A 144179-nucleotide genomic window follows, 5' to 3' on the forward strand; every position below is an offset into this window, starting at 1 on the left:
AATGATCTGAGACTTTCACATGACAGTACCCAAAGTTTGCCTTCCTTATTGCAAATGTTTGGGTGAGACTGGCACCAAACTGTAAACATCAGAAGATTTGTCTTAAGATGGAGAGTTGGAAATTCATCAAATACTATGAGGAAATATTGGGATGAACAGCTGTTTTGACTAAGCTACGTATAATTGGAACACCCACTTCTTTGTGAATCAAAATTTGGGTGAGCCAGAAGCATAATTTCCAGTGAATCATTGTACCACCAGTTTCCTGGAAACAGGTTTCTGTTAGAATTTAACAGAAACAGAGAAGTACAGCACAGAGCATTGATTCTTGTGTTCCTAGTCAGTAGTTTTCAGCATACTTGCAGACAAACCCATTATCCAGTTAAACTGAACTACTTGGATTTATACCCGTTGGCATCCCAATTATCAGGGGTGTAGCAAGGGGAAGAGGGTGAACTGTCCCGGGATCCTGCAAGCCTGAGTTCCCCCAATGTATTTGTTCATATTGCCTAAGGTTAGTGGACCAACCAGATTGCGCCCATCCAACCAGTGCCGGCTCCAGGTCTTTGAGCCTTGGGCAAGGAACCCTCAATTGGCCTCCTCCCTCAGTCAGTCTCCCTTCTCACCTCCCTTGTCACCAGCTGGTATTGGTTCTCATCCTCTTCCCCGTCCCTGCTGCTGCTTGCTTGCTTGCCAGGCAGAGAGCCAGGGAGCAAGTGGGCAGTGGCATCTCTGCTCCTCCTTCTCATCCACCACCATTGTTTGAGCCAGAGCGAGAGTCGGGTGAACGAGCGGGTTGCCAAGGTGAAGTGGAGGAGCAAGTTCAGGGGGCTCTTGTCAGCGGGCCCCTGCTGGGTTGTGGAACTCCAGCAGGAGCCCAGTCATGCCTGCCCTTGAGACCAGCCCTCTAACTATGCAGCCTAGGGTTTTAGATAAACGCTTGTTCTCCAGCCCCCAAATCTAAGTATGCGTTTGCTTGAAGTATTTGCTGTCAGGCGCCAATGCGTAGTTGATTCATGCTAGACCAGGGGTAGGCACTCTGTTTTGGACTACAACTCCCATAATCCCTGGCCATTGGCTATGCTGGCTGGAGTTGATGGGAGTTGTTAATGTAATCCTTGGGTTAGGTTAATCAATTAAAAGCCATTTGGACAATGAAAAAGTTTAATGTGTTGCCCTCAATGGGGCAACACAATAAAAAGGGTGGGGTTTTTTTTGCATACATACTTCTAAAAATTGCAGATGGGAGGCACCGTTCTAGAAGAGACATGAGTTCTTTCTCATGCAGAAGGCAGTGACTCTTGTAAGATGTGTAGTGTGACACATACATGCCAGTCATGGAATGCAGTGCCAGCTCCAGGTTTTGGAAGTCCCTTGGGCAAGACACTCTCAATGGGGCCCCTCCCTCAGTGCGTCTCCCTTCTCACTGCCATTATTACCAGCTCCTCCTCCTCCTCATCATCCCTTTTCTCATCCTTGCTACCACTGGCTTGCAGACAGCCAGCGAGCAAGTAGGCCGTGGCATCTGCTGCTGCTCCTTCTCCCTACCGCCATTGTCTGGGTCAGAGCGAGAAGAAGGTCGACAAGCAGGTTGCAGTGGTGAAGAGGAGGAGCAACTCTACGGGGGTCTTGTCAGTGGGCCCCTGCTGGGGCGTGGGCCCTTGGCAGGTGCCTGACCATGCGTACCCTTGACGTTGGTCCTGCATCTAACGTTTCGCCATTGGCCTTCAGGGCAGTGGCTCGCAGAGTCAAATAGTTACATCGAATGGCGCTGATGCATTAATGCGAATGTTATGTGCCATCTTTTAATTTGTCAGCATATTCCCTGATGTGCTCTCCAGACACTGCTCCCCCAGCCTAGGATCCCAGATGTGTGTTTGCCATGTCAAATGGGGGTGGGGAGCAGCTTGGGTGGGAGGTTGCAGGAAAAAATGCAGGTGGAGAACGGCTGGAAAGCCCAACCCTTGCTTTTCCCCTGCGCAGGAGAAAAGTAGCAGCAGCATATTTGACACGAAGGGTGCAACCCTATGCAGGTTTAGACAGACAAAAGTCCTACAACTCCCAGCATTCCCCAGCCAGCCATGCTGGCTGGGGAATGCTGGGAGTTGTAGGACTTTTGTCTGTCTAAACCTGCATAGGGTTGCACCCTAAATGGTTAGGTTATCTTCCTCTTTATTTGAGATATGCCAGCAACTTAAGCCATTTTTCCTTAAACAAGCATTTGGCTGTTTTGTTGCTTAATTTTGTTTACTGACTGTTTGTTTTGGTTCTTTTTTTCTTCACTTTGCTGCTGCTTTTAGTGACTCCTTTTGTGAAGGAGAAAAGTGGGGAATAAATTCCTTCAATTAAGTAAATTAATACATAAATAAATGTTTAGCTTGGCCTGAAATATTTCCAAACCATCGGATTGGGTGGGGCACTGTTTACTTGAACTTAAGCCTGAGAAACTGAACAATATCCAAACTGGTTTGCTTTCATCATTTATTTCTGTTTACACTGAAAAGATTGTAGTGTGCTGGATTCTACTGAGGCAGTATTTTGAGTTGCATGAGTAATCGTTTGCTCGGTCTCCGGACGGACTTTTGCTGTTGCACTTTTCCAACTAATTTCATTGGTTTAAAAGAAACTTACTCCCACGTAACTGTGCTTATGTTCGTGAACTAACCTAATAAAATGTAAGGAATCCTTCAGAAATGCTACAGTGTGGTGGGTGTTATGGAGGTCATAGGGAGAACTAGGAACATTATCTTTCACCGTTTTGGAAAACTAATTTCCCCCACTCACTTGCCTGACTGATGTTCTATGGTACTACTAATTGCAGCATTACAAAAGCAAGATTCAGATTTCCTTATGCTTGAGCACATCTGGAGTTGCTGTGGCTGCACTAGATGAATGCACAGCAATGGCTCCAGGATGTGGCTGAGATGAAGAGTGAAATCACACATGTATTTTCAAGTGCGTTACTGATCGGTGGGGAATCTTTTCCCAATTCAGTTAATTCTCATTATCACTGTTCACAAATTAAACTTCTTCTTTTGTGTATGCTTTAAATGTTAACCACAGCCTCTGTAGCTAGTGCAGGATATGGAAGGGCAGGATACAAATGAGTGGTGAGATTAGTCTAAAATTAGCTATGTGAACATAATGGCCTTACAGATGCCTCCCTCTTGATTCTGGACTTAACACAGTCTTACGGGATGACAGGCGGGGGTGGAAGGATCTTTAGATGATCTTTTATAATACTAGAACCTGGGGTCATCCCATGAAGCTGAAGGTGGGCAATTCAGGACAGGTAAAAGGAAGTCCTTCTTCAGAAAGTGCATAGTTAAACTATGAAATTTGCTACCACCAGACGTAGTGATGGCCGCCAATTTGGATGGCTTTAAAAGGGGGTTAGACAAATTCCTGGAGGAGAAGGCTATCAGTGGCTACTTGTCCTGATGGCTAAATTCTACCTCCAGTATCAAGAGGCAGTATGCCTATGTACACCAGTTGGGGGGAACATGGGCAGGAGGGTGCTGTTACACTCATGTCCTGCTTGTGGGTCTCCCGTTGACAGGTGGTTGACCTGGCCACTGTGTGAACAGGCTGCTGGACTAGATGGACCCTTGGTCTGATCCAGCAGGGCTCTTCTTATGCTCTTATGTATATTATTTAACTTACTTAAAATGTGATAAGCCAGCCCTGCTGTACTTGGGGGCCCTGCTGCTCACTCTGCTGAGTGGGTTCCTGGACTTCTGCCCCAAGGTCCTACCCTGATGGCACTACTGCAAGTAAAATGACCCTTATACCACACTTTCTGTTTATCCCCCTAGTCTCCAACTCACAGAGAACATTGTCATTCTGCTCCCTACTGCTGGAATTTAAATTCCTTCAATGCTAGTACTATTAGTCCTGTTGTTACTACAATTTTATCTCTCTTCTTCCCCACTTCATGTTGTCCTCACAACAAGCTTGTGAGGCAGGCCATTCTGAGAGATAGTGACTGGCCCACGGTCAATCAGTGAGCTTCGTGGCTGAGTAAGATTTTGAACCTGATTCTCCTTGGTCTTACTGCTTTGGCCCTATTGGGTCCTGAACTACTGCTTCAATCTTCATGTGATAGGGCTTCAGCTGCGATGATTTAAGATGTGGGAAATTTTTAAATGACTGGATTTACAATCCTAATACACTAAAATCAATGGATCATTAATTGCATCATAGAACACATTTAGAATCTAAGTGCACTGTAATATTTTATTGCACATTGCATTCCTGTGCCTCATGGTAGTGGACAGCATTTCTTTACCTTACCCATCCCAACACCAGTCTTGATATTATAATTTCCACTTTACGAAAGTGAAACTGAGGCTGAGACATGGAACTAATTGATATATGCAATGGCCACCATGTGATGAGCACAGGAGCTTGCAGATTCTGGCCAGGATCATGTGGATGCGTTGGGATCCCCTTTTCCCCTACTGAGAACTCCAAAAGCCAAATCAGAACACAGACAAGAGGCTTCAATTCCATGGCTTTAATCCATTTACTCCACTGGGTTATACATATGCAAATTGCTAGTGCCTCAGACTACAAAGGAAAAGCCTTCAAGGTGATCAAAGGGAAGCTACGAAAGTTGGCCACAGTTTGGGAAAAGGCGGCAAACTATCCTAACTTATGGGGTGGGAGGGGAAAATCGCCCTCTCTCCCGTAATACCTCTAGACGCAGCTGTTGATGCTGAGCCAATTGGGCAGACCGCCTAAGCTCTGCCCCTGCCATCTCCTCTTGTCGCTGCATCTGCGCCTGGCGGCTAAGAGTTCAGGTTGTCCCTCCCCCGCCTCCCCCTGTTCACTATCTATCACAGGGATGTGTGAAGGGGGCCCCTCTCCATCCAGATGTGCCTCTGAAGCCTGGGAAAGTTCCTCCCCCACGTTTTGCAGCTCTTCCTCAGAATCTGAACTCTGCCACTCTATATGCTCAGAGACAACCCTGACAGGATGTGACATTTGTATGAACTGGCACCTCAGTGTGGTGAGCTGCCCACCATTTCAATTTTTCCAGAATGCCCTAGAGTACCCCTACAGGTATCTCTATACAAGCGATTGATTGCACGCTGGCGATTGGTCACCCTTAGAATTTTGCAGGTCCTTTACATGATGTCGTCAACCTCCAGGACGCCTCGTGCACATTCTCCCCTTTATTGTGATTTCAAAAAGACTGGAGATAAACTAGTAATAAAATTTAATCGTGCCATATTGGCAGTGTGCAAAGCTGGCTTAGCGCCATGAACTTGCCAAGGAAGGACTTTCCTTGATTCAAACCACATGTCTCTCAATCACCGATCAGAGTTAGAAGAGAGTATAATGCCTTCCTGCAATGAAGGGAGACAGATCTGATCCTCTACCCTACCAAGCTCAGAATCAGTGGCCTCTGTTGATTCAGAGCACCCCATTAAGTTCAGTGTGGCTTGCTCGCAAGTAAGTGTGCTGAGGGTTGCAGACTTACAGCATGATCTTATGCCTACTCAGAAGTAAGTCCTACTGTAAGTAACTCCTACTCAGAAGTAAGTCCTATTGTAAGTAACTCCTACTCAGAAGTAAGTCCTACTTACAGATTCTGGCTGAACATCAGGAGAAACTTCCTGACTGTTAGAGCAATATGACAATGGAACCAATGACCTAGGGAGGTGGTGGGCTTTCCCACCCTGGAGGCATTCAAGATGAAGCTGGACAGCCATCTGTCAGGGATGCTCTGACTTGGATTCCTGCATTGAGCAGGGGGTTGGACTCAATGGCCTTGTAGGCCCCTTCCAACCCTACTATTCTATGATTCTACGATTCTATGACTTCAATGGGGCTTACTTCCAAGTAAGTGTGCCTAGGGCTATGGGGAGATGGTACAGCACAAATTCAGCGATGAAACAACACACACACCCACTCCTTTGCACACATGCCAGGGAGGGAGGGAGGCACTTTATTCAAACCACATGTCTGCTGTGTAAAGAAGCCCATCCTAATCTCACAAAGAAAGCGAAAGCAGAAAGCCCCAGAAAGGATGTGTGTGTGTGTGTCGGGGTTTGTTTTTTTTTATCTTAATGTAGAGACACTCTACATCAGGGAAATTAAAATGGCGGCTCCAAGCTGCACAGTACTCATCAGAGCACTGATGCTGTTGTGTGCTGCCAGGTAAGCCTGCTAGGACCATCTGATGTACAAGGGGGAGCACCAGAGGGCAGTTTGCTGACCCCCCTCCCCCAGCTTGGAGGCAGCCCTGGGCGGAATCACATTTTTGAATGTTTTTTCTGAATTAAAAATGCTCCCTGAAAGTAGAAACGTGGCACAGGTGACAGTGGTATGGGATAAAACCTCCCTCATGTGCTACTTCTGGGTTTGGTTTTGACTTGCAGGATGCTTTGTTCATGAGGAGAACTCAAAAATAGTCCCCTCCGACACCCCCCCCCCTTGAGTTTTAAGCAGTACAGTCAGCTCTACCACTTCAGGATGCTGCTGCCTCATTCTGCTGCATGCACGGACCAGGCCCTTGGCATTCTAAAGCTGAAGGTCATTTATTTTTACACTAGATTGTGGCCTTCATCAATAGAAAATCAGCAAGAAGGGGGAAAACCCTGATAAACAAACCAGACTAATAAACAAAGAACATCTGCAGTTGTTTTCTTGAAGAACAGTTATTACAAAAGGAGATTAGCACACCTTAAACAGGGCTGGTGCAGAAATTCCTGTTTTTGCCCTTGATGTGCTGCTCTGCTGGATTGTCAGTAAAAGCTGGTGGTGCATTATACGCAGGAGAAGGAGCTTGTGGTTTCCCCAACTTCTTTGCTTGCAAGTGAAATGATAAGGAAATGAAGTTGTGCTATATATAATTTGTTTTTCCCAAGTGTGTGTGTGTGTGTGTGAGAGAGAGAGAAATTGTTATGTTACTCTTTGCCTAATCTGCTTGCCCTCTTCTTTCACACACACAAACACACACACACACGGTTTAACTGCATAACTGTATCAGCACACTTTAGAGCTACAATGTTCACAAACCAGCCAATGGTTCACCACCCACTTACATTCCACAGGCAAGATAGTGATCTCAGTGAGACATGATCTGGGGTTTCTGAATTGTCAGGCTAATTCACACTGTGAACCATAAAGCTGGGAGAGGAGCCACCTTGAGGATCCAATCAAAATCTGCTTCTAGACACATTAGTCTGTTTCAGCAAAAACAAAAGACTCTTTTGGCACCGTAAAGACTAACATTTTTATTAAAACACTGCCTGCGTGCCGTTTTCCAGCAGAATCATCGAGATTTCCACAGCAGCAGCCATTTCCAAAGGCAGAGGATGGTTGCAGCTCCCACAGGGTTGCGTAGGGTGGTGGCAAGGAGAATATGGACCAACAAAACCCAGAAGTTGCCCACCCTGTTGTAAAAGTTGCCCTTTCACAAAGCAGCCTGCACCTATTCATGTGAAACTTGGCATGCTTGATTCCCTTGGAAGAGGCAACTATCCCTCCAAATTTCATCCAATTCGGCAAGGAAATAAAAAGGTTATCAGCAGTTACCTTAAAAAAATCAATAAATCAAAATGTAAAGGTATGTAACACAAAAATCCGGCACCTGGTTTTCTGATATTTGGCAGGCATAATCCCCCCACAATGGGCTATTAGGCCTGCAGATTTCATCTGATTCTGATGAAAAGAAAAGAAGCTATAGCCATTTGTTTATTTCTAATAGCAATGGAAGGCACGGAAATTGGATTTTCTTAAGTCAGAGTCCGACCCGAGCTGAAGTACGTGGCCTCTGAATTGGTCTGAGCTGAATTGGGCTGTTTTCTGAATTGGTCTCCAAACTGAATCTTGTGGTCAGTGCACGCCCCTTGTGATATGTTTTCCCCCCATTCAGTTTGGACATGGGATGTACAAAAACTGATTTAGGTATAATTGATATAAATAGCCCGTAAGATGCTGTTTCTTGTATAATTGTGTTCTTTAATCAAGTGCTTGCTAGACATTAAAAAACAATAACAATGAATATCAATTTTCAATTAAAAGACTGAAAATGTAAATGGATTTTCTTAAAGAATGTTTATTGAATCAGAAGGAAATCAAAATATACAACTATCTAGAATTCAGATGCTAGTTTAAATTATAATATTAGTCTTATTCTTCCTCACTTCTACAATAATGTATATATCTGAATTTTCTATAAATGCTATTAAACTTGTGTATCATAGGATTTGCATATCATAAAGTATGGAGAATAATGTCCAGTCTTATAATCTGTTGTTGTTTTTAAAAAGAAATTAGGTTTAATGACAGGCATAAACTTTTTTTAAAAAGTATTTAAAACTGAAGGTCCCCCCTTAAAGACAGAAAAAATATTAATAACACAAAAGTAAAATACATCTTTCGAGTTAGTAATATAAAGGGCTCCAGGTCTGCCCCCTTGTGTTCCATTCTTGTTAATACTTTGATTACTTTATTTTTAAAAGTTAATTTCTTCCATTTTATTGCATCCACGCAGAAATACATGAGAATTAGTGAGACCTGTACATTTCAGCCTTTTCAATAATATTAATAAGTTGAAAATCAATTTGAAGCAGACCCTTAAAAGTTTATGACTCTATGCCCTTGGTACTTATAACTGAGAACAACAGTGGTGGCTTTTTTATTTTTAAAAACTGTTTAAATGTACAGTTTATCAAAAAGATGATTTCAATGGATGTTCTAAAGCTTATTCGTATTCTTTCCCCTCTGTATAATGCTGCCACGCAAAAAAGAACCCCTCTTGTCACATGCATCTAACCATAATTATTTTAACTTCACCCTTCTTATAGTACAGGGCAATCTTAGGCATGTTACTCAGAAGTAAGTCCCACTGTGTTCAATGGATCTTACTCCTGAGTAAGTGTGTTTTGTTTAGTGCTGCAGCCTTAGGATGATTTCTTTCCTTGGAGGTTAGAGTGATCACATCCTTTTCCTACATTAGTCTATGCAGACAAAACACTTAAACCATGGTTTGCTTTTCTTAACCATGGGTAAGTGCTGTATCTATGGCTTTACACCATATTTGATTAAACTATTCTTAAGATTTAGCTTATGACACATGGTTTTAAATGTGTTTGCAAACCATAGTTTGCATTAGCCATGGTTAAGCACTGCATCTGCATTAGGGAAGTGATGGTTAAGGCAGTTTCCCCACTTGCAAGGTGGTGACCAGTTTCCCTTAGATACATTGGCCCAGTTTGGATGATTGTTCCAGGCTTCATAAGTCATGGACCTATGAAGCCAGGAATGAGAGTCAGGGCTGAGTGCTCCCTCCCACCCCCCTGCCTTGTGCACTGCCTCAGCGTGTCCTTTCTGGGTAATTATCCTGTCTTATTAACTGACATTAAGCCAGAGCTTTTAATCTTAATTCAAGGCTGAAACAAAGCAGCACACAGGAGGAGGAGGAGGAGGAGGGAGGGAGGGAGGGGAGGGGATGAGTACTTGGCCCCAACACTAGTTCCTGACTTTATAAACCATAGTTTATGAAGCCTGGAATGACTGTCTGAACTGGGCCATCCACTGTTTGCAGGGCTTATATCAAAGGATCTTAACCAGGGTTAAGGCAACAAATGCTTACCAGGGTTAAGTGTTATGTCTCCTCTGGGCAACAGAAAAATGTAAGATGACTGTCTTTTCAGAAATGGTTTTCCGTCTTCTGACTATTGTATCATATATCTACAAAACCTGGAGGGCTCCTACCTGTCAGAGCAGGCAGTAGTGAGCTAGATGGACCAATGGTCTGACACAGTATAACTTCCACATGTTCATAGGTGGGAGAGTGGGTAGATTTATAATCTTCAGTTTAGTTTTGTTGACCGTTGCAAACCTCATGCTGTGAACCCCATGACCTAGACACTGTCCCTCAACTCAGCCTGTACTATCCCCATACCTATGGCAAGGAAAGCATCCACGCCCCTCAACTGATTCTGCAACACTGCTGCTTACTCATTGTTATTCTAGATTAATCAGTCCAGATTAAAAGGGCATGATGCACTGTAAGGATTGTTAACAAGTAGAAAATCAGTGGACTATATCCGCTAGCTCACTGCATGTTTTTGCATGCACTGAGAATTCAGTGCATGCATATGCATTGCATGCACTTGGGAAACATAGTTTGCATATTGTAAATTACCAAGGAATATACAAATTATGAACATACAAACTGGGTGTATTAAATTCAGCCAGCTTGGATTAAGATCCTTATTCTGGTTTGGGTTATAGCTCAGAACTTTGCTTCTTTTCCAAACTGGATCTGAAATGGACCAGTCTGGTTGGCTCAGCCCTACCTAAAGGCGTGTGCATTGAGATCCGCTAACCAGAGATCTCTGTTATTGTTCAGGGAGGCCACAGAGGTATGGGGCATGGGGCAGGGCCAAATGTGGCAGGACTGGCCCAAGACATTTTGCTGCTTGAGGCAAAGAACAAGATGGTGCCACCACCTCCATTCCACATAAAGTAGCCAGGATTCAACAGCTGAATCTTACTTCAATGCTGGGGATAAGGAATCATCCTCACTGCACCTGAAGAGTGCAGGGCAGGCTGCATAGCACACACAGCTCTCTTCTCCAACACCTTGCTGCCACCTGCCAGCATCTGCCACCTGAGGTGACTACCTCACTGCCTAATGGTAGGGCTGGCCCTGAGATGTCACCACCTTAACATGTTGATGGCCTTTTAACAAAGATGGGGTGGGGATTTCATGTCGAGGTGAGTTTTTTGGTGGCCACACAGGTGATGCGCTTTCGCCACTGGTCCTACTTTCTTGGCTTTTCCTTTCCTATTCACCTAGCCATCCCAGTCATAGGCCTTTCTCCAGTTCTAATGGTTGGCCAACTTGTTTCTTGGTCCTCTTTAGTAATTTACTAACCTTTAGAAGAAAATATTCTGAAAATGATAGCATTTCAAAATGTGCATCAGTCTTTGCCTTATGAGTAGCACTTATTTGGCAATAGCCATGTAAAGTGGAAGGGGGCATAGGAGGGATGAACCAAGTCATTATTTGTTTAATGCAAGGGAGGAAATGATGGGGATCCGATGATTCTTCAGTTGCTTCAGAGTATTCATTACTTGGGTTTCACAGTAGACACAATAGACACTGGATCTGTTTGCACTTCAGCATCAAGCATCCGTTTGGGGCTCTGTTGAAAGGGAAAAAACATAAAGAGAAATGTATAGATATTGCTGAAGCTGCTCGGAGTGTATTATGTGAAAGCCTAGGGCAGGCATTTTTAAAATTAATGTTCCTACTAGGTTTGTAGGCCACTTTATGCAAATGATGGAATAGGCTGTAGCCAGGGCTGTATGTAAATTTTACTCAAAAATAATATTTCTGAGCCAATGTCAACCACATTCTGTGTCAAGAAAAGCTGCAGCTTATATAAAATTTGTAAACCGGCCTGATTTTGCACACTTTGTTCTTACTAGCTATTATGGGGGGGAGCAAGGATTTTGAAGCCTCACATTCAGACCACTGGAAATGGTCTGTATTCAGCACCTCTCTGATTCAGGCATTGTTTTCAAGCTTAGCTTTGCAGGCATGAGGACTAGAAACTTGGGTGTTGTTTTTTTTTAATTAAAGCTGGGATTCTGCATCCCATAGCACCTTCTGCACTTTTGCAAAATCACAAAATACATACAGCCCTGGCCATAGCATTTGAAAGCTTATGTCGCAATACATTCCTTGACCTCAGAAGTGGCACAGGGCATTTCCTTGTTCATTTCACATCATTCATACAATATAACCTTTTTGCTGTCTGAATTTTTCCTCCAGAAAGCCTGTACATTATAGGGATTTATGTCTGCTGCTGGGCTGGAAGAGGTTAATCAACTATCATTTCTCCCATTCTAAGACACCAACCCCCCCGCATTTAAGAATACTGTTAAAATCCCACCGGTACTGTTTGTTTAAGCCTCCAAGGAATATTAAAGGAAAAGATAAGTTACTATTGGTTCCTAAGAGGTTCCAGGAAGCTGTTTCTTTTCCTTTAGTTTCCCTTATGGCAGGGAGTTGGATGAAATGTGCTAAAAGCGTTTCAAGTATAGACCTCATTATCATTGTTCATTTATTTTCTCAGGGGTGTCGAACCTCTTTCAGCCCCAGGGTCAACATTTCAGGGAAGCTCTCAGGGGCCACATTAAGCATGGGCCCAAAATACCAAAGACAGCAGCATACTTTAGCTGAAATCTCTTAGTGCCAGTAAGTAAGGAAGCTTTAGGAGAGGCATCCCAACCTTGTAGAATGGGAATAAAATTGTGCAAGACCCGGGAAACCACCAAACAATTGGTGGTTGTGGGGAAGGGGGTGGGGACAGGGAAGGGGGTGTGGCCATTTGGGAAACCCCAGAGAGCCAGAGTCTAGGAGGGCTAGATTTGGGCTTTGGTTCAACACTCTTGATTTATATACTGCCCGTTACCCAAGTGATTTACAATTAAAAAGTAAACAGAAAGGGCCCTGCCCAAAGGCTCACAATCTAAAAAGACACATATAGGAAAAGAAGATTGGAAGGGAAAAAGAAGTGAGATCAAAAGTGCTGAACAGAAATTCTAAACCATGCAGTCAGATTCACAACCCAGGGTATGTTTCCTTCCTAAACAGTACCAAGGTTCCTCCGGCTGTAATTTCAGCAGTAAAAATATTTCATGATTTTGGATGGAAACACGCTGAAGTGAGCAGGATACTTTATGCCATACTGCAGCAGTTCAAACAGAACAGAAGAGACGTACCTCAGCTGCTGCTGGGAAGCATGGGTCCCAGTTAAGCCCAGGCCTCCCTGGTTTCCTGGTTTGACCAGGGGCTATGGTTTTCTTATGGGTGGCCTATATTATTATTTTTTATTCCATTTTATAGTAATCTGTCTTTCTGCTACAAAAAGATGTTAATTTTCCCACCCTTCCAGTACTTGTTCTTTAGTGCTGTTGGTGACATTAAAATATGGCAACTGGCAACAAGGAGTTGCTAAAGGCCCAAAGAGCGGTTACTGCCAGTGTTGTAGCAAAGGTGCTGAGAGAAAAGCCTTGGAAGGGGTTCAAGGTGGGCTTTGGGAGCTCAAAGATTAGGTCCAAAAGCTCCCGCACTTTGAGCTAGATTCCCTGCCCCCCCACTATGGATAAACCGAAGTGTATTGATTTACACTGACTTTTTTGTTTTCGCTTGGCTGTTCACATGTAGCCTGCTTGGCCTTTTTTGCGACCCCGCCCCCGCTGCTGAATTTACCGTGGTGGCAGCAGCAGTGGTAGCACAAACCCCGGTGGCGCAGTGGCAAGAAAGAGTGTTTTTTATTTAAAGCTAGGTGAGGACATGACTTGTGTGGCGGTGGCAGCAGGCAGGGGTGCAGCTTAAGGTGTGAACACAGACAATGTCAGTGTCACACATGCTGTCTGTCTCAGTTCCCAACATTTTGGGCCGGTTTGCATGGCACGCTGGGCTCACCATGGGTTGTTTAACCCATGATCAGCTGCGATGTGGGTGGCCACCATTATGAATATGCAACCCCCAATCTGGTTGCGGCGTGTTGTTTGAACCCAGCCACCATGGGTTATTCAAGGATTAAAAAACCCTGACATAACTCTATCTCAAACTGTGGGTTATGCTAGGGTTGTTTAACCCTCGAGCAACCCATGGTGGACAGGTTCGGATGACACACTGCATTGCGGTTTGCATATTCATAATGGCAGCCACATGTTCCCAGCACGTGCTGTGGCTCATCGTGTGAACCAGGTCTTTGTCATTCTAGTGCAGGGATAGTAACCATCTGGCCTACAGGCTGGATGCAACCCCCAGGGGGGTTCCCCATCTGGCCTGCAAGCTTCTTTTGCTCTTATCTCTGAACACTGATCAGAGATAAGAGGTCATTTAAAGGCAATGAACCTTTCAGTACCCTGTAAAAGCTCAAGCCAGAGTTGAGGTGTGCATTTTGATTAAACATCATGTCCTTTGATGCAATAGCACTCAAGGGCATTACAGGAAATTAAAATGACCCTACATTCCTGCAGGCTTCTTTCTCAATGGCTTGGGGGGAAAGGAGCAGATTCAGCCTACACCCCAGTGGTATCTCATAGAAGTCAATGGCAGCCTCCTATAGGGACATTGCTGCCTTCTGTCCTGGATGGTCCAGCACGCAGAGATCCTAACGGGGAAACAAATGTATTATGAAGAGATATTCTGCTCCCCATGCCCTCTCTAGTATATGGGCCCTGCCTCCACATGGACTTCACCTGCCATTTTACTAGTGTTAAATAAATCACAACAAGCTTAGCCACAGCAATGCATCAACTGCCATTCTCTAGAAGAGGTGGAGGAATCAGGGGCAACTGAGGCACTCTTCTCAGCCTTTTGCTCAGGCTCACCTCCTCCCACCAGAGCAGACTGAGGGCCAAACTACACACTACGTTAAAGATGTAACGTGCAGCTGCCCCTCTACTTTTTGATTACTCACATATAAGCACAGGGAGGGCCTGATCTGTATTGGGACTACTGCAGACTGGGAGGGAGAAGATTAACCCTTCCCCGCCTGCTCTGTTCCTGATATTTGCCCCTACCAATATGAGAGTTTATAAATGGAAAAGAAACAACCCTCCATTGGTGTCAGTGGAGGTTTTTAAAAAATTAAAATTAAACCTCGTGTGTTGTAGTCCTGATCGAGATTGGCACCCCTCAGGCTTACCTATGGGCAATTAAGAAGTAGATGGGGAGCATATTGTTGTAATGTCTAGTTTGGCCCTGAGGAGGGAAGGCCCAATTGGTGTTAGCGCTGGGTTTTAATTTTTGTGAACCGCCCAGAGAGCTTTGGCTATTGGGCGGTATAGAAATGAAATAAATAAAAATAATAATAATTAAAAAAATTAGCAGGGTCCATGTGAATTCCGTGAATTCCGTGAATCCATTAGGCGTCTCAAACCAGGAGGCCTTTTTTTTTTTTGAAAGTGGCAGTTGTTTTCTGCAGTTACATAGTCGTTCTCCCTCACCTTTTCTTTCTTTTCTTTTCTTTTCTTTTCTAGGCCACCAATTTTGCAAACCTTGGTTCAAAGAAGATCACTCCAGCATACAACTGCACTTTTGAGTCAATAGAAAATGGTGCCTAGAACACAGGCTCACCTGCAATAACCACAGTCCCACACCTAAGACACACACTCATGCTTTCTGGCCTCCCACATCTTTTCAGGAAATGAGAACTAACGAAGGTGTGAGAAGATGAAGAGTCAACTGTGGATGTGAAATTCCCACAAAATAAAATACAATCCACCTATGTGAGTGGAGGATTTCCTCCCTGCCCTGTTGCTCATCTATAGCACTGAGATGAATTTCTAGCATTTGGGGAAGAAAACAACCTTCAAGGACCAGCCTGCTGAGAAAGCCCCCTGCCCCGGTCTTGTGAATTAGAAGAGTACCGCTTGTAAAATGGGAAGTCCTTAAAGCTCAAGGCCTCAAATACCACCTGGAGTGGTTTAGGACCAAATATCACCGTGCATTTTGAACACTGCTTTCGATACTGGTCTTTCCCTCCACAGGGGTAATTTTGAGTAGACAAATAAGAGAGAAGGAAAGAGCCAGCGTGGTATAGTGGCGAGAGTGTTGGACTGGGAGTCGGGAGATCCGGGTTCTAGTCCCCACTCGGCCATGGAAGCTCACTGGGTGACTTCGGGCCTATCACAGACTCTCAGCCCAGCCTACCTCACAGGGTTGTTGTTGTGAGGATAAAATGGGGGAGGAGGACACCACCTTGGGTACCTTGCAAGAGGGAAAAAAGGTGGGATAAAAATGCAATAAATAAATAAAATTAAGCACCCTCTCTCCCCTGCTTGATCTCAGCTTCTGAGACTGCTTTACTTGTAGGGAGGGAGGAAAGAACTGAGTATGTATTTAATTTCAGCTGTAAATGCATATGCCTCTTGTCCAATGTGTAGACAATGCATACATGTAAAATTTGCACTGTCTCTTTAAAATAGTTGGTGATTCAGAAAGGATGTGTACCTGCTGACTTTCCCATTTGTCTAGAGGTTCATTTATTTTGTAAACAGGTATCCAAACTAGAGTTCCGCAAAAGTGAAAATCAGAAAAATGGAAGCCTCTTTCTGCAAAAGTGAAAATCAGACCTCAGTTGTGAAAGAAGGGTGCATTCCTTCTCTCTCTTTTTCCCCGCCCCCCCCCCCACAAATAATGACTTGCACTGTCCCCTTCTAGTGGAGACAAAAAGGGTTGTCACTTATGCAGTTCTGTCAGTTTCAGCGTATGACAACTGCTTCCGAAATAGATCTTTGGGTTTCAGTGAAATTAGGCAGTTAAACTGGCTCATCTATTATTCTAGCTTTGTTCATGCTGGGCCAAAGTCACCTAGCTAAAGGTTATGTTATGTTCCACACGTGCAGAATCACTTGTAGAATAGATACATCCAGCCCTATATTTCTAGATACTTTGTAGAAGCATGTGAAATGCCAGAAGGGCCCTGTGAGAGTCAAACTAGATGTGGCATTCAGCATGTGATTGGCCCTTGCATGTCTTGTCTCTGTTTACAGCAGCTGCAGAGAAGGGGATGATCCGGATCAGGGCCATGGCAGGGGCAAAGGGTTAAATTTGAGACCCACATATTGTGGTCTCAGTCTGGATCCCCCCCCCCCGCCTAGCTGGTGCTATTTAGTAAACAAAACCTAAGCATGTAAAGGCCAATCACATGCTTCATGTCACACCTAGTTTGGCTGTTAGCCTGTTACAAAAAGAATAGGTTTGTGACACTTTAAAGACTAATAGCTGTTCTACACAAGGCATTTATTGCGCACTCATCACTCCCTACTCATGGTTCTTTATATGACTTTGTGACCCTCCCTTTTTGCTTCTGTTTTTAAACAGCACTTCTGGTGAGTTTTTTTAAGAGCAGAAAAGATGCAGTATTATTTGTGAAAGCAAAAGAAAATGCCTTTTCTACTTATGTAATTGTGCTATTCTGCTATACCACAGTGCCACCTACAGGGTATGCAGTGGAAAAGCAGAAAAGGAAAGGCTCATTATGTAGTGCCTGGATCTCAATTCTGCAACAAAACTGAAAGTAGATATAGCGAGTTAACAGCCACATATAGAAAAGCTTTAAGAGATTTGCTATGGCTTTTTGTGCACTGCCACCCACTTGCCCCTGCAGTGGGTTCTAATCTGCCAAAGTCTATGCCACAAGACTCATTTTTTTAAAATGTTTCCTGTCCAGACTTCCTGGGAGATTGCTCTTTCTTACTAGACCTGGTGCTGGCACCTAGCACAGAGCAGTCACTATGGCTGACACTGGTTGCTAACTTTCCTTCTTTAAAAAAAAAATCTTTAAGGCAACAACTCAGCTGTGCCCCATGCTGCAAAGAGAAGAACTGGGTAAGGACACAGCCTCTACTATCTTAATTGCTACATCAAGGCCCAGAGGCATTCTGGGAAATGAAAATGGTGTCAGCAGCTGAAGCTCCGTTGCCCAGCATGTTTCTTCTTCACACTGGGTTGAGTGCCATCACCTGTCAACACTGTTACCCACCTCCTGGTAAGCTTACTGGAGGGGCGCCAGAGGGCAGAAGCCAGCGTGCCCAGGGCTGCCTAAAACCATGCCAGCTCTTGAATGCAATCAAATGCATGAAGATCCCAATTTACCATTTCTGGCATAGAACTAAGCCCTGGGAACAGATTCTGAGCCCTGGAAACCCCACTCTGATCACACAAGAATGCTTCCAAGGATGGCGGCTACATGAGGTAGATGAAAGAAAGATGAAAGGTAACGTACAAGGCCCTTAAAAAACCCGCCAAATGACTGCCTCTTCTCTGTCCTCTTGGGAGTGTTTTCCTTCACGGCATCCCCTCCATTCTGAAGGGAGTCTGTCTCGGCTGTTTCTTGCTCCCTGGAATCTTGCTGGTCTTTGGCTTCCTGTTGGTTTCCTTTCTGCACGTTCAGCTTCTCTGTTGAGCTCTCTTGAGTCTTCTCACCCACAGGTTCTTTGTTTTCAGTCTGGGTCAAGGGCCTGTCTGTGAAGTCCAGTGTCTAAAGCAGTTTCAAACATCAGTTATTTCTTTTTTGTTTAAAATAAGAAATGCATTTGATTTGGCAGGAGGTTCCTTAGTTTAGTCAAATTAAAGTTTCCTTCCCTGCAAGCCAAATAGCAGGAAAAAAACCATTTACCCAGTAGATTAGAGGCTGCAATCCTATGCACACTTATTAGGGAATAAGTGCCACTGAAGGGCTTACTTTTCAGTAAACTTGCATAGGATCGGGCTGCACAGCATATTAACAGGTAGTTCAGTCTGCCAGCCTTACACACAAGAGTTGCCTTTTCTACAATTGTAGGGTTACTCGTGTGAATGAAAACGGTAGAATTGGTTTTCTGCAAAGCATTTCTTTTTTTAATTTTCTTTTACGCATCTCTCTAGTTTTATATTTCTTCTTGCATGATAAAAAGGAGGAAAGATATTTGACATAGGACCATGTCCAGATGGCTTTTATTTTGGCATTGGGGTGTGCTATTCAGCATTCCCTAATAGCATTTTGTAGCACACTTTAGAGTGTCCAATCTCAGTAATAATTACAATAACCCTGTAAAGCAACCCAGTATTACTATAACCCCATATTGTAGATGCGGTTGTGAGGCTAAGAGATAAAGCCACGTAGGGTGCAATCCTATGCATGGCTGGCTGGGGAATGCTGGGAGTTGTAGGACTTTTTTCTGTCTAAACGTGCATAGGATTGCACCCTTAGTGAGTTCATGGCTGGGGAAAGATTTGAACCATGTAGGTTCGCCATGTGTCTTCTTTTACAGAGAACAGTCCTCTATTCGAAGGGCTGCCAGAGGACTGTCCATTTGGGTTAAAGATAAAGTACCCTAAGAAGGGAGAGCTGGGACCTGAAAGTTGTCCATCAACAGTTATGACCTGAACAGCAGACTGAACAGGCAGGAACACAGGTCACCTGGCCACAGTCTTCTACACTATGGTGAGATGTACTGTGGGATGCTTAAGCCAATGCTAACTGAGCATCGATCCACACTGCTGACAGGAACCAGCACGGGATAAGCACAGAATGTGCTTTGCCTTCCATACTGCTGATTCCCTGCAGTATTCCCAGGGTTTCGACAGATACCCCAGGTGGCAGAGCACACGCTCTGTATGCAGAAGGTCCCAGGTTCAATCCCTGGCATCTCCAGGTAGAACTAGGAAGTTCAATCCCTGGCATCTCCAGGTAGAACTAGGAAGGAATCCTGCCTGAAACCCTGGAGAGCTGCTGCCAGTCAGTGGAGGCAATACTGAGTTAGATAGGACAATGGGCTCACTTGGTATAAGGCAGCTTCCTATGCTGGGATACATCCCATACATCCCATACTTCTCATTCGGTGCTGCAACATCCAGTTTGGAGCCCAGGAAGTTGCCATCTGGACACAGCCCTAGGGAAAGAAGCTTTTTACATACATGCATGCAACGACAGCTCTATGACAAAGCAGTAACCACGTCTGCATCCTAAGCCATGAAGCATGAAACCAGAAGAGAGAGAAAAGAAAGAGAACTGAAAGATTAAGATAACAGATAAATAACACCAAAATACAGAAAGGAAAGGTTATAAGAACAAAATTTTCCCCATGTAAAATTACAATACTCCACCAGAAGATTGACAAGCCATGATTTGGTCAAGGAAGTCTAACGGCATAGAAAATTCTGCATGAAATTGCAAATGGAGAAAACATGACCTTTGCATTTTTTATTTTTTGGAAAGCATCAGCAATTACAAAGCAGTTCACTATAGTAGAGGGAGGAAAAAAATCGAACAAGATCTGGGCAAGGCATGAGGATCAAAAGGATTCACACACAAACTATGCAGTTTTTAAAAGAATAAGAAATCAAATGGCACTGTTCGTGTTGTGCACTTCCACATTATGAAGTGCAATTAATTAATATTCACCCACACACCCCTCAAGCCATCATGGTATAACTGGGACATTACGCCAGAGCTAGACATCTGGAAGCAACCACATCCTTTAAAAGGTGGCTCATAGGTTGTAATATTTTCAGTGCTTATGAGACAGCTAGTGGTTAACATCAAATATAAACATTATTGTTATTTTAAATTTAATTTGCTTGGCCCATTGGACATGATGGCTGGGAGTGATGGGAATTGTAGTCTGAATCATATTTGGGAAAGGGTGCTATAGGGGCTGCAGAAGGCAAGATTTTCATTGATGTGAGAGCTGAATCAACCCAATGCCTGAATCGTTGGTTTGCTGCATTTTGGTAAAGTTCTAAGAAAAGCGAGAGTAGACCAGAGCATCCAAAGAGGGGCTGGCCCCACCAAAGGAGAAACAGGCTGTCCCACAACCAGTCCTGCAAAAGGGCACGCTGAACAGTCAGCTTCTTGATGCCTCTGTTGATGCTCAGTGACCTCTGCCCTTTTTTTCAGCATTCTGTACTGCCACCACCATGAGGTTAAATAAAGTTGAGTGGGGACTGTTTCCCTTAGCAACTGTGAAGTGTTGCATGTGGGCACATTGCATATGAACAGTCCTAATGCTGAGTCCTCCTGTAAGGGCTTCCAGCAGTTTAAGGGTTTCCGGAAAAGCTAATGCAAGTGGACAATTGGCTGGATGAAATGATAATAGCCTGTGCAATACTTAATACTAAACATCATAAATTAAATAAGTGTGCCCTATTTACTCAGTACATACTTAGAGCTGATATTTTGTTAAAACTTATTGCTGGCTCTTCTTCGAAGGAGCTCACAATGCCTCATATATGGTTCCCACGCAGTCAGACTTCAGCAATAGGACTGTGTCTTGCACCTTATGCTAGACAAAGAGGAGTCACCACTTTCCACAAATGATAATTACAAGGCTGCTACCTATTATGGCCCACATCTTGTACTGTACAGATGGTAAAGCTCAAGCCAATTGGTCCAGACCACAAGGGCTGCAGTTCTGCTTGATTCATTTTAGTTTTGATTATGAATACAGGGATTTGCTTCCAAAGGAGATTTTTTTTTCTTTTTTTAAACGTAACAGTGCCACTTCAAAATGCAAACATTATTAGGAAACAAAGACAGGATGAAATACAAGAGGTCAAAGATTGCACATAAGGTGACAGTGTCGTGTACAAATCAGTGACATTGTCATTATGGTAACACGGCAGGGGGGGAGCTCCAGACGTCGATTTTCAGATGAACCCATCACCAAGAGAAGACTGAATGATCCATACACTTACTTGGTGATTAGGCACTTGACCATTTACGTCTTCTGAAGGAGTTACCCTTGCATCACTTCTGACTGACTAAAATAACAAAGGATGGTATACTTTGCTTCTGTGCTCCTATGGCGATTACAGATGAGTATTGGATGACACAAAGTAGGCCCCTTTGTCTCTGCCCCTGTTTTTGAACTTGTGAACAAGGTATAGAACATTCCCCAGGGAAGTCTTCCCTTAGCATGTCCTTTTAGGATGAATTTGGCAACACCTCACTTCATCAAGCATACCGCTTTAGGCTTCCTACAGTTCTCAGGGCAGGCTTTAGGCATATCCATTAAGAGCCCATCTGGGGACAAGCTGACTCAGTGTGTGGGTGAAAAATCACCAAATTTAAGCCTTATGGCCGTAAGGTCCAAGGCAGTTGTCTGAGACCTGGGAAGACTTCTACCCATCAGAGTAGACAGTGCTGGGCTAAACAGACTGTCTACTGAATTAGTATAAGGCAGCTTCACATGCTTGCATTCCATGAGGAACTAAAGTGGATAGTTTTGCATGAGAAGGGCGTTGAATTTCCACATAAAACATAGGTGCTCTCAATGGTGATGAAAATGAAACTAAAACCAGCTAAGTGACATTCTGTGTTGCATCAGAAGGATGTTGCTCACATCCTCAGGCTCTGACTATCAACAATGGAAGCCCTCTAAATGATGGACAGTGCACAACAAAACCCCTTGAAATTAGGAACATCAGTGCTTGTTCCATGGGTTTTAAGAGATCTGTCTTTTTCATAAATCAGCAATGCACTGAGTCTTGTCATACTTCCAGCTACTCAGAGGTCTGTGGTATCTGAAGGTGTGTTCCATTGTTAATTGGGTGAGGCCTACAATGGTTATTCAGTGAAGTCATGCAGCTTTAAGCTGCCAAGTGGTCCAATAAAATCTCTTTTACAGATTGTGTGTCCATCTCTGCGGCAGTAACATGAACACCAATGGAGGACTGCACCAAAATATAGAGAAATGCAACAGGTGAAGCCAAGTAGTCTTAAGAAAAGCCTTGCTGGATCAGACCAAAGGCTGGTCTACTCCAGCATCCAGCTTCCCACCCTGGCCAGCCAGATCCTTATGGGAAGTCCACAAATAGGACATGAAAGTGTCCACTGTCTCTCCACAGCAGTTGGTATTTAGGTTTACACATAACACTAAGCCATGGTGTGGTTTGTTGAAATGTGGCTTGTTGTTGTGTCTGAACCCATCTCTGCAAACAAACCATGATTTTCTAACTATCTCTAAGCTGCAAATAGCACCCAGGCTTTGTTGTGGGCTTACGAGGTCTGGCTTGTTTAAACCATGCTTTGTCATGATGTCTGAATCCAGAACTGGCTTGTTTGCACTGCTGTCTGCCTTGAAACAGAGGTGTCCAGCAAGAGCAGCTTGAATACGCAACTGCTCTGAAGGCTAGCAAAATGGGTAGGAGAGAAACAAACCAGAAATAAGGAAAACACTTTTGTTTGCTTGACTGCAATAGACTATTTGTGGCTAATGCAACAAACCATGGTTAACATAAACCATGGCTTAGTGTTATGTGTAAAAACAGCCCATGTGTGCATTTGCGTAGCCATATGCCACCACCAAAGAATGACTCCTTGAGCAGAGGAGTATGACTATCTAATTCCTCTTGGGTCATACTTTATATCTCTTCCATACAAATTAAAAAATATATACTTCTTACCAATTTAAAGAATTTCCTCAGGTTTGTTTTGGTAGGTTTCTCATCTCCTTTGGTCTTTGTTTCTGCAATTTCCTGGCTTCTGGATTCATCTTTAGCTGGGACTTCCGGAGATGCTTCAATTCTCTCGGTATTTATCACTTCTATGTCATCTGTTGGAGTCTGCAGGTTATTTGTAACAAATGTTAACAAACAATGCAAGTATTCATCTGTGACAACACAAGATGGCCTATTTTAGAAATTCAAAATCTCCTACAGGAAAAAATAAATATGAATAAAGCAAATGATAATGATAATAATGATAATAATAGTATCTTTTAAAGGAGTACAAACATTTGTTTCAAAATTTAAAGAGCCAGACAGATTTTTTCCATGTGTAGGCTTAGAAGGAGGAAGAAACAGTGATTCTTTTCCTCCACCTTTTCCCATATGCAATGCTTTATTGAAAGGGCCCATAGCTCAGTGGTAGAGCAGATGCCTTGCATGCAGAAGGTGTCAGGCTCAGTCCCTGGCATCCCAGCCAAAAGAATCCCAGGTAGCAGAGGTGAAAAGACCCTGAAGAGCTACTGCCAGTAAAACTAGACAGCACCAAGCAAGATGGTTTGACTTTGTATAAGGCCAAAGTCTGTGTTCAAGATTTCATGGCAGGGCTTATGCCTACCTGAAAACCATAGCCCCTGATTCCTCAGCCCCTTTGCCAAAGATCGGCTGCTGGCTGCAGTTAGGGATCAAGGAAATAAGAGGAAAGGGTGTCTGGATCTCTCATGCAGCAGCACGCAGAGGAGAAGGAGGAACGAGTTTCTTGCTGTCTTCTTGCCAGTTGCCAGGGCTACATTTTAGGCACCAGTGGCTGCTGGAGTTTTTCACCCCGATGCCATATATCTCCCCCCCGCCATGACGCACAACTAGATATTTAGACTTCCTTATAAGAAAATTTGGGGGCATAATCAGAGATACTTGTATGTAGCAACTTTCTGCATATACCTGGCTGTTTGAAACAGATATCCAAACAAAGACCTCCTGTCCCTGCATATAGAAAAGTAGCAGGTCAGATAGAAAATTAGGCTAGAACCTCTCTCTCTTACATACCATGTTGCTATTATTGTTATTATTTTCCAATGGAGGAAATTTAAACATGCCATCCCCCACCTGCAGCCTGAAGTGGTACAGTCCAGCAAGACTGCACCATGTGATTTCATTGTATGTGTAGACAAGCTTCACATTCATGTGCCTGGTGTTATCTGTGCACACCACTGCTCAATCCACTTTTGGCTGCTCTGCAGTGGCATGATAAAGGTGGATTTGTGCAACATGCTGCTTATAAAATGCCAAGGAGATAATCTGGTGGACTAATCCATAACTTTAGATCTAGGGGAGGAACTACGTAACACGATAAACTCAAGGATGCTGTCCAAAATTGCAGCTTTGTGTCATGTTCTCCCCAGTCTCCATTGTAGTGTGTAGTAAAGGTTATCATGGTGCTGACACCTGAATGGCCAGTGACTGCCAAGTATGTGGAGCAGGGTTGGGAAAACCCATAGTGTCGCGATGTCAAACTATGGATAAGATTTGCAAAATAGTTATATAAGAATAGGAGAAAACTTGTCATGGGGTTGACCTTTTTGGCAGAGCCCCATGTTTTAATCACAACTTTTCATTCCACCTTTAAATTCAAGAGTCAAGTAGTGATTAGCAATTTAGCCTTTGACCTAGTTATTAGTACTAATAGAAATTCTATCAGTTAAGTTGATTAACAAGACTGTTTGTCAGAAGGAATAATACAGAGGTAGCCATCATGGTTCAATAGAGCAACTTTTAAAAGAACCAGCGCCATTATCCATCATTATAACAACCTATTTGATCATCACCGTGTCTTTTTAAAAAATGTTTATTTTTATTCTTAAAATACAATGCAATAATCCTGTAGTATAACGTCAGATGGCAGCAACAAAAACACGGAAAGACATAATGCAATCAAAGATAATATCCAGTACTTAACCACAGCTACTAGATAAACATATTATAAGCATTAAATGCATTGCTCGAAGAAAGCCCTTTAATAATTTTAAAACAACAGATGTTGTGTGCATGTCAGAATGCATCCCCTCCAAATGTAAATTTTATCGGCATATCTTTGATGGCGTTTCACCACAGCAATTGTACAAGCAGCTGCTTTAGCAGTGAGATGTCTGCTATCGCCCATAGTAATAATACCATTAGGTCCTCCAACCCAGACATGCAGTCAACACTTATTTAGCTGCTGGAGTTGGTTCTCTTCCCAAAGCAGTATCCTCAAACGGGCAGAAGATGTCTTCCAGGACATCATTTAAAAAAAACAAACAAAAAGAAAACAGTGTATTATATTGCGGCTACTGCTGCTACAACTGCAGCCCAAACACATTTTGTTTCTCACATTATGTTGGTGCAGTGGGTTTAGTTTCACTAGTGATAACAACTGTATCCTGTGGGGAAATTCCAGATACCTCTTGTCTTCAAAGAAAATGTGCAATATAGAATCATCCAGCAACCTAATTGAATGGCTATTTTATGATTTGCCAAAACCATAATAACAATAGTACCACTAAGAAAGTGTATCTGGTGCTGATGATGGTTGTTTTTACTGGTCGAGTTAATTTTGAAGTGACTGGATGTAAATAAGTCTTGCAAAATTAAAAATGATGTTCACTGATATCTATATCTGTGTATCTGTAGGGTCACGAAGAGTCGGACACAACTTAATGACTGAACAACAACAACAGGATATACATATGAGACAAACAAGGAACCATTATGTTTAGCTCTGCATCGCTGCTACTCAGTGAGCAACTTTGAATTGGCATACACCAAAATGAATTGAATCTTTTTTGAAAAATCTTCTTGAGGTGTCATGGCAACTGTACATTTAAAAATCTGGCCTTGATGTGGCACAATCAACATTAAGACCTCATTCAGTTTTCAAACAATCTGGAGCCAATTGTTTGATACATGAAAAAAAACACCTCCTAATGATAAATCTCATTTCAATGCAACCATTACAGAAAAGGATGATCTAGAATCCACACATACCTTTTTCCAAAAGAATTTACTTAGCGGTGTGGGAGTAGAAGAAGATCTTTCCTTTGTCATATCTTTTGGAGTTTCATTGGTGATAACCACTGCTGCTGTTGCTGGCTGTTGTACTGGAGGTTCAGGGGCTTTTGTGTTCTGCTTTGTTACTGGACTCTCCTGTGATGGTGGGATGTTTGTTTCTGATTTCACAGCAGTAGTGATTTCAGGCTGTTCAGTACTCTAGAAAAATACGCACACAAGAATTTGTAAAACCAAAGAAAGGTTTTAAAGATTTTCAGTGTTACCAATGGGAAAACGTATTACGTGAAGTAACTATGGGAAGAAAAAAGACATAACTTCGCGCATCTGAATCTTACAAAGGACCACCCATTATTACATTCACCTTCACATGCCACAGGGTTAAATGACAGGTTATGGCAAGGGTGAAGGTAACAGCATGGCAATCCAATTCATAGTTACATTGATGCAACTGGAAAGCATGGCCCACATATGTGCTTTTTGACAGTGTTACTCACTTTGGTATTTGCTGTCTGTTGGACATCTTTCTTTGCCTAAAAGTGGGGAAAACACACACATAAAAGTCATTTGGGGCATTATCATTCCACACTCTCAGGAGCTATCTGGGATTACTTTCAAGGATCCAATATGGATAGGTTCACACAATCATTGGATATATATTACTGCTAGTATCAGAGGCACTATCCCTCTGAATATCAGTTGCTGTTGAATATGAGCAGGGCAATACTGTGGCACTCATGTCCTGCCTCAGGCCTCCCATAGGCATCTGGTTGACCACTCTGGGAACAGAATGCTGAACCAGATGGGCCTTTGGTCTGATCCAGCATGGCTCTTCTCATGTTCTTATGATGACTTCACTGCATCAGCAGTCAGAAAATGGCTATATGGCATCCCAGTGGCATCCCAGATTCCTTTACTTATGGAAACCGAAATCAATTATTTTATTGCTCCCTATCCACTTTTGGCTGCATCCAATGTGAGTTTCAGCAGCTTCAATCTGTGGGAAAGTGTTGCCTGCCACATGATGATGATGATGATCATCAATCATTGGTTCAAGGTGATGATCTTCACAACTTTTCCACTTCTGCCATACTGATCTCATGGCAGTGATCATTTTTGAAATGTGGCAGGGTTTCATAATTTCCACTGTAATTTTCTCATTTAAACATATGAACTACTCATATAAAGCTATGCAGCAAAGCAGTAGAATCCAGCTATTAGTATTAATGTTATTTTGGTGATATTAAACTTTTAAAGAAAAAATGGTTTTGGATTGAAATTAGTATTTAACATGGAGACCTGAATAACAATGTTACCTTGGGAAGGGAAAAGAAAACGGGGCTGGTTTCAGACGATTTGAGATGCGAGGAGGACAGGAAGCATAAGTCACTGGTGCTTCGTCTTCTCCATGTTTTCTTTAATACTTGAAGTAGGACATCGTGATCTCCCCCACCACTGATGTTATGAGATACTAGGACAACAGGAAGCATGGCTGACTGGCAGCTGCTATTCTCCATGCCACTTTGTAACACTCAAAGTGGAACACACACGTTTCTCTCTGTCATGAGATGCATGTGTTTCCGGTGTGTGTGTGTGATACAGTGGCCATGTGTCCTACTTTGCAGAGGACAGTCCTCTATTTGAAGGCCCATGTCTGGTTTAAAGTTGGGTGCTTCCAGACAGAGGGAAGCAATTAGAAGGCATTGTGCTGCTGTCCTATCTGTCTTTTTATCCTTAACAGATTTTGTTCATTAAGGAAAAAGACAGAAGAAGCGGTTGGAAAACATGGGATGGTTATGAATATAAGATTATGATATCTTTATCCCCATAAACTTCTGTGAATAAGGCATGGCTGAGTCAACCTCTGTGAAAGGTTGTCACAGAGAGGAAGGCCAGGATCTCTTCCCGATCATCCCAGAGTGCAGGACATGGAATAATGGGCTCAAGTTACAGGAATTTTGACACAAAATTTGAAATAATGGGCTCAAGTTACAGGAATTTTGACACAAAATTGGGCGGGATAGCGAATACTTTGGAAGACAGAAACAAAATTCAAAGTGATCTGGATAGATTGGAGCGCTGGGCAGAAAACAACAGAATGACATTTAATAGGGATAAAGGCCAAGTTCTGTACCTAGGAAAAAGAAACCAAATGCACAGTTACAAGATGGGGGATACGTGGCTCAACAACACTACAAGCGAGAAAGATCTTGGAATTGTTGTTGATCACAAGCTGAAAATGAGCCAACAATGTGATGTGGCTGCAAAAAAGGCAAATGCTATTTTGGGCTGCATTAATAGAAGCATAGCTTCCAAATCCCGGGAAGTACTAGTTCCCCTCTACTCAGCACTGGTTAGGCCTCATCTGGAGTACTGTGTCCAGTTCTGGGCACCACACTTTAAGAAGGATGCAGACAAACTGGAGAGGATTCAGAGAAGGGCAACAAAGATGATCAGAGGACTGGAAACAAAGCCCTATGAAGAGAGACTGAAAGAACTGGGCATGTTTAGCCTTGAGAAGAGAAGACTGAGGGGAGATATGATAGCACTCTTCAAGTACTTGAAAGGTTGTCACAGAGAAGAAGGCCAGGATCTCTTCTTGATCATCCTCGAGTGCAGGACACGGAATAATGGGCTCAAGTTACAGGAAGCCAGATTCCGGCTGAACATTAGGAAAAACTTCCTGACTGTTAGAGCAATATGACAATAGAAACAATTACCTGGGGAGGTGGTGGGCTCTCCCACACTGGAGGCATTCAAGACGAGGCTGGACAGCCATCTGTCAGGGATGCTGTGACTTGGATTCCTGCATTGAGCAGGGGGTTGGACTCGATGGCCTTGTAGGCCCCTTCCAACCCTACTAGTCTATGATTCTATGATTCTATGAAGCCAGATTCCAGCTGAACATCAGGAAAGACTTCCTGACTGTTAGAGCCCTATGACAATGGAACCAATGACCTAGGGAGGCGTTGGGCTTTCTCACACTGGAGGCATTCAAGACGAGGCTGGACAGCCATCTGACAGGGATGCTCTGACTTGGATTCCTGCATTGAGCAGGGGGTTGGACTCGATGGTCTTATAGGCCCTTTCCAATCCTACTATTCTATGATTCTAGGGTGATAACACCATAACAGCCTCATCTGGAAGCACTCATAAAGGGCCATAAGAAGGGAGAACAGGGGCCTTGAAGTTGCCCATCAGCAGTTAGCACCTGGACAGCAGACTGAGCAGGCACACAGGTTGCCTGGTCATAGTCTTTTCCACTGTGGTGAGATGTGTTTCATTTCTGTTTAAATCCTCCTAACGGTAGAAAATCCTCCTAACGGTAAGAGCTGTTTTCCACAAGATGTAGTGATGGCCACCAATTTGGATGACTTTAAAAAGGGATTGGACAAAATAATGGAGAAGAAGGATATCAATGGCTATTAGTCCTGATGGCTATATGCTACCTCCAGTATCAGAGGCAGTACTCCTATATACAACTGTTGCTGGGAACACATGTCCTGCTTGTGGGTTTCCCATGGGCAGCTGGTTGGCCGCTCTGTGAACAGAATGTTGGACTAGATGGACTCTTGGTCTGATCCAGCAGGGCTCTTCTTATTTTCTTATGTTCTTATGACAGTGGAACAGAGGTGGAGGGCTTTTCTTTGCTGGTGGTATTTAAGCAGAGGCTGGATGGCCAACTGCCAGGGATGTTGTAGTTGCAAGACTGAGCAGGGGTTTGGATTAGATGAACTTTATGGACTCTTCCAACTCTAAAATTCTATGATTCTATGATACAGTTCAGTTTTAAATTGCTGCTGTATGATACAGCTGTAGTTTGCTGGAGATTCATCAAGACTGCTAGAAAGAGACAACAGGACAAACTGAAGAGTAGAGTGTAATGTCTCTCTTCCTGACAGAAATAGTTGAGTAAAGTGTATTTTTCAAAACCAGCATCATCCAGAGCATCTCTACACCAGCCTAAAATCCCACATTTAAAATGTGGCTTTCTATTTCCGTTTTAAATACAGGATCACAACAGACTCCCTTTACATGTGCTTCCTTCCCACCCCTTTCTTTCTCCTTCCCCCCCCTAATCTGAGTCTTCCATATGTTTCATTATACAGCCGCTAGATGGCACTGTGGTCTAGCTCTTCTCTTACAGCTTTTCCTTTGGAAGTGGAACTCAAGCACTGTAATTTGATAGCTCATTATCTTTTAAAAAATGGAATAAAGGTCATTTAGTACGGGAGCCTGCTAATGACGTCATCTAAAGGGTCCACAAACTTCGGAGAGTAACCAATCTCAATAGCAGGATAAAAGCTCCATGTGATGAAGCCCCCATACTCCTTTAGCCAATACAGTATGGTATAGCTACTACTGTTCTCAGTCTGGAGACAAAGCAGAGGGAAGCAATAGTTTACTTCCCACTGTGCAGAGGAGAAACACTAGTGAAGTATTTTATTGCTGTATTTAATGTGGAATGAAATTTCTGCTCCCATATGCAAGGTCACTCCACAAGGAGAATCCGCCTATTGCATTGCCAAAGAGATGATCCGTACCAGTTCTGTTGGCTGCTTTCCCCTTTATACTCTACAGGAGATAAGCGCTATCAGAAGGATCTGACTATCAGTTGTGTGGGTTGGGAGAGAAGAGAGAAGATTTCCACAGTTTGGGCCAAATGCTATTTTGGGCTGCATTAATGAAGCATAGCTTCCAAATCCGGGAAGTACTAGTTCCCCTCTACTCAGCACTGGTTAGGCCTCATCTGGAGTACTGTGTCCAGTTCTGGGCACCACACTTTAAGGAGGATGCAGACAAGCTGGAGAGGGTTCAGAGGAGGGCAACAAGGATGATCAGGGGACTGGAAACAAAGCCCTATGAGGAGAGACTGAAAGAACAGGGCATGTTTAGCCTGGAGAAGAGAAGACTGAGGGGAGATATGATAGCACTCTTCAAGTACTTGAAAGGTTGTCACAGAGAGGAAGGCCAGGATCTCTTCTCGATCATCCCAGAGTGCAGGACACGGAATAATGGGCTCAAGTTACAGGAAGCCAGATTCCGCCTGAACATCAGGAAAAACTTCCTGACTGTTACAGCAAGACGACAATGGAACCAATTGCCTATGGAGGTGGTGGGCTCTCCCACATTGGAGGCATTCAGGATGAAGCTGGACAGCCATCTGTTAGAGATGCACTGATTTGGATTCCTGCATTGAGCAGGGGGTTGGACTCGATGGTCTTATAGGTCCCTTCCAACCCTACTATTCTATGATTCTATGATAACTTTGTCCTGCAGTCACACATCTCCCTGTATGAAAGCCAAGAAATATAACCCACTGAGAAGATCTCCTGTGCAAGCACTGTTAACATGAACAGGAGTCAGTTGCTACTATTAATGGAGTTTGCCCAATGTTCAAGCAGAAATAGTACAATATATGAAGTCAGTCAGGCTCCATCTTTTGATGGGCTGCGAGGGATTTAGGAGGAATACTCCTTCCAAGATTTCAGCTAGTGCAATGGAAATAAGCCTTAAGGGCATTTCTTTTCACTTGGTATTAAGCTGAAACTAGTGCAACCAAAAATTATGTTCCATGCCTATTGGACTCTTATGCATCTTAGGACCAAACTAGACTAGACATTAAGATCCATAGCTGGATTTCCCATGCCTTCACTTAAAACAACAACAACAACACAGCTGCATGCTTTTTTTGGGCAGCGGGGGTGGGGGAGTGATTTGGATCAGACCACAGCACTGCAGGAGGAGAGTTTAACACTTTCTCCCCACACAATTTTCAAATGCAAATTACCCCAGCCCCACATCCAAAGCTGTTATTTGTTAAAGGAAAACATAGAGGTACATGTAAATTGTCAATTAACAATCATATAGGGAGAGTCTGGATGATTATATTGCAGTTTAATAATATATAAACAAGACTTTTCCTCTTTACTCCTCTCTTTGTGTGAGCTGGCAAACAAACCAAGATGTTTCCCGATTCTTCTGAACCAGGAAACTATGGCTGACAGCTCTGGAACAAGCCAGAACATGAAAACAGTATCAAACTATGGTTTAATACCCTGGCTTGTTCTGAAGTTGTCAACCATAGCTTCCTGGTTCAGAAAAAAATCAGGAAACTATAGTTAGTGGAAGAGGACATCCCGGTTTGTTTGCCAGCATGCATACGGGAGCTTCATGCACAAGAAAATGGCTTGTACATATAGGTTTGTGAAGCCAAGAAATGTCACCCGAATGTGGTCATATACTTCTAGCAAAAGCGTTCTGAAGGAACATAACATGGAAGCTGGTACACCGGAGTGATAAGACTGTAAACTGGGAAATCTGAGGTTCCAGTATCAATGAATTCTCAGAGTAGCCTGTTCTCAGCCTCATCCCCCCTCCCCTTCTGCAATATGAATGCTAATTGTAAATGACACTTAAAAAATCTGAATTGTTTGTCAGATCTGGTTAAAGGCAACATGGGTGCTGTTAGTGAGGGGGACTTATTAAAATGACACAGGTAAGGGTCATTATGATGTGGTCAGTGGGATCTTCCCCCCCCCGAACCCCGAATTCACAGATGTTACTCAAGGGGCGAATTTCCGGACTCCAAAAGGCTTGAGGCACTTCCTCTTGCTTGTTTTTTTTGGGAGGGGAGTTGCTAAAACACCTGGCCTGATTTTGCTCTTTTTAATGTTCAATTATTGCAATTTGTCATTCTGGTTTAACAATCTTAAGACTCATCTGTTGCCATTCAGGGTTCTGGGTGGTTGATGTTTTACTCTCCAGTACCAACCTTATGCCTAAACAGTTTGCTAAATGTACTGTGTCCTAATCTGGGGCTGTCTGGCTTCTTTTTCTTGGTGCTTTTCACCAGGGAATCGGATGCCATCTTCTCAGCAAGCTGCCCACCATGTCCTGTTTGAGATCCCTTTGTGCGACATCATTCAGAGCTGAATCTCCATTGCATACTCCATTTTCCTTTTGCTCAAAATATGCATCAGCAAGATATGCACTCTTTCGTCAGAAACTACTACACATATACACACACCCTGCCTAATTGACGAGAATTCTGTATTTCACTGTTTTGATAATCACCTTTCAGTTTCTCCAAAACAGAAACTTCCAACAACAAATCCTTAAGGGAATCACTTGGAACAATTTCCACTATGATTGCACAATTGCATAAGCAGCACTATATGCACTGTTCAAATATTCTGCCTTCAGAGAAACCTATTGATTCTCTGAGGAAACCCCACTTCTTGCCATAGAAGTCCAGCACATTGAAGAATGTTTTGAGACATGTTCTAAGGCACATGCTGAGCTCATGTGGATCACTGGCCAATCAATATGTTTGGTGTCACAACAGCCCTGCATGATCAGAACCTAGAATACATCCAGCACTTTCCTGTGATTCCACACTATAGGGGAAAATCAAAAGTGGTAGGCAAGTGATGTTTCAAGGAAGCTCGTATGCCATGACATCTCCCCATTAAGGAACCCCTGATCAGCTTTCAGTGAACCCCAGGGCTGCCTAAAGCACAGTTAAACAATTGCACTATTGCAATTCCATTTAATTCAAGGGGGCTTGCAAACAACTCAAAGCCCTGGCCTTAACTTTTAAAGCCCTAAATGCCTTGGGACCAGATTATTTGAAGAAATGCCTTCACCCATAAAATCCTACCCATACATTAAGATGTGCGTGAGGAGTCCTTCTCCAGTGCTTGCCACTGAGATCGTTTCAGCTGGCAGGCACAAGAGAGAGGGTCTTCTCAGTGGTGGCCCCAAAAATGGTGGAACTCTTTCCTTATTAACGTGTGTGTTGTCCCTTCTGTATAGTCATTCAGGTGAGGACTATTAGTCTGGAGGGCACATTTTCTTAAGCACAGCATGATATAAAAATATGTAAATTAACACACTGCATACAAAATCCCAAAGAAAGATATAGCATCAGACTTTGAAATCTTAATAAACTGCACCTCCTGTTAAGAGGATTTCAGGTATCAGGTGATGGGAAAGATCTCTATATGAGACTCTGGAGAGCTTCAGGGACCCTAAGTAGACAATGTTGGGATGGATGGACCAATAATCTGACTTGGTACAAGGCCGATCCATACATTTATGTTCCATGCAGGAGATGGAATTCCAGTGAACCAAAGGATATGGCTCACATTCTCCTTTTACCAGAAATTAATTTGCAATCCTATGCACGTTTAGACAGAAAAAAAATCCTACAACTCCCAGCATTCCTCAGCCAGCCATTACTAGCTGGGGAATGCTGGGAGTTGTAGGACTTTTTTTCTGGCTGGGGAATACTGGGAGTTGTAGGACTTCTTTCTGCCTAAACATGCAGCTGGTGCAGAATGCGGCGGCTCGCCTGATTAAAGGCAGCCGCCGGTGTGATCACATCACTCCGGTGCTGAAAGAGTTGCACTGGTTACTAGTTGTTTTCCGTGCCAAATTCAAGGTGTTGGTTTTGACCTTTAAAACCCTATGCGGTTCCAGCCCAGCCTATCTCAAGGACTGCCTCCAGCAACACCAGACAGGCTGCTTAACAAGATCAGCCTCGGATGGCCTTCCCTCTGTTCCATCAACCAGGACAGCTAGGCTGGTGAGAACGAGGGAGAGGGCCTTTTCTGTGGTGGCCCCTACTCTGTGGAACTCCCTCCCTAGGGAACTCCGCCATGCCCCCTCTTTAATGAGCTTCTGCCACGCACTGAAAACTTGGTTATTCAGGCAGGCATTTGGGGTGGGTTAGGGTATTTTTTTTAAGGGGCCGCGGTGGCTTAGTGGTTAAGACGCTGAACTGCAGACTGGAAGGTCGGCAGGTCAGCAGTTCAAGACCCAAGTGCTGCGTGACGGAGTGAGCTCCCGTCTTCAGTCCCAGCTTCTGCCAACCTAGCAGTTCGAAAGCAAGACATTGCAAGTAGATAAATAGGTACTGCCTCGGCGGGAAAGGTAACAGCGTTCCGTGCACCTCGGTGTTCAGTCATGCCGGCCACAAGACCACGGAAGCGTCTTCGGACAGCGCTGGCTCTTTGGCTTAGAAACGGGGATGAGCACCACACCCTAGAGTCGGACACGACTGGTTGGGGACACCTTTACCTTTACCTTTTAGGGTATTTTTAAATAATGTTTTAATGTATAATTTTACTGTTTTAAATTGTACCATTGTACATCACCCAGAGTGGCTGGCTGACTGGCCAGATGGGTGATTAAGAAATCAAATCAGTCAATCAATCAATCAATCAATCAATGCATAGGATTGCACCCTTAATCTATATGTTTGCCACTGGTTATTAAGGGCTACTAGTCATGATGGCTATATATTACCTCCAGCATTAGAGGGAGCATGCCTTTGTATATCAGTTGCACTTGCTGGAAACATAAGTGGGAGGGTGCCATTGTCCTCATGTCCTACTTGTGGGCTTCCCATGGGCATCTGGTTGGCCACTCCACTAGGAACCGTATGCTGGGCTAGAGAAGCCCTTGGTCTGATCCAGCACAGCTCTTTTTATGTTTATTGCATTTAAAACATGGAGCTTAGGCATTGTGACAAGTGCTGAAACAAACAGCAAAAGGGTCATTTCTAAGTTCTAATGGTCATTTTTCATACAATATATAGGAAAATGATGATAATTTAAAAACCACACAAACAAAAACAAAACCCTCAGGTGTGCCAATATTCATTCAACAAAGAACAGAGGGCAGTCTTATTTATTTAATTCATTTCTATACCGCCCAATAGCTGAAGCCCTCTGACTCTCTTACACATGTACCTGTATGATAGATGTGTCTACAAATGCCTTTCCATCACTTTCAATCTTTTAAATTTTGGTGTACACCGAAAGATGTCTGTAAAGAGGCCCTAATATTATTCCCCAAACAAAGCTTATAATTAAACTGTATAAAACCAAGATAGGGAGGAGTTTCTTGACTTCATCCAAGGATTTCATGGTGGCGTACATCATTCTTCCCTTGTCCCATTTTATCCTCACAACAACCCTGTAATGAAGACTAGGATGAGACATAGTACTCGGCCCAAGGTTTCCTCGTGAGCTTCATGGCTGAGTGGGAACTGAGCCCAGGTCTCCTTAGTCCTAATCTGACATTCTTATGGGTGGCTTCATAGGTACAACATCAAGCAGTCACTGAGCCAATCTATAGAAAAATCAGACTCGGCTTAAAATTCTCACTCAGCTGTGAATCTGGATGCCCATGGGCCAGTCTGTCTAACCCACATGACAAAGTCATTGAAAATACAAAATAGGGCAAGGACCACGTGCATTACCCAAAGCTCCTTGAAGGAAAGATGAGATAAAAATGCAATAAGGGCACAACCCTATGTAGGTTTAGATAGAAAAGAACTCCTACAACTCCCAGCATCCTCCAGCCAGCATAGCATAGCTGGCTGGGGAATTCTGGGAGCTGTAGGACTTTTTTTTTTCTGTCTAAACATGCATAGGGTTTGCCTTAAATTAAATAATAAATCGCACTAACACCACAGGTAGAGCCTTAGTATTGCCTGATGTCAACTCAAATGCAATGATTTTCACTGTACCTTCAGATGTACATGTGTGTGTGAACCAGCCCCAAGACGCACATTGATCCATCTTAATCAGGTATTCTAAGGAAAAAGAGAGGTCCATTTTGTCAGGAACAAACACTCACCTTATCCTCAGAACCAGCCTTGGAGTCCGTCTTGCTTGGAGAAACCTTTCAATTCAAGAAGACAAACCCAATCCATGAAATGTGCAGTATTAAAGACCAAACCAAACCTTGACAGTATCTCTGGCCTTGAGCCAGAAGGGAAACATTTAAATCTCCAGATTTAAAACTGAGAATATGCAAAGGAAGACTGGACAAGGGCCAGTAGTTTTAAAATACGGAGACAAATTCAAGTTAAGTGCTAGGAAGAGCTTCCTAACTGTAAAAACGATTCAAACCTGGAACAAACTACAGAAGGAGGCTATAAAGTCTTCAAGAACAAATTAGACAAGCACCTGTCAGGGTGAAGAAGATTGATGACTGGGGGGGGGGGTCCCATAGAGAGCTGAAAGTACCACCACTGCATGTAGTGTATACAATTCAAAAAGAGGACAGGACCCCTGCACCTTTAATAGTTGTGTAGAAGAGGGAATTCCAGCAGGTGTAACTTGAGCACGATAAGCTGCTGACCTTCTCTCTTCTGCACAACTAATAACGTAATTAAAGGCACGGAACCGTGTCCTCTTTTGCATAGAGCCCCCATCATGTACACTCATTTTTTTGCGGTGTGTGTGCGTACACGCGTTTCGTTGTTATTTCTGGTTTTGCACATTTTGTAAGTCTTTGTGGTGCTTCCAAAAAACCACAAAGGCTATTTCGCTAGAGCAGAGGTGTTGGACCTCTTTCAGCCCGAGGGCTGAATTCCATTTCAGGGAAGCTCTCAGGGGCTGCATTTGAGTGGTGGGCAGGGCCAAAGGGGAGGGGCCCAAAACACCAGCCTATTTTAGCTAACAGCTCTAACTGCCAGTAACTAAGCATTATGAGAGGCATTTCAACATTTTAGAATGGGGAAAAACTGCACAAAGGCAGGGAAACCACGAACGGGGGGGGATGGGGTAGCCCCAGTGGAAGGGGGCGTGGCCATTTGGGGACCCCAGAAGGGCAGGATTTGGCCCCTGAGCCTGAGTTTCTGCACCGGAGATTATGAGCAGGTGCATAACATACCTACAATGTATAATGTATAACACCACCTTCAGTACTCTTTAAAACAGCCTTTTCCAACTTGGTGCCCTCCAGATGTGTTGGGCTGCAGTAGCCCCAGCCAGCCAGGCTGGGATTCATAGAATCATAGGATTGGAAGGGGCCTACAAGACCATCGAGCCCAACCCCCTGCTCAGTGCAGGAAGCCTGATTCCCAGGTGGTCCCCCATCCCAGTACTAACCAGGGCTGACCCTGCTTAGCTTACGAGATCAGGCACATCTAGCCCTTTGCTGGGAGTTGCAGTCCAACACATCTGGAAGGCATCAGATTGGGGCAGGCTGCTTTAAAAGGGCCATCTGTCTCCAGCCTCCAGGATGCTCTAGGAAATTCTACTTCCATGCTTTTATAAGAAACGAAATCTTTTGACCTCAAAATTTTATATATTAGACAAATGCAGAATAGGTATCTTAGAGCACGCTCTTACACGTGTCAACCCAGAAGTAAGCCCACTGGCTTCAATGGGACTTGCTGTGTTTGTTGTTATTGTTGTTATTATTATTATAACATTTATATCCCGCCTTTTTTCCTCTTGCAAGGAGTTCATATTGGGATTGCAGCCCTTGCCATGGCTATTAACTGGAATCACAGCTAACTGGGACTTTGATGTTCAGAGGTAGTATATTTCTGACTTCCAGTTGATGGGGATGGAGGAACAGGGAAAAGCCATAACTGTCATGACCTGCTTGTGTACCCTGAAGAAGTTTCTTTTAGTTTCCATTATTGTAAGCTGCCTTGAATGCCATTTTCACTGCAGAAGGGCAGAGTACAAATCACATAAACAAATAAACAAAGCATCTAACTTTCCACTGTTGAAAACATAATGCTGGTCTTAAAGGAACTTTGGCCTATACAGCAATTCATTTTGTACATTCTTATGCCCTTAAACTAGCTGAATTCAATTCTGGTGTGTGAATACAGTATTAGAGAACACTGTTTAGAGCCCTTATTAAATAAAAAGTTTTGAAAAATGAAAGAAAAATTAAGCTTCAAAGGAATGAACCAGTATGAGGCCTGCCTCCTATGCTGTAAAGCCTTCTAGCCTTAGGTAGAGTTAATTGGAATCCATCTCAGTTAACTGTAGTGAAGACCCTGAGTTTTGTGGGTATACATTCATTCTGACCTGTATTTCCTCCATTGCAGTTATTTATATCTGAACTTGTATTTTTGTTATAGTAACGACCAGATATAAAATTCTGTTTCGTGTATACTTTTACGTGGAGTTTTAAATGTATTTTATTTTGTTCTCTTTTGATATGGTCTGTGGACTAATTCAGTAAATTCTATTCTAGTCTATGAAAACCTTGCTGAAGAAGTCACCAAAAGACAGAGTCAAACACATGTTGGAGAAGCATGTAGATCTTCACTGAAATGATTGAGCTCCTTGGTAACATCTCCTGTCATCTCACGTTGATATTTTATTAGACTGACAATGCAATCCTATGCATGTTTACTCAGAAGTAAGCCACACTATATTCACTGGTATTTACTCCCTAGTAAGTGTGTTTAGGATTGCAGCCTTCAGATGCGATCCCATCCACATTTACAAGGGAGTAAGTGCCATTGAACTCAATGGGCATTATATCTGAATAAAGAGGCCTGTGATTGCACCGCTAATGTAGCTTTTTTTCCTTCTTCTAGAACTGTGACACAGTTCTCTTAGTTGTGCCTAATTAGAAGTGCTACTGCTGAAAAAACTAGAGTAACTGATGCTTTTGTTCTAACCTTCACAGTCAATGAATAAAAGTCACGCCCCTTTAATGAACAATTAAGATCCATTTTTCTACCATTTATTTATATTTATTTATTTATTTATTTATTTCTATACCGCCCAATAGCCGAAGCTCTCTGGGCGGTTCACAAAAATTAAAACCAAACAACACACAATAAAACAATTTAAAATATATAGAACATTAAAACCACAATATAACAATACAACCACAATAAAACCTAGCAGCAGTACAGGAGTTTAAAATACAGATTTAAAACAGCAAAGATAAAAATTTAGAAAGCTAAAATGCCTGGGAAAATAAAAAGGTCTTCACCTGGCGCCGAAAGGAGTACAATGTAGGCGCCAGGCGAACCTCACTAGGGAGCTCATTTCAGAGCCGGGGTGCCACAACAGAAAAAGCCCTCCTCCTAGTAGCCACCCGCCTCACTTCCTTTGGCAGGGGCTCACGGAGAAGGGCCGCTGATGATGATCTTAAGGTCCGGGCAGGCACATATGGGAGGAGGCGATCCTTCAGGTAACCTGGCCCCAAGCCGTTAAGGGCTTTGAATGTTAACACCAGCACTTTGAATTGGGCCCGGAAATGGACTGGCAGCCAGTGCAGCTGGAAAAGTACTGGCGTAATATCAGCTCGCAGGCCAGTCCCTGTTAACAATCTTGCTGCCCTATTTTGGACCAGCTGAAGATTCCGGACCGTTTTCAAAGGCAGCCCCACGTATAACGCATTGCAGTAATCCAGACGAGAGTTATCAGAGCATGGATAACTGTAGCTAGGCTATCTCTGTCCAGATAAGGGTGTAGTTGGTATACCAGCCTAAGCTGATAAAAAGTGCTCTGTGCCACTGAGTTCACCTGTGCCTCAAGTGACAGTTCTGGATCCAAGAGCACCCCCAAACTACGAACCTGATCCTTTAGGGGGAGTGCAACCCCCTCCAGAACAGGTTGAATATCACCTAGCCGGGCAGACGAACCACCCACTAACAGTACCTCCGTCTTGTCTGGATTGAGTTTCAGTTTATTAGCCCTCATCCAGTCCATTACCGTGCCCAGGCACTGGTTCAGAACAGCCACTACCTCACCTGGTTTTGATGAGAAAGAGAGGTAGAGCTGGGTGTCATCCGCATATTGATGGCACCTCAGCCCACACCTCCGGATAACCTCCCCCAGCGGTTTCATGTAGATGTTAAACAGCATGGGGGATAAAATAGAGCCCTGTGGAACCCCATGGCACAATTGCCATGGCACAGAGCAATAATCCCCCAGCACCACCTTCTGGAATTGGCCATCCAAGTAGGAGCGGAACCACTGTAGTGCAGTGCCTCCAACTCCCAACCCAGACAACCTATCCAGAAGGATACCATGGTCGATGGTATCGAAAGCCGCTGAGAGGTCCAGGAGAATCAACAGGGTCGCACTCCCCCTGTCCCTCTCCCGGCAGAGGTCATCCCACAGGGCGACCAAGGCAGTTTCCATTCCAAAACCAGGCATGAAGCCCGATTGAAATGGATCTAGATAATCCGTTTCATTCAAGAGTGCCTGGAGCTGTCCTACAACCACGCACTCAAGCACCTTGCCCAGGAAGGGGATGTTGGCCACTGGCCTATAATTGTTAACATCCTCTGGGTCCAGGTTAGGCTTTTTCAGGAGTGGTCTAATTACTGCCTCTTTTAAAGCGGCAGGCACCACTCCCTCTCTCAAGGAGGAATTTACAACCTCCTGGACCCAGCCGGACAACCCCTCCTTGTTTGATTTAATAAGCCATGAAGGGCAAGGGTCAAGCACACAAGTGGTCGATCGGACTTGGCCAAGCACCTTGTCCGCATCCTCAGGCCTCAGTAACTGAAACAGTTTTGTTATATTTCAAAACTTCTCTTAAACAAGACCAGTAAGTGGTTTTCTGCCTTGCTGAACTATCCGGACACTCTATTTTCCCTTTTTATCATTTCACATTGACCTCAACCCTTTGTAGCATTTGCTGTTAATTTGTTTTGCCAAAGGTGCAAATCATTCCCCTCCTAAATTTCCCCCCACAACCCACCAAAAATGACTTTGACAGCAATTTCCAAAGAGGTAGCCGTCTGTTGCAACAAAAAAAACCCAATGAAGTGTCTTGCGGCACCTTAAAGACTAACCAAGCTTATGCCAGAAGAGATGTGTTAGTCTTTTAAGGTGCCACAAGACTCTTTGTTGTTTTGACAGCAATCTTATTTTACAGTTGACACTAGTTCTATAGAGGAAAAAATGATGGCAAAATCTTACCAGTGTTTTAAAGAAGCTCATGACGGAATTGTTATATTCTGTCCCAGCTGCTGTCTTAACGTTCTCTGGTTTTATCTCCTCTTGGGCAAGATCCTCAGAGGCCAGGCAATTGACACCCGCTGAGTCCTGTGGCAGAGTGGTTTGCTTGTACTCATCTATTACGTCCTGTATAAAAAGGGAGCACAGTTCTTCTAGTTCCTTGCCTGTTGAATGGCCAGCAGAAGATGGTAAAAGTACTCTCTTTGCCACTTGCATCATGCTACTCTCTCCAGGGCACAGTCCTAATTCCATCCATATTTCTTCAGCCTACATGTCCAGAACAATTGGGCATTGATGCCAGCCGTGTCTAATAGATGCAGCATTTGTCATTGGCTTGGGGAACATTGTTCCAAACCACACAGAACAACAAATACAAGAGGCCAGGTTGCATATGGCATGCAAAACAAATATCCTCTTCTGTTCAAGGCAGCTGAGCACTGAATGGTAAGCAACACATGGCTGCAGTTTGAACTCTGAATTCTTAGTGTCAGATCACACCATAGAGAGGGAGCCCCTACAGCTCAGTTTTCTAGAAAGATTTAAAAATACTAAATTCTGCAAGTTCAGGAGAATGCAATTGATTTATTTGTTGAGATCTAGTTAAAAAACAACGTTGATAGATCATCACACCATACACAGGGAGTCCCTAGTGCACAGTTTACTACAATTTTCAGAGTAAAAAAATTATTTGTGTCAAGTTTAGGAGAATTTCGTTTGCTCATTTCTTGGTTCAGATCTAGCTAAAAGCCTGATGTATTCGAAATGTCTCCTTGTACCACAGGGGTGGGTAACTTTTTTCGATTGATTGATTGCATTTATATCCTGCCTTTTTCCCACTTGTGAGGAACCCAACACAGCTTACATTAGCCTCTCCATTTTATCCTCACAACAACAACCCTGTGAGGTAGGTTGGGCTGAGAGTCTGTGACTGGCCCAAAGTCACCTGGTGAGCTTCCATGGCTGAGTGGGGACTAGAGCCCGGATCTCCTGGCTCCCAGTCCAACGCCCTAGCCACTACATCATGCTGGCTAGGGCTGCATTCCCTCATGGGTAATCTGTCAGACACTGCAGGATGATGGTGAGTGGGGCTGAAACCAGCAGTAGGCGGGGCCAGAGCCAAACGTGGGCGGGCCAGAGCCAAAAGTGGGCAGGTCATCCTTTTTTTCTTTCTGCCCCCCCTTCTTCCTTTTTATGCAGTAATCCTTGAGCAAGCCAGTCCTCCCCCACCACTAGCATAAAGCGGGGGTCCCCAGATATTGGTGGACTATAAATCCCATCATCCCTGATCATTGGCCAGGTTGGCTGGAGATGATGGGAACTGTGTAGTCCAACAACAGCTGGGGACCCTAAGTTGGGGAAGGCTGGCTTATTTGAGCTATCATTAAGTATGTCCTGTACTCATAAATGCCCAAACAAAGTAGACCCAACAATCTGTGACAAATCATTTTTTTTTCACACAACTTTGCTGTGCATAAAGTTTTTCAGATCTTAGCTTTCTCTTTAGGAACGCAAACCTCCCTCTGTCCATAAGCTGTATGCAGATCTGTGTCTGTGTTGATGTGGGTGGCTTTGATTCTGCTTTTCTTCCAGCTTGCTTTCAAATAGTGCCAAACCCACTGATGGGCGATGCACAGAAATGTGTTTTCTTCCACTATGTCTTTGCACAGTTGATTGGCATAAGGCACAGAAGTCAGGTCACAGTCCAAAGTTCAGTTTTGACACCTGTTATGTGTCCACCCTCTCTTCCTTTGTCTTAAGTGTGCAGCAATTCCTAATGGATTTCATACCTTCCACCATTTCACAGATGATGAAAGGGATGCTCTGCTTGGCATATAACACACCCTATTACACACACATTGCTCTCCTGCTGTGATAATTTACTCAGCAGTGGGTTGTCTAAGCAAGTGCATTAGTCAACTGATCAAAACAGTTTCCTTAATTAAATGTTTAATTCAGGGTTTAATGCATGGATTTAGTTGTGCTTGCTACAGAAGAGCTGTAGCACGCACAAATAGGGTGGCCATTTGTCGTACTTTACAGGAGACGGTCCTCTATTTCAAGGGCTGTCAGAAGACAGTCCTTTATCAGAAGGTGTCCTCTGTTTGCAGGACTGTCTAATCCAAGATACAGAACCCTAAGAGGGGAGAGTGGGGCCTTGAAGTTGCCCATCAACAGTTAGCACGTCAACAGCAGACTGAGCAGGTAAACTGGTCACCTGGTCACAGTCTTCCCCAGTATAGTGAGATGTATTTCTATTTCAATTATAGTAATTTCTAAATGTGCATTGCACAGCATCACCAGTGATCACAGGGCATGTCTGTTAAGGCATCAGCCTTAGCTTCCCATTTCCTGGCTTTTTGGAGTTTGAGCCAATGTGAGACAGCCTTAACAGTGGTCTTAAACAAGCAAATTCTTTGAATTTCTTGATAGCACTTGTATTATTTCAAATGATTGCATGCTACCACTGTATCATCATAGCTACAGTTTAATTTCTTGTTAATGAAAGTCCCCCCCCCCTTATAAGACACCTTAACAAAAGCCAGCTTTTGGGTTGGCACGGGATACACAAAGTCAAATCTACTATGAATGTATTTGGTATTTCTTAAAAAAATAGAGAGTATTGCGTCAATACATTGTTGAGCCTCTTTCATCCCTTGGATGCCCTCCTCTCTCCCTTCCTCCCCTTCTTACGAGGAATTTATAGAGAATGGGGGTGGGAACACACATTTGAAGGGAACATACATTTGAGTGGGATAGCAGTGGGCCGGGGACAGAGATTCTTGATATGTGTGAAATTTTCCATGCATGGAATTGCAGTATAATAAAAGTCTTTCTTAGCTTCAGGAAAAGTTAATAGAGAAAGGATTCATTTTCAGGCTGGCATCCCAAGGGTTAAATGCATCTGTTAAATGCATTCTACAAAACCATAGAATAATGTCCTACTTCATCTCCTCTGCCAAGACCTACCATTTTGCACGTTGGCTCCCCAAAGTTACACTGCTCATTTGGTTTGGATTGTCTCAACAAGTTGTTTAGAAATCTCTTGTAATAAGAAATGTAACATAATATCAAGACCAATAAACAAGGGGCAGACTTGCAAAGAAAAAATAATAATAGGCCCTATAGAAAATACACATTCATGTCAATGTCAACTTATTTATCATCGTAACAACAATCCTGTGAGAAAGATTAAGCTGAGAGCAAAGGATTAGGGTGGCCACGTATCCTATTTTACAGAGGACACTTCTTTATTTAAATGGGCTATGCAGTCCAAGTCCGGTTTAAAGATAAAGAACCACAAGAAGGAAGACCACAAGAAGTTTCCCATCAACAGCAGACTGAGGGCTTCTCCACAGGAGCGATTTATTGCATGCTCATGACTGGCCACTCACAGAAGGTTGTGGGTCCTTTACACAATTTCGTCAACCTCCAGGATGTCTCTTGCGTCTTCTCCTGGTAATCTCCCTTTTTAAAAGTTCAGAGATAATGCACTATTTAAAATTATTGCAGGATATCACGGGATATCCCCAGTGTGTAAAGTCAACTTTGCACTATAATACAGCCACTAGATGGCACTGTTTCATTGAACCTTATGGAGCATTGCTGAGAGGGCAAGTTTTCAATTACAAATCATGTCGTCTCTCTTGGTTGCTGTCTAAAGGAGCCCGTAGTGAACACAGAAAGACTCCAGAAGAAGAAAGCCTGGATGCATTTTTCCTTAATGTAGAGATGCCCTGAGTAGGCACACAGGTCACTGGTCACAGTCCTCCCCACAATGGTGAAATTCATTGTATTTCTATTTAAATGATAGTAATTATTTCTAAATCTCTATGTAGACATATAAATGCAAATCTGTAACCAATTTTGTCCTCCTCGAAGATCATGCCTGAATTAGAAAAAAAAAAAAATCGCGGAGAAGCCATGATTCTTTGACGATAACTCCTTAATTAAAAAAAAAATCCGAAGCGGGCGACAGAAGGGGGTAAAACTTAGTCTCATTTGAAGGGATAGAACAACCCCTGGCTAAGTGCAGGAAGCCTGATTCCCAGGTGGTCGCCCATCCCACTACTGACCAGGGCCGACCTGGCTTAGCTTCCGAGATCAGACAAGCGCACGCACACCCAGCCCTTTGCTTGTTGCTGAGGAAACACTGAGTGCTGAGGAAGCTATGCCAATCAGTAGCCAGAAGACGACATGGGGCCGTCGAGAGCATGGAATCCATGGTGGGCATGGAATCAGCAGAAACAGGAAGAGTTTCTGATACTCCAATGAGAGCCTCCATCTTTAAGAGCAGGAAAACAGCACAGCGCTCGAGTGTGAACCGAGCTCACGGATTCGATGAAGCACCGCAACGGGGAAAATGGGTGAGTGTGGATAATCACATTTTAATGTGAGAGCGTCTAACCCAACAGGACACCGAATTCATTGCAATGGCAGGCGCAATGTAGATCGGCCCTCAGTAGAATAAGCAGGAGGGCCCCAAAATGCAGTACAGTTTGTTGTTGTTGTTGTTTATTCGGTTACCCCATTTAGAAGTGAGTGGAGCAATACAAAATACCATCAAAAGAGCCACCCTCTAAGACGGTTAAATCCACAGTCTAAGGGCCAAAACAGACATTACTCTAGCAGCTTTGTCTTCCTCTTCTTCTTCTAACTCTAGAGTAGGTGCAGGGCCCCCCAATCTGGATTGGGAACCTGGTCCGTGTTGGGGGGTAGGGCAGTTTTTAAAATCTGGATTGCTCCCTGTGCCTACTGTAAAGTAAAATGGGAAAAAAGATGCGGCTGGTAGATACAGCTTTAAAGTAATGCCTATTTTGGCCCTAAAATTACCGAGTTGCACCACTGCCTCCAGTCCTTGAGAAGGAGCTAGTGAATACTTCCTCCTGCATTCCAAAAAGTTCATTGCTCCTGCATCTTCCACCCTGCCTCAACCTGGCTCCTGAGGTTTATTGGGTGGAGAATCCGGATACATTTCGCCCCCTCCCTTACAATGCTTGGGCTGTCTTCTGAAGGGAGAAGAGGGGAATCCCTCACCCACCCCACCCCCGGTGTCTCTGCTGGTGGTGGCTTGTTAGGTTAGGTGAGAGGTGATTACTAAGTTAAGCCATACTACACAGTGGTCTTCAAGTGCGACACTTTTGCCCAACAGAACTGAATGGCAGGCATTCACTTGCAGGGAAGAAAGTAAAGGGTCTCACTCAGGGACTCTACTGGTGCTGCAGCTCCCATTGCAATGAGCCTAGTGGCTGTAGTCGGAATCAGGTTTCGCCCTCTCACAATGGAAGCCACTGGAAATGGAGGCAATTCCTCTGTGCCTACTCCCATTCCTTCATCCACATGGCCGCACTGCATTGATTTCTCGAAGCCAACATGGATTTGTCAAGAACAAGTCCTGCCAGACTAATCTGATCTCATTTTTTGATCAGGAAACCTCCCTTGTGGACTGTGGGAATGCTGTGGACATAACGCAGGACACGGAATAATGGGCTCAAGTTACAGGAAGCCAGATTCCGGCTGCACATCAGGAAAAACTTCCTGACTGTTAGAGCAATACGACAATGGAACCAATTACCTAGAGAGGTGGTGGGCTCTCCCACACTGGAGGCCTTCAAGAGGAGGCTGGACAGCCATCTGTCGGGGATGCTTTGACTTGGATTCTTGCATTGAGCAGCGGGTTGGACTCGATTGCCTTGTAGGCCCCTCCCAACCCTACTATTCTATGATTCTAATGCAAACTTACCTAATGTGCAAACCTAAGCTTAGTTATCCTTTGAAATGTGTGCTTCTCCCAATTTTGCAATGGAGTACTTCAATCAAAAAATGCATACAAAATGGGGAAAGTGTGCACAAAAATGAGTATATTAGTGAAAATAACATGCAAAAATGCAATATATTAGAAAAATGCTTGCAAACGTGTATATTAGAGAAAAGTGCAAACAACACTGCATGTATCCGGAGAAATGCACATAAAAATGTGTATGAATTTTCATGCAATTTTTTAAAAAAACAGCCCGAAGTTTGTGACAACCCAAACTTCAGAATGCAAAAATTCTCAAAGTTCAGATGAATTTAAGATGGAAAAGTGAGAAACTGAGAGAAACCAAAATTGACGAATTCATCCATCCCTAGATGGAAATTGAATCAGGGCCTGTATATAAACAAATTATATGTTTCTGGCTAAGAAACTGAGCTGTGAATGTCTGTGGTTCTCCAAGATTTAAATTAAAGGGAGATGGCAGACCAGGAAACCCATTTCACACACAGGCAAACTGATGCAGCAGGCAATTAAGAGCCAATAACTGTAAGCCATAGAGTTTGGGTTACATAATCACATGTTTGTTGTTTTTTCAAGCGTGGCCCAGCAAACGTTAAACAGGAGGTATTTAGCCACGAATATGTGTTAACCTGCACCACCAAAAAGGACATGTGAACCACATATTCACAATGTGACTCAGATGCATCATTCCGCGCCCAAATTTACAAACAGTTCCACCCCCCAACCCCCCAAATGTATCCAGAGTAACAACACAGATAGAGCAATTTCTAGCAGAGCTGGCTTCTCCAACACTGAAAGCAAAGGTGGGGAGGGAAGGAGGAAAACCCATTTCACATACACATACTTACATGGGAGTAGGTCTCACTGAATTCAGTGAAACGTACTTCTAAGTAGACCTACATAGGGTTGCTGTATGTACTGTATCCCATCATTTGAAAGCACTTGGCACACAAGCAAATAATGTCAATGTTATTTTACCACCACCACCACCACCACAATCATCATCATCATCATATGCTCTGCCCGTGAAAAAAACAAGCGCTGGGGCTCAGCTGTCTCTTAAAATGATCTCTAGAGGGTTGCCTTCCTGGGCCTCCTCCTGGCCATTTTCTCCCTCTCGTCATGTCTTCCCCCCCTTTTCTTCCTCCTGTCTTCCTCCCACTCTTGTCTTTTTCTCCCTCTTCCCTACTTTCACCCTTTAGCCACTCGTTTCTTTCCTCTTTCACTCCCTCTTTCCTTCCCACTCTGCCCTGCCACAATACCTGCCAGGCCAACCTAAGAATACCAGCTTGCCCTTCTCACCACCAAGATTGGTCTGGTGAGAGAAGGGTGCACACTGTGGATGCAGTCTGAGGGGACCATACAGGAGAAGGAGGAGGTTGCCTTGTGTAGCCCATCCTCCATTCCCTTCCACTGTGTCTGCCTCCTCCTCCTTCAGCTTGGGGGAAAAATAAAACCACAGCTGGTGGAGAGCTCTCGCCTGGAGATTTTAGCCGCTCCCCTTCTGCCCGGAGACTCAGGGTGAGGACCGGAAAGTTCGGGCAAGGGCTGGAGACCTGGCAAGCCTAGTCATGACCTTTAGTCATGGAGCTATAGAATTTTGAAACAGCGTGTTTGGAAAATGACATGCAAAGAGAATGTTGATAACTGCTTCTTTTATAGGTAGATACCCATACAGACAGATACTTTGAGGTGGTAAGTTCGCAATTTGCCCTATAATTCAAATATATTGCCTGGATGGCTTTTTAGCAGATAAGGTGGTATATAAATGTTAATTTTATACACACACACACACACACACACAAGCTTCACAAAAAGCTTAGAGATGACCTGAAAACAAAAAAAGCACACATATAGGAAGTGGAAGGAGGGCCAAGCTACAAAGGAAGAGTACAGGCAGATAGCACAGAATTGCAGGGATGGTGTCAGGAAGGCTAAAGCTGAGAACGAGCTGAGGTTAGCGAGGGATGCTAAAAACAACAAAAAGGCTTTCTTCAGCTACATGCATAGTAAAAGGCAGAGGAAATAAATGGTTGTTCAGCTATTAAATAAGGATGGCAATATGATAACAGATGACAAAGAAAAGGCAGAAATGCTAAATTCCTATTTTGGCTCAGTCTTCTCCCAAAAGAGGGTCTATGAGCCCCCTGGCAAAGGTGAAGTACAGGCTGAAGGGGCAGGATTGCAGCTTGAGATTGATAGGCATATGGTCAAGGAACACCTAATTACTTTGAATGAGTTCAAATCTCCAGGGCCAGATGAACTGCATCCTAGAGTAATAAGGGAGCTGGCAGAAGAACTCTCAGAACCACTGTCTATTATTGTTGAGAAATCATGGAGGACGGGTGAAGTGCCAGATGACTGGAGGAGGGCTAATGTTGTCCCTATCTTCAAAAAGGGTAAAAAGGAGGAACCTGGGAACTACAGACCAGTCAGTCTGACATCAATCCCTGGGAAAATTCTGGAGCAGATGATAAAGCAATCAGTCTATAAGCACCTTGAAAACAATGCAGTGATTACTCGAAGCCAACATGGATTTGTCAAGAACAAATCCTGCCAGACAAATGTGATCACATTTTTTGATCAGGTAACCTCCCTGGCGGACTGTGGGAATGCTGTGGACATAACATACCTCAACTTCAGCAGAGCTTTCGACAAAGTGTCCCGTGATATCTTGATGAGCGAACTAGCTCAAAGTGAGCTAGATGAAACAACGATCCGGTAGATCCACAGTTGGCTACAAAATCGGACTCAAAGAGTGCTTATCAATGGGATCTTCTCAAACTGGGGAGAGGTAACGAGTGGGGTACTGCAGGGCTCAGTCCTGGGCCCAGTGCTCTTCAACATTTTTATTAATGACTTGGAGGAGGAGGTGCAGGGGATGCTGATCAAATTTGCAGATGACACAAAATTGGGCAGGATAGCTAATACCCTGGAAAACAGAAACAGAATTCAAATGATCTTAAGAGACTGCAGCGTGGGCAGAAAACGACAGAATGAAATGTAATAGGGATAAATGCCAAGTTCTGCACCTAGGAAAAAGAAAACAAATGCACAGTTACAGGATGGGTGATACTTGGCTCAACAATACTACAAGCAAGAAGGATCTCGGAATTGTTGTAGATCTCAAGCTGAATGTGAGCCAACAATGTGATGTGGCTGCAAAAAAGGCAAATGCTATTTTGGGCTGCATTAATAGAAGTATAGCTTCCAAATCACGTGATGTACTAGTTCCTCTCTACTCAGCACTGGTTAGGCCTCATCTGGAGTACTGTGTCCAGTTCTGGGTGCCACACTTTAAGAAGGATCCAGACAAATGGGAGAGGGTTCAGAGGAGGGCAATGAAGATGATCAGGGGACAGGAAACAAAGCCCTATCAGGAGAGACTGAAAGAACTGGGCATGTTTAGCGTTGAGGAGGGGAGATATGACAGCGCTGTTCAAGTACTTGAAAGGTTGTCACAGAGAGAAAGGCCAGGATCTCTTCTCAATCATCCCAGAGTGCAGGACACGGAATAATGGGCTCAAGTTACAGGAAGCCAGATTCCAGCTGAACATCAGGAGAAACGTCCTGACTGTTAAAGAAATACAACAATGGAACCAATCACCTAGGTTGGTGGTGGGCTCTCCCACACTGGAGGCATCCAGGATGAAGCTGGACAGCCATTTGTCAGGGATGCTTTGACTTAGATTCCTGCATTGAGCAAGGGGTTGGACTCGATGGTCTTATAGGCCCCTTCCAACCCTACTATTCTATGATTCTAAATACCTGCAATTATCTAGATTTTGCCTCAGGCCCACACAGTATATAACTCTATACCACAGTAGGAAAAGGACAGCAGAAGAAAAAAGTCAGCATTCTGAATATGCTTTTTAAAAAAATCTGTGCATTCTGAATATGCCTTTTTAAAAAATAAAATGCATATATGTTAGTATCAGCTCTGCCATTTGTGGGTACAGACTCAACCTAAATAAAAAGAATTCCTTTCTGCCAGGCCTTCTTTGTTCACATGAAGCATGGCTCAGTCAGTGAAACATTTCAGGCACATCATTTACCTTGGCTTGAATAGTAAATGCTTCATCATTTCATGAATTCGGCCCTTGTTTTAATTATGGAGCTTCCTGAATGTAGTTTTGTGGCGCTCGAAAATAAGGCAGTGGTTCAACCAAACACAGAACGCCTGTGTAGTCCCTGGACTCAACTCTAAAATGGAGGCATCTCCCTCTTTCCCTTCCTCTCAGCAATGCTACTTGTTGTGTGTCGGCATAGTGACATGTGGGAAAAGCTCTGATGTGATTAAGCTCCCACAGAAGCTATCAGTCATGGCTTACTCAAAGAGTGATGTGGGCCTGAGGCAAAATCTGGATAATTACAATTATATCAAATATTTAGACTTCCAGTATAAATATAGCATCCATATAATCAGAAATTAGGCTTTTTGCCATCAGCTGGGTCAAAGAAACCGGTTTTATAGAAAGTGTGCTGCTTTCAAACTGGGTGCCTTTTAATCTGAATTGACACATTGTTTTTCAGCATAAAACCAAAGCAAAACAAGTTTGGGAAAGGTTTCCTGATAAGTTAAAAGAAAGAAAGAAAGAAAGAAAGAAAGAAAGAAAGAAAGAGACAAGGCCAAATCCAGTCTGCCTGAACATGTGTGCAAGTCACTTTGTACAAAGGGGAGCTGCACCAGAGCTAAAGATCACATTCATTTCACTGTGGCTTGAATAGAAAATGTTCCTGGAAATTATAGGGTTTGCGACGGTCTTCAAGTCTTATAAAGCGAGGGGGATTAGAGCCAGATGGCAGAAAAACAAAGCTTAGCATGTCCTAATACTTAGCACTTAAGGGTGTGATCTTATTGCCAGCTGAAGTGTCCTAGGATGTGGCATACGTGCTGCTCTCCTGGTCGAGAAGGAGACCTGCCAATAGTTACACCCACAGAAATCTCTGTCAGCATAGATTTTCTGCCAAAAGGATTCCACCAGTGGTGTGGGGGAAATCCAAGTGTGTCACGGGGTATGTTTGGGGTGTGTGGATCTGCCAGATCCAAAGGCCCCTCTTCCTCTTACACCCTCCCTACCAAAGAGCTTTTGCTGACATAGTAAAGCCCCTTCCATTACAGTCAATGTGTGGGAGTTAAAAGCCCCCACCTCAGAATTCCCAGTTCCCTCCAAGTTTAGCTGCAATCCTCACAGTAGGTGGGGGTGAAATGAATTTTCTCAGCAACAATATATAGCTGTGAATAGCTATCCCTGTTGTAATGCATTTTGGGGCAGCTTGGTCTTGAATGGGAAAATGTAAAAGATCTGCTCCTGGTAGAGATGAAACCTGCTCAAATTGGTTTGTTGACATGGATCAACATAACTGCCTGTATTTTTGGCTACTCCTTGGCGGTGTGGCTATGGGGAGTGTTATAATCAGCACCTGTACTTCCAAACATACCGCTGCCAAGGACCATCCATATTTTATGGTACTTGTCCCTGGTAAACCACTGTCCCTATTCTTGCTTTTCGGGATGCATGGATAAAATTTTGTGAGGGTCATAAAGGCCTAAATAGATGTGACATGAATTGTGAGAATGCAATTAATGTGCATGGTTTTTATTATGGAAATAGCAGCCCTGGGAGGAAACCTGAGCAGCCTTGGGTCCATGAAGGGTGGGAAGGAGAGAGGACATTTTTCTTTCCCTGTATTGGTCCTGACAGAAATCCTCTCTCTGAAGCTGTTGTTTGCATTTCAAGGGTGGCTTGCTTTTACACCTTCTCCTCAAAGTGCATGTAGCAGCTTTGGAAGGCAATATTTGTCAGGACAACGGTAGAGAGAGAGAAAGGGATAAACTTCCCTTTACCAACCACTATGGTTCTGAGACTATAGTGACGTGGCTGCTATTTACGTAACAAAAACATGCACCCATTCACCCAATTAACATCATGTCTAACTTGGCCGGTGACAGAAGAGGGTTGAATGTGTGGAATGGAGGGGGCTGTGGAGACATACGGTCTATCCCCACCCACCACTGTTGCTGCACACAACCACCACACTCTCCTGATGGAAGTCTGTTTGATGTTTGTCCAAGGGCATTTTCTACTCATAGAGATATACATACGGAGGGCTCCTGCATGTGAGGAGGGACCCTGACCGGTCAGTGTCCTGTGTCACATGTAGGAACTCTCCATGTACTCATCTGCATCCACAGACAACTCTTTCTCATGAACATCAAATGGACATCTGTTGAGGGAGTGTGGGGAAGCGCAGTCTGTGGGGACACGCAGGGGTAGCCCACAGAGCCCCACAACTATGTCTTCATGTTCATTCAATGCATGAAGGGAATTGTGTATATGTCCCCTAGTGTTCCCATTGTTCATGTTTAAATGGTTGAATGCGGGATGCATCTCTGGTGGGCTGCACATGCATACAAATTAATGTCCATAAACAGCTTGCCATTGTATACACTGCAGATGCTGAGGGGAATTTTGAGTGGCTGACAAAATATTTCAGGATAATAGTGATTTGGCATGAATATAGGTGTGGTGGAGGTCCATTCCTATATTCACCTGTGAAATGTTGGGAGGATATGAATGCTGTAGGGCAGGAGTGTTGAATTTCAGGATCATATCCTAAATCCAGCCCACCTGGGGTCTCAGTCTGTCTTCTGGGGGACCACAGATGGCCACACCCCTTTTCTTGGCCTCACCCCTTTTCTTGGCGACCACCAATCATTTGCTGGCTTCCCGGCTTTTATTGATTGATTGATTGATTGCATTTATATCCAGCCTTTTTTCCTCTTGCAAGGAACTCAAGGTGGTTTACATTATCCTCCTTCTCTCCATTCTATATGCACAATGACAACCCTGTGAGGTAGGCTGGGCTGAGAGTCTGTGATTGGCCCAAAGTCACCCAGTGAGCTTCCATGGCCGAGTGGGGACTACAACCCAGATCTCCCAGCTCCCAGTCAAACACTCTCACCACTACACCACGCTGGCTTTTACATGTTTTTTTCTAAAAGGTTGAAATGCCTCTCCTAAGGCTCAGTTACTGGGAGGAAGAACTTTAAGCTAACATATGCTGTTATGTGGTGTTTTTTTTTAATTTTTGGCCACATCCCTTTTGCCTTTGGCTCCATCTGCCACTGGAATGTGGCCCATGACTGCTTCTTTGAAACTGAATTTGGTCTTCAGGCTGAAAGAGGTTCAACACCCCTGGTACTGGGTAGTTCAATGTTAGTATCACCAGAAGTACGTACAGCTGAGCAGAGTGACTGTGCTTTGCCTAAGGCCACTAAGGAAAGATTTGAACCATGTACATCCTAGTTCACAGCTCAGTTTCTTAGCCAGAAACGTGTGTTTTGTTTATATACGGGCCCTGATTCAATTTCCATCTAGGGGTGGATGAACTCGTCAGTTTTGGTTTATCTCAGTTTCTCATTTTTCCAATCTTAAATTCAATGCATTCTGAACTTTGAGAATTTTTGCATTCTTAAGTTTGGTTTGTCACAAACTTTGAGCTGTTTTTTAAAAATTGCATGAAAATTCCTATGCATTTTTATGTGCATTTCTCCGGATACATGCAGTTTTGTTTGCACTTTTCTCTAATATATACATGTTTGCAAGCATTTTTCTAATATATTGCATTTTTGCATGTTATTTTCACTAACATATTCATTTTTGTGTGCACTTTCCCCTAAAATATACATTTTGTATGCGTTTTTTGATTGAAGTACTCCATTGCAAAATTGGAAGAAGCACACATTTCAAAGGATAACTAAGCTTAGGTTTGCACATTGGTTCAAAAGTGTAAAATTAGGTAAGTTTTCATTAAAAAGTGAAACAACCATTCCTCTCACCCCTGCCCGCCTATTCCCAGCATCTCTATAAAACCAGAGGGGTAGGGGAGAGAACAATGAGCTCTTGGAAGAAGGGCAGGGTAAAACAAAAGTGTGACGAAGAACTCAATAAAAATAATAAAAGCATCAGGTATGAGAGTTGTAAAGTACTTCTGCCTGCAACCCAGGACAGTAGCCAGGGATAAAGGAGGACATTACTGTGCTATATTGACAGACTCTATAGGTCTATGTAAGGCTGGTCCTTGAATATTCTAAGAATGCATCATGGTAGGGCTGCCAACTTTTGATTGCAAAAATAATGGTTCTGACTGGGCTAGAAAGTGGAGCTGGATGGGATGTAGCCAGTGCTGAATCTGAGATCAGGGTTTTACTGGCTTTTCATATTGCAATCCTTGTTGCCTGTCAGAACATAGTTTATTGGTTGGACCAATAAAATACTGACAACCCAAGGTATTGATTGACGCACTGCCAATGCTGTTTCATTCTCTAGACAGCCAGTGAATTTGCTTTAGTTTAATTAGCATTCTGCAACTGTCTTCTGTAATGGTCACCATGACCTGTGGCAGTTTCAGATGGTTGTATCTGAGCAAACAGTCAGAGAATTGAGATGGTACAGCAGACAAGTCAAATGACCACAAAAAGAGGCTTACCAGTGGCAGTGGTGTATTTAAAAGTCAGAAAGAGGGATATGTAGTTATTTGCAAAGGTCAAGCTAGATGACAGGTGGAGTATGGGATTCCATTTTTTCCCCTCTTACTAGTGGCTGTTTTGGGTTGGGTGAGATTCTACCAGGTCTACAGTTAGAGTGGCCACTTAACCTTTGCCAAAAAAGAGGGAATGCATCACCAAAAAAGGGAATGTATTGCTGAAAGAGAGGACACCAATTTGCTTAAAATTTGCAGGTGCTAATTTGCATAGATGCAAATTTAGAAATAATAACTATAATTTAAATAAAAATACAATACATCTAACCATGGGGGGGGGGGGAACTGACCAGGTGACCTGTGTGTCTTGCTCAGTCCGCTGCTCAGATACTGTTGATGGGCAACTTCAAGGCCTCTGCACTCCCTTTGTATGGTTCTTTATTTTTATACAGATTTGAACTTCATAAATCCATTTTAAAACAGCTTTCTTTCTTTCTTTCTTTCTTTCTTTCGTTCTTTCTTTCTTTCTTTCTTTCTCCCTCCCCTCCCCTCCCCTCCCCTTCATAAGGTTGTTCAAAGGTTAAGCTTAAAATTTACAAAGTCTGAAACATAAATGCATTGTGACCTTGCACCTGCCACAGCAGACTCTGCTCAGCATCCCAAATTCTACTGCAGATTAGCTCAAAACCCAACATAATCTTTTAAAGGGTGGAATACAATAGGACAGATGAAAAAAGGAGCCTTTTTGTAACCCACAGGATCCTATTAAAACAGCAGCGACTTCACCTTTTATTTTAAGAAATGGCTTGAACATAAAATAGGATCACCTCTGATACTACTATCAAGGAATGCAATGTTATGAAGAATACAGGACTGCATTGAAACTGTAGACAAAAGTTGGTCCACTTCTACATTCTCAAAAGTATTTTGTTCTCCATGCACTGGTCTAGAAAAATCTGTTTTTCTACGAAGCCCCACCACCCTCTCTCCCTCTCCCTCTCACACACACACAGATGGTGAAACTTTATGGTTAAATTTGTGGCATCTGGCAGTAAGATCACCACAGTCATGGAGCACCTGAGCTTTGCTGATGGCTGAACCTTGAACACCAAAACCAAAAAACAAAACAAAACAAATATTTTCAGAAAGGGTGGCCACTCATACATCGCCAACAAAAGAGGAAATGCATCTCCAAAAAAGAAGACACCAATTTCCATAACATTTGCATATGCTAATTTATATATATATAGATGCAAATTTAGAAATAATAACTATAATTTAAATAGAAATACAATACATAGTGGGGAACACTGACCAGACTGGGCACCTGTCCAGATGCTAACTGTTTATGGGCAACTTCAAGGCTTCTGCTCTCCCTTCTTGTAGTTCTTTATCTTTAAACTGGCCTTGGACTGGGCAGGCTTTCAAACAGAGGACACCTTCAAACAGAGAAGTGACCTCTGACAGCTCCTCAAACAGAAGTCTGTCCTCTGTAAAACAGGACACCTGATCACTCAATTTGCAGAATATCTCCACCTTTCACAGCATTTGAAAATCATTTCCTTATCCTCATGAGTGAAACTGGGGGCAAAATCTTTACTATATGCTTAAAATTCAGCAAAGTTGCTGGGGACCAGGCAATGTTGTTCTGTGGGCCGGATTTGGCTCCAACTAAGACCAGAAGCGCAACTACTTTTATTTCTGAACCTCTGTTCCACCTCAATCATCGGTGAATTTACCTTCTCATATGTACAACTGTGATGCTATCTTGCCCCATGAAAACACTTTCCAGATTTATTTAGGAACAAAAGAGATACTCCTGCTTATACACTTGCCTTTCGCTGCAGGACATGATCTGGTGTGCTTTGTAATCCTGCAGTGTCTTCTACCGTGATGAGTACCACTGGATGCTGTGCCTTAACCTCCGCTTGGCTTTGTTCTTGTGCTTTGTTCTTATCTTTCCCCTTTTCCACTTTGAAGAGTCGGTCGAAAAAGGTTAGCCCTTTGGGCTTGGGCAAAGTGACATCCTCTGCCTCGGCCGGCGCTGTGAGTTCAATTTCACTGAGAGATGCTTGGCTTAGGGTTTTATCTGAAGCTTCCTCTGGCACAGCTGTGGCAGGAAAGGCCACCCCCTCAGTTGATGCTTTATTTGCTTGGGGTGCTTCTGAGCTGACATCAAGCGGAGCCGATCTAAGTGATGAATTTGTCGCCTGCTCTTCAGTACGTCCTGGTACAGGCCGTGAAAATGCAAAGGCAAAACGGGATTTGGCAGCTGGCGGGGCAGTCTTGGCCTGCTTCCCAAGATTATTTTCACTGGCCTCAGAGATGGAGCTTATCTCCATTGTCTTCTGGGAAGAAACGGCCACATTATCCTGAGCAAGACTCCCTCTTGCATCCACTACAAGTGCAAACAAGAAAACAGCCATTAACCATCATGACAGGAAAGATGCACTATTAATCATCGCTGCCTGCATCTTTAATGGACTGATTGTAAACTGTGATGCCTAAACAAACTCAGTGTGTATGTGTCGTTCTCTTTACAAAATGTCAGCTTTGGTCTATCAGCGTACGCAAGTACTTCGGGTTGTCAAAACCCGTTGTAGTGTCATTGGTCGACTCTGTATGGCCCCCATTTTTATGACACAAGGGGTGCTCCCTCAAATTCTAGGATGACAAGGCTAGAAGGAAGAAACTACTAATCATTTACACTGAAGTGTACAGTATTTTAAATCTGTAAAGAAACTGTGCACCCTATGAGACGCACAGTTCTTCTTTTCAGACAACGTTACAAAAGATGTGACTTCCTGATTACAGTTCTTCATTGCTTTGAGTTCAGCATAGGTTGTTCCTTAAAATTTGAGAACAGAGACGTTTTGGAAACTGACAAGTACTCATTGCACTGCTGTGGGAAAGGTAATATTTCTGAAAGTAAAGGGAAGATCCTTCTTACCAGAAACAATATAAAACTGTCCCCAAAGGAAAGGAAACCAGACATTTGGGAGATCCCAAGTACAGTTTCTGAGAATTAAGTTTGTGGAAATGAAAGACAACCCCCCATTCTTTTATTTCAGAATGAATCATCTGATGGTTAACTGGAAGAACTACCCTTTACCCACTCCATCCTGCCTATTCCAATGTAAAACATCCTTTAACCACCCCTCCTGCTATCCATTGGCTATTCCCATTCTGCATCAAAATGGAGGTTCATATGAGTACAGCATCCAAGAAAAGAATATTAATGCCTTTCTACCTTGGTCTGATAAAATTGTCTTGATTGACATTGGAATGGCTGTCTTACATTGAACACCCCCTGCCATATCAAGTGCTCAAGAAGCAACCAAGCTTGGCCCTTCTCTTGGACGCTATAAGCCAGTGGTGGGCAACATGTGGCCCTCCAGATGTTTTGGCCTACAACTCCCATCAGCCCTAGCCAGCATAGGCAACAGTGAGGGGTGATGGGAGTTGTAGGCCAAAACATCTGGAGGGCCATAAGTTATGCACCCTGTTGTAAACAATCTGACTCCCATTCTGTTGGTAATTGGTAGGTGGCCTTTCCCTCCCCTGAGGACCCACCTAGACCCCCCAGGCTGAGGGATGGTCCATGCCATTTATTCTCCACCTTGGGGTGTGTGAGAATGCAGCAGGGCTCCTGAACTCCTTTTGAGTGTTATATGAGAAAGGAAATGAAACAGTGCTCTCCAGGTTGGAGCTCCAGAGCTGCAGGGATCTAGATCCCCCAGTTCCTGGGATTTCCACAGGCTCAGAGCTGAGATGAAGTTCAAGGGGGGTTGAGGCTCATACAGGGATGGGCCAAGGTATTTTGATGCCTGAGGAAGAAAATCCAAATGGCAGTCATTCACATGAGGCACAATCCACCTGGACATTCCCTTGTGCAAGTTTCTTTGAAATAAACTAGGGCTCAGGAAAACGTCTTGGATTGTACCCATGCATCATTTCTACTTGTTTGCCACGCTGTTGAATCATAGAATAGTCATAGAATCATAGAACAGCAGGGTTGGAAGGGGCCTACAAGGCCATGTTGACCTTAATGGCACCCAAAATCTATACTAGGCGTGCAGAACCTCAGGCCTGGGGGCCTAGTCCAGCCATCCTGGGCTCCTAATCCAGCACCTTAGGGTTCCCCAGAAGTCCAAGCTCCCTTCCCTTGGCCCCACCCCTTTACCCCGGCTACCAATTCTGTGGAAGTTTCCAAGCTTTTGTGCATTTTTCCTCTATGCTAAAAGGCAGAGATGCCTCTCCTAAGACTTAACTACTGGCTGTAAGTTAAAATATGCTGTTATTTTTGCAATTTGGCTGCTGCCCCTTTTGCTTTCAGCACCACCCTATTTGCCTTTGGCTCCATCTGCCACTGGAATGTGGCCCATGACTGCTTCTTTGAAACTGAATTTGGTCTTCAGGCTGAAAGAGGTTCAACACCCCGGTACAGTGTAGTTCAATGTTATCATCGCCAGAATAACGTACAGCTCAGCTGAGAGATTGTACCTTCCCTAAGGCCGCTAAGGCAAGATTTGAACCAGAGACATCCTAGTTCACAGTTCAGTTCAGACATCCTAGTTCAGTTTCTTAGCCAGAAACATGTGTTTTGAATTGGTATACAGGCCAATTCAATTTCCATCTGGGGATGGATGAACTCATCACCTTTGGTTTCTCTCAGTTCCTCATGTTTTCCAATCTTAAATTCAGTTCATTCCAAACTTTGAGAATTTTTGCATTCTTAAGTTTGGTTTGTCACAAACTTCGGGCTGTTTTTTAAAAAATTCCATGAAAATTCGTATGTATTTTAATGTGCGTTTCTCCTAATACATGCAGTTTTGTTTGCACTTTTCTCTAATATATGCATGTTTGCAAGCATTTTTTCTTATACTGCATTTTTTGCATGTTATTTTCATGAATATACTCATTTTTGTGGAATTTGGCCCTTGGGCTGAAAAAGGTTCAACACCCCTGATCCCCAAGTGACCTGCCTGGGTCACTCTGAACCTCCTTAGGGAGGCTTATGTCTTGCTTTGAGAACTCTGGTCCTGGAGCAACGGTTCAAAAGTCTTGTCATAAGCACTCCTTCATTAATATGCATAACATCACAGACTCTGGCCTGAAAATGACATCCTTTTGCTCACCTAAGTGAAGCCAAACACAAAAATGAAAGCATGATATGGTGATATGGTAGACTGACACACCTTGGATTTCAGAAACCGCACTGGGGCAGGAAGAATGAGAAAATGATTCCAAAGGGGTGTTTCTTCAACAGCTGTACAAAGACATGAGCCAAGTGGACAAGACAAAACAGAGAAATGGAAAGATCCAAGAATGTGTGATGATTTTGCACAGCAATACTCATGAACCTGAAAGGTGTTAAATGAATAATACTTATTTCTGAGCATCCAAAATCATCAGCAAAATGGAAAGGAAATATGGAAATTAGTGTCTTGCACACAGCACTTCAACATTCACCAGTCTTCCTATTACTAGAACATGTCTGCACAACTTATTGTTAATATTATTAATTATTATTATTAATCAATATTTATATACCACTTCTCATTGAACAAATCCCAAAGCGATTTGGAATACAAAAGGACTCAGGCCTACAAAAATATACAACAGTATTATATTAGAGCAGGCTTTCCCTACCTAGCACTTTCCAGAGAGACATCTGGAAGGCCCAGGTTGGCAAAGGCTATATTAGAGGTTGGTTCAAAGATAGCTCAAGGTTGGGAACAAGCCAAAGTAAACAGATACGTTTTCAGTAAACACCTAAAACATCAGCACTGAAGCCTGACCCACTACACTTGAACTCTGCCCTCCAGCACACATGTGAATATGACACATATTCTACAATGATTCAAATCATCCAAGATTGTCATGGCTATCAGCTGATGAACCCAGGTAAGTAACTGTCTCAGGAGAATCACACCTCTATGGTAGAATCCAGCTAGCATTCACACCTGTATCCCAGGTCTTCACAACTGTACAGTGGACTCCAGCTAGCCGGCTAAATCCATGTGTAATCAGCACATGCAGCCCCACCTCTAAGAGGCATTCAGGGGCTTTAGTGCCTAATTGTAGCGGCAGTAACTCCACGCAGGGTAGACACTGAGGGGAAGGAGTTGCAGCAGAAAAGTGGAGAGCAGGGAAAGGCTTAACATACCCTCTCCTGCTTCAAATGGTTTTTCCCAAAGTCGCTTTTCCTTAGGAGAAGGAGCCATCAGGGCTTTGTGGGACACATTTATGTGTAACATGTTGTTTGGCCCTAAGTTACAGTTGTTTGGGAACATGCGCAGCAGATAATCGGAGTTGGCAGTGTGGCAGGAAACATCCCCAATGTCAGCACCCAGCATGCGTGCTTGTATTTGAATTAGTATTTCTACATTTGCATCTACACATATAAATCAGCATATGCAAATGTTAGGTACATTGGTTCTCTCTCTCTCTCTCTCTCTCTCTCTGAAAATACTTTTTATTCTATTTTTTATCTTTATAAATGAAATAAACAGTACCAACAACCTAATCAGTAACTACAATTTCCCAAGAATACAGTTTAGGAGGACATAGCAATAACAAAAGAGAAAAAAAGAAAGAAAGGGAAAAAAAAGAAAACAGAAGGAAGAGAAGGAAGAAGAAAGCATGAAATATATATATGTATGTGTATATATGTGTGTGTGTGTGTGTGTGTGTATATATATATATATATATATAGTTATTTAAAAGGATTAAATTTAAACTCCATTACACAGAAACTTCAAATCCCATTCTACTTAAAAATTATACCTATAACATTGGCAATATTACAATTCAATACAGCATAAATAATCAATCTTACATTTCAAGATCATATCATCAATCTTATAGCAAAGAAGCAGGCCTACAATTCATTTCCAGTAACCATATAAGAACAATATTGTTTAGGAACCTGGAATGTCAGATCAATGAATCAAGATAAGCTAGAGGTGATCAAACATGAGATGGCAAGATTGAACATCGACATCTTGGGAATCAGCGAACTTAAATGGACAGGCATGGGCAAATTTAATTCAGGTGACCATTATATCTACTACTGTGGGCAAGAATCCCTTGGAAGAAATGGAGTAGCACTCATAGTCAACAAAAGGGTGGGAAAAGCAGTACTGGGGTACAATCTTAAAAATGATAGAATGATCTCAGTACGAATCCAAGGCAAACCATTCAACATCACAGTAATTCAAGTCTATGCCCCAACCACTGATGCCGCAGAAGCTGAGGTTGATCGGTTCTATGAAGACCTACAACACCTTCTAGAACTAACACCAAAAAAAGATGTCCTTTTCATCATAGGGGATTGGAATGCCAAAGTAGGAAGTCAAGAAATCACCAGGATAACAGGCAAGCATGGCCTTGGTGTACAAAATGAAGCAGGACAAAGGCTAATAGAGTTTTGCCAAGAGAACATGCTGATCATAGCAAACACTCTTTTCCAACAGCCCAAGAGGCGACTCTACACATGGACATCACCAGATGGTCAATATCGAAATAAGATTGATGATGTCCTTTGCAGCCAAAGATGGAGAAGCTCTATACAGTCAGTAAAAACAAGACCTGGAGCTGACTGTGGCTCAGATCATGAGCTGCTTCTTGCAAAATTTCGGCTGAAATTGAAGAACGTAGGGAAAACCACTAAACCATTCAGGTATGACCTAAATCATATCCCTTATGAATATACAGTGGAGGTGAGGAATAGATTTAAAGGATTAGACCTGATAGACAGAGTGCCTGAGGAACTATGGACAGAGGTCTGTAACATTGTTCAGGAGGCAGCAACGAAATCCATTCCAAAGAAAAAGAAATGCAAGAAAGCAAAGTGGTTGTCTGATGAGGCTTTACAAGTAGCTGAGGAAAGACGGGAAGCGAAAAGCAAGGGAGAAAGGGGAAGATATATCTAAAGGATAGCAAGGAGAGACAAGAAGGCCTTCTTAAATGAACAATGGAAAGAAATTGAGGAAAACAATAGAATGGGAAAGACTAGAGATCTTTTCAAGAAAATCGGAGATATCAAGGGAATGTTTTGTGCAAAGACGGGCATGATAAAGGACAAAGAAGGCAGGGACCTAACAGAAGCAGATGAGATTAAGAAGAGGTGGCTAGAATACACAGAAGAACTATACAGGGAAGATCTGAATGTCCCTGATAGCCATGATAGTGCGGTCACTGAACTTGAGCCGGACATCCTCGAGAGTGAAGTCAAGTGGGCCTTAGGAAGCATTACTAACAACAAAGCTAGCGGAGATGACAGTATTCCAGCTGAGCTATTTAAAATCCTAAAAGACAATGCTGTTGAAATGCTGCACTCAATATGCCAACAAATTTGGAACACTCAACAGTGGCCACAAGACTGGAAAAGGTCAGTTTACATTCCAATTCCAAAGAAGGGCAATGCCAAAGAGTGTTCAAACTACCATACAATTGTGGTCATTTCACATGCCAGCAAGGTGATGCTCAAAATCCTACAAGCTAGTCTTCAGCAGCATGTGAACCGAGAACTACCGGAAGTACAAGTTGGGTTTCGAAGAGGCAGAGGAACTAGAGATCAAATCGCCAACATTCGCTGGATCATGGAGAAAGCAAGGGAATTCCAGAAAAACATCTATTTCTGCTTCATTGACTACGCTAAAGCCTTTGGTTGTGTGGATCACAACAAATTGTGGCAAATACTTAAAGAGATGGGAGTACCAGGCCACCTTACCTGTCTCCTGAGAAACCTGTACGAGGGTCAAGAAGCAACAGTAAGAACTGGACATGGAAGAACCGATTGGTTCAAAATTGGGAAAGGAGTACAACAAGGCTGCATATTGTCCCTGCTTATTTAACTTATATGCAGAGTACATCATGAGAAACACTAGGTTGGATGAATCACAGGTTGGAATTAAGATTGCCGGGAGAATTATCAACAACCTTAGATACGCAGATGATACCACCCTAATGGCAGAAAGCGAAGAGGCTTTCTGCCATTAAAAAAAAAAAAAAAAGAGCCTCTTGTTGAGGGTGAAAGTGGAGAGTGCAAAAGCTGGTTTGAAACTCAACATTAAAAAAACTAAGATCATGGCATCTGGCTCCATCACTCCCTGGCGTATAGAAGGGGAAGGCAGTGACAGATTTTATTTTCTTGGGCTCCAAGATCACTGCAGATGGTGACTGTAGCCATGAAATTAAAAGACGCTTGCTCCTTGGGAGGAAAGCTACGGCAAACCTAGACAGCATAGTAAGAAGCAGAGACATCACCTTGCCGACAAAGGTTCGTATAATCAAAGCTATGGTTTTCCCAGTAGCAATGTCTGGCTGTGAGAGCTGGACTATAAGGAAGGCTGAGTGCCGAAGAATTGATGCTTTCGAACTGTGGTGCTGGAGAAGACTCGTACAAGTCCCCTGGACTGCAAGGAGGTAAAATCAGTCAATCCTAAAGGAAATCGACCCTGACTGCTCATTGGAAGGACAGATACTGAAGCTGAAGCTCAAATATTGTGGCCACCTAACACAAGGACAAAACTCCCTGGAAAAGACCCTGATGCTGGGAAAGATTGCAGGCAAAAGGAGAAGGGGACGGCAGAGGATGAGATGGCTAGATAGCATCACCGATGCAATGAATATGGACTTGAGCACATTCCGGGAGAGAGCGGAGGACAGGAAGGCCTGGCGTGCTATGGTCCATGGGGTCACGAAGAGTCGGACACGACTGAACAACTGAACAAGAACAATAAATTTTATAATGTTATATAATAATAAAACTTAAAAGCAACCTTACAACAATCACTAATGTATTTTGTACTAGATATATAAATGAATGTGCACATTTCTATACACCCTCAAACAGTAAATTTAAGTACAGTATATCATACCCATTTTAAAAAGAAAGGATTTTAAAAAAAGAGAGAAGGAAAAAAAATGAGAGAAGAAAAAAGCACGGATATATATATAAGCTTTTATCTCTAGCCTAGCCTGAATCTTACAGACTAAACATAGCCAGTTAACAAAACATGTTTGTAGATTCCAGTTCATGAGGCTGGAACAGAAATCTCATGCTATTTTGCATTTAGCCATGCCTCCACCATTTCATGATTTAGAAACTTCTTTATCTGGCCTTCAGAAAAAATGCAAAATGTAGCAGGATATTTTAAGTGATATTGTAAGTTCATTTGTTTTGCCAGAGTTTTGGCCTTGCTAAATTGCCTTCTTTTATCAGCAACATCTTTGGTGTAATCCGGAAATAGCATAACTTTTGTTTCCAAAAAGGATTTCCGCCCTCTCTTGCCAAATGCAGGATATAATTTTTTGAGGAGATTCTTGCAAATTGGACTATAATCGTATCACCAGTCCCTTTGGCATTTGACACACAGAGTGCCTCCTCAATGCCAAATGAATACTCAGGTAGTACAGGGAGTATCTCATGCAGGAGCTTATCTACAAAAGTGGACAAATTTACATCAGTAGGTAAATATTTAATACCAATAATATGTACATTTGCCCTGCGCACAAAAGCCTCCAATTGAGAGATTCTGACAGAAAAATTGTTGAAAAAAGCTTATGACATAGTCTCATTCCCTGCCACCCGATCTTGCAGCTCGTTAACCTTTGCCTCCATTTTTTGCCAAGAAGTGTTGATTACATCCACAGCCCCTTGCAGGGCGGTGATGGAATTTTGAATTGTATCCAACCTCTTAGCCTGTTCAGCAAATTGCGAAGACAAAATTTTTATCAGAGCAAGTAACTCCCCATCTTTGGTTCTCGGAGCCTTTGCCAAGGGAGGTATGGGTGGGTGGGTGGTGGGCAGAGATCCTTTTTTTCGCCTTGATGTAGCCATCCTTCTCTTCAAACAGATCTTGCAGGTCCTCAAATATTGTTGATATTTCTTAATCCATTCCTCAAATATTGTTGGTATTTCTTAATCCATAGACTACAATGAAGCACGTCAGCCCTATTTTCTCCTAATTAAATAGGAGGTTCAAAACAACTTTGAGCGATGATTAACCTCTGGCAGACTAGCCCTGGAGTTCAGCCCCCCTGCTACTATGCAGAGAGAGCTATTCTTCCAAAGCTTCATCCAGTTGCTGCTCCTGCCTCCCCTTTTTATTCCAGGGGAGAGATAAAAAGGTTTTTTAACCTTTTAAAAAGATGTTTGAGATAGTGTCCCATGGAGGCTCCGTGGAATGCTGCAAGGGCAACATTGGCTCCGACTGGAAGTCCCGATTGGTTCTAGGGATGGCGGAGAATTTGTCCCCGAATCTTCGGAGTGCCGAGTGCCAACGCATTCGGCCCCCCGAAATCGGCGGTGAAATTCTCTGCCCCCGCCGGGACGAGACTTACCTTTGGTGAATGTCCCTCCTGGCGGCGGGTCCCGGTGGTGGTTCGGCGGCGGTTCGTCATGGGCGGGGGCGGCGGCCGGTCTCCCGACTGGCTGCTGCCACTGCCATTGCAAAAAAAAAAAAACTAAAGTAAAAAAAACCCCACACACCCGTGCATAGGCTACGTAACGATTTACATAGCCTATCATGGCTAGATTTCCAAAGTCAGCCATGATAGGCTACGTAAATCTTCACGTAGCCTATCACGGGTGGCTTTGAAAAAAAAAAAGCGCATACACAAATGGCGGCGGCCCATGGGTGCCGCCATTTGCGTTCCTTATTTTGGCACGTCTAGTCTACGTAAAGATTTACGTAGACTACGGCGAAAATAAGGGCACGCTATTTACGTTGCCTTTATTTTTGCCGTAGTCTACGTAAATCTTTACGTAGACTAGACATGCCAAAATAAGGAATGCAAATGGCGGCGCCCATGGGCCGCCGCCATTTGCGTACACGCTTTTTTTTTTTCAAAGTCACCCGTGATAGGCTACGTGACGATTTACGTAGCCTATCACAGCTGACTTTGGAAATCTAGCCGTGATAGGCTACGTAAATCATCACGTAGCCTATCACGGGGTCTTTTTTTTTTTTACTTTTTGTTTCGTGGCCGGGGAGACGGGGCGCTTCTCCCCGGCCTGAATTTCGGCCGGGCGAGGCGGGAAGCCTCCCCCCCGGCCTGAATTTCGGCTGGGCGAGGTGGGAAGCCTCCCCCCCTTCGCCTGAACTTCGGAGGGAAAAGCGAAGCGCCTCCCCCCCACCGCGAAGCCAAGCTGCGAAAAGGTAAGTGACTTTCGTACATCCCTAATTGGTTCTCTCTTTTTTGATGGTGCATTTCCTCCTTTATGGCATTGCCTAAGTGGACATCCTGGGGTGGGGGGACAACAGCTACGATAGGGGGAGAGCACCTTGCTTGCCCTCCCCCAACCTGGCAGTGCTCCCAATACAGATGATTTTCTGTAGTGTGCAGCTAGTTAGCTGATCAGCTGTCCTGTCCTTCCAGCTAGAGAGGAAATTTTACCACTCCTCTCCATCCCCTGATGTCTGATCAGCTACCGAAGTGCGACTAAGGTCTCCTCCCTACTGGGCAGCACAGAACAGATAACCAAGCTTACCAAATAGTTACACGCACACCGTGGCAAGTTGCCACCTGGTAAATAGTTGTCTGCATTCGCCCACAGACTGGCTTTTATCACCTGATCGCAATTGCGTGGCAGACTGCGTGAGCAATTGGGTGTGTCACGTGTGGGTCAATGGTGTGTTCAAGGCATTGTTTCAGGTTTCAAGTGAATGGCTCCATACGCGTTCAAGCTGCCATGGCTGTTTTTTTCTCATGGCCGCCATGCACCGAGGGCTCATTTGAAGTTAGGGCCGGCCCAAGGCTTTTTGCTGCCTGAGGTCTCCTCCCTACTGGGCAGCACAGAACAGATAACCAAGCTTACCAAATAGTTACACACACACCGTGGCAAGTTGCCACCTGGTAAACGGTTGTCTGCATTCGCCCTCTCCTGCTCCATGTACAAAAGCTGGCTGGACTGTTTCTTCAACACTCACAGTGGAACAGTACCCTCCACTGTACCTGAAGGAGCAGGTTAGCTTAGGGGACAAAGGGCAGGCCGCTTGGCACTCAGCTCTCTCTTCCAACACCTTGCTGCCACCTCCCAGCATCTGTCGCCTGAGGCGACCACCTCATTCCACCTAATGGTAGAGCTGGCCATGTTTGAACTGGCCCTGAGTCAGAGTGGGTGGAACAGTGCTGTACTACAAATGCCTTAAGTTACAGTTTGGTCAGATGCTGAAGGACATCTTCAGCTTTACCACATGCTGAATAGGGAATAGATTTGGTTTACTCCCTAGGCCCAAATCAGATTTTGCTCTTTATTTGTCTTTCAGTGGAGAAGAACTTTGAGCTATTTGAGAAGACAGAACAACGATTGCTGCATAGTAGCTAGCATCCACAGAAAAAGAGCTTTTCTACACGAGGCTGTTAATCTGCCGTATCTACTTTCCGTTTTGTCACAGAATTGAGATTCGAGTGGTACATGAGGAGCACCTCTTTTCCTGCTTTCCCACTACATAACCTATAGGTGGCATTGTGGTTTAGTGGAATAGCACAAATACAAAAGAGTAAATCATACTTTCTTTCACTTTCACAATTAAATGCTGCATTTGCTGTGCTCTAAAAAAACTCACCAAAGTGCCGGTTAGACACAGAAGCAAAACTGGAGGGTCACAATGTTGCCTAAGGAACACATAAACAACCATGAATAGGGAATGATGAGTGCATGGTAAATGCTTCATATAGAAAAGCCCAAAGACTTGAAATCCAAGAGAAGGATGTAGACAAGAGCTTTGAGTCCATTCATCTGACGCAGCCTCTATTGCAGTAAGTCAGAGCTTTTAGCTGCAGAATCAAGGCATGCAACAAAGCAGGTAGCCAGTGCCACTAGTATATTAATGTGAAGCACGTGGTGATGGTGACTTTGCAGGCGATAACATGCCACCAGGCCACAGGAATGGCTTGAGTAGGTTGACTATTTTGGGTTACTTCTGTTAGTTTAGCAGATTGGCAAGTTTACTACACCCATTTACTAAATATGCTGCTGACTACACAAACAATATCAGCCAGGGTGTTGAGAAGCCCAGAAAAAGTATCGACAAGATAAAAGATGTGGAAAAAACAAAGAATCAGAAACTGTAAACTTGATATGCTACATGGACATATCCCTTGTTCATCAACATGCCTATTGAATAATTTGACTGCTTTCTTAAGGGACACATAATTTGTGAGTATCTTATACTCTTGCCTGTAAAGACCATAGGAATTCAACCATTTCTTAGCCACGATCCCAAACCCTAAAAGTGCAGTGGGTTTCCCCTTTCTGGCTAATTACTTTTTAATAAAATACCATTTAATTTCCAAATGGAGTAAATGTGTATGGAGTAACTGTGAGCTAGAACAATGATATTTTCTCTGATCATTTCCCTAATTGTGTGGGGGGTGGCGGGGGGGGGGTGGGATGAGCGTAAGATGTCACCTAACTTACCTGCCCGCCCACCCACCTGGTGTACTTGTACTGCGTCCAATGCCATCGGCCATTCACATGGGGCTGTAATGTTTGAATGGGGCTTTTTAGGGTAGCTTCAGGAATTTAATCATTGTGAATTCCAATATGAGCTGACCTGATCTTCATCTCCTGGTCTGATGTGCGGATCAGAACATAGCTATCCACTGGATTTCATCCTACTCCAAATGTTGTGATAAGAACATAAGAAGAGCAATGCTGGATCAGGTCAAAGGCCTATCTAGTCCAGATGCCTACAGAAAGTCCACAAGCAGGATATGAGTGCAACAGCACCCTCCTGCTCATGTTCCCCAGCAACTGAAACTGGAGGTACTATATAGCCATCATGACCAGTAGACTTAGCCTCCATGAATTTGTCTAATCTTTTAAAATCATTGATAGCCTTCTCCTCCATGAATTTGGCTAATCCCTTTCTTAAACCATTCATGATGGTGGACATTTCTCCATCTTGTGGCAGCAAATTCCATAGTTTAACTAAGAAGTACTCCCTTTTATCTGTGGTGAACCTCCTACCATTCAGATTCATGGGGTGACCCTGGGTTCGAGTATTATAAAAGAAGGAGAAACATTTTTCCCTGTCCACTTTCTCCACAGCATGCATAATTTTATACACCTCTATCATGTCTCTCCTTACTTGCCCTTTTTCTAAGCTAAACAGTCTCTGACATTATAACTTTTCCTCTAGGGGAGTTGCTTTAGACCCTTGATCATTTTGATTGCCTTTTGCTGCACCAGCTGTACAATATCCTTTCTGAGGTGCAGTGACTAGAACCATACACAGTATTCCAAATGCAGTCGCATCAAAAATATGCATACAGACATGCAGTTCTCTGCTCAGAAAATATATCAAAATGCATATGTTGAGATAAATTTTACAGTAAATGTAAAATACTTTATTTAATACTATTTAAATAAATATCTATTTAAATACTATCTAATTGTAATTTTTGTCCAGATTTTTATTTAAATTGTAGATTAGGTTGGAAATGGGACAGAACAGAACAGACCAATGAGCGAAACATATGTTAAAGTGATACAGACTGGAAGCAGATTGATGCATCCATTCCTAGAGTCTATCCATGTACAATCCAACAGGTATCAGCATATGGTTGATATTCAGATTAAATGTGGCATTCAGCTGCACGATCTGAGCCTATGTAGCTTGGATTGTACATGCACAGGCCCCATAGGAATGTTACATTAATGCTACATCTCTGCATGAATGGCAGGTGTGCCGGTGGTGGTGGTGGTGGGGGCTATTCCTGGAGTAGAAAGACTCTATACTGTTATCCTCCAGAGAGATGAGATTTTTCCTCCTGATAGAGCCAGCCACTTGACAATGACTTTGTGGGGTACCTATTCCATGTGGCAAGCTGTTTTGAGTGTGCCAGCTGGCTGTGCAAATGGACTCCTACACCACTGCCAGGAATGCTTGGTGGCAGGGTTGGTAAGCCAAAGGGATACACGGGATTACGGAGCTCTCTTGAGCAGACTTCTCTGTTATGACACCCCATTTTGGAATGCTCTTCCCAAGGTGTCTTGTTTTAGTGACCTCTGGACTCCTGATGAGCCCCCTGCTTTTGGACTGCCCTTTTTCTGGACTGGAGGAAGAGAAGCTGAGGAGAAAGAGTTGAAAGGACACCAAAGGGAGAAGAGAGAGACAAATCTTACATGATGTGTTTTTGACCTCAAATGTCAAGAAGTGGGCTGTTTAGGTGACTGCTCCCAGGTTATGGATCTCCTTCCACCAGCAGGCAAAGACTTCTCTGATTAAGCTGTAACCTTTGAACGTGTCAGCCCTGTTCATAAGCCTGCCAGGGGGAGGGATCAGGTGTTTCAAGAAATACGAAAGAGGAGTTGAAAAATTCGCTGGAGTACAAAGATAAACTTTATTGATTGTTTTGTTGGCTGGGACTCAGAGAGCCAAGCAGCAGCTGGCTACCCTGATAGGCCCTGTAAGCATTCGATGCAGCTGTGCCAGCATCAGCCCCCACTTCACCTGAGAGCAACTTTACCTCATTATATCTGAAAGTGAGAAGGCGATTCTTGAGCCTAAAATTGTGAGACAAATTTCCTTTTTTCCCCCTTCGATGATTACATCATATCCCCAAGCCTGCTATCCTGCTTTCTGCTTGGAGCCCTCTTTAATTTGCCTCACTGAACAAAATTGACTAACAGCAGAATTTGGGACAGATGAAAGAAAGTACTGCTACACAAAAGGCTGGAAAATTTACTGCAGTAAGATATGTTGATATTCTACTGAGGACTGTGGAGCCACAATACAGGGACTATACGTTAAACCGATTTTAATATATGTTGATAACATATTTTATTCATATTTTACTTATTTGATTCAAATTATATGTTAGTGTTTTACCTCCAATGTTACAGAAACAATCTCAAATTAGAAAGCTCATTTTAATTATTTTAATTAGTTCAATTTATTTTAGCCTGTTGCACCTATCTTAAATTATCCTCTAATGTTTTATTCTATTGATTTTAGTTGTTTTAGATGTTTTAATTTTTAAGTTCGGAAGTTATTGTTGCTGCTGCCGAGTTTGCCCAAGTGGGTTATGGTGCCAAATGTTATAAGATACTAATAGGGTAGTGTATAGTTTTAAATAGCTTAGAAATGGTATATACAAGGAAGAATTATAAAGAGCTGGGCCTTTCGCCTGCATTCTTGCAGGCCCCAGTTAAACGCCGAGTAAAAGCACAGGCTAAAATTACACATTTTTTCTCTAGCTGGAGCCTTCAACAGCTCAACAGGCAAGTATGCCACAGAGCTCAGAATCCTGTCACCAAACTCTGATTGGTTCAATACCTCCCTCTGAACTTAGGACTACAGAACAGGAGAATTGTTTAGAAAAATCTGACCCGGACTCAGACGTGCTGCAAGAGGAAGGGGCTACTTTTGCTCCTGCCTATGAGGAATATTTAAGCCCTCAGGCACTTTTAAAACCTTCCCTGGACTCAGTTTGCCCTGATGTCATTGGGACACAAAATATGCTATTTGCAAATACATCGCAGTTCCTCCTACGAAATATTTCAGATACTAAACAATCAAATATAGAATCTAAGCAAATTCTGAGAGACCTAATGGGTCTGGGTTTAGATCCTTCTCTTAAGTTACTCTGGGCTGTGGGTTCTGCCCCACAAAAGTGTGATACTGGTAGGAAAAGTTGTGTTCAAGCCAGCACACAAACTGATCCTCTAGAAGCTCCAACAGGGACCCAAGCAAGGGCTGATATAACAAAGGAGCCCACAGTACTGGGAGCTAAAGAAACAATTCCTAGCCCTTCTAGCAATGCCAAGAGAAAAATTGGGAGAAGACCCAAGAGAGAAGCCCTGACTCAGAAAAATTCCCGCAGGGGCGGTAAACCTAACAAGGGAAAAAAGAAGCTAGCATCCTGCCTGATGTTGTTGTTCAGTCTTTACAAGTAGCTGAGGAAAGAAGGGAAGCGAAAAGCAAGGGAGAAAGGGGAAGATATATCCAACTGAAAGCATCCTGCTACAGTACTTCTAATAGTCATTTTAATTTTAAGAGATTGTTTAGACTCATGGACAACAAAGTTCAGGGAAAAAATGATAGCTCTAACAAGGTAAAGATGGCTCAGAGCTCTTGGAGGAAGAAAAACTCTTTGCTGCATCTTCCTGCTCTACCCACAGTAGTTGAGGACCCTGACCCACAGGCAGCAATTACCGACCTTTTGTCACTCAACCCAGCTGATGTAAAATTACTACCTAATGATTCTCCCCCGCCTGGAGGCCTAGGTATAGATGGAATTATCTGCACAACTAAATTGCCTTTGGCAGCAAATCCATCTATAACACTTCTAAAATACCAGCTGGTCTTCTGTAATTTTCCAAGGCTGAGCAGCGAATTGTCTCAAACTGAAAAGAAGTATTATTTTTTACAAATCCTTAGTGACATAGGGCTATGTTTTCTGTCAATTTTTGACATAGAGGATGTTGAAGATCTGTCCTTTGACTACCCTAATTTTGGGATAAAAACAACCTTCACTAAAACCTCCACTGTGCACTCTATCCTCACATATGGGGGGGCTTTTGCCAATGTTGGGATACAGGTGAAAATACATTTTTTAAACACCTGGACCCAGCCTTTGATTGAAGGATTGTCTGTGAAATGTCAGGATACTGTCACCTATAGACAAGAGACCCTCCTGACTCTGACCCCCTTTGTCAAAAAACAGTCAACTCTGATAAACTTTGACTCTAACAATTTAATAAATCTACATCATGATGATAATGAGATTAGAGTCAAAGAGTTAGATTTTACCAGGCATACGAATAAGAACCCTCTCTGTATGGCCCACTGGACTGAGAGCCAATATGATATAGACTCTGGTGAAGAATTCTCTCCAATTGAACAACCATTTACTTCTGTGATACCTGAAGAAGAAGCTTTAATTGATACATTCTATGACCTGTCAGTAATGGAACAACAGTCAATCACTACCAGGCTCCATGCGCTGTTGAAAAGATTAGCCGAAGGCCACCCTGCTTTGGACCCTTCGCAAAAGCCTCTTCAGGTTCCAGCTCTACAATCAGATGATATCAGCTACACAGGATTACTGAAACCATCTAATTTAAACTCCTTGGAGAAAAAGGCTGCAGATGAGCAAATCGCAATACAGCCGCAGCACTGCCTGACACCATCCTCCTTGCCACTTTCTGCTATTGAGCCTCTCAAGTTCACCTCTTTAGGAAAATCAAATTTAACTGAGCTGGGATTCTTTCAAACTAAACTTCAAAAAGTTACAGCAGAAATAAATTTACCACCTCGCCTTCCTGCACAGCCTCTGAAAAAAAGGGCCACTGTCCCGCCCCATCTTCAAACACCTCCAAACCATGTAGCACAGAACTGTATAGCTGATGGACACTTCACAGGGCTAGAATTCGCATGCAAAGAGCGGTCAACTCCACCCTCTCAGACCCCAGCAATAGACAGGCCATGTGGAGATAGGGATAGCGGAATTATATCTGAAGCAACAGGACTCCACAAACAAGCTGCTGTCAGCATTAAGAGGGCTGGTCCATGCTGACTATGATCCTCTCCACAGGTTGGCACTGCTATTTCTATTAGATTACTCTCTTGGAATGTTGCAGGATGGGCCTCCAAGCTGGTAGATGAGAATTTTAAAAAAATTTGCACTCAGTTTGAAGTTCTTTTTATTCAAGAAACCTGGGCTACCACTACGACTGTTCCCACTTTTCCAGGATACCTTGTGTATACCCAACGAGCTAGCAAATCAGATAGTAGAGGCCATGCCCGGGGCAGTCTAGCAACTACGGTTTCAGTGGATAATAACCCAAATATTTTACAGCTTGATGTAAGCAATAGTTGTTGTTGTTCAGTTGTTCAGTCATGTCCAACTCTTCGTGACCTCATGGACCATAGCACGCCAGGCCTTCCTGTCCTGCACTCTCTCCCGGAGCGTGCTCAAGTCCATATTCATTGCATCAGTGATGCTATCTAGCCATCTCATCCTTTGCTGTCTCCTTCTCCTTTTGCCTTCAGTCTTTCCCAGCATCAGAGTCTTTTCCAGAGAGTTTTCTCTTCACATTAGGTGGCCAAAATATTTGAGCTTCAGCTTCAGTATCTGTCCTTCCAATGAGCACTGAGGGTTGATTTCCTTTAGGATGGACTGATTTGACCTCCTTGCAGTCCAGGGGACTTGTAAGAGTCTTCTCCAGCACCACAGTTCGAAAGCATCAATTCTTCGGCGCTCAGCCTTCCTTATAGTCCAGCTCTCACAGCCATACGTTACCACTGGGAAAACCATAGCTTTGATTAGATGGACCTTTGTCGGCAAGGTGATGTCTCTGCTTAGCTTTCCTCCCAAGGAGCAAGCATCTTTTAATTTCATGGCTATAGTCACCGTCTGCGGTGATCTTCGAGCCCAAGAAAATAAAATCTGTCACTGCTTCCATTTCTTCCCCTTCTATATGCCAGAAAGTGATAGGGCCAGATGCCATGATCTTAGTTTTTTTTAATGTTGAGTTTCAAACCAGCTTTTGCACTCTCCTCTTTCACCCTCAACAAGAGGCTCTTGAGATCCTCTTCACTTTCTGCCATTAGGGTGGTATCGTCTGCATATCTGAGGTTGTTGATAATTCTCCCGGCAATCTTAATTCCGACCTGTGATTCATCCAACCCAGTGTTTCTCATGATGTACTCTGCATATAAGTTAAATAAGCAGGGCGACAATAGGCAGCCTTGTCGTACTCCTTTCCCAGTTTTGAACCACTTGGTTGTTCCATGTCTGGTTCTTACTGTTGCTTCTTGACCCTCGTACAGGTTTCTCATCTTAATTCTTCAGGTGGATTGGCCTTCAGGCCTGACCTTTTTTTTAGTAAATGTATATTCTCCCCCACAGAATTCAAAGTATGAAGATACCTCCATATGGAATGAACTTGATCGGGCCCTCTCCACCCTATTTGAAATACAGGCTGACCCCAAAATCTTGATAGCAGGTGATATGAATGCTAGAATAGGACAAAACAACTGTAAAATCAGTGAGAAAATAGGACTTACTCCAGACGATCTAGCTTCTCTCCCTACTAGAAATTCTAAGGATTTGGGGGTTAATAAAGCTGGTCAATTCCTCTTTGCTCTTGTTGTTAAGTTTCACTTATATATATGTAATGGGACAGATATAGACCCAGATTTGAACTTATATTCATATATTGGCCCAAGGGGCAGGAGTGTGATAGATTTTATGATCCTCTTACAATCGGCTCTATTCTTTTTCAACAATTTTAAAGTCCTTACCAGAGAGTGATCACATGCCAATTCAGATGTGTCTTTTGTTACCAACTGGAAAAGTTCCCCTCATTTTTGCTTCTGCAAATAATTTAATAACTCAGGGAGAAAAAAGACTGTGTTGGAATGGGAAGCTGCAAGAAGAAATAAATTTATTTCTAGCAACCCCCAAGATGTTATCTTTGAGAGACGAATTTTTTACCTCCCTGGACCCCCTGGGAACTTATGGGAAAATAGTGAAAAAACTTAGACCATTTGTGGTCACTACTAAAGCTCCTTTTCCAGGCCTGCACACTAGTCAAGGCTGGTTTGATAAACAGTGCACTGCCCAGAAATGTAGGCTAGCAGGAGCAATCAGGAGATTGAGGCAAGAAGACTCCTTAGAAAATTTTACTGTGTACATCAGCTTGCGCAAAAGAGTATAAAAATCTCCTGTGCCAGAAAAAGAACGAGTAAGTATGACAATCCTGGATGGAGCTAGGGCTGGCAATTCTAGAAAGAGATTCAACTAGATTATGGATGTTAGTGACAAAAGGGACAAGGAGACATCAAGGAGACATTATTGATAATCAAATTACTTCCTCACAGTGGCAAGCTCACTTTTCAGCCTTGTTTAGACAATCTTTTGTTGGGACCCCATCTGATCCCCTTGACGGCAGGGATTTTTTGTCTTTCTCTCCCTGCCCTGATTGGGAACCAGTAACCTGGGATGAAGTGCATGATTTGATTGCCTCCCTGCCTCCTAAAAAGGCCCCTGGAGAGGATATGCTTCCTGGTGAATTGTTTAGATCTAATTCTACTTGGTGGTGCCCAATTCTTGCTAAAATGTTTACTTATATAAACCAGCATGGAAAAATCCCCCAGGGCTGGGAAGTGAGCATTGTTGTTCCTATTCACAAGAGAGGCTCTAAAACAGATCCAAATAATTTTAGACCAATCAGTCTGCTTAATGTTGTTTCAAAATTATATACTAAATATCTTTTACACAAATTAGAGTCATGGGCAGCTGAAAACTTGATTTTAGCTGAAGAACAGGCCGGGTTCGCAAAGGGGAAATCTACAACAGACCAGTGTTTTGTTCTCTATCATCTAATACAGAAATATTCTCAGCATGATAGAAAAGAGTTATTTGTTACTTTTGTGGATTTTAGTTTAACCTTTGACCTTGTAGATAGAGATCATTTGTGGCAAAAGCTATCTGCCACAAACAATGATAGAAGGCTGTTTCTTTTAATCCAAATGCTTCACTCTGACACTACTCTTAGAGTTAGGCTGGGGGGCAAATGGATTGCTATCAGAAAGCATCCCAACTGATAAAGGAGTGCGTCAGGGATGTTTATTGGCCCCTTTTCTTTTTAATTTTTATATTAATAGCATTGTATAAGAACTGAGTGATTTGGAATGCTTCCCAGCTTCTATTCAGGATGTTAAACTCTCAGTCCTCCTATATGCGGATGATATCGCAATGATTTCCACTACATTAATTGGTATGCGAAGGCTCTTGAGAAAGTTGAGTACATTTTGCACAAGAGAGCATTTGTCTATTAACTATGCTAAGACTAAAATTGTAGTATTTGGGAAGAAAAGGAAAACACATATGTGGAAGTTGGACAATGAATCCATTGAACAAATGAACAACTTTAGATCTACATCTATTCCAGGGGCTATTCCTGGAGTAGAAAGACTCTATACTGTTATCCTCCAGAGAGATGAGGCTTCTCCTCCTGATAGAGCCAGCCACTTGGCAATGGCTTTGTGGGGCACCTATTCCACGTGGCAAGCTGTTTTGAGCGTGCCAGCTCGCTATGCAAATGAACTCCTACACCACTGCCAAGAATGCTTGGTGGCAGCGTTGGTAAGCCACTACCATGAAATATCAGTGGAGCAATTGCCACATGGAAGAAATGTACAGGGAATACGTGTGTTGAATGTCTTTCTGCCCAATGAATCCCATTTTGGAGAAGCACTTGGGGCTGCGTTCCAGTAGTGGGCAGGACTAAAAGTCAAAAGGGTGCGGCCAAAATACTAGGGCATTTTAGCTTAAAGCACTTACTAAACCTTAGGAGAGGCATTTCAACCTTTTAGAATGGAGACTGCACAAAAGCCAGGAAACCACCAAAAGACTGGTGGTTGGAGGAAAGGGTCTGTTCATCTAGGGAACCCTAGAGGGCCAGATTGGAACAGTGGGCAGGGCCAGCTCAAGATATTTTGCTGCCTGAGGCAAAGAACAAACTGGCACTCCCATTCCATGTAGAAAAAGCTAACTGGACTGGCAGTTTAATCTTTCTTCAGCACTGGCAATAGGACAATGTCCTCTGCCACACCTGAAGGCAGAAAGCAACCTTGCTGTCAGGAGCACTCTAGCGGCCTCTTTCAGTACACTCCAATAGCCAACTCAAGGCACAGACGAAAGGATTCTTTTCAAGGCTTTAATCCTGTTACAACTTAATGATTCCTTCAGATGCTAATCACCAGTGACTAAGCAATGAACAGCAGAGTAGCCTATGCTCCAGGTAGGCAGTTGATTGGGATGTCAGAGAATTCCGCGACGGATCTCGGTGAGGCCGAATGCCAGTGCATTCGGCCCCCTGAAATCCATCGCGGAATGAAGCCCCCACCCCCCCACCCCACAAAAGGCGCGCGGGACAAAGTCCCCGCCGCCCCCACCCCACGAAAGGCACGCGAAATGGAGCACTTACCTGCTCCCGTCCACACTGCTTTGCGAATGGTGGCCGACCTGCGGCCGCTATTCGCTTCGTCTTCATAGCCGTGATAGGCTACGTAAATACTTACGTAGCCTATCACGTCTAATGCAGGGACGCCATTTGCATCCCTGCGGAGGCCATGATAGGCTACGTAAGTATTTATGTAGCCTATCACGGCAGGGGGAAAAAACCCCAGCGTACGCGAATGACGGCGGCTACCGCCGTTTGCGTACACGGGGGTTTTTCTCCCTGCCGTGATAGGCTACGTAAATATTTATGTAGCCTATCATGGCTCAATACAGGGACACAAATGGCGGCAGCTACGACAGCCGCCATTTGTGTCCCTGCAGGGCTGCCCAGCTGCTGGATGTCTGACTGCGGGCGGCCGGAGGTGGCGGCTCCGCGGCTTGGCCGTGGAGTGGAGCCGGCCAGGCAGGATTCCGGGGGGGGGGGAGGACTGGATCGCCTCCCCCCCCGTCGAGGATTCCGAAGGGAGGGACAGAGCGCCTCCCCTCCACCGCGGATTGCCCGGCGTGGAGCCAGGTAGGTGTTTCGTACATCCCTAGCAGTTGATCCCCATTTGAAGGAGAATCACTTGAAGACCCTGAACGTATGGGCTAGAGAGAGATCCTCCCTCTTTCCCTTGGGTCCACGGGACACAGCCGTTGCTTACGCGCCAAATGGGTGCTACGCCTCCTTTCCGTGCCCTCTATTGCTTGTCGCTCCCTGCGTCTGCGTCGAGCATCTAGCAAGCCCCCCTCCCGCACTTGCTCATTGCCAGGGTCACTATCTATCTCAGGAATGCCGGCAGGAGGAATCTCTGCCAGCTGCTGTGCCTGTGAGGGATGAGTTGGCTCCTCTCCTGTGGATTGCTGATCCTCCTCAGAATCAGAACTGCTCTGGGGTTCTATCAGCTCAGTTTCCACCCTGACACTTATGGAGCGCAAGGCAGGCTTTGTGGCCCACAGCTCTTTCCTACAAAACCTTGCTGCTGCCTCCCAGCATCTTCCACCTGAGGCAATGGCCTCACTCTGCCTAATGCTAAGGCTGGCCCTGACAGCAGGCAGGCCAACTTCTGGTCTTCAGGCCTGAGATTCCCCACCCCTGGACTAGGGGTATGCATTCATTTCTCAAATGAATGAAAAGAAAATCCAGGTGTTAAAAGCCCTCGCGCGATTAGGATCAGGAGAGGGAAGAGCAGGGATGTTCTAGGAGGCTCTGCCCCCTATTTTGCCTCCCTCTTATCCAGCACCCCTCATGCCCTGGAGGAGGAGGTTCTGCTATACTCATGTAGACACCCTGTGTGTTTTAGAACCCTGATTGCAGGGCTGTCGAGCGCCAAGCCTTTGGTTGTCTTTGTAGTCTCATACTGAAGACAATCTCTTAGTAAATAGCTTTTACTATATAAGCGAGAGCCAGATCATCTGCGCTTCAGGTTACAGACATAATCCACATAGAGCAACGCAGAGCTAAGTTCTCTAGTCAGTTTTGCATAATAGTAATTAGACTACAATAAGCTACCTGTGATGAATACACTATGATAAGAAGTTGCAATGAAAACTGGTGCCAGCTGATAGTACGAAACCTGAATAGCTTTTCCAGTCCTACCCTTAGGGTTTTGAAAAGCTTGCCCTGGGGACCTCTTTTGAGTGGCCAACCTTTTAGAATGCCTTGCGTTCAAAGTTGCTCCTCCCTGCACCCGACATCTGATTCTTGGGTCCGTCACTCCCAACATCTCCCCCACCAGAAGTTCTTGCATTCCCATGGATAGAGAAGTCTTCAGCTGGCTTTGCTCGGACTGATTAGCTGGCATCTGTCACTATTGCTCTGCCCCATCTCCTGCCACCTTGGTAGCTCCACCACCCCTTTTCCTCATCTGACTCTGAATCTGTTCCCATGCCTTTTTGAAGTGCTTCTGCAGAGAAATTGGGCCCAATCTTTACAGGTTCTAAATTGCACAGGGGGCGTACAAAAGGACAGCAGGATCTCTGCCACTGATCTTCAGCTTCCAATGCATGGAAGTTGGTGGAGATGCAGCAGAGTGGGCAAAGCCTGTCCCCCCCCCCCCCGAGTCATTGTAATTAGTGCTATGCTGAAATATCGTTTCTTCCATTTTTAGCATTTTGGGAGGGGGGGCAAAAGAAAACTCTGGTGAAAGAGGCTGTGGAGGTGAGAGTTTTGAATAGCTTTCTCCTTGGGAAGGAGGACAAGATTTCTGCTTACCTATTTAAGTGTAGGTGATGTCTGAGGAGTCTTCTTTCAATTTTTCAAAAAATGTTTATTTTAAAAACACCCTCTGCACTTTGACCAGCCCAGGACTCTATAGAGAAGCTTCTCCAGCCCAGCAGCTCTTTCTGAACTCCCATGAGACCACGTGACGTTGTCCTTTCCTATGGGCTTTCAGGAAGCACTCCTAGGCTTGAGAAGCTTCTCTGCAAAGCAAGAGTAAACAGGACTTTTAGAGCTTTAGAAAAGCTCTGTTCTTCCTTGCAACAACACAGAGCAAGCAAGATAAGAGTTTTTCTAAAGCTCCAAAAGTCCCATTTGTTCTTGTTTGCCTGAGAAGCTTGGGACTCTTTGCAAAGAAGCTTCTGCAAGCAAGGAGTTCTTCCTGAATGCCTATCAGAGGGGGCGTGGTCATGTGGTTCCATAAGAGTTCAAGAAGTGCTGCTGGGCTGGAGAAGCCTGTCTGTAAAGAGTCTTGTGCTGGCGCAAAAAAAGAAAAAAGTTCCTTCAGCTATGTCCCAAACTTTAAAAGGTATGTAGAAAACCAGAGTCCCTCCCCACGGTGAACATTATTTGAAATTCTCCCCCTCCCTGCGAAAGAGGCAGAAAAAACAATGCCTCTTTCGCAGAGAGAGAAAAAAATCCTGAAAATAGGGGGCAGGATTCGGCACTGCACTAACTGTAATGAAACATGAGGGAGGAGCACCCAAATAGGGCTTTGACAACTGTTTAATCTGAAATAGGGATGGATGAACCAGTCTACTTCTGGTCCATGTCAGTTTTACATGTATTCAATCATCAGTTCATCCTGCCCAATTTCCACATGTCTGTGGTTTTTAAATAATAAAAAAAACCTGCACCAAAAATAACATTTATTTTCAAATGCAACTTTCCCTAACATACGTAGCTTTGTATGCAACCTTCTAGAATATGTGCAATACTCCCTGGTACATGCATTTTTGTATGTGCGTTTTGAGCAGAGAACTGCATTGCAAAATTAAGAGAAGTGTGCAATCTGAATGATAACACTGTTCCAATCCATATATTAGTCTGGGAAGTCCAAATTAGTTTAGTTCCGTTCACTTAAAAATGCAGACAAAATGAAATTCTCCCCCATCTCAAAATTCTGAAGCATAAAGCAATGGGAAGTTTAGAGGCTTCCACCCATTATAAAAAGCCTTATAAAATGGAGACCAATCTGCCTGAAATATGGCAGGTTTGTTTGCTAAGGGGAGATGGGGAAGTTATATACAGTAGGAGGCAGTCTGCAAATCTATTGTAATCAATGTAGAAATGAAATGAATTATTTTTTTTTTTAAAGCAAAACATGAATGAAACAGTAGCTCAAAAAAAACATTTGAGGCAATAACGAATGGGAAATGAAATGAATTGGGCTGGCAGAATATTTTTAAGTGCACATCCCTGAAATGACCCATCGATGGTAGCCATATTGTGAGGAGTGACTTTCAGACAGGTGTAACACTGATCTGCTTCCAGATTCTCAGCATCGGATGAATACGTAGAGACAAGTGGGACCTGCAACAAAATGTTGCAGCACAGTGGAGGCTGGTGACTCCTATTTTGGTGGGGCTGTGAATCCATTCTGGATTTTAGTCAGAACCAGCCAGAACTCTAAAGGAGTTATCCAAGTCCCTGAACCTATGTTGAGGATAGGGTTCAGCACCTTGGATAGCTCATTTAGAGTTCTGGTTGGTTCTGACTAAAACCCAGAATGGATTCACAGCCCCACTGAAATTGGAACCACCAGCCTCCATTGTCACTGTTTGGACTGCTCCTATTCAGGGTTCCTGCCAGCTAGGCATGTGCTCCTTAAGGATACTCTATTCCATTCACCTTCGGTTTTCTGTCACCCCCACACCTCCAGCAGTCAGTCAGCATTCTTGCCATTTGAGCATGCTAAGTCCTCATTGCTGGGCTGTATTGGGGCGGGGGGGGGGGGAATCTTCTCTTTTCTAACGATTTGTTTGCACTTCTGCAAAGCTTGGGATTCCCCCAAGCCTGCCAACACCTCCTTCTTGTGGATGGTGCCAGTTTGGCTGCGTAAGGAACCACACTAGGAGAATGAGTTCCTTACTGGTATGTAGGACAGGTCTTTAAATACTTCCCACGCTACAATATTAAATAGTAGGAGGGCTCTGGGAATGCAATTGAGTAAGAATTGTTCTGTGGGATGCGTGGGGTAGAGGTAAATTTAGAAGTGCAGGTGAATGCACTTATCATGACAGTCCACATAGCCATGTGCCAAGGTGATTAAAAAATGCAGGCAGCTGCACTGATCCAAGGAACCCCTTCTAGCAGTTTTCATCTCCACCAGAAGCAGGTCTTTTGTAAAGCTAATAGCTCTTAATTGCCCATTCAAGACCAAGCCATCCCAGAATATTTTGCATCACAACTGGGAACAATTGCTGGGAAGATTTGTTCCCACCCCTCCACCCCAGCTGCTGTAAAGACTGGAGTTAAGCTCAGAGGGAACAGGACATTTCTAAGGGGTGGGGAGTGGCAGATAATGTCAGTATCCCTGCTAATCCCAAAGTGCACTGAGTCCTTGTGAACTCTGCCCCCACTACACTGCTGTGTGAGACACAACACTTGGAACCAACAATCCACATAACCAACTGTCAAGTTGAGAATGGGGTTAAACTGTTGTCTGGTGCATCAAACTGATGTATGCTGCACTGTGGCTCCATCAGATAGGCTGTAAACAGCTGCAAAAACATGCGACAACATTCATGTGATAAAAAAAATGCTTTTGACTGAATACAGACAGGGCAGAGAGGAACACGTGCCTATATTTTTAATCAGCGTCCATTAAAATGAGCTGTTTGCAAATGGCTGCACATATATTGTGGCATCAGGTTGCACCCCCAAACAGGTTAATCCGCAGCAGTCTGCAAATTGTTTGACAGCCCTTTCCGGGTTTTTTTGCTATCATAGCAGATAACAAGAAATGGGAGGTTTATTGAACCCCTGTTGGTGGGGCTGGTTCAGCTTGTTGCATTACAAGTCAGGCAGGTTTGAAGAAAGCTCAGTGTGCATGAGTGTGTCAGTATTCACACAAGACGTGGGCAGACGTCTTCCCTCTTTTACAGAGAGCCCCGCACAGAAGACAGGAGTGACAGGTCAAATTCTGTATGAGTCAGAACCAAGTCAAATACCATGAATCATTCTGCGCTAACACCCACAACGTATACGTGATATTGACATATCGCCTTTGTGTACTAAAAATTCTGCACCTCCACCTATATAGTGTACACAGAAAACAGTCAAGTGAGTTCAGGCAACAAAATAAGGAGCAAGGCTTGGCAGACTAGGGGTAGTTTCCAACATGGTGCTGTAAGGTCCTGGACAGGAATTTTAAAACAATCCCACAGGCACCTATTTGTTGAAATGTAGTCATTCATGCAAATTTGTCTGAGCTGTTTCTGTGAATGGGATGCAACAGCCATCTAGGGTTCTATTCACAGGCACATCCAAGAAACATTGCAGTCTGCTTCCCAAACGTTACACCAGAAAAAAAGCCCTAGATCCCATCACCCTGCTATCCAAAAATCACTCCCTTCACCTCTGTTTTCTGCTGAACAGCCTTTTGTGTTCAGCTTTTTTGCAGCTAGTCTTACTGATTTGTAGCTAGTTTTGTAGCCCCATAATATTTGATGCAGATATCAAGAAGACAGTGCCCAGAGCATATGCAGAGGATACTTCCTTCACAAGCTTGTTTTGTACTGCTTCTTTCACAAGCAATAAACCACAGGTCCCACAAACATCCATTCACCTATCATATAGATTAGCGGAAAAGGGCTTTTTGGATAAAGACACTGGCTCTCAGGTCAGTTTGCTGACTCTTGAGATTAAAAAAGGCATCTGAACAGGGCTGGTTCCAGGTTGCCACCCTAACATGGGCCTCCTCCTATGCCAAGAGTTTCCCCTCATGAGCCTTGGTGGGCTTACTAGGTGTTGGCAGGAGCAACAGTGATGCCCTGATGACAGTGATGGCAGCTTGCAGCTGCCATATGAATTTCCCACAATGCCGCAGAGTAACATTATGTCAGGGGCACTTCCAGGCACTGCAGGAAGTTTACGTGGCAGCTCCAAGCTACCTTGGCATTTATTGGGACACTGGGAAATGGGAGCTCGGGGCAGGCATCAGCAGTGAGGAGGGTGAGGGGGGCCATGATGGGCGTCTACAGAATTATGCAAGGTGTGGAGAATGTGGATAGGGGGACATTTTTCTCCCTCACTCAAAATACTAGAGCCCAGGGTCATCCCATGAAGCTGATGGGTGGGAGATTCAGGACAGATGAAAGGACGTCCTTCTTCACACAGCGCATCGTTCACTACCCAGGATGTAGTGATGGTGACCAATTTGGGTGGCCTTAAAAAGGTGTTGGACAAATTCATGGAGGAGAAGGCCATCAATGCCTACTAGTCCCGAAGGCTATGTGCTACCTCCAGTACCAGAGACAATGAGCCTATGTACACCAGTTGCTGGGGAGGGTGGGAGGGTGCTGTTGTGCTCGTGCCCTGCTTGTGGGTTCCCAGTCGACAGCTGGTTGGCCACTGTGTGGGCAGAGTGCTGGACTGGATGGACCCTTGGTCTGATCCAGCAGGGCTCTTCTTATGTTCTTATGTTGGGGCCCCAGCAGCTGCCCAGGGAATGTTGGGGCTGATGTCAGCCTTACATCTGAGCAGAGCCTGGGGGCAGATCCAGGCAGTTTGGGTCTGGGCTGATGGCAGAGCTCAGAGGTTTGGGGTGGTGGAGCTCAGCAGTCTGGGATGGGTTCAAGAGCACAGTCCAGTATTTTTAGGAAGAGCTGCCTATTCCTCTAATGCCGCTTTCCCCAACCTGGTGCCCTCCAGATGTTTCAGACTTCAGCTTCCACCAGCCCCAACCAGCATGACCAATGGTCAGGAATGCTGGGGGTTGTAGTCCAAAGCATCTGGAGGGCACCAGGCTGTGGAAGACTGTTCTAAGGTATAAAAACAAAACAAAAATCCCTCCCTTACAAAGATGATGGTTGTGGTGATGAGGAATCAAGCCCTTTGCCTTGCTTTTTCTGGCAACTGGACTGAAAGCAAAGAGGCAAACAAATGAACAAAAATTATCAGGCCTGGCATGTGTGTTTGTATGGTAGTTTGTTGGCAATCTTGATCAGGAAATCTTGATCCCTGGATTTCTCCTTTTAGCTATCAAACTCCAGGAAATTCTTCCTGAGTTTGAGATCCATGCCCCATTTCATCCCCCTAACCACTGACTGCCTTCTCCAACTCCTCCTGTATCTGTTGATTTTAGATTTCAGGTGAAAACTTCAGTTCCCATCCATCCATCCATCCATCCATCCATCCATCCATCCATCCACTGTGGGACGTGAGCTGCTATGGACCCAACAGGAGTCCTTCTGATCCAATTACAGGCCAGCTCTATTAATATTCATCACTTCAGATGCAGGCCCTGTGTTTTCACATGGATTTCCATACCCTGCTTGTAAATACACACCTTTATGGACTGATCAAGAGTCACACAGAAGCAAGACAACTCAAAAAATAAACAGGTGTTTCCCCAGGGGTGTGACAAATCATGTGGTTTTTGCCTTACATAGTTTTATCTCATGCATACAATTCCTGGCTCAGAGTCATTTCTGGCTTGCAGCCTTTGTCTGTGCCAATGTGATTAATGTCTCCTCCATTTATATGATTGCTTTAGAAATGCCAAACAGATGATAGCTTTCACTGGTGATAGATTTTCATCAGTGTAGGAAAATGCAAGTTTAATGAGTTAAATGGAATGGGAAAGTATATTGTTTTGTTTCTAGACCAGGACTTAAGACTGGGGAACCCCGGATTGGGACCCCAGATGAACTGGATTTGGCCCCCAGTCCTGAGGTTTTGTTCCCAGTAGCAACATATGGCTGGACTATAAGGAAGGCTGAGCACTGAAGAATTGATGCCTTCGAACTGTGGTGCTGGAGAAGACTCTTACGAGTCCCCTGGACTGCAAGGAGGTCAAATCAGTCAATCCTAAAGGAAATCAACCTTGACTGCTCATTGGAAGGACAGATACTGAAGCTGAAGCTCAAATATTGTGGCCACCTAACGCGAAGACAAAACTCCCTGGAAAAGACCCTGATGCTGGGAAAGATTGAAGGCAAAAGGAGAAGGGGACGGCAGAGGATGAGATGGCTAGATAGCAGCACCGATGCAATGAATATGAATTTGAGCACACTCCGGGAGAGAGCGCAGGACAGGAAGGCCTGGCGTGCTATGGTCCATGGGGTCACAAAGAGTTGGACACGACTTAACGACTGAACAACAACAACCTGAGGTTCTGCACTTAGAACCAGAGCAGTGGCTATTGTGTCAGAATAATAGTGGGGAGACTCGGGGCTTCTTCACATGGAGCTTTTATCCTGCAATTGAGATTGGTTACTCACAGAAGGTTGTGGGCCCTTTAGATGACGTTGTGAACCTCCAGGACGTCTCCTGCGCTAAATGAACCTTATTGGAGAAGATACTGATGCTAGGGAAAGTGGAAGGCAAAAGGAAGAGGGGCCGACCAAGGGCAAGATGGATGGATGATATTCTGGAGGTGATGGACTCGACCTTGGGGGAGCTGGGGCTGGCGATGGCTGACAGGAAGCTCTGGCATGGGCTGGTCCATGAAGTCACAAAGAGTCGGAAGTGACTGACCGAATAAACAACAACAAAAAGAAGATTGGAAATAATGAGCTATTAAATTACCACTCTTGTGTTCCACTTGTGTTCCCTCCGTGAAAAAGGCAAAGCCGCAAGAAGAGGAGCTGGACCAATGAAACATGTGGAAGACTCAGATAAGGGGGAGAAGGAGGGGGAAAGGGGAAAGGAAGCACATGTAAAGGGAGTCCGTTGAGATCCTGCATTTAAAACAGAAGCAGAAAGCCCCATTTTAAATGCAGGATTTTAGGCTGGTGTAGAGATGCTCTCGGGTTCAAATTCCTACTCAGCCATGAAGCTCACTGGGTAACCTTAGGTCAGTCACTATCTCTCAGCCTAACCTATTTCACAGGGTGGCTGTGAGGATTTAAAAAAAAATGTGTGTAGGGAGAGAGAGAGCGAGAGAGCGAGAGAGAGCGATATATGTTGCTCTGAGCTCCTTGGGTCCCATCTTCACAGGGAATTTACTCAGGTTCTACTGCACCTCACAGATGATCGTGGCAGATGACATTACCACCACTCTGCATCAACAGTGGGTTCTTCTGCCTGAAAATCCATGATTCCCCAAAGTCGTTTTGCACTGGATTTTCCCGCTGCGGCAGCTTCAGTGCAGTTTGGGAGACTGTATGACCTCAATTGGCTTTGGGGTTGGCTGTGGAGGAGCAGAGCTCATAGGCAGAAGGTCAAGTTGTGTCACACACGAAAGGGTGGACATGAGGAGAGGTGTTGGCTTAACATGTCTATTCGGCAGTAACTCATTCTCTTCCACTGCACTTCATTGAGCACGGGAATGAGGAGAAGGGCTGGGAGCAAGCCTATTGTTTTAAATCTCTGCTGTTATGGAAGAACGAAGGTCCGCATAACTTTAATGATGTTAAAAGCTGATTGCCCCCAAATGATGCTTACTCCTGCTGGGAAGGGGTGGACACAAGGAGAGGTGTTGGCTAAACATGTCTTCTTGGAAATAACTCATTGCATTTCACTGACACAGGACAGGGAGAGGGGCAGGGGGCAAGCCTCCGCTCATTCACTGCATCGCTCCTCCTACACAGTTGATGACGTTCAATTCTACTCATGGAGGCTGCCCACCCAACCCCGAACTAACGCAATTTTAGGTGCTGTTTGTCTCATGAACGCAAGCTTTTAAAATGCATACACTGCTTTACTGGCTATGTGTGCCACCAGAGGAGCAAACCCAAATTCATGAAAATCCAGATTTAAATTGAATTGCCCCAGAAAGCGTCTCCATGTAGATGAGGCCCTAGAGGAAAGATGGGGAGGACAGGTGAGATATAAATGGAATGAATGAATGAATGAATGTTGTAAGCATTTGCAGTGGAGGGTGCTATCCAAGGTGCTCCTTTAGACTTCTGACTGGTTCTGACTGAAACCCGGAATGCGTTCACCGCCCCACTGACATCAGAGCGACCAGCCTCCACTGAGCATTTGTATATTCTCACAAACCGAGACTAATCCTATATCATAGCCTACTCACACAATCGTTACAGTGTGTGGTGGCTTCACAAAGGCCTTCCCCATGCCGACTCCTTGCAGGTTCAGTGGATAGTGAGGTTGTCTAATGATACCATGTGCAGAATACAGCTGTAAGCACACACTCAAATGCTCAAAAAGGTGAGATTGGAGCGATACGCTGAAAGCCAGAAGAGATCTACATTATTTGCTCATCATAGGATACCTGTGCCTGCCAGGTAGTGCAGAAATGAATTGTGTGTAGTCATAGAATCACAGAATCATAGGATTGGAAGGGGCCTGCAAGGCCATCGAGTCCAACCCCCTGCTCAATGCAGGAAGCCTGATTCCCAGGCGGTCTCCCATCCAAGTACTAACCAGGGCTGACCCTGCTTAGCTTCTGAGATCAGACGAGATCAAAAGAAACCGTTGGTGGAATGGATTTCCTTTGCTCCTGCAGCCCCCTGCACGCCCCCAAATATGCTCCGGGAGGTTGTGGGAGGAGCAAGGGAAGTCCGGTCACACGATGTGGGATTTAACTGTTTTTAAAAGTGCTTGAATTGCCAGCTTGCCACCGAAATTCTTGAGCAAACTGCTCCATAGTGTCCCAGAGTGCTACAATGTTTAAATTTAGCTTATTCCCAAGCTACCCTTTAACCCTTTTGGCACTCTGTAGTGTCTACGGAGTGCTCAAACAGCCAAATTTAGCTTGCAAAGAACTGCATTTTTTGGAAACTGGTGAGTTGCAGCAGGGGTTGCAGTGGAGGGGCAGTGGAAACCACACGCGGCCTGATGGATCCACAGTGCCCACCGCTGATTTAACCCAAAGTGTCTCCCACAGCCGCCATTTTCTGAAATGAATATTTGAGAAGGCCCTTAGGTATTTAGCACATTTTCACTTCATCTTTGGAGCTCAGGGTCATCCCATTTTATCCTTGCAACAACCCTGCGAGGTAGGTTAGACTGAGAGAACTAGTGACTTGCCAAATACAACTAGTGAACTTCATATGTCTGAGCAATGTCAACTGGTGCCAGTTCAATGCTCTGTCCGTTATTTGATGATGATACTCCATGTTACTACTCACACTGGAATAATATTTCTTTACTTTCTTTGTGACCAAGACAGCATGGCCACAATTATACCAGATGATAGAAATGGCTATGAGAGGATTTTCTTTCTAGAACATACCTGCATCACCATTTGCAGAAGGATCGGTTTGTACAGGCTGGGTTACAACATGCCCATTTTTGAGGATGCCAGGAGGTTCAGATGAAACCTGGAGCATAAAGCTAAAGGTTAGTCATTGGAACATCTTTGTCACAGATTTCTTTTGTGCACTGCAGTAATAAACAACCAGTTCAGACTAGGACTGGGGAGAAACAGGGATTCAACCAAAAACAGTGAAATTGACCCAGTAATTTGAGCAGAAATGGACCCTCCCTTGGCTTTGTTTCTCTGAATCATTTTGCTGATTCACACTGTATACTTGTAGAGCTCTCTGCATGCTATCAGGACTCCTGACAAAGCAGGGATCCAGATGCTATCACCATGCCTCATTCACGGAAGTTTATAAGGGTCCTGACATCATCGTCTTCTACTTGTAAACCTCCGTATTTTCTTACCACTTTCTGCCTCTTTTCCCTTAACACAGAAAATCCGATAAGGCGGAAAAGACAGAACAGCTGCATGATGCCTTCTGACTGCTAGCTCTAGGAGCCCTATGACAGGAAGCACCCAAATACTCCATTGTTGCATTTTCAATATGATTTGACTTCCACATCAGGCAGTGGCCAAGACAAAGCAGAACAAAGGTTTCCACAGAAGCTTACCTGCAAATACGCTGTTCCATGAACAGGATCTCGGTCTTCAGGCTCCTTTTGTAGAGACACTGAGTTCCCCATTGCGGCTGCTGTATTTGGGAAAACACAAAATGGACGTTTAGGAAACACAGGTTTGGTTGGGAAGGGTTTAGTACTTTGGAGCAGGGATGTATAACAGAACTCTGTGTGGATGTGTGAGAAAATGAAACCCTGATTCATATTGTTAGGCTCACTCCACATCTCCTTTTTGGGTGGTGCATGCCCTCTTTTTTGGCAATATATAAGTGTCCACCCACCCCTTAGGTAGGGTGGCCACTTACGAATAGCCAAAAAAGAGGAAATGCATCACCAAAAAAGAGGACAAAAGATGACACTGATTTGCATAAAATTTGCATTTTCTAATTTATGAGTATAGAAGTACACTTAGAAAAATTTCTATACTTTAAATAGAAATACTGTACATCATACCATAGTGAAGACTCTGACTAGGTGATCTGTGTGCCTTGCTCAGTTCTGTGCAGGGCAACCTCAAGGCCTAACATTCCCTTTTGAAGGTTCGTTATTTTTAAACTGGACTTGGACTTTCAGACACAGGATGCCTTCAAAATAGAGGACTGTCCTCTCAGAAAGAGGATATATGGCTGACCCTCTTCACCACAAAATAGGTAGGCCTGGCCTGCATATTTGTGTGTGTACTGGTCCATCAAACCCCGGAGTTTTAATAGGGTTTTAAAGATAATATTAAATGCAAACATTGTTGAACCTGTTTAAAAGAGAAAGCAAGTTCTTGGTGTGTGTGCCAAACACAGACCATTCGTGCTTCAGCTAATTTCACTATGATACAGAGCAAGCTATTTGGGAAGGGCACAGATAGCTCCATGGTCGAGCACATACTTTGCAACCCAAAGATCCTGGGTTCAGTCCCAGCTATGTCCACTTAAAGGGTCTTGAGTAGCAGGGCTGGGAAAGGGCTGAGGCCTGGGAGTAGGGATGTACGAAAATCACTTACCTTTCGAGGATTATGCTGATGGTGCGGGGGGAGGCGTTCCGTCCCTCCCACCGGAATCCTTGCCAGGGGGGAGGCACTCCGTGCCTCCCCCCCCCCCCGGAATCCTGGCCGGCCGGCTGTGCTCTGCAGCGATTCTGCGAGCCGCCGGCCGGCTCCACCAGCAGCTGGACATCCGGCCACTGGCTAGTAGGGACGCAAATGGCAGCGGCCGTAGCCACCGCCGTTTGTGTCCCTGCAGTCAGCCATGATAGGCTACGTAAATGTTTACATAGCCTATCACGGCTGATTAAAAAAAAAAAACGCGCACATGCAAATGGCGGCGCCCATGGGCGCCGCCATTTGCGTTCCTTATTTTGGCACGTCTTAGTCTACGTAAACATTTACGTAGACTAAGATGGCGAAAATAAGGGGAACGCAAATAGCGTAGATGCTACGCTATTTGCGTTCCCCTTATTTTCGCCATCTTAGTCTACATAAATGTTTACGTAGACTAAGACGTGCCAAAATAAGGAACGCAAATGGCGGTGCCCATGGGCTCCGCCACTTGCATACACGAGTTGTCGTTTTTTTTAATCAGCCGTAATAGGCTACGTAAACATTTACGTAGCCTATCATGGTGTTTTTTAAAAATTTAGGCATGATAGGCTACGTAAATCTTTACGTAGTCTATCACGTTTGTTTGTTTTGTTTTGTTTTTAAACTTGGAAATGGCGGCGGTGGCGGCCGGTCGGAAGACCGGCCGCCACCTCCGGAGCCGCCGCCGCCAGGAAGATCTGCCCCAGGTAAGTCTCGTCCCGGGGGGTGGGGTGGGGGGCGGGCCATTCCGCCACCGATTTTGGGGGGCCGAATGCGCTGGCATTCAGCCTCCCCGAGATCCGTGGCAGAACTTTCGTACATCCATACCTGGGAGAGCTGTTGCCAGTCACCAGACAGCACTGAGCACTGAGCTGGATGGACCAATGGTCTCATTGGATCACATACTAACAGCATCATTCCATTTCAAGGGCTAGGGGGTGGGGGGCTAATAAAATACAATGGTATACTCATTATAATGGTATAATCATTATACAATGGCTACTTGTGAGTGGGCCTTTTCTGTGGTGGCCCCCAAATTGTGGAATGCCCTCCCCAGAGAGGGCTACCTGGCACCTGCTTTGTTTTTAACTGCTGCTTGTTTTATTTTGGGGGATATGTTTAATGCTGCATTTTAAAATGGTCTTTTCCCATATTTTTACCACTTGGATATTTATCTCTTCTTTTAAAATATTTTCAATTGTTGTTGCTTCTTTTAAAATTTTAATGTGCTTTATCACTGGTTTTATTATATTGGTTTTTATTGTATGAGCTTTGACTAGGGTGACTCATAAGTAAAATAAAATATATTATGTGAAATTAAAGCTGACCTAAAATGCACTCCCCTACACACACACACACACACCAATTTCATAGTCTGATTTGCAGCTAGTGATGTTGGAACTCTTTTTACCAGTTGCTAGCTGGTAATTCCCAATCCTAAGAAATGCCCCCTCTCTACTCCTTTCTTTACACGTGATTAGGGCAGACTCACATGTATAAGTATAGGGCTGCCACCAGCACGTACAGCAGGGTGGGAATCTTTCCCTTTCCCCCACAGAATTCCATATCCTTCTGGGGAAAAAAAATGATAAGGGTCTGAATTAGAGCTGTGTGCAAAGGGCCTCTCAAAATTCTCCAGCCTATTGTGGGCAGAGAAATTGATGGGACAATTTCACTGAATTTCTCCTAGGGGAAGATAAATTCTCCAACAGTTTCTCACAGATAGGGCTCACTATCTGCCGGGACTGTAGCACAGGTTCTTTCTTTTTTCCTCAGGGTTTTTGGTTTACTGCACTGCTTCTGTAGGTGGCAACAGCATCACCTGTGTTGAGGCTTCCACTTTTTTGAGGCAGAATTTTGAATTTCTTTTGGTGGTATTTTTGAGCTTACCTAATCACTGTGAGGTGGCCAAGGGTGTTGTGTGTGTTCTTTCTCTCTATTATACATCCTTCCATTGCTCTGCAGCCTCTCAGGCCACCTGAAAAAGCCCCATGGGAGGAATTGCCTCATGATGTCTTCCTCATGATGGCTTTAATTGAAGTGCGGGAAGCTGAGGAGGCTGCAGGCCGCCACAGAGATTACTGTACGATGACAGACAGGTGGGTGGATGGCTGCCATGATGGGCATGGCCTGTCACAAAACAGTCATTTCCCAGAAGCCAAGCTCGTGAGACTAAAAGAAAGGTCCCTTGTCCAAGAACCTAAGTACAAGGCAGAGCTGAGCTCTGAAGCACAGAACCACCTTTCAGAACCCAGATAAAGATGGTACAATGGTACTGGAGGGCAGCACTTTATTTTGCAGTTTTCCAGAATTCTAGTTAAAAACAAAATGAATTTTTTAAAAAGCTTAAGAAATAAGATAAAAATCAGAAGGGGGAGGGGGCCTGGTGGGTACCAAAAAACATGTCTGTGGGCACACTGGCCACAGTGTGGCCTGTGGACACCACATTGGAGACCCCAGCTTTAGATACTGTACTTGCTGTGCTCTGTTCAGACACACACACACACACACACTCACATTTTCCCAGGTTTGCCTGCCTGCCTGCCGGTGTCCCAAAGCATTTCTACACCAGGCTTTTATTACACACTCATGATTGGTCGTTCACGGAAATTTGCGGGTCCTTTACATGACGTTGCCAACCTCCAGGGTGTCTGTAACCTTTCTTTTAAGGTTCTACAGGTTGTTTGGGTACTAACGACAAAAATGGTCCTCCTTCAGTTAGCTTTAAAGTATGTTTCTTTTTCAGTTTCTACTTTGATGTCATTTGAACTAGGTAAGAATCAGTGGAACACAGCTCTACTTCGAGGCAACTGAGCACTTAGCATTTCATATACTGCAAACTCTATAAGCGCTATATAAATAATAATAAAATAAAGCTGTAAGTTGCAAGAGGTCAGCTGGATACCTTTTTTATTTATAACTTTTCTTTATTATTTTTAAAGATAAAAGTAATGGCTATTCTAAAATGAAGAATGCTTACCCAAAGCCACAAAACAAAAATATTATAAGTAAAACCTGTGATTGTTCTGCTGTGTTGCACAGCGTGCTGCCACAGCTCAGAACGTGGCTTTTCAAACATTGGCTTGTGCAAACTATAGCAAAATGGCTGAGAGATCCAAGTTTTGAGCAATGTCATTCTCAATGGACATTACATCTGCATCAGGCCCCATACATCCTCTGGGTGGCCCTGCAAAACTGACTGGGGGGGGCACTAAAGGCACTCCTCACCCAGGGTGCTATTTATCTAGGGCTGGCCCTGCCTGGTTCAGAGAACGTCCCAGTCAGCATCTCTGCATCCTCAGGAGAACAAGAGAGACAGAGACACTGACTGGGAGGTAGGCAGGCAAGAAGGCTAATATAGAGCATCATCAGGTGTGTGTGTGGCCTGGGAGAGCCCTCCATGGTCCTGGTTCTGAGGCCTGGGGGTCTGGAGGTCCATGTTTCTTAAGATACAGCTGTCAGTAGCCCAGACTGTTTGTGCGATCCTCTATGATGCACCTAACTGTTATGTCGAATCCATTTAAGGAAGAAGCTTTGTCCTTAAGTTCAACAGCATCAGGGTCGGATCATGAGCCTGGGACCCAGAAGTCACAGGTTTTAGCCTGTATTTGACTATGAAAAAAAGCAAGAGGGAAAAAAGATATGTCGAATATGTGAAATATGTTGAGCCAGTGGTGGCTGGTGGCTCCGATTTTGGTGGGGCTGTGAATCCATTCTGGGTTTCAGTCAGAACCAGCCAGAACTCTGAAGGACCTGTCCAAAGTGCTGAACCCTATCCCTGAAATAGGTTCAGCACCTTAAATGGCTCCTTTAGAGTTCTGGCTGGTTCTGACTGAAACCCAGAATGGATGCACAGCCCCACCACAATCAGAGCCATTGGCCTCCACTGTGTTGAACATGTGACTAAGTACCTGTTAGTATGCAAATATCCGGTTACACAGCAGCAGCAGCAGCCGGTAACAGATGCCTCCTGTGTACCCACCCACATTGAGAGAGAGAGAGAGAGAGAGAGGGAGGGAGGGAGGAAACTCTGAAGAAATGCTCCTTTGGCACTTTGGCACTTTGGCAGCTGTCCTACTGATCTCAGGAAATGTGTGGTGGTGAAAGTAGACCCCCACATATCTGGAAGGCAAATTCGTCTGCTCGATGCAGTTCAGAGCAGCTTGTCTGCTTCGAAGCCAATAGCAAAGGGAAGGGATAGGAATTAGTCACTCCGAGTAAACAAGGAACACCCTTGAACAATTCAAGCAGGCATACAGTTGAGCTTGTGCCCGTAATTCAAGCCCTTATGACTTCCCTTCAGCCTCGAAGGCAAGCTTGCAGATTCCTCATGCTTTGCGTTTAAATCTCCCCAAAGGAACGGGTAACACCTGACATTCAGTAGGCACTGGGAACTTTGCGAAGGGAAAAGCAGGTTTGGGGAAGGGGATTTGGAGCAGAAAAAATGGCTGCTGGCGAAAAGGGTTAAGCACCACCATTATTCTAAATGCATTTAAATGAATTTTAAATAATGTATTGTGAATCCATTTAATTTTATCCATTTTAGATTTTGATTTCATGCTGTATTTGCCCTAATTTGTTCTAGTTGCTTTGTATATGTGAATGGCCCTACTTTTACATTAACGATTGAAGTTTTTCATTTGTTTTCATTTCTTATTATTATTACATTTTTTTATTACTACATTTATATCCCACATTTTTTCCTCTGCCAAGGAACCTAAGGCAGCTTACATGATCCTTCTCCTCTCCATTTTATCCTTACAACAACTCTGTGAGGTAGGTTAGGCTGAGAGTCAGTGACTGGCCAAAAGTCACCCAGTGAGCTTTATGGCCAAGTGGGGACTAGAACCGGGATCTCCTGAGTCCCAGGCCAACACTCTCACTGCTACACCACACAATGGCTCTGAAAAATTAGTCCTCAAATTAGTCCTCAGATATTAAACTGATGAGAACAGATACACATATTTATGTAATGTTTTAATTGAGATTTTGTTTTTAACCTGTATTTTATTGCTAGCTGCCTTGCACACCTTTTTTGGCAGAAAGGTGCAACACAAAATAAATACATAAATAAATAAAATCAGTTACTCCTGCAGTACTCTGGACTTCCTAGCTTGCACATCACATTGTGCACTCAAACAGTGTGCAGTGCAGGGGCATTTGCAGAACCATGGCAAAATGTCCTCTGGTGAGCTGTGGGGCCCCCTAGTTGGCTTATCTGGCAGTGGCAGCACTTTGATCAGCATTAGGTAGAGAGATTTGCCATCTTAACTTCTCCACAATGCACCAGACGCAGCATTGCCCCACGGCAGGGCAGGGTGAAGACGTTTTGCTGCCTGAGGCAGAGCAACACATAGCACCCTGCACCACAAGTCAAGATGCATAGTACCCAAGGCCAGGCAAGCTATTTTTGCACCCGAGGCAAAAAATCCCACAACCACCTCACCCTCCTAGCTGGCAGTAACAACAACAACAACAACAACAAATAACTGGCAACTTGCTGCCCTTTCATGACACCCAATATCAGCTGCCTGAAACAGCAGCTTGAGTTGTTGAGTGAACACTCAACGTGTTGAGTGTTCATTCAACACTTCACTCTGCCCAATGGTAGAGCCAGCTGTGATCCACAGCATTGTGGGAAATTATAATGGCACCTCACTGCCTGGAGTTGATCATCGAGCTAGGGCAGGCATCAGCAGTGGGCATTGCTGGGGTGCTGGGACACTGAAAATGCCTAAGCACAATTGTTAAGATGTTGATATGTGGAGGCCATACCACAGAGGTGCACAACTTGTGGCCTGTCAGAGGTTTTGGCCTACATCTCCCATTAGCCCTAGCCAAGACAGCCAATGGTGAGGGATCATGGGAGTCGTAGGCCAAAACATCTGGAAGACATTTTTCAAGCCCCCCCCCCCCGTACCAAAAATTAGAAAGGATCTAATCTTATTATTATGAACAGCTGCAAAGTTGCAAGTCGCAGCTTGATGGAAACCTGCCATTTATCATGGGTTGGTTAGATAAGAATGGGAACTTTTAGGTATGGACAAGATTTCAACACAAATGAAAGGGCTACGTAGCTTCTCTTTGTGGACAGCTTTCTAGTTGTTACCATTTAAATTATTACATATGTAGACAGCAAACAAACAAAAAATGTGCAGAAGACCATTGCATCTGAGTTCAATATTTATTTTGTAATATTACAGGGTGGGGCAGGGTGGAGCAGGGCAGGGAGAACAAAACACAAGAAATTGCTCTAGGATTGTAATATTTGTTGTTCTTGGATTTCTGGACACTGTAACTTGAAATGTACAAGAAACACTGGTTATTGCCTGTTCTGAATTTTTTCTGTGTGTTTTCAATTTTTTATTTATTTATTTACATTTTCCAACAATAACAAGTACATCAATCCCTCCCAATCCCCCAAACGAAGTAATAATTATAACAATATGTCAGATACAGTCACACAACTACCTTGTCAATATACCTGTAAATAATACAATTAAAATGTATCTATTGTTAATTGATCTGTTTCTATGCCGTTTCTGTGCCGTTTCTATGCCACATGGTGTTAAAGTATCATATACAGGCCACTTCCAGACTGTGTACAGGTCTCCTATTACATTTCTATCCCACCATTTTTCCAAGGGGCTCAGAGCAATATACTCAGTCCACTGTCTAGTTTTATTCTTAAAATAATCCTGTGAAGTAGGTTAGGCTGGAAATCATAGCTGGACCAAGTGAGCTTCACAGCGGAGCAGGGGTTTCAACTAGGGCCCTGTGGCTTACACTGTATCTATTAACTATTGAGAGGCAGTGTGGTATTATGGCTAGAGCACTGGAGTTGGCTTGGGGAGTCCTGGGTTTGAATCTCAGTTCACGGAGAAATCTTGGGCCAGTCACTCTCTCAGCCTAAGCAACCTCACAGGGTTGTTGTGAAAATGAAATAGTCCTGAATGAGCATTGCCCCTTTGGATCTTTGCAACATTGGCTGGGACAGGGCGGTGGTGGCGGGGGGAGGAATTCTGCAGTACACCTCTTGGTTTTCATGCAACTTCATTGACACCCAGAAACATCCTTAAGTTGCGTGTGCAGCAGGCCTGGCCCTGTCTCCTGTCAGAGGTCTGATTTCTATAGAAAGAGAAAATGATTCTGCTCTAAGGCTTAAGCCTTCAGCAAAAAGAAATAGCAGATATGCTGGCCACGTTGGCAAGCAAACAAAACCACACTTTGTTTTGCAACTCAAGAAGCTGGCAAAATCTCATCCGAAGGCTCATCCTACGCAGCTTTCTAAATGGGTTGTGCCAGGGAAGGGGGAAGGAAGGAAACACACACACACACACACACACACACACACACCTGCAGCCTGGTCTTCATGATCTGGTAGGGATTCTAATATAAGAATCTTTTTTAAAGAGAGAGAGAGAGAAAGAGAGAGAGAGAGAGGATAGCTTACCTTATGGTGCCTTAAAGCCAAGACCCTGGCACCACTGAGCGTTCCTGGAGCTGTTCAGCCACAGGTGCTGTAGTCTGTAGACGTCCTTCCCTCCTGGCAGCTTTGCCTTGAGCAATGTTCAGTGTGAAACTGCACAAACACTAGGTAGATAGACATATGGAGAGGGTGGAGTTCTTGAGACTGAACAGCCCTGCTGAACTATTTTTTTTTCCTGACCTCCAGGGCTACCCAAACCAGTTGAGTGACAAACATGCCGTTGACGGTGCCTGCTGACTGGAAAAATTATATATATATATATATATATATATATATATATATATATATATATGAGATTAGCCTGTGCAATCAGGTATGCATTTCTTCTGCTTTGACTAGAAATTAACAGCACAATCCTAAGCACATTTACACAGCGGTAAGTCCCGCACAACTCATTGAGGCTTACTCCCAGGAAAGTGAATACAGGATTGCAATCTTAAGTATGCAAAGCCAAAAGAGAGCACGAACTCCACATGCCCATACAAGCAGGGGTGCAAAAGTTGTTTGTTTTCTTTTTTGCATGACTTAAGACCTAGCAAGAATTTCGTGGGCCCAGATTAATGGGACAGGTGGACATGATGTCAGTAGTAAGGCTTGGGAAGAGAAGACATCTGCTTTCTGCCCTTTGAAACAACAGAGGTCCAAGCTGTTCCTAGGCACCATGGGTTACTGGATATTTGCACGGAGGTGAGCACAAGAGACAGGGCCTTTTCTGTGATGGCTCCATCCTTGTGGAATGCCCTACTATGGGGTAAAAACAGCTCCCTGGCTGTTTTTAAACAAGCCTTAAAAGACCTGAATGTTCCAGTCTGTTTGTAAATGCATGGATGCCTGTCCAGATTTTATAAATTAGAGTTTTTATGTACAGCACTTTCATTTATTTATCAAATAATCCTTCATGCAAAACTCTTGTTTTTGTTTTTAAGATGCTGTTCTGTGATTTGAAAGAGAGTTGGCAAGCCCAGGCAAGATCAGGGGTTCTTGACTCTATTCTGGTTTTGTACTGGGATAAATGATTATCCTTCCCCAACATGGGGACCTCCAGATGTGTTGAACTACAACTCCCATTACCCACAGACAACATGGTCAGAGTTGATGGGAGTTGTGGTCCAAGGGCACCAAGATGGAGAAGGCTGGTGTAAACAACCACACTTTTGCTATCTGAAATTTACAGTTCTATAGAGGAACAAAGTGACCCTTGGAATGACCCACAGTGAACATGTGTGGTTGAAGTAACCTGGAATTACTTGTTTGGACAGACCAAGGTTATTCTCTCAAAATAACAACCTTGAGATGATGTCCTCTGCATATTGATTGTGTTTTTACAGTGACTGAAGTAATGGGTTTTCACAAGTGCCAGGTGCTTTAACGTGATGGAGGATTTCAGCACTGATTTACCACCGACGCTACCATCGGCACTCTATATTGTTCATCATTCCCCCGTGGTAATTCAATATTAAATCCATTTTAGTTACTATAATAACCTCATGCTGTATGTTTGAGCATTTTAAAGGACCTCTGTATCAGTCTGAATCAAGAGCTGCTCTAACCATTACACCATATTGCTTTGAGAGTTTAACAGCTTGGTAATGCTTAGCATTGATATTGCAACTTTTTCGGTGTTCAAAGTCCTGCACATATATTATTTTAGCCATCTGTGCAACAACTCTGTAACATAGATCGATATTATTGTTCCCATATTACAGATGGCAGCACTGAGACTGCAATAGCAGCTTCCCTAATGCTAGCTCAGTTCCACAACCCCTCCACAGGGGTGGAGGACCCATTAAAATGGTCTTCCCCAAGCGTCTTATGGATCCAAATGGATTCCTGAACACGCTTGGGGATTCCTTGGAGCACGCAAATGGCCACTCTGTCGAGACCCTGGTGGGTGGGTGGAATCCCACAATCACTGGGGCATTAGATCGGGTGGCTCCGAAACACCCTCTCTGCCTGAAAAGGGTTTGAACTGCACCATGGTTCAATCCGCAGTTGCGAGCTCTGAAACAGGAGGTGAGACAGCTAGAATGCCAGGGGCGGAAGTCTCGCCCTGAAGGTGATCGGGTACGGGCTAGAGGTGTACCTTCAGCCTATCTTGTGGCGATGAAGGCAGCAAAAAAGGAATATTATGCTGCCTCTATCGCATCCGCAGAGCGCTGTCCCAGGAGGCTGTTCCAAGAGGTCCGGAGCCTGGTTTGTCGAGTTGCGCTGGAACCGCTGGAGCATTCTAAGGCCTCCTGTGAGGCCTTGGCAAGGCACTTTGCAGATAAAATTGATTGGATCAGGAGTGTTATTCCGTGTGCGATGGATACAGTTAGTGAGTGAGAGGCGGCCTGTGGCAAACCAGTTTTGTGGTTCCAGCTTCTTCCTTCTGATGAAGTCGGGAAGGTGCTTTCATCTGTCATCAATAGGCAGATGACATGCAGCTCTACCTCTCATTCAAATCCTCACCAAGGTTGGCTGTAGAATCCCTGTCCAAATGTCTGGAGATGGTGAGTGGCTGGATGGGGAGGAATAAGCTGAAGCTGAACCCTGACAAGACCGAGGTACTTTTGGTGGGAGACAAGAGGAGGTTGGGGGATATTGACCTGGTGTTGAATGGGGTATGGCTACCCTTGAAAGACCAGGTCCGCAGCCTGGGGGTCATTTTAGCTGTCCATGGAGGCTCAGGTGTCAGCTGTGAACCGGGCAACGCTGTATCAACTCCATCTGATACGGTGGCTGTGCCCCTACCTTCCCGACCATCTGCTCCCATCCGTAGTACATGCCCTGGTCTCCTCTCGTCTAGACTACTGTAATGCACTCTATGTGGGGTTACCCTTGAAGACAGTTCAGAAGCTGCAGCTGGTGCAGAACACCGCGGCTCGCCTGATTAAAGGTAGCTGCTGGCAAGATCACATCACTCCAGTGCTGAGGGAGTTGCATTGGCTACTACTTGTTTTCCTGGCCAAATTCAAGGTGTTGGTTTTGACCTTTAAAACCCTATATGGTTACAGCCCAGCCTATCTCAAGGAACACCTCCAGCAACACCAGACAGGCCGCTCAACAACAGGCACTCTTGAATGAAATGGATTATCTAGATCCATTTCAATCAGGCTTCAGGCCTGGTTTTGGAATGGAAACTGCCTTGGTCGCCCTGTGGGATGACTTCTGCCAGGAGAGGGACAGGGGGAGTGCAACCCTATTGCTTCTCCTGGACCTCTCAGAGGTTTTCAATACCATCAGCCATGGTATCCTTCTGGATAGGTTGTCTGGGTTGGAAGCTGGAGGCACGGCACAGCAGCGGTTCTGCCCCTACATGGATGGCAGATTCCAGAAGGTGGTGCTGGGGGATTGCTCTGTGCCATGGCAACTGTGCCATGGGGTTCCACAGGGCTCTATTTTATCCCCCATGCTGTTTAACATCTACATGAAACTGCTGGGGGAGGTTATCCGGAGGTGTGGGCTGAGGTGCCATCAATATGCAGATAACACCCAGCTCTACCTCTTTTCTCATCAAACCCAGGTGAGGCAGTGGCTGTTCTGAATCAGGGCCTGGGAACGGCAATGGACTGGATGAGGGCCAATAAACTGAAACTCAGTCCAGACAAGACAGATGTACTGTTAGTGGGTGGTTCATCTGCCTGGCTAGGTGATATTCAACCTGTTCTGGAGGGCGTTGCACTCCCCCTAAAGGATCAGGTTCGTAGTTTGGGGGTGCTCTTGGATCCAGAACTGTCACTTGAGGCACAGGTGAACTCAGTGGCACGGAGCACTTTTTATCAGCTTAGGCTGGTATACCAACTATGCCCTTATCTGGACAGAGATAGCCTAGCTACAGTTATCCATGCTCTGATAACTTCTCGTCTGGATTACTGCAATGTGTTATACGTGGGGCTGCCTTTGAAAACGGTCCGGAATCTTCAGCTGGTCCAAAATAGGGCAGCAAGATTGTTAACAGGGACTGGCCAGCGAGCTCATATTACGCCAGTACTTTTTCAGCTGCACTGGCTGCCAGTCCATTTTCGGGCCCGATTCAAAATGCTGGTATTAACATTTAAAGCCCTTAACTGCTTGGGGCCAGGTTATCTGAAGGATCGCCTCCTCCCATATGTGCCTGCCCGGACCTTAACATCTTCCTCAGCGGCCCTCCTCCATGAGCCCCTGCCAAAGGAAGTGAAGCGGGTGGCTACTAGGAGGAGGGCTTTTTCTGCTGTGGCACCCTGGCTGTGGAATGAGCTCCCTAGTGAAGTTCGCCTGGCACCTACATTGTATTCCTTTCGGCGCCAGGTGAAGACCTTTTTATTTTCCCAGGCATTTTAGCATTTTAGTTTTCTAGACTTTTAGCTTTGCTGTTTTAAATCTGTATTTTAAATTCCTGCACTGCTGCTAGGTTTTATTGTGGTTGTATTGTTATATTGTGGTTTTAATCCTCTATATATTTAAATTTTTTTATTGTGTGCCGTTTGGTTTTAGTTTTTGTGAACTGCCCAGACAGCTTTGGCTATTGGGTGGCATAGAAATGAAATGAATAAATAAACAGCATCCTGGGACAGCACTCTGCTGACGCAATAGAGGCAGCATAATATTCCTTTTTTGCTGCCTTCACCGCCACATGATAGGCTGAAGATACAGCTCTAGCCCGTGTCTGATCATCTTTGGAGCGAGGCTTCTGCCACCGGCGCTCTAGCCATCTCACCTCCTGTTTTAGAGCTCATAACTGTGGATTGAACCATGGTGCAGTCTGAGCCCTGTTCAGGGGGAGAGGGCGTTTCGGAGCCACCTGATCTAATGCCCCAGTGATTGCAGCATTCCAGACACCCACCAGGGTCTCAACAGAGTGGCCGTTGGTGTGCTCCAGAGAATCCCCAAGCGCGTTCAGGAATCCATTCGGATCCATAAGATGCCTGGGGTGGACCATTTTAATGGGTCCTCCACCCCCGCGGAGGGGTTGTGGAACCAAGAAGTCCAGCATCACCAGATAGTGATCTGACCATGACAAGGGGGTGGTGGATATACCCCCGACTTCCAGATCACTCCCCACTTCTCCAGAAACAAACACAAGGTCTAGCGCATGACCGGCTACATGGGTGGGCCCAGTTGGAATAGGGTACAGCTCCCAGGAAGCCATGGTCTCCATGAAGTCCCGAGGTGCCCCTGTGAGGACAGCCTCTGAATGTACATTGAAGTCCCCCAACACCAATAAGTTAGGGGACTGCACACGCACATCAGAGACCACCTCAAGCACCTCAGCCAGGGAGTCAGTCGTGCAGCGGGGTGGACGGTACACGAGCAGAATCCCCAGACTGCCCTTCGGGCCCAACCTCCAGTACATGCACTCAGCAACCTTGGTCTCCTGGAGAGGGGGTCTGGTACTCTTGGTAGATAACAGCCACTCCCCCTCCCCGATCCCCAGCCCTCGGCTGCTGTGCATACGAAAATCCAGCTGGACACATGGCTGCAAGGGTTGGAGCAGCAGCCTCGGCCAGCCAGGTCTCTGTAATACATGCCAGGTCTGCACCCTCATCCAGGATCATGTCATGGATGAGGGAGGTTTTCTGGGTAACAGACCTGGCATTGCAGAGCAGCAAACGAAGGCCAGAAGATGGAGTCACACCTCCCCAGGCATCCTTTGGCTCTGGATAGGCCTGGAACAGGGGACAGATATTACACATCTGGAGTAGCACTCATAGTCAACAAAAGGGTGGGAAAAGCAGTACTGGGGTACAATCTTAAAAATGATAGAATGATCTCAGTACGAATCCAAGGCAAACCATTCAACATCACACTAATTCAAGTCTATGCCCCAACCACTGAGGCCGAAGAAGCTGAGGTTGATCGGTTCTATGAAGACCTACAACACCTTCTAGAACTAACACCAAAAAAAGATGTCCTCTTCATCATAGGGGATTGGAATGCTAAAGTAGGAAGTCAAGAAATCACCGGGATAACAGGCAGGCATGGCCTTGGTGTACAAAATGAAGCAGGACAAAAGCTAATAGAGTTTTGCCAAGAGAACATGCTGATCATAGCAAACACTCTTTTCCAACAGCACAAGAGGTGACTCTACACATGGACATCACCAGATGGTCAGTCTCGAAATCAGATTGATGATGTCCTTTGCAGCCCAAGATGGAGAAGCTCCATACAGTCAGTAAAAACAAGACCTGGAGCTGACTGTGGCTCAGATCATGAGCTGCTTCTTGCAAAATTTCGGCTTAAATTGAAGAACGTCGGGAAAACCACTAAACCGTTCAGGTATGACCTAAATCATATCCCTGATGAATATACAGTGGAGGTGAGGAATAGATTTCAGGGATTAGACCTGATAGACAGAGTGCCTGAGGAAATATGGACGGAGGTCCGTAACATTGTTCAGGAGGCAGCAACGAAATCCATCCCAAAGAAAAAGAAATGCAAGAAAGCCAAGTGGTTGTCTGATGAGGCTTTACAAGTAGCTCACGAAAGAAGGGAAGCGAAAAGCAAGGGAGAAAGGGGAAGATATACCCAACTGAATGCAGAGTTCCAGAGAATCGCAAGGAGAGACAAGAAGGCCTTCTTAAATGAACAATGCAAAGAAATCGAGGAAAACAACAGAATGGGAAAGACTAGAGATCTCTTCAAGAAAATTGGAGATCTCAAGGGAACGTTTTGTGCAAAGACGGGCATGATAAAGGACAAAGAAGGCAGGGACCTAACAGAAGCAGATGAGATTAAGAAGAGGTGGCAAGAATACACAGAAGAACTATACAGGAAAGATCTGAATGTCCCTGATAGCCATGATAGTGTGGTCACTGAACTTGAGCCGGACATCCTTGAGAGTGAAGTCAAGTGGGCCTTAGGAAGCATTAGTAACAACAAAGCTAGCGGAGATGACAGTATTCCAGCCGAGCTATTTAAAATCCTAAAAGATGATGCTGTTAAAGTGCTGCATTCAATATGCCAACAAATCTGGAACACCCAACAGTGGCCACAAGACTGGAAAAGGTCAGTTTACATTCCAATTCCAAAGAAGGGCAACGCCAAAGAGTGTTCAAACTACCGCACAATTGCGCTCATTTCACATGCCAGCAAGGTCATGCTCAAAATCCTACAAGCTAGGCTTCAGCAGTATGCGAACCGAGAACTACCGGAGGTACAAGCTGGGTTTAGAAGAGGCAGAGGAACTAGAGATCAAATCGCCAACATTCGCTGCATCATGGAGAAAGCAAGAGAATTCCAGAAAAACGTCTATTTCTGCTTCATTGACTATGCTAAAGCCTTTGATTGTGTGGATCACAACAAACTGTGGCAAATTCTTAAAGTGATGGGAGTACCAGACCACCTTACCTGTCTCCTGAGAAACCTGTACGAGGGTCAAGAAGCAACAGTAAGAACCAGACATGGAACAACCGATTGGTTCAAAATTGGGAAAGGAGTATGACAAGGCTGCATATTGTCACCCTGCTTATTTAACTTATATGCAGAGTACATCATGAGAAATGCCGGGTTGGATGAATCAGAGGTCGGAATTAAGATTGCTGGGAGAATTATCAATAACCTCCGATATGCAGACGATACCACCCTAATGGCAGGAAGCGAAGAGGATCTCAAGAGCCTCTTGTTGAGGGTGAAAGAGGAGAGTTTAAAAGCTGGTTTGAAACTCAACATTAAAAAAACTAAGATCATGGCATCTGGCCCCATCACTTCCTGGCATATAGAAGGGGAAGAAATGGAAGCAGTGACAGATTTTACTTTCTTGGGCTCCAAGATCACCGCAGACGGTGACTGTAGCCATGAAATTAAAAGACACTTGCTCCTTGGGAGGAAAGCTATGGCCAACCTAGACAGCATAGTAAGAAGCAGAGACATCACCTTGCCGACAAAGGTCCGTCTAATCAAAGCTATGGTTTTCCCAGTAGTAATGTATGGCTGTGAGAGCTGGACTATAAGGAAGGCTGAGCGCCGAAGAATTGATGCTTTCGAACTGTGGTGCTGGAGAAGACTCTTACGAGTCCCCTGGACTGCAAGGAGGTCAAATCAGTCCATCCTAAAGGAAATCAACCCTGAGTGCTCATTGGAAGGACAGATAATGAAGCTGAAGCTCCAATATTTTGGCCACCTAATGCAAAGAGAAAACTCCCTGGAAAAGACCCTGATGCTGGGAAAGACTGAAGGCCAAAGGAGAAGGGGACGGCAGAGGATGAGATGGCTAGACAGCATCACGGATGCAATGAATATGAACTTGAGCACGCTCCGGGAGAGAGCGCAGGACAGGAAGGCCTGGCGTGCTATGGTCCATGGGGTCACGAAGAGTCGGACACGACTGAACGACTGAACAACAATTACACATCTCCCCCTTGTTCCCCTTACCTGGCATGGCCTGCCCCTAGCACTCTGCCAGTGCCTGCTGCCCAGCCTCAGTATGTTCTGGCCCCCAACAGTCCCCCCACTGCCTCCATCAGGTGGACACCTGCCCCCTCGCTCCCACCTATCAGGCAGGCTACCCACCCCAATTAAAAAAAAACATTTTTTTAAAAAAAATCCCCTTTAAAAGCACTGCCAGGCAGGAGTCCACGGTGGTGGTGATTGGTGATTGGTGATTGGTGATTGGTGATTGGTGATTGGTGATTGGTGATTGGTGATTGGTGATTGGTGATTGGTGATTGGTGATTGGTGATTGGTGATTGGTGATGGTACAGCAGCCGGCACAGGCCCACCTCTTCCCCAATGGTGGCAGCTTCCCCTGCGAGCCCTGGCTCTCCCAGGCCACCTCAGCCAGCCAGCTTATGTAGTCCCTCCAGGAAGGGGCAGGTGGAAACAGTCAGCACAGCTGGCTCGGTACCTGGGGGCCTGGTCCTGCAGGGACTGGCGGTCTGCCAGGCAGAAGTCCACAGGGAAGGACTGGTGGTGGTGGTGGCGGCGGCAGCGGCAGCGGCAGCAGCAGCAGGCACAGCAGCAGCAGGCACAGCAGCAGCAGGCACAGCTCTTCCCTGGGTGGTAGTAGCTTCTCCTGAAGGCCCTGGATTTATGAGTGAGTTCATGGGAGATTTGAACTGGGGACTTCCAACCTCACTCTATACCACCTCTCTTTATAACTAAACAGCTAAAACTAGGGCTAGATCTACACCTTGTGTCATAACGTTACAATCCCATCATGGTAACACTATATGCTTCTTGTGCATTTATACCTCGTAGGACACACAATGATATTTGTTGCGGAATTTTGGATAGTGTGGAATAAAAAGCAGGAAATAACACTATGGTAGCAGTATATAGAATGTATAATGTGCCTCAACAGCTATCATTACACTTCAGTACTGCTATAAAGCAGTAGTGTAGATCTTGCCTCTGTAGTTATAACTCTTTATAATTACAGCTAAAAGCTGTACTTTCCAAATGCCCCTGTTTTAGTATTTCAGCTGGAAGAGGTCTGGCATTTCCAAGTGCTTTATTTTTCAACTAACAAAGTTGTCCCTTCCTAATGACATCATCCACCTCTGTTTCTCAAGGTTCACCTTTTTATTACAAACCTCATCATTAGGACAGTGGTTTATGTCCATAATTCCCAAGGTTCCACAAATCTGAAAGCGCCTTGGCAGCTGTCATAGAAGGCCAAGAGGACACACCAGTCAGAAAGGTAGACAAGAACTTCATTGTCTCTCTCTCTTCAATAGCAACAGGAAATTGTTGCTGGACAATTGAGAGAGACAATGGAGAGAGCCAGTGTGGTGTAGTGGCTAGAGTGTTGGACTGGAAGTTGGGAGATCCAGGTTCTAGTCCCCACTTGGCCATGGAAGCTCACTGGGTGATGCTGGGCCAGTCACAGACTCTCAGCCCAGCCCACCTCACAGGGTTGTTGTTGTGAGAATAAAATGGAGGCGGAGGAGGATTACGTATGCCGCCTTGGGTTCCTTAAGGAGGAAATAAGGTGGGATAAAATGTAATAAAATAAATAAATAAATAAATAAATAAATAAATAAATTTATGACTCCATCCAGTTACAACTAAGAATAGTGCTACCTAGTGCCTAAACTATACAATGACACTATCGACATGGAAGTCAAGCTGAAATGTGTGGTTGCTAGCATCTATTATTACACAATGCTGCAGCCTCAGTTCTCCTTTCTGTGTGCTTTTTTAATTTCCTCTGCAATCACCTGTCTTCCACCAGCTGAAAACCTAGGAAGGTGTTTGTTCTCTTGGTTAAGGATGTAGGGAAGGGTACGCCCCCCCCCCGCCCACTGCAATGTAATAGGTTATCAACAATTGAAGATACCTCAGCAGCCGCAGTATGTGAAATGGTGGACTGCTCACCGTGTGGTGCTTTAGTGTTCATGTACAAATACTAACGCTAAAATCAATCCGCTTGTCAGGGATGCTCTGACTTGGATTCCTGCACTGAGCAGGGAGTTGGACTTGATGGTCTTATAGGCCCCTTCCAACTCTACTATTCTATGATTCAATGATTCAATCCATCTTTGGAATGAGGATTACGGTTTTCCCACTGTGCCCTTATTTTTTTGGTCTGTGAAATGTTGGATGGTGTGTCTTGGCTTCCAAAAAATCCTTTTTCTGCAGTGTGTGTTGGGTGAGTGGTGTGCAAAACAGCTGGCACATGATCGCTGCCCACCTGCTACACATAAGAAGATAAGAACATAAGAAGAGTCATGCTGGATCAGACCAAGGGTCCATCTAGTCCAGCATTCTCTTCACACAGTGGCCAACCAGCTGTTGATCAGGAACCCACAAGCAGGGCATGAGCACAACAGCACCTTCCCACCCATGTTCCCCAGCAACTGGTGTACATAGGCTCAATGCCTCTGGTACTGGAGGTAGCACATAGCCATCAGGACTAGTAGTCACTGATGGCCTTCTCCTCCATGAATTTGTCCTTTTTTTATAATGGCTGCACACTGGGTTGACATCTTCATTGAGCTGACCACCACAACCCCAAGATCTCTTTCCTGGTTGGTCACTGCTAGCTCAGGCTATACTTGATGTTGGGATTTCTTGCCCCAACGTGCATCACTTTACACTTGCTTACACTGAACCGCATTTGCCATTTAGATGCCCATTCTCCCAGTTTGGAGAGATCCTTTTGGAGCTTTTCACATTCTCTTTTTCTTTTAACCACCCTAAATCATAGAATCATAGAATAGTAGGGTTGGAACTTGGAAGGGGCCTACAAGGCCATGGAGTCCAACCTCAATGCAGGAATCCAAGTCAGAGCATCCCTGACAGATGGCTGTCCAGCCTCGTCTTGAATGCCTCCAGTGTGGGAGAGCCCACCACCTCCCTAGGTAATTCGTTCCACTGTTGTAGGGCTCTAACAGTCAGGAAGTTTTTCCTGATGTTCACCCAGAATCTGGCTTCCTGTAACTTGAGCCCATTATTCTGTGTTCTGCACTCTGGGATGATCGAAAAGAGATCCTGGCCTTCCTCTCTGTGACAACCTTCCAAGTACTTGAAGAGCGCTATCTTATCTCCCCTCGGTCTTCTCTTCTCAAGGCTAAGATAAATAATTTGGCATCATCATCCACAAAATTGGCCACTTCACTGCTCACTCCTAATTCCAGATCATTTATGATCAGGCTGAAAAGCATTGGTCCTAATACAGATCCCTGTGGGACCCCACTATTTACTTCCCTGTGCTGGGAGAATTTATCATTTATTCTTACTCTCTGCTTTCTGTTCTGTAACCAGTTACTGATCCATAAGAGGGCCTGCCCTCTTATTCCATGACTGCCAAGTTTGCTCAGCAGTCTTTGGTGAGGGACTTTGTCAAAAGCCTTTTGGAAGTCTAAGCAAAAAATGTCCAAGTAAATAGTACACCACATCACAGTATCAACACAAGGGAACAGGTTGTATAATTATCCTGGTACTTGGAATCTGTACACCTGATTCTATGCACCATATCTTTAGAGCTTTTCTAGATGAGGCTGATTAATTTGCTGTTTCAACTTTTGGTTCCATTGCAGAATTAAGATTGAAGGTCTACATGAGATTATTTTTCTTTCCTGCCTTTCTGTACTTTCCATTGCATAATCTCTAGGTGGCACTGTGGTATAGTGGAATAACACAACTACACTGGTGAGGACTTGTGCTTTGTTTTGTAATGCCCTCAAATACTGGATTTTCCCTGCTCCGAAATCCCCCACAAAAGTGTTCTTAAAAAACAGAAGTGAAACTGAAGGGTGATGGCATCACCTAAAGCACCCATAACATCTATGAGTGAGAAATGGCAAGTGCACAGTAAAAGCCTTGTCTAGAAAAGCTCTTAGTATGATGGCTCATAGGACCAATAGGTGGTGAGACAAAATCATGACTTCCCACTGCATTATAAGCAGGATGTCCTTATTCAGGCTTTGCCCTGCAGTGTTTGCTATGGACGATATTCACATTCGTTTATTTGCTTGCAGATTATCCCCCCACCCCACCCCTTTGGCTCTACTTATTCAGACATTTCCCTTCACCCTGTCACCTGACTGGATTTAATCTTGGCCTGACTCATGCATTTCGGTTATTGAAATACTCCCTTGTGTTCTGCCTGCTTGCAGATACCATTGGCATGCCACATCCCCCCGCCCTCCGACAATTAACTTGTTTTTCATTTCTTTTCTTTAGTAGAAAAATGCTTTCAAGCCCTCCTGCTAGAGAAATGAATGGATGCTTAAGAAGGGGTGGAGATCTGGGGTTGGAGTATGAGTGTGCATGTGTGTGGGGGGGTGTCCTCTTTTTCTGAACAGCTGCTGACTCACAGAAACTCAGCCACTCCCGCGGCACCTCAGACCACTTTTTGTATCTATCCCCAACTTTAGAAAGCACATTGTGATGTGCTGGATCAGGGCTGTGATTTAGAGAAAGTCAAAAAGAAGACCAAAGCCCATGCGCAATACTACCTGCATGTGTTAAATAGCTTTCTGCATTGTGGCCAATACTTTAACTTATTTTCCACACTGGCAGTTTTAACTTGAAATCAGTAAATGATCTGTATATTCCACCTTCCTTCTCAGAGCTCAAAGAAGTATATATGGTTCTCCTCTCTGCACTGTATCCTCACAACAACCCTGTGAGGTGGGGTAGGTTGAGAGATCGTGAAGGTCAACCAATGAGCTTTATGACTGAGAGATATTTGAATTCAGATCTTCCAAATAGTGACTGTGTAAAATCAGTTCTGTCTGTGTTTTGCAGATTGTCAGGTGCCTTTTGTTCCATCATCCGCCCATTAATGGAATCAGATGTTCTTATAGTTTCCGAATTTGCATACATTCACACTTGTGCATTTCTGCACATGTGAAAATGCGCACATTCTCCCCAAATGCTTTAGCCTATGGGGGAAAGGCACATTTTTGGCCATTTTTTATTTTGCGTATTTTTCTACCACAAACTTTGCACAAAATTTGGGAAAGTTAGAAAAACGGTCCACAAGTCCATGGAATCTGCGCAACAAGGGAAAAGCCAGTTTGCTGCAGAATCTTCAGGTTGGATTCATAAAAATCCAAACTCATTTGGTTCCATTGCAGATTTCTCCAACATCTCTGCTTCCAAATCCTAGTCCAACATCCTAGCCAAAAATCTTTCTCTCTTGATTTTTTATCCCACCTAATCCCAAAGACCGTGAGCCATTCCATTTATCTATTTATTTGAAATCCCACTTTTTATTCCAAGAAACTAAGCAAATTATAAAAGCTGATCAGGATACAGGAGAAATGTGCACAAAGATCTGTATGAATTTTCATATGAACTGAAAAAACCCCCCACAGTTCAGGACAACCCAAATTTACGACTGGAAAATGAGAGACTGAGAGAAACTGAAATTTTCAGATTCGTTCATCCCTACTTTCTACTCCAAGACTCAGAGTTCCACACTGAGTTCAATGAGACTTGCTCCCAGGAAAAATGTGTATAGGATTGCAGCCAGCAACTGGAGATGCCAGGAACTAAACCTGGGACCTTCTAGATGTCAAGAGGATATGCTCTACCACTTTGGCCCTCTCCAATTCCTAACTTTTGAACTGTACACAATAACTAATTAGTAATTTGTGTCATTGTTTGAGAACAGTTCTGATATGTTCCTTGATGTCCTACTCCACTGACATCCTCCTGGCTGCTGTATTGTGGACCAACTGCCATATTACAAGCTCTTTTTGAAGGCAGCGCCATGCAGAGTACATTATGGTAATCCAGTCTAAAAGATTTAGCAAGGTATATATTACAGTGGCCAAGTTCCTGTCCTTCAAGAAGGGATGTAGCGGGCAGAACAAAAGATTAAAATGCACATGTTCCCTCCCCATGTTAGGAGAGTTAATATCATCATCATCATCATCTTACTTATTTATTTGCAATATTTAAATGTCACCCTATAACAAGAAGTTGTCAAGGTGGCTTCCACAATAAAACTGGTTAAAAACAACAAATACAGTAATAAAAACCTAAAATGCCTGAGAGAAGGCAAGTGCCCAGAAGATAACAGTGTGGGCACTAGGTGAACTTCCTGAAAGAGGGCATTTGACAAATAGGGTGCTACCACTGAGAAGGCCCTCTCTCTTGTAGCCACCTGTTTAACATCATTTGGTAGGGGCACTTGGAGGAGAGTCTCTGCACATGGCCAAGGGGGCTTGGTAGGTACATATGGGAGGAGACGTTCCTTTAAAGTTTAGATGACCTAGCCCCAAGCTATTTAGGGCTTCAAAGTCAATATCAATCTTGATTGCATCGACCACTCCTAGTCAGTAGCCTAGCAGCTCTATTTTGGACTAACTGAAGTTTCCAATCTGTTTTCAAAGGTACGCCCCATACAACGTATTGCAGTTATATTGATGAACTTCCCAGGGTCATCAGGCTGGCCAATTTTTGGAAACATAATGCTTGACTAAGATGCATCCTTCGTTCAGCAAGGCATTATTAACATTATTTTTATATTCACACCAAAAAAGGTAGGTGGATTTAATCTAGTTTTGTTAATCCAAACTAGATTCTATCCTCCTGTTAATCCAAGAATCTGCCTAGAAGTACCCAAAGGGTGTGTGCTTTGAAAGGGAACAATAGATTAAAGTGACAATTAGTAATACAAGTTTCAGTGCTATAGATCTTACTCAGTGTTTACTTAATAAACGTTCTGTTTGCTTCCCTCTTATCTATCATCTGCTTGTTCCACTAAGTGAGGAAATTTTAACCCTGGGTTAAAATCCTGGGATGGGTCATTGTCTCATATGTAATCCAAGGAAACCATGATCATTTTGTCATCTTTGAGCATATAACACATTATACTTTCTAACAACGACAGCAAAGGATACTCTTGTGTATGCATTTCTTTGATTGATTATTATATTTATGAGTTGCCCTATGGTCCTAGGCTTGCAGGGCAACATACAATCAAAACAAAAGAATAAGCTCAATAAAATCAATAATTCCAAAAGTACAATCACAATAAAACACAGCAACAAAAATACAATAAAACAATCCAAACAGAGGCTAAAGCAAGAACAAAGCAGCAAATGTAAAATAAATAAATAAAGCTAAAACCATCACAGAGGTAAAACAGCTCAGAACACAGCTGTGCTTGCATTTGAATGTGCAAGAATATTTGTAAGTAAACAGTTGTCTTTCTTCACTAAAGAAAGGTGTGGACTCTTTTTAGGTTTGTGTGTATATGGGACTGGTAAACACTCGTTCTGTTCTACGTTTTGTTTTTCTCTGCTAGTTGCCTTTCAAACAGGAGGCAGCAATACCAAATAATCCCAATCACACCAGAGGAAACTTTGCCGAACCCCCTCAAACCTGGTCCCTGATCAGGGTAATGCACCAACTGTTGTTTTATCACCCCAAATCATTACATTTTACAGAACGTAAAGAGGTGTTAAGAGCATATTTGCAAAAATCACCTTTTAAGTACATGTACTCACAGAGAGAGACACACACGGATGGATGGATGGATGGATGGATGGATGTAGATAGATAACTCATGGCTGACTGAACTGTGGGTAACATCTTAAAAGTGCCCAATTTATGTCTCAGGAAATTTAATATCGGGCCTTTCTAGTCTTTGGCCTTGCCTATTGCCAACTTATGTGAAGCTTGGGATATTAATGACTTTGTGATTGTATGTAATCCATTTTGTATGGATATTGCGGGACAATACAGTATGTGAGTCCTTTTCTTACTGAGGAAGATTTCAAAGCAGAGATAACTGCCAGCACTCTTGTCTACAATATTTTGGATTCTGAATATGTAGATATTTATTGTACCTTTTTGTACATCTTGTATTTGTGCACTCTTTTAATTTACTTTACACAGAAAGTGTATTTTTCTGTTGCTGTTCAAATTGGGGAGTATTGTGTGTTGGGCATTCTTTTGTTACGTGCTTGCCCTTTCCACTTTTTGTTTGCTTTGACACTTAGAGTAGACTCATTGAAATAAATGGGATTTAAGTTAGTCATGAGTGATTTAGTCCCCATTGCGTAGTATCCAATGTTAGTCCTATGAAGAGTAGACCCATTTAAATGAATAACACGTAAGTTAGTACCGACTAACTTAAGTCCTATTCATTTCAATAGGTCTCCTCTACATAGGACTAACATTGGATACTACCCATTGATTCCAATGAAGCTACTCTAATTATGACTAAATCAGGATCCTATCAGCACAATCCTATGCATGTTTACTTAGAAGTAAGCCCCACTGTGTTCAATGGGCCTTCTTCCCAGGTAAGTGTGCCTAAGACTGCATCCTAAATGCATGATAATTTTCCTGCCCTTCAGTGGGATCCCCAGTTTGCCTCATGAGGAGACCACCTGACTCTGCCTTATGGTAAGGCAGTCCCTCAAAATAAAAGGTTTGAATAAAGCAATAAGAAATAAATGTACCCACAGTATTTTAACAAGGGTAATGTTTAAAAGAATGACAAAACTGAAAACAGCTATTTCTTCACGTGGGAGCTTCTAGAAAAGATAGAAGGTTACTGTGTCAGAAAGCAAAACTAAAACAGAATGCTATTGTGAGAATGCTGGGGAGGTGGGTGGGGCAGGCATCCACAGAGCACAATGCTTCCCCTGTATGAGCTGTTTTGCATTCCCACCAAATATGCCCCATTGATAGCAATACTATGCTAAATATTTCGCTCCATTAATACAAGTTGTTACAAAGTTGAGATGGTGCTTCTCCCCTTTTCTGTCAAAGCAGTTGCGGGTTTTGAGTGAAATTGTTTTTCTTCAACGTCGCCCCCCCCACCTGCCCGATATCTCTCTTTCAGTGTGAAGCATGAAGAGCTCAGCTGACTCAATAAATGCCTTATTCATGTCTAGACTGTTCTTGTTCAGATCAAGTCACACTTTGCTGATAGGGGTGTTTGTACACTGCATTTTTGCAGCATTGTTAGCTAGGCCTCTAACGCATTGCCAAAACAGAGGAAATGTATCGCCCCAAAAGAGGGCACCAATGTGCATGACATTTGCTTGTGATAATTTGTACGTACAGATGCAAATTTGGAAACTATATATTTAAATGGAAATAGGTGAGACTGGTTAGCTGACCTGTGTGCCTGCACATTCTGCTGTCCAGATGTTAAGTGTGGATGAGCAACTTCCAGTCTTGCCCTTCTTACGGTTCTTTATCTTTAAACTGGACTTGGAATGGACAGACCTTCAAATAGAGGATGCCTTCAAATAGAAGGCTGTCCTGTGTAAAGTAGGAAACCTGACCACTGTACCAGGAATCAAGCTAATAAACTGTCTTCTTGGGCTTTTCAATATTTTGGGCAAACGGTGAAACAGTGCATCAGCAATAGCAGTGGGATGGTTTAGTTTCAAACTGAAAAGAAGCAAGATGGGTTTGGGCCTACCTGAAAAATTAGTAGGGTGACCTCCCACCCCATCCAAGGCCCTCTCTTTAGTAGCCACCTGCCTCACCTCACTTGGGGTGGGGGGTGGGGATGGACATTTTTACTTTATCCAGCATTCTAGAACATACTTAACAGTCTGTGTAATGGCTACTTGTATGAAGTTATGGCATGCAGGGTGAATGAAGTGAGGGGCATAGAAGATGAGGGGAAAGTCAATGGAAGGTCAGAGTCAGTTGAGAGTGACAGTGAGAGCAAACTAGAGAAGAAAGCAGGGACAGGAAGAGAAAGAGAAGATGTAAAAGAGCAGGGGACTGATAGACTAAAACAAACTTTTCTTCAGGAACGAACTGCTAACATCCAGCTAGTGAAAAACATTTGACATCATTGGTAAATAATCTGAAGTCGTTTGGTTTTGAGTTCATTTGGATGTTCATTTTATTCTTTGTATATAGCTATGATTTAGTTGTTCTGTGTTTATTGCATTAATTCATATTATATTACAAATTGTATTTAAGCATCTATCAGTGGATAGATTATTAATCTGCTAAAGACCATAGATCCCAATGTGGTAGGGACTGCACATTGTGTTTTGCTCTCTATCACCCTTCCCCCAACTTGGTGCTCTCCAGATGTTTTGGACTTCAGATCCCATCAGCCCCAGCCAGCATGGCCACCAGTCAGGAGTCCTGGGAGTTGTAGTCCAAAACATCTGGAGGACACCAGGTTGGGGAAGGCAGCTCTATATACTACACCTATTATGCTGACAGACTCACAACATGCGTCTTACATCTCCCAGCGAAGACTTGCTCATTAGATTAGGCGTAGGTTAAATTCCAATTCAAAATTAGAATTTCGCTGCAGAGATTTTTTAAAAAGAAATTGAATTATTTGCTGAATCAATCATTGCATTTGTTTAGAAAAGGAGAATTACTACTTGAAGAGGATCCATATTTGGATAGAAGTGGGAGGAATTTAATAAATCTAAGGCAATTTATCACTTAAATCAATGAAATATAATAATACAATATTCAAGGGCTGAGAATGCTTGATCAAGAGCATAGATTCTGAAAGCTTGTATACAACAATTTACATATCCAGTGATGAAAGTGGGTTACATATTTTGCTGAAGCTCTTCCTTATGCCTGGAAGAGTTTGGAAACCAAGTCCTGTGAGAAATGGCTGAAAGAGCTGGCAATGTTTAGCCTGGAGAAGATTAAGGGGGGGCTAGGGATGTACGAAAGTCACTTACCTTCCCGCGGATTATGTTGATGGTGTGGGGGGGAGGCGTTCCATCCGTCCCCCTGGAATCCTCGACGGGGGGGAGGCGATCCGTTCCTCCCCCCTGGAATCCTCGAAGGCTGGCTGTGCTCCGTGGCAGCTCCGTGGAGCAGCCGGCCAGGCCAGAGCCATCCGCAGCCGGATTTCCAGCCGCGGAGGGCTCTGGGGAAAAAAAAAAGAAAAAACTGAGTACGCAAATGGCGGCGGCTACGGCCACCGCCATTTGCGTTCCTTATTTTTGGGCGTCTTAATCTATGTAAATATTTACGTAGACAATGACGGCGAAAATAAAGGGGAACGCAAATAGCGTAGCGGGAGCTATTTGCGTCCCTTTTTGATTCACCGTTTTAGCCTACATAAATATTTACGTAGGCTAAAACGGTGAATCAGAAAGGGACACAAATAGCGCCCGCTATGCTATTTGCGTTCCTCTTTATTTTCGCCGTCATAGTCTACGTAAATATTTACGTAGACTAAGACGGCCAAAAATAAGGAACGCAAATGGTGGTGGCCGTAGCCGCCGCCATTTGCGTACGTGGTTTTGTTTTGTTTTTTAAACCCAGCCATGATAGCTCAGCTTATACTTGAAGTTGGGAGTTTTTGCCCCAGGGTGCGTTGAGAAGTTTCTCCTAACATTTAAGAATTAATTATGTTCTTCTTGCAATTTCCACCCATTAGTTCTAGTTCTGCCCTGTGGTGCAAAAGAGAACAACTCTGCTCCATCCTCTACATGACAGCCCTTCAGATTTTTGAAGATAGCTATCATGCCTCCCCTAGGGATGTCAGAAACGTTGTTGTTGTTTTTTAAACTCAGCCATGATAGGTTTTTTGTTTGTTTGTTTTTTTACAGGACTGCAAATGGCGGCGGAAGACCAGCCGCCACAGCCGCTGCCGCCCGGAAGATCCGCCCCAGGTAAGTCTCGTCCCGGGGGGGATCTGCAGGGGGGCGGGGGGGGTGGCAGGCCATTCTGCCACGGAGTTCGGGGGTGCGAATGCACTGGCATTCGGCCTCACCAAGATCCGTGGCGGAATTCACTGACATCCCTAGGGGAGGCATGATAGCTATCTTCAAAAATCTGAAGGGCTGTCATGTAGAGGATGGAACATCTCCCATTTGACAGATTACAACAGCTGAGATTGTTTAGCTTGGAAAAAAGGAGGGTAAGTGGAGGCATGATAGAGGCGTACAAAATTATTCACGGTATGGAGAATGTGGATAGGGAGATATATTTCTACCTCTCTCTCATAAGACTAGAACCCAGGGTCCCATTGGTGGGAGATTCAGGAGAGATAAAAGGAAGGCCTTCTTCACACAGCGCATAGTTAAACTATGGAATTTGCTACTACAGGATGTAGTGATGGCCACCAATTTGGATGGCTTTAAAAGGGGGTTGGACAAATTCCTGGAGCAGAAGGCTATCAATGGCTACTAGTCCTGATGGCACTATGCTACCTCCAGAACCAGAGGCAGTGAGCCTACGTACACCAGTTGCTGGGGAACATGGGTGGGACACTGTGCTCATGCCCTGCTTGTGGGTTCCTGATCAACAGCTGGTTGGGCACTGTGTAAACAGAATGCTGAACTAGATGGACCCTTGGTCTGATCCTGCATGGATCTTCTTATGTCCTTATATTCTTAATGTTATGACCTGTTAGGCCATTGAACAGACTGGAGGGGGTGGGCAATTGTTCACTGGAGGTATTTAAGCAGAGGCTAGACCACCATCTGTCAGAGATGCGGTCGTTGCAAGATTCCTGCACTGAGCAAGGGGATGGACTAGATGACCTCTAAGGACCTTCCAAATCAAAACGTCTGTCATTCTATGAATGACTATGTACATGTCAATGCATTTGGTCACCATTCATCTTTGGTTTCCCTTCTGCCACTCTTCCTGCCATGTTGCCTCCTTCACTGCAGACATTTAGATGGCAGACTCTGTGGGGCAGGCACCTCCCTTTTCATCCCTACTCTGTAAAAGATGATGGACATTTATGGTAAATAAAAGGTCTGTGCACTGCTTCGGCGCAAGGCCCAAAGCCCGAGACGAAGCAGGCTGCTTCGGGCCACCTCGAGCCCCTTCCTAGGCGAAGCGGAGGGACCATGAAGCGACCTGGAGTGGGTCGGGTGCTCTCCGAAGCGCTCGGTGCACTTCAGAGCCTCGGCACCCCCGGCCCAAGCTTGCTGGCCCCTCCAGGTCCTTACCTGAGCCACCCACCTCCACCGCTGCCGCCTCCAGCACCAGCTTTATTACCGCTGCCATCACTGTCACTGCTGCTGCTGGCTGTGCCGCCGCCTCCACCACCGCCGCCACCTTCTCCTCCTCCCCTTCCACCGCCTTCTCCTCTGCGTCCTCCTCTGTCATCACCGCCGCCAGCTCCTGAGGTCTGGACGCACGCCGGCTCTTCTTGCAGGGACTCGCCATTTTTACAATGGCAACTTCCTGGAAGTTCCTGGAAGTTGCCATTTAAAAAATGGTGACTACCTGCAAGAAGAGTGAGCGTGCATCCAGGCCTCAGGAGCTGGCGGCGGTGATGACAGAGGAGGACGAGGAGGAGAAGGCGGCGGTGAGGAGAAGGCGGCAGTGGAGAAGAGGGCAGCAGCGGCAAGGTAAGGAGATGGGGGTTTGCACGGGGGCATCGGGGGGGACCTGAAGTGGGGTTTGGCCATCCGAATCCCACTTCAGGTTCAGGGCTGTTTGCCTAGGGATGTACAAAAATCACTTACCTTTCGGGGATTATGCTGATGGTGCGGGGGGAGGCGTTCCGTCCCTCCCCCTGGAATCCTCGCCGGCGGGGAGGCGCTCCCTTCCTCCCCTCCCGGAATCCTGGCCGGCCGGCTGTGCTCCACAGAGATTCTGCGGAGCCGCTGGCCGGCTCCGCCAGCAGCCGGACATCTGGCCGCTGGCTAGCAGGGATGCAAATGGTGGCGGCCGTAGCCGCCGCCATTTGCATCCCTGCAGTCAGCCATGATAGGCTAGGTAAATGTTTACGTAGCCTATCATGGCTGATTAAAAACAAACAAACAAACACGCATACGCAAATGACTAAGACTAAGACGTGCCAAAATAAGGAACGCAAATGGCAGCGCCCATGGGTGCCGCCATTTGCGTACGCACGTTTTTTTGTTTTTTTTAATCAGCCCTGATAGGCTACGTAAACATTTACCTAGCCTATCACGGTGTTTTTTTTAAAACCTAGCCGTGATAGGCTACGTAAATGTTTACGTAGCCTATCACATTTTTTTGTTTTTTTGTTTTTTTACCTGGAAATGGCAGCAGCGGCAGCCGGTCGGAAGACCTACTACTGCCGCTGCCGAACCGCTGCTGCCGCCAGAGCCAGAGCCGCCGCCAGGAAGATCCGCCTAAGGTAAGTCCCATCCTGGGGGGGGGGCGGGGGGCCATTCCACCACCGATTTCAGGGGGCCGAATGCGCTGGCATTTGGCCTCCCCGAGATCTGTGGCGGAACTCTCGTACATCCCTATGTTTGCCTCCTCCCTGCCGATCGCCATTCCTTAAAAAAAAAAAAAAAGGCGATCGGCAGGATGTGCCCATAGACGTATACGCAAAATAGAGCCATGAATCTTGCATATAAGCCTATGGGCACATAGATTTATACACAAGATTCATGGCTGTATTTGCGTATCAGTCTGTGGGCACATCCTGCTGATTGCCATTTTTTTTTTTTAAAGAAATAGTGATTGCCAGGGAGGAGGCAAATGGCTCTAGCCGGCAGGCGGCAAAGCAAGCGGCCCCTGCCCCAGAATCCTTGTGGAGTGGAGCCACTCCGGAGGATTCCGGGGGGGGGGGAGGAATGGATCACCTCCCCCCCCACACAGATTCCCCACTGGAACGGAATCTGTACATCCCTGGATCCTATGCATGTTTAGACAGAAAGAAGTCCTACAACTCTTGGCATTCTCCAGCCAGCCATGCTGGCTGGAGAATGCTGGGAGATGTAGGACTTTTTTCTGCCTAAACATGCATAGGACTACACCCTAATCGTAGCAGCAGTAACTCCATGCAGGGTAGATGCTGGGGAGGAGATGAAATATGTTGCTCATCTTCCATAATGTTTTGTGGGTCCTTCCTACCTGTGCATTTCAACCCCTTTCCACCACCATAAATAACTAATCAGTCAAAAAAAATTGCTGCACTTCCTTTCTATTGGTGTTTCCTGTTTCTGTGTGGCAAGGTTACCAATGCATCACCAGTCGAGGGACGATTAACACTCTTGTTCTCACCCACACAGCCAGCAGATGGCAGTATTGAATTATGTTAAGGACAGGCTGTAGGAATATATCCGTTCAGAAACCTACCAGAGACTTAACAAAATACCTCCTCTGGCCTTCTCCAACTTGGTGCCCAGCCCCATGCTGGCTGGGGATGATGGGAATTGTAGTGAAAGGCATTTGGTTGGGGAAGGTGGCATTGTGGTGTTTGGATTCAGCTTCTTAGGCAGTGCAGTCCTAAGCTTGTTTGCTCAGAAGGAAGTCTGAGTTCAATAGGACTTTCACTCCTGTATGTACACTTAGGGTTGCGTCTGTGCAATCCAATCCTATGCATGTTTACTCAAAAGTCATTTCCACGGAGTTTGAGGAGGCTTACTCCCTACTACATGCGATTAGGATTAAAGCTGCACACAGCAGGATTCTATCCATGTTTACTTTGAAGTACATCTCTCTGAGTTCAGTGGGACTTGATCTCCATTGACCATGCTGGCTGGGATGATGGGAGTTGTAGTCCAACTGGAGGGCACCAGTTTGGGAAAGGCTGATCTATTTTCCCAGCTTCGGACTATATTCTAGGAAGACAGAAGAACATGAACTCAGATTGAACAAGCATGCAAAGGCAGTCATTAAATGGAGATTTGAAATTTGTCTGTGAGGCAAACCTATCAGGACTTGAGCAATCTTATGTACTTATTTAACATCTTATGATTGTTTTATTCGCGTAATGAAGCAACAGGGTGGTGGCAGGGGGGAGAGGGGCATGACAGAGGTTTATAAAATTATTCATGGCATGGAGAGACAGATGTTTTTCTCCCTCTCTCATTATACTAGAATCTGGGGTCTCCCATGAAGCTGATTGGTGGGAGATTCTGGTGAGATAAAAGGAAGTCCTTGTTCACACAGTGCATAGTTAAACTATGGAATTCGCTACCACATGACAAGATGAAATGTTGGCCACCAACTTGGGTGGCTTTAAAAAGGGATTACACAGATTCAGGAAAGATAAAGTCATCAATGGCCATGTATTTATTTATTTACCACAGTTATATACTGCTCCACATCTAAACAGATTCTGGAGTGGCCATGAACTGGTATTCATGCCTCAGAATACCAGTTACCAGAAACAACACGGGAGAGAGAGATTGCCTTATATCCTCCTTGGGGGCTTTGCAGAGAGACCTGCCTGGCCACCATTATTGAAGAGTTAAAGGACAGTCAGGACGCTAGACAAGAACTTTATTGTCTCTCTTAAAAAAGAAACAGAACAGCAACTGGATTGGTATCTCCTGACTCCACCCAGATACAACAAAGTCCAGTGCCACCTAGTGGTTAAATGATATTCATTCATTCAATTTCATTTCATTTCTATGCTGCCAGATAGCCAAAGTTCTCTGGGTGGTTCACAACCGTCAAAACCACAGAGTGCAGCATAAAACAATATAAAATATGGAAGCTTAAAACCACAATATAACAGTACAACCAGAATAAAAACTAGCAGCAAGGCAGAGATTTAAACTACAGATTTAAAACAACAGAGCTAAAGGACTAGGAAGCTAAAATGCTAAAATATTGGGAGAATAAAAAGGTCTTCACCTGGTGCTGAAAGAAGAACAACATAGGTGCCAGGCGAACCTCTCTAGGAAGCTTGTTCTACAGCCGGGGGGGCCACAGCAGAAAAGGCCCTCTTTCTGGTACCCACCTGCCTCACTTCCTTTGGCATTGACATTATGACATTATCCACACAGCCACTGTGAGAAGCAGGATTCTGGAGTAGATAGAGGCCTCTTGTTTAAAGCAGCAGGGTGTCTTCTCTCATGAATCCCTGGCTCTGCTACTGCTTCTTCCTGTTGCCGCCTGCTCTCCTGTCTTCACTGAGCAAGTGAGCAGTGAGAGGGACAAGGAGAAGGAACAGCAGCCTCCATTTGCATTTCCTTCTCCCTCTGGCTGGCTGTATATATTGGCCCAATGGGAGAAGATAAGTACACGGGCAATGGCAACAGCATTGAGGAGAAGCTGGGCCCTACCCAGGGAAGGGACTCACTGATGGCATTGTGCCCAAGGGCCCCATAAAACCTGCAGCTGGCACTGCCTTTAGCATTCATTTTTGTCTGTGGACATAATGTAGAGCCACTTACATGTCACCAAAAAAGAGGAAATGCACCACCACCACAAAAAGGAGAGTATAGCTTTGCATAAAATTTGCATATACTCTAATCTGCTTTGGTTCTTCAGCAAGTTGCTTTTCTTTTAGCTTCACCAGTTTGCCTTCTGGGGGAAATGGGTGTTTTGTGACTGGCTACACCCACCATGGCAGCCATTTTGAGAGATCGCCCACAACACTTCCTCAACATTTCAAATGTGCCCACCAACCCAAAAAGGTTGGGAGCATAGGTGTAGATTCAAATTTGGAAATAATTTCTACACTTGACATAGCAGTATAATACACCTCACTTTAGTGGGGGAAACTGGGACTAGGGGATCCATGTGCCTGCTCAGTCTGCTGTCCAGCTGCTGCTAACTGTTGATAGGACATTATAGCTTTGAAGTTGCCCAACTTGTTGTTGTTGTTGTTTTAATCTTTAAACTGGACTGACCGGACAGCCCTTCAAATACAAGAACTGTCCTCCGTAAATAGGACACATGGGTACCTTAGGCTAAAAGATACAACAATCCTAGGCTTAACTCTTCCACAAGCTTCCAAGCTAAAACTTCTTACATTTTAACAAAAAGTAACTATCTGCCTAACTGCCTCTGTGATGCATGTCTCTGTGTCATTAAAAGTGGTGGTGGACAGATGTCAGGCTTGTAGGATGTGCTTTTTGTGTTTTTTAAATCAAGGTAGGGATGGACGAAAGGGACTTACCTCATCCCACAGCTTGCTTCGCAGTGGGGGGGAGGCGCTTCGCTTCTCCCCCTGAAGTTCAGGCGAGGGGGGGGAGGTGCCCCGCCTCGCCCGGCCAAAATTCAGGCCGGGGGGGAGGCGCCCCATCCCTCGCCGGTGAAATTCAGGCTGGGTAGGAGCGCCCCGTCTACCTGGCCGCGAAAAAAAAAGTAAACAAATAAACAAAAACACACACACCCGTGATAGGCTACGTAACGATTTACATAGCCTATCACGGCTAGATTTCCAAAGTCAGCCGTGATAGGCTATGTAAATCGTCACGTAGCCTATCACGGGTGACTTTGAGAAAAAAAAAAGCGCGTACGCAAATGGCGGCTCCCATGGGGACCGCCATTTGTGTTCCTTATTTTGGCACGTCTAGTCTACGTAAAGATTTACGTAGACTACGGCGAAAATAAGGGCAACGCAAATAGCGTGCCCTTATTTTCGCCGTAGTCTACGTAAATCTTTACATAGACTAGATGTGCCAAAATAAGGAATGCAAATGGCGGCGCCCCATGGGCGCCGCCATTTGCGTACGCACTTTTTTTTCCCCCCCAAAGTCAGCCGTGATAGGCTATGTGACGATTTACGTAGCCTATCACGGCTGACTTTGGAAATCTAGCCGTGATAGGCTACGTAAATCGTTACGTAGCCTATCACGGGTGTGTGTGTGTTTTTTTTACTTTACTTTTTTTTTTTTGTAATGGCAGCGGCGGCAGCTGGTTGGGAGACTGGCCGCCGCCCCCGCCCCTGCCAAACCGCCGCCGAACCGCCGCCGGGACCCGCCGCTGAGAGGGACATTCGCCAAAGGTAAGTCCCATCCCGGGGGGGGCGGGGGGCCGGCGGAGAATTTCCCCAACACTTTCGGGGGGCTGAATGCATCGGCACTCGGCCTTCCGAACATTCGTGGAGAAATTCTCTGCCAACCCTAAATCAAAGTCCAGTGGAACAAGGTGCAAAATAGTGGCTCAAGGGAGCAGTGATACACTTAGAATTAAGGATGTATGGGTTGTTTAAAATTCACTCTGTGTTTCTCGGATTGTCAGGCTCCTTTCGTTCCATCTTCTACCCATCAACAGAATCAGATTTTTATTGGTTTCCGAATTTGCGCAAATGCACAGTTGCGCAAATTCACACATGTGAAAATGCACAAATTCCCCCAATGCAAGTTTTCATGCTATAGCCGGGGGGGGGGGGAATGCACATTTTGGGCCAGTTTTTTTTTATTTTGTGTATTTTTCTGCAACTAAATTTGTGCAACATTTGGGAAAGTTAGAAAACTGATCTGCAAGTCTGCAGAATCTGCCCAATAGGGGGAAACCCGGTCTGCTGAGGAATTCATGGAAATCCAAACTCATTTCATTCAGTTGCTGATCTCTCTGACCTCCCTAGTTAGAATTAAGGAACTGCCTTGAACACATACCTCGAGGATGGAGCTGTAGCAATGGCTCAAAGATTGCTGGAACAAGGACCCATTAGGAAAGCAAAACCCTGGCAGGAAACAGAGGGCTTATATACATATAGTCATCTACCTTTATTCCTGCTTCTGCAGTTGCGGCTGGGTCTGCATCCTTAGTGTCTCCAGCTAGGATGTTTTCCTCTTTCTGAGGAGACCCTTGAGGAGACCATGGGTGAAAGGGTCTTGTGGCAGCCAGGAAGGTGCTCTGATGACAACTCTTGAGTCCCCCACCTATGCTCCGGAGAGCCGCAGGATGAGGGAGGAGAGTTGGGAACCAAGGCAGGGCTTTGGGGTGGGGTCAAAGTGGTTATTTGGGACCCCATGCGGAGCATCCCTGTGACAGGACTCATCAGACCACTCCACAACTTCTGAAGGAGTGAGGTTTGCTGTGGGATGTGTTGGCACACTGTTTGATGTTAGAACTGAAGTGCAACAGCCTCCATGGTAGTTGGCGAGCATGACAAAGTCACTTTAAGGAACCTGACTTTTGGCTCAGCAAGCTTGAAACTCGGAGCTATGTCAGATCATGGACCTCAACGATCATGCCAGAAGTGCACTGGAGGCGAGTCACGCCTGCAAGGCTAAAATTGAGCTGTGTCACTCCAGATCAAAACAGCACGTACAAAGGGCGCCCTTGGTTGAGTGGGCAGTTGGCAAATCTCCAGGCATATCCTTGGGCAATTCCTACACAGATATGATTAAATCGCCCTTTAAGAAAATCTGTCACACCTTGTGAGTAACTTGAGACACAGCAGCAGCCTTGAGCCACTTCTTCCCAGTTTGCTCTCTTTACAATAAGTGATGGCTGTCATAATGGGCCACCTCGATCCTTTTGTTAAAGGCCCAGACTGCACTGATGCTACTTCATTCAGTGGAGGCTGGTGGCTCCAATGTCAGTGGGGTGTTGAATCTGCTCTGGGTGTCAGTCAGAACTCTAAAGGAGCTATCCAAGGTACTCACCTTGGATGGCTTTAGAGTTCTGAATGGTTCCGACTAAAATCCGGAGCCGATTCACCGCCGCACTGACATCGGAGCCACCAGCCTCCACTGACTTCATTTCATTTCACTTCTTCCATTTCTGTACTGGCCCAAATCCAAAATTCCCTTGGCAGCTTACAGAGATGAAAACCCTAAAAATACATAATATAAAACCAGCTTACAAAAATGCAACAGTTTTAAATAGGGATGTACGAAAGTCTCTTACCTGGTCCCGCAGCTTGCTTCGCGATGGCGGGGAGGCGCTTCGGTTCTCCCCCTGAAGTTCAGGCCGGGGGGGGAGGCGCCCCGCCTCGCCCGGTCAAAATTCAGGCTGGGGGGGAGGCACCCCACCTTGCCTGGCCGAAATTCAGGTCGGGGAGAAGCGCCCCGTCTCCCCGGCCACGAAATACAAAAGTGAATGTTAAAAAACAAACAAACCACACACGTGATAGGCTACGTAATGATTTACGTAGCCTTTCACGGCTAGATTTCCAAAGTCAGCCATGATAGGCTACGTAAATCGTTACGTAGCCTATCACGGGTGACTTTGAAAAAGAAAAAGCGCGTACGCAAATGGCGGCGCCCATGGGTGCCGCCATTTGTGTTCCTTATTTGTGCCTGGGTAGTCTATGTAAAGATTTACGTAGACTACGGCGAAAATAAGGGCAACGCAAATAGCCGTTGTGGTTTGTTTGTTTTTTAACATTCACTTTGTAATGGTGGCGGTGGCAGCTGGTCGGAAGACTGCCCCCTGCCCCCGCCGAAATGCCGCCGGGACCCGCCGCCGAGAGGGACATTCGAGGGAGGTAAGTCCCATCCCGGGGGGGGGGTGGCGGGGGGTGGCGGGGGGTGGCGGAGAATTTCACCGCCAATTTCGGGGGGCCGAATGCGTTGGCATTCAGCCTCCCCGAGATTCGTGGAGAAATTCTCCGCCATCCCTAGTTTTAAAGCAATCAGCAGTAAATCCCAGGGAAACGTCTTTGCATCTTCACATTTTTCTTGGTGTCATGAGGAGAGTCCTGCCCTCATTGTCCCATTGTTGCTCCGTCCCTCCTTTGTTTTTACTCTATAAAACCCAAAGTTCCAAACCCAACTTGTTCTTCACCACCTCCACCCCACTTCACAAAGGCAAGGCCCCACTCTGCTGCTGAGATCACTTGGTTCCTTCCTCTTGGAAGAGAAGTGAGATCTTTGTTAGAAAAATCTCTAACATATCCCAACAGCAAGGTTCCCCCTGGCTGCACTATCTACCTGGTTCTTGTCATCCAGAGGCAAGGCGCCACTCTGCTGGAATCACTTAGGTTCCTTGCTACTCCATATAACCTGGTACCAGTATCCACACACTGGACCAAACCACTGAAATAACTTGGCTGCTGAACACCCAGAAAGACCTGCCCTGGCACTTGGCTTTCCAGACCATTGTCTGTTGCTGAAATCACTCAGACAAGCCCAGATACACCATGGGGTTCAGCTGCCCACCAGCTGACCCAGCTGCGCCACAGAATACGGAGGTTCTGTCCTTCCCTTCCCTCTTGGAGCTGCTATCAGAGTGCCTACTCTGGTTGCTCCAGGTCCCCATCACACCCATAGTGGAGATCTGCCTGCTGGTTTTGGCCCCAAAAGATTTCACCTTTGCTGAAATCCAAAGAATTGCATCACACCCCATTTTCTTCAGGAATTATATAATGAAATCTAGGAGAGGTATATCTTAGACTCTATTCTATCTTCTGGAAGTCTTTCCCTACAAATTAAACCCCCCCACACACACCTTTCCTATTAGTGTGCATGTGTGAGTGTGTAATTTGGCCTATTGTTTTCTCCCCTCCCCCCACGCCTACTCTTGCAAGCTTGGTTTAATCCTCCCTTTCTCTTCCCTTTCTCCCTCTCTTTCTCAGCAGTGCTAGATCCCTAATCTGGCTACCCTTGACTCACACAGTGTTAAAGATAAAGGTGTCCCCAACCAGTCGTGTCCAACTCTAGGGTGCGGTGCTCATCCCCATTTCTAAGCCGAAGAGCCAGCGCTGTCCGAAGACGCTTCTGTGGTCATGTGGCCGGCATGACTGATCACCGAGGTGCACGGAACGCTGTTACCTTTCCCGCCGAGGCGGTACCTATTTATCTACTTGCAATTTCTTGCTTTCGAACTGCTAGGTTGGCAGGAGCTGGGACTGAAGACGGGAGCTCACTCTGTCACGCAGCACTCGGGTCTCGAACTGCTGTCCTGCTGACCTTCCGGTCTGCAGTTCAGCGTCTTAACCACTAAGCCACTGCCGCCCCTAAGCCACCGTGGCCCCTAAGCCACACAATGTTACTAGCACCATAAGCCTAACCAAGAGTGTTTCTATACAATGCTGTTAATCGGCTGTTAATCCACTGTATCTACTTTTGGTTTCATTGAGAATTGTCAACTGAGTAGGTGGTACATTACTCCTGCAAGGCTTCACCTAATACCTCCAAATTATGGCCAATATTGTTGGAAGAGGTGTGGTCACATTGGTTCATACTTTCATCTTTGGTGGGAATGTTCTACAGTGCAGGAATTTTGGAACATAGCTGCTGATTACTGTCAGGAAATTCTTCACGTTAGACCAATGGTAACTCCCAAAGCAATGCTGTTTCATCTTTTGAACCTAATGATCCTGGATTCCTGCATAAAGACCTTCTTAAGCAATTGTATACAGTTGCAAAGGTATGTATAGTGTGTAACTGGAAGTCCCCAAAGCAACCAACTAAACAGCAGTGGATTAATACAATTTGGGAGACTATGAGTATGTATAAACTTACTCAGCAAGTACAGCAAGCAAGGAATCCTAACTCGAAGAATGATATTATGGCATCCATTCATTTCCTGTGTTGGGGCACTTCAAACTTTTGATAAAGTTCCAACAAAGTACAGTTGCCTATATTTTTTCTGATTAATACACACAAACACACAAAATGACATACACTTACGCACGCTCCTTTATATGTTGTAGAACTTGTATTTTTACTTTCATTAGATACTTAGCTCCTACTTAGGTCATTTTATTATGCTAATGGAACCTAGGTGATTCCATAAGCATATCTGTTACAGATTAAGATGTATAATTAGTGAATTTCTTTGTTTCTTTAGTGATTTTGATTTATTATTATATACGTTCTTCTTTTTGTTGCCTTTATTTTGTTAACCTTATTTTGAAATAAAATAAAATTTCATGAAAAAAAAGAATTGAGATCTGAGCACTACACGAAGAGTGTTTCCTTTCCTGCTTTTCCACTACATAACCTCTAGGTGGCACTGTGGTATAGCAGAATAACTATACCAAAGTGAAAAACAGCAGTTTCTTTCACTAATACTGCATTTTCCCTGCTCTACTTGCTGAAAGTGTTCTTTAGATACAGAAGGGAAATTAGAGGGTCATGTCGTCATCTAAAGAACCTGTAAACAACTGTGAATGCAGAATGATGAGTGCACAATAAATGCCTCATGTAGAAAAGCCTCAGGTCTAAACCCCAGACCTTTTTATCCTTGCTCCACCACCCTAGATCAATCCATGTAGCAGCTAATCTTCCCCAACCATTAAAAACCTGGTGCACAGGTATTTACACCCTCCACTTTGCCATTGTGTGCAAATGCTTGCTCTGCATATTTTATGTGTGGTCTATGATTTGGTTTATAGAAGTTCTGTTTAACAGCTAATGTCTCCATAGTCATAATTGTACATTTCAAATTCTGGTGTGATCAATAAAAATTCATAAACTCTTGCTGATCTAAGGCAAATCACCTAAAAATCTAGCAGTAGATCACCACAGACCTTCTGCCCATCGCTGATTGAGAGGATGCTGCTGCATCCCTGGTCCTGCTCTTCTCACCTGTGAGAGTTTTCTGTCTGGCCCTCAAGTGTGTCCCCCCCCCCCTGATCTCAACAGCCATGTAAGTGTGAACAAACACACTGGATCCCTTGAAGTCACAGCTGTGGTCAGAGCAAAGATAGCACCCTCCTCCCCCACCTCCTTGGTGTGGCCAAGGAGGATGGAGCAGCTAGGGATACATGCACAACTTGCCAAGTCTGGTTTAAAGGACAGTAGGAAGTGGACCAGAGAGAATAGCAGAGGCATCCTTCCACTTCCAAGGCGTTGGAAGAGTTGGCTAGGGCAGAGGTGGGCAGAAGTTCGAGACCTACTGATAGGTCTTTGGGTGATTTGCAGTAGATCACCAAAGGTTTCTGTCTCCCAACAGTTTAATGGAAAAAAGGCTTATTTTCTTCACTTCTAAGATTAGCTGTTGAGATGGAAAAAAGCTTGGGGTGGGGGGAACCAGAACTGGATTTGTGTGTGTGTGAAAGGACTGTGAGCTTAGTAAGGGCAAGAAAAGCAAATTTGTGGGCTGAGCATGTGCTCAGATGCACTCTTGTTCCTTAATTCTATGTTTTTCCCTTCTCAAGCCACACTTTTGCACCTGAGTCCAGTTGGTGGACTTCTGGATTCTAGAAAAAAACCCCAAACCCCAAAGGTCATCTCACAAGCCTGATGTCTGCATACTTCTGGGCTGGTGAGCAGTCGAGCACCCAAGCAGATTAAACAAAGGGTGAAGACAGCAGGCAATAGCTACAGACAGTGGAGGCTGGTGGCTCAGATGTCAGTGGGGTGGTGAATCCATCCAGTCCACGGGTCACACAGCACTTGACCCGTGCTGCATCCAGTGCAGTCTGCACTGTTAAAAGATACTGATTCATATCTCACCTAGCTCTGCCTTCTCCCTGTCAGGGGGCCTCTCTTTCTGCACCAAGCTGCTTCCAAGGATAGAGAACTTCTGGCTTGCTCTCTTGGGAATATTGCAACCTCATCTGCAAGTTACTGGAAGGGGGCAGCGTGGCAGTTAGTTAGTTCATGGGAGTTTTGACCACAGCTAATGTATGGCTGTGAGAGCTGGACTATAAGGAAGGCTGAGCGCCAAAGAATTGATGCTTTCGAACTGTGGTGCTGGAGAAGACTCTTACGAGTCCCCTGGACTGCAAGGAGGTCAAACCAGTCCATACTAAAGGAAATCAACCCTGAGTGCTCATTGGAAGGACAGATACTGAAGCTGAAGCTCAAATATTTTGGCCACCTAATGCGAAGAGAAAACTCCCTGGAAAAGACCCTGATGCTGGGAAAGACTGAAGGCAAAAGGAAAAGGGGACGGCGGAGGATGAGATGGCTAGATAGCATCACTGATGCAATGAATATGGACTTGAGCACATTCCGGGAGAGAGCGGAGGACAGGAAGGCCTGGCGTGCTATGGTCCATGGGGTCACGAAGAGTCGGACACGACTGAACGACCGAACAACAACAACAACAACAGCCTTTAGATCTCTATAGCCTACAGTGTGGTTTCCTGTGGTTTCTTTTGCTACTCCCCTTCTCCCCTCACCCCCACCTCCTCCACTGCCGGGAGCACGTGTGTTTGCTCTCTTGCTCCTGCCAGTGTAATGGAACACAAAATGGACTGAACAACCTCGTTTGAGACTCTACGCTGTACCTGCGTTGTATATGCACGAATATATGTGAGTAGAACTGTTTCTTTCCTTCACTGAAGAAGGCTGTGGTCTCCTTTTATTGTTCTAAGATAGCCTGTGTGCATGTGGGACTGGTAAATGCTCATTCAGTTTTGTCTTTTTCTCTGCTAATTGCCTTTCCAATAGGAGGCATCATTACTGAATAATCCCATTCTGCTCTGCTGCAGTGACAATGCTACAGATAACTGGAGGATGGTACTTCCACTGCTAGCCCAGCAGAGATCAGGTGACACACAGGGAGCCAGTAGAGTTCCACCTGGCCATATAAAGCTTCAGACTCTGCCCTGGCTCCTTTGCCTGAGCCGCTTGTTGTTCAGGGGTTCATTAAACTGCCATGGCATTGGCCCAAACATCTGCTTCCCTCCAAGACAGCAGTCCTAATCACCACCAAAACTCTTCCCAGGAGAACCTCTGCATTTCACAAACATTATGGGAAGGAACCATCAGGGCTGGTTTCAGGCTTGAGGAGCCTGTGACAAACTGGTCTGTCTGCACCTCTACCCTATGAGGTAGGACTGAGGACAAGACACCCTTTTGCCTCTATTCCTCAGAGGTAGCACCACCACCACTACTGTGTCTTTTGAATATCTCTTATCCTGCCCCCAGGAGGAAACAGGAGTGTGGCTTTTATAGATGGAGAAGGATAGGTCCTTTGTCAGGGCTTCCTTTAAACTCGGTAACAACCTGGTTAGCATGTCTGTCAAGAAGTCCAGCACATGGGCACACCAACTTCCAGGCTAGACAAGAGAATCAAATCAGTTTCCAATCCAATATATTTACTAAAGAACCAAGCAGAAAGCCATTGAGAAAGGGTTTCTTTTTAAAATAAAACTGAAACCTTAGACTAGCTCACAGAATCTTACTTATCAGAATCCTAAGAGTAACTCAGTGAAACAGGTTTCAGGTGGAGGAGAGGATGAGGCCCACATCTGAGATTTCTTGGCATAGCTAGGTTGATGTGTTGCCTCTTTGCGGTCCACATGAAAAGGAAAATCTCAAAGAATCAACGTATTTCTGTGGGGTGAGGCAATTCCCAGGGCAGGAAATTCAAACTGACCAATCAATAGCCTGGGAGGACCTGGTCATGCATCCGGCCGGTAAGGTGGCCATATATCCTACTTTACAGAGGACAGTCCTCTATTTGAAGGGCTGTCCAGTCCAAATTGGGTTTAAAGATGAAGAACCATCAAAAGGGAGAGCAGGGGCCTCAAAGCTGCCCATCAACAGTTAGCACTGGAACAGCAGACTTAGCAGGCACACTGGTCACCTGGTCACAGGGTGAGATGTATTTAAACTGAAATTATAGTAATTATTTTAAATTTTGCATATATACACGACATTAGGATACATACATTTTATGCAAATCAGTGTCCTCCCTTGTCCTCTTTTTTGTGATGCATAAATAGCCACCCTGCCTCCAGGTGATGTCTATAGTACTTCTTCCACATAAGCTGAGTTATGGAGTAGCGGGAGATGAAGCTGGAGAGTCAGTCTGGAATGTATAGAGATGTCAGTTTGGGTGTCTTGGGTGGCTCAGTCATTGGGGGCTTTTCTACACGAGGCATTTATCATGCACGTATCGTTCCCCTACTCACCGTTGTTTATGGGTTCTTTAGATGACATTGTGACCCTCCATTTTTGCTTCTCTGTCTAACCAGCACTTTCAGTGAGATTTTTTAGAGCAGGGAAAATGCAGTATTTAATTGTAAAAGTGAAAGAAACTGCTTTTTTCACTCCTGTATTTGCACTATTCTGCTATACCACAGTGCCACTTAGAGGTTATGTAGCAGTAAAGCAGGAAAAGAAACACTCCTTGTGTAGTGCTGAGATCTCAGTTCTGCTACGAAACTGAAAGTAGATACTAAGGCTTAATAGCTGATTAACAAGCGTGTGTAGAAAAGCTCTGGGTTCCTGGCAACTGGCTAAAGGGGCCATGTGCTGATGCCAGGCCTGGGACCCCTGATACAGCAACTCCCACAACAATTAAAAGTAATGTCCGAAAGGCTCAAAGACAGCATGAAAAGTGGCTCTCAGCCAAACATCTTGAGGCTAAAATATGCTATTTATTCAACAGCGTATTCTTTGATTGCTATATGCTGCACACAAACACTCCCCCCTGCAATCTTCTCTTTCCAGCTGGAATCTCTCTGCTTGGTTCCTCATCCAAACATGAAGTGCCAAGGAAACATTTTGGAAATATGGAAACGTTCCCTGCCTCACTACAAGCCCACTTCTGGGACCAGTTCCCACTCTTGCTTTCACTTCTGGTAAGGATGCAACTTCATCCGGAATTTTGTTTTTGCTTGCCAGCTCCTGTGTTATCATCATCACTGTTCTTAGGAAATCTGCAAATGCAAAATATGATAAGCCCTTTCACTTTGAGGAATCCTTGTGGATTTAAGCCTCATAAATATGAATGCATTTTAGACAAGCTTTGGAAGGCCAAATTCTTCTCTTGGATTTATTCAGCAATAGTAGGTGTCAGGGTTGGATCAGTGCCCATAGAGCCCCAAAGCAGTTCTGATTCTGAGGGAGAGATAGAAACCATGGGAGAGGAAACTGCGCGCTGTTCAGAGGCACCTCCGGAGGGAGAGCCCCTCCCTGCTCACATTCCTTAGAGTGGTAGTGACCCTGGCAGGCAGAGGGAGGGACAACTGGAGCTTCGGGATGCTAGGCGCCAGTGCAGGGACAAGCGGGAGATGGAGAGCGCCAAGAGGAGGCGCTCAGCCTGCTTGGCACAACGTCAACAGTTGCGCCCCGATGCCCCATGGGAAAGGGGTGGACTTTCGCCTCCTAGCCCTTAAGTTCAGAGGTTTCCCGCCTTTTCCCTCCAAATGGAGACCAACTGATTCACTAAGGCTAGAAACCCCTGGTAGGCAGCTCTCTTAAGTTTCCCTCATTAGGCTCAGGCAATTAGCATCTGTAAGAGTCATTAGGATGAATGGAAATAAAGCCTTGGAAAAGAGCCCTATGGTCTGCATATTGATTCTGGCTACTTGAGGATTTCAGAAGGCAGCAAGGGCACTCCTGACAGCAGGAAAGGTAAAGCACGGAGGAGCTAATACATGCTGGGCAATGAAACATGATTTTCATTGTTATTGCTTTTTAATATAATTTTAACTTACTAAAGAGATTGTTTATGAGAATCAGATTTTCTTGTTCCAATTCCCTATTGTGACACAGCAACCTTGGTTAAGTTACAAGGAACGTGACCTCCCTTGTTACAGCAGTTTCACTGGCCACCAGTCTGTTTCTGAGCACAATTCCAAGCACTTGTTATAACCTATAAAGCCCTGTCTAGCTTGGGATCAGGCTACCTGAAAGGCTGCCTGGGTTTTAAGATCTTCAGGGGAGGTCTTTCTCTCAGTCCTGCCACTATCAGAGGCACATTTGGTGGGGACACGAGAGAGGGCCTTCTTAGTGGCTGCTCCAGGATCTGGAACACCCTGCTTAAGGAGGCTAGGTTGTCCCCCAGTCTGTTGTCCATCCACCAGAAGGCAAGTATGTTTTTATTCAGGCAGGCTGTGAAAGTAGGACAGGCCAATCCCAGCCTCAAGTTTCCCAAAGGCACCCAGTAGCCACCCTCCCAGGCTGAGAGGCACTGAAATTAGCACTGAGGTTACCCAGAAGGAGTCACACCAACCTTAAGTTGGATAAATGTTTATTTAAGGGGAAAAGGGAAGTAGCAGATTGCACAGAGGGGTACAGAGCTGAAATACTTAAACAAGAAACTTTAATACAAAGACAGCCTGTGTACACCAGTTGCTGGGGAACATGGGTGGGAGGGTGCTGTTGCGCTCATGTCCTTCTTGTGGGTTTCTATGGGCAGTTGGTTGGCCACTGTGTGAACAGAATGCTGGACTAGATGGACCCTTGGTCTGATCCAGCAGGGCTCTTCTTATGAGAGCCTTTTAACCGCATACCCAAGCAAAATAACAAAACTGGCTAGCCTATCCTTGTACATGCCAAAGTAAGGGCCTCCCAGGATAGAGTCCAGCCATCAAGCAGGTCTAAAAAACACCATAACGAAGGGAGACAACTAGGGACGTACAAACTGTGTAAACTCTGCTCTGTCTGTGTTTCACAGATTGTCAGGCGCCTTTTGTTCTGTCATCCACTCACAGATGGATGCAACGCAAATAATTACCAAGAGCTTTTGTAACAACCTATATAATTTACCTTAGTACGTAACATTTAGGGTATTGTCCCCCATTCCATTCAACGTTTCCTCAGCAGAAACTTGCATATTTTCCTACGAATAAATATGTGTAAATTTCAGGAAAGTTAAAAAACATCCCAAAGTCCATGGACTCAGAGTGGCCTGAGGGGTTCGTTCCGCAGTGGATTCTGCAGGTCGGATTCTTAGAAATCCGAGCTCATTTTAGTCACTGTTGAATTTCTCCAGCATCCCTAGAGACAACCACGAGACTCTGCCTCGGCCCCTTTTAAGGCCCAGCCCTGGCAACCCGGGGCAGAATTCCCTTGGCCATTCATCAGCTCAGACCCTAGGTGTACCACTGTCGTCCCAGAAGAACAGGCAAGATCTTCCCACCAAACTCGGCTGTTATCACTTTCTCAGTTAATGGGGACGGACTAGGGATGTCAGAGAATTCCGTGACGGATCTCGGTGAGGCCGAATGCCAGTGCATTCGGCCCCCCAAAATCCATCGTGGAACGAAGCCCCCCCCAACCCACGAAAGGCGTGCAGGACGAAGTCCCCACTGCCCCCAACCCACAAAAGGCGTGTGAAATGGAGCACTTACCTGCTGCCATCCTCCCTGCTTTGCGAATGGCGGCCGTCCTGCGGCCGCCATTCGCTTCCTCTACATAGCCGTGATAGGCTACGTAAATACTTATGTAGCCTATCACGACTAATGCAGGGATGCCATTTGCGTCCCTGCGGAGGCCGTGATAGGCTACGTTAAGTATTTACGTAGCCTTAGCCTATCATGGCAGGGGGGGAAAAAACCCAGCGTATGCAAATGGCGGCGGCTACCGCCATTTGCGTATGCTGGGTTTTTTTCCCCCCTGCCATGATAGGCTACGTAAATATTTACGTAGCCTATCATGGCTAAATACAGGGACACAAATGGCGGCGGCTACAACAGCCACCATTTGTGTCCGTGCAGAGCTGCCCAGTGGCTGGATGTCTGGCTGCGGGCGGCTGGAGCCGGCCGGCGGCTCCGCGGCTTGGCTGCAGAGCGGAGCCGGCCAGGCAGGATTCTGGGGGGGAGGACCGGATCGCCTTCCCCCCCGTCGAGGATTCTGGGGGGAGGGACGGAGCTCCTTCCCCCCCCCAGAGGAAACAGAACAGAATGGAACGGAAGGTAAGTGTTCCGTCCATCCCTAGACGGAGCCTGGCCTTGAGCAGCAGGGCCGAGGTGCTTCCACATCACACACTCCCAGGTAGTTGCATCAGACATGACAGCAAGGCCTAGCTTCATGGTGGAAGAGCAGGCCGACACTCTTGACACAGGCCTTCGGCATGTACGCTGGTCTATTGCTCAAGGGATTTTTGCTTGGTTTGGTGCTATTTATTTCTTTTCCTGTGTGTTTTCAGTTTTGTTTTTATGTGATATTTTAATCTGTATTTTACTGTTAGCCACCTTGAGTGCCATGTTTTGGGCAGAAAAGCAGGATTGAAATTAAATTAAGAAATAAATAAGTTATTTACCATCTCTGTCCTCATGAGTAACTCCACTTTTAGGGATATTATGAAGCAAAAATCATTGGTGGGATCAAAGAAGATTGTTGGAAGTCCATTTGAGATCAATGGATTCACAATGTTAAAGAATGAATTGACATATGTAGTTATTGACAGAAGGTGACAAATTTATTCCAACAAATGTTTGACAACCTTTTCTTGAAAAATGCCCAAACAGGAGATTCTGTCACCTCCACCCCCTGCCTGCCGAAGTGCTCGTAAAGGTTAACTGCATGTTAAAAAAATATCAGGTGCTGCAACTCATCTTGGCCTGTATCACTGGCTGCACATTGCAGGTGGAGAAATCACATAATTTAATGCTCCCTCACAGAGGATGCTAAGACTTCAGAAAGAAGGCTAAATTGGAACCCATCTTCCTAATATGCTAACTTCCCCGTTGTAGGCCAGTTCTGATATGGGAGAGCATTCAGACATGTAATTCCCCCCACCCACCCCCAATAGTCTGAAGTGATATGATTGCAGGATTGTACCACGTGATACTTCTAAATGTGTAGTTCGACACTTAGAATTAAGCTGTCTTCTGCATTGTTTAGCTCACATATTGCTTCTGGTGATTTAATCCACTCCAATCCAAAACACAACTGTATTTTCTCTTCTCTTTCTTACATTTGAAAACTCTTAACATGTTCAGACTCTTTAAACCTCCTTTTTTGTTGTTTTCTAAGTTAAAGTGTACCCAGTTTTTTCATCTGGCATCAGTGGGAGTTTTTATTTTCCTAAGGCTAACAGCAGCGGTGTGTGTGGATTTTCATCAGGACTTTGGCTGGGAAGGGAAGGATTAAACTTCCCCTGTTCATGTACTCAGGTCCCCTGTCCTCTTGCGCCTATTATTAATTTTTTTTGGGGAAAAGTGACATACTTGCTAATGACACATTCAGTATCACATCTGCTGACATGAAGACTCTGAAACCCTGCTTCCCTTCTGCTTAAAAGCTCATGAGTCTTCCAGTATTCAAAGGGTAGGTCATATTCTAGAGCTGTGTACAAATGACCTCTTGAAATTCTCCACCTTACTTGTAGGCAGAGAAATTTGGGAGACATTTTCACCCAATTTCTCCAGGGGGAGGAGAAATTTGCCGCAGTTTCTCCCAGGTAGGACTCCCATACAGCTTCTTTCTTTTTTGGTAAGGGTTTGGTTCAGCAGCATCAACTGTCTTGGCAGGTTGGGCCCTAGTTTGCATCCACCGCAGTGCAGGTGTTAGCAGTGTTGTGTCCAGCTCCAGGGATGAAGTGGAGTTAGTGCTCTGCCAAAATCTGCCTCCAATTTCCTGGTGGTTTTCTCCCTCCACCCCGAAAGAGGCTTCCATTGTTCTGCCTCATTCAGGATACTTTATAATTTATTTTTGTGGTGTTTTTGAGCTTACCTAATCACAGCTAGCCTCCCAAGCTGCCTGCACAGCCTGATCTGAAGAAGCCCTATGGGAAGAATTTCCTCATAGTGCCTTAAACTGGGCTTTAATGTGTAGTGAAGGAAGCTGAGGAGGCTACAGGCAGAGAGATGTTTGTACAATGAAAAACAGGACACCTGTGCTCGTTCCTCAGCAACATCCTGAGTAAGGTAAGCCCAAGAAACCCAAACCTTGAGAATTTCTCCAAAATTTCTTCAGTATTGAATTTTTTCTCCAAAAGCAATTTCTATTCTGTCAAACTGAATGAGAATGGTAAAAAGAATGTGGGAGAAATTTTTGGCACAGCACTGTCATATTCATCCAGAACCATTCCCAGACCTTATTCTTGGTCTGCCCCCATACATCAGGTATGTCACAAGAGTACCTCCCTCCAGGCAATGACATCCCATCCATCTGGTTCAGTAGGGGAACACATACCTAAGACCATTTATCCAAAGAATGGTCAGTTATATTTTGTCCAAATTATGCTCCCCCGATCCCCAAACTAGGGAAGAATACCATTTAGGAACGGCAGGCCTCTCCCCTTTGGCTTAGTGTTCCAGGGCACATGTGATTATTCATCACCAGTACTAAATTTCTAGCCAGCTCATCAGTTCTATGCACTGAATGACTGATGCTAGAAACAATGAACTGGGCTTCTGTACTAGGAATGCATGCCGAAGGAACACGTCCCCTTTGCTTAAACATAAACACCCCAAAATCAAGATGTCGGTTTGCCTTGTATGTTGCCACAGGCTACTTCTTGTGCAAAGAGCTTCTCCTATATTTGGACAACTTGTTGCCTTCCAGATGTTCTGGCCTACACTTCCCATCAGTTCTAGTCAGCATAGCCAATGGTGAGGGATGATGAGAATTGTAGGCCCAAGTATCTGGAGGGCCATAAGTTGCCCACCCCTGTCCTATAGAGATGAGCAGCACCATTGAAGAGATGGTTAACTATAATTCATTTATCTTATTTTTATCCCAGCCTTCCTCCAAGGAAGTCAGTGGAGTGTATGTGGCAAGGCTTGAAGCTCCAGGACATTTTTTATTAGCGGGGACACCAATATCATCTGCCACTGCTCTCAGACTTCCCGGTTCTCTCTCAGCTTAGCTGCAATCCTCACAGAAGGTAGTGGGAAATGGATTTTCCAAGTTGTGACAGGCACCCACTCCCCTTTTTATCTAATGAAATAACAAGCCCACAAAATTAAGGGGCATGTTACACAAAGATGCACATAATGAAGCACCAACTTTTTGAAAATAAAAAGCAGCCTCTGGGGCTGTGCTTTTGAGGGGAGGAGCGCCACAGGGAGGCAGGTGCTTTCCTGAGCACTTTTCTGCTCAAAATGTCCTACCCCAACTGATTTTCTCCTTGTAAACAAGCATCTGGAATCCTATTAAAAGAAGAGCAGCTAAGGGGAAAATTTGATTGGCAGGGGAAAGGAAACGTGCCCCCAACTCTGCTCAAAATAACCTCCTTCTGAGGGCCTTTTTCATCAACAAACCATTTTGGAAGTTCATTGTGCACATTTATGTGTAACGTGTCATTTGCACCTTAAAGAAAGGACACAGCAGCGGCGCAAGAGGTCTCATTTCCTGAGACAGGAGGACGCACTGCTGCCACCTCCCCCACAACTTCCCCCCTGAATGCCTCCATCTGAGGGGGCCCTTTCTCAGAGTGAGGCATTGTGGATGAGGTGGCCATGGAGACCACCAGTGTCGACTTGGCACAGTGTCAACTTGGTCTCTGTGGCTACCTTGCCTACAATTTTTAATAAAATTTAAATTACTGAAGAGATTGTTTATGAGAATCAGATTTTCTTGTTCCAGTTCCCTTGTGTCATACAGCAACTGTGCTCAAGTTACAAGGAACACGTGGCTGCCTTATTACAACAGCTTCACTGGCTACTGGTCCATTTCTGAGCACAATTCAAAGCATCCTCATCCTTGCTTCCTTTCCCCTCTCCCCAGCCGCCACTACCACCCACCTCCGTCCTACCCACCTACCTCCTGGCAGCACTGCTTCCTCCTCCTCCTCCTCCTCCTTCTGGAGGTCCCCATCTCCCCAGGCCACCATCATCCTTGACTCTTCTGGC

The 144179-nt window shown here is 44.7% G+C and overlaps 1 protein-coding gene across 2 annotated transcripts; it reads right to left on the bottom strand.

The window, feature by feature from the left end:
- Window positions 1-7956: 7956 nt before the first annotated feature.
- Window positions 7957-100890, bottom strand: BCAS1 (brain enriched myelin associated protein 1). Of its 2 annotated transcripts, XM_084854176.1 has the most exons (13): window positions 100766-100890; window positions 92238-92317; window positions 91597-91684; window positions 57874-58436; window positions 41737-41901; window positions 36674-36718; window positions 32799-32933; window positions 26521-26556; window positions 26003-26224; window positions 22940-23098; window positions 21230-21295; window positions 17778-18032; window positions 7957-11168 (listed from the first exon to the last, which is right to left on the bottom strand). In XM_084854176.1, the coding sequence occupies exons 2-13, from the start codon at window positions 92307-92309 to the stop codon at window positions 11094-11096; spliced, it is 1881 nt and encodes a 626-aa protein (XP_084710302.1). In that variant the 5' UTR covers window positions 92310-92317; window positions 100766-100890; the 3' UTR covers window positions 7957-11093. The 2 variants fall into 2 exon arrangements, with proteins under 2 accessions (XP_084710302.1, XP_084710303.1); XM_084854177.1 differs by lacking the exon at window positions 32799-32933.
- Between the last annotated feature and the right edge of the window lie 43289 nt (window positions 100891-144179).

This window comes from Heloderma suspectum, chromosome 4 (genome assembly GCF_057233095.1).
Source record: "Heloderma suspectum isolate Gila_16-S chromosome 4, 16-S_ref, whole genome shotgun sequence".
Lineage (NCBI taxonomy): Eukaryota > Metazoa > Chordata > Lepidosauria > Squamata > Helodermatidae > Heloderma > Heloderma suspectum.

Bases quoted from the DNA above. Each gene is read 5' to 3' on its own strand.
- BCAS1 (XM_084854176.1), bottom strand. From the start codon at position 92,309: ATGGGGAACTCAGTGTCTCTACAAAAGGAGCCTGAAGACCGAGATCCT. The intron at 26,225-26,520 runs GTGAGTAACACT...GTATTTTTCTAG, and splicing joins AACAGACAGCAAATACCAAA to AGTACTGAACAGCCTGAAAT. The intron at 23,099-26,002 runs GTATGTGTGGAT...AATAACCTGCAG, and splicing joins GTAAATTCTTTTGGAAAAAG to ACTCCAACAGATGACATAGA.